The sequence below is a fragment of the Lissotriton vulgaris genome, chromosome 6, assembly GCF_964263255.1.
Source record: "Lissotriton vulgaris chromosome 6, aLisVul1.2, whole genome shotgun sequence".
NCBI classification, from domain to species: Eukaryota; Metazoa; Chordata; class Amphibia; order Caudata; family Salamandridae; genus Lissotriton; species Lissotriton vulgaris.
In genome coordinates, this window is record NC_141694.1 from 411,228,047 (window position 1) to 411,372,225 (window position 144,179).

The following is a 144,179-nucleotide window of genomic DNA, read 5'->3' on the forward strand; positions in this document are numbered from 1 at the left end:
TGGTGAATTAACCTCAGTTTAGCAGTCAAGTCATGAAGATAATCGATCAGCATTGGATACTCAAGATCACAGAAAATACCTGGCCTAGGAACCCCCCAGACATTCGCAGGACGACCGAACACTATTTCATAGGGACTAAGCCCTACTCGGGAGTGTACAGTCGCCCTAGTTGACAGTAACGCTAAGGGTAAAGCGTCAGGCCACGAGAGACCAGTCGTAGCCTGAATCTTTGCTAGTTTTAGTTTAAGGGTGCCGTTATACCCTTCAACCAAACCAGCTGACTGGGGATGATTGGCACTATGGAATTTCTGATTAATTCCAAGGCCCTTGCACACACTCTTCATCACACTTCCCACAAACTCACTTCCGTTATCTGACCACACGACTCTAGGCATTCCATACCGAGGAAAATACTCCTTCAGTAGGATTTTCGCAGTAGACAAAGCAGTATTGTCTTTGAGAGGATAGGCCTCGATCCATCGGGAGAATGCGCAAACCACAACTAAAACGTACTTCAGGTTATTGCATCGCTCCATATGGATGAAGTCCAATTGGATCACCTCAAAGGGACATGAAGGGGGAGCAAAACTGCCAGGAGGAGTTGGGGTTCCTTTGCCAGGATTGTACATCATACACACCATACAATTTTTCACCAGACGTTCAGCACATTTCGTAATACCATCATTCTTCCACACAGAAGACAACAACTTACAAATACCTTTCGCGCTAATATGTGCTAACCCATGCGCCATTGTCACAACGGCCAGCACATACGCATCGGGCAACAACCATCTTTTCTGATCCGACAAATCAATCCAACAACCATTCGCCTCCAACTTTCCCGTGCTTTCTTTCCACTTCGCCTTTTCAGTCTCGGTGGCCTCATTCTGAATTTCTTTCACACTTTCAATAGTGTCTTCACACATGCTCGACTCTGTAGGCCACCTAACCGAACTCGTCACATACATTCGAGTGCTAAGGTTCCGGGCAGTCTCCTTAGCGGTCTCATCCGCAAACGCATTACCACGACCAACATCATCCGTCACCTTACGATGCGCACTACATTTAACAATCGCTACCTGCTTAGGCAACGTCAATGCATCCAAAAGATCATTCACAAGCTGACCATGTTGAATCTTCGTACCATGCGACGTCAAGAAACCTCTCTCTCTCCACAATCGTCCGAAGCTATGTGCAACGCCAAATGCATATTGGCTGTCAGTAAACACATTCACACGTTTCCCTTTCGCTAACACACACGCTCTGGTGAGAACGATCAGCTCTGCAGCTTGGGCAGAATTCTGATTCAATCTTGCAGTCTCAACAACAGTATTCAATGTTACAACAGCATAAGCAGTGGTCACATCACCATTCGGCAACTTAAAACATGACCCATCCACATATAGTGTTCCATCCGGGTCTTCCAATGGGGTGTTTTTAAGGTCCACTCGACCTTTTGTTTCCTCCTCTGTCCTCAAATAACAATCATGTTCTGTTATTTCATCTGACTCTGAGCTAATTGGTAACAAAGTTGCCGGGTTCAGGACATTACAACGTTTTATTTGAATGTGGCTTGCCAACAGCGTCAACTCGTACCCAGACAACCTTGCACTCGTCAAGTGCTGAGTTTTCGTACGATTGTCGACTGCATGCGGAACCATTACCGTAAGCATATTATCCATGACCAATCCTGCTGATTGTCGGATGGAGACCGCAGCTGCCGCTGTTGCTCTCAAGCAACTCGGCAATGCTCTAGCTACTGGGTCCAAGGTCGAGGAAAAATATGCACATGGACGTTGCTTACCACCAAAAGGTTGCGTTAAGACACTCAACGCACAACCTTCTCTCTCGTGAACATATAATGTAAACGGCTTGCTATAGTCAGGAGTACCTAACACAGGAGCCGAACACAATGAATCACGCAATTCAGAAAAACTTTTCTGACATTCTTCCGTCCATGGTAAAGGAGTTGAAACATCCTTGCACGTAAGAGCCACTAATGGTTTCGCTAGCAATGAAAAGTTAGGAATCCATTGCCTGCAGTACGACGTGATACCTAGAAAGGCACGCACATCTCTTTGGGTTTTTGGCACAGCCACTCGGGCAATCGCTGCAATTCTCTCTGGGGTCAACCGCCTTCCCTCCTTTGACAATAAGTGACCTAGATAGGTTACTTCTTGACAACAATATTGGAGTTTAGAAGGTGACACCTTGTGATTTAACTCGCAGAGATGTTGCAGCAATGACACCGTAGCAATTTTACAAACGTCCTGAGTATCTGCAGCCACCAATAGGTCGTCGACGTATTGGATTAAGGCCGCACCAACCGGTAACGTAAACGCATCCAGCTGACCCTTCAAGGCTTGACTGTAAATCGATGGACTCTCACAGTAGCCTTGAGGAGCGCGTTTAAACTGGAAGCTGCGTCCACCGAGAGAGAAACCGAAAAGGTCCCTGCTCTCCTCCGCAATCGGGATGCTGAAGAACGCATTCTTCAAGTCAATCACCGAAAACCACGATGCAGAAGCTGGAATCAGAGTCAGTAGCGCCGTGATGTCAGGCACAACGGGGAACTGAGGAACCACAATTTTATTCACCTCCCGTAAATCGATGACAAAACGATAAACGGGTGGTTTCGAAGGATCAGTACGTTTTAGAATGGGCAGTACAGGGCTGTTGCACACGTTTCCCCGAGTCTCTTCAATAACGTCTTTCTCGATCAGATCATAAATGATCGCTAACAGTGCTCATTCACCATCAAGAGAGATACGATACTGGGGAATACGTGGCAATCGCACATTAGATTTCAACTGAACAACATAAGGGGAGATGTCAAGCAGGCCCACATCATTGGGACCTGTTGCCCACAAAGACGCAGGAAGAGAACTCAATTCCGGTGGGAGCTTATCGAGAGACAAATACATAGGAGAGACAACCCTCTCTCCTAACGTAAGCTTTACACCCGCAGGAGAACAATACAAAGTTGCATACAAACGTTTAAGCAAATCCAGGCCCAAAAGATTTTCACCACAGCCAGTAGTCAAAATCAACGGAGCTTGAAGCTCACGTGGCCCAATTGTAAGGGGCAAAGGGCACGAAACTGGATTGCTAACGGGGGCGCCAGAGAATCCAACGGAAACATTTGTTAAGCCAGACAAAGGTGCGCCAGGGAGTTTAGAATGCATAATAGAACTTTTCGCTGCACCAGTGTCCAACAGAAAAGGCTCAACGACGCCCGATGTAGCAACTGCGACGTAAGGCCCTCTCTGATCAACCGGAACTGATACCACTCCCTCTCCTTGTCTATGGCTGTCCTAGTAATTACTGTCGTCAGTTCCCTGATCGACGTAATAATCATCTACATTGTACTGCGCAGATCGTCCTTGCGATGATCCACGTTGATCGAAACAGTTATTAGAATTAGACGAGTTTTCAGAACGATCATTTTGGGCACCACGACCCCTACCGCGTGATACCTGATGCGAACCACCACGACCTCCTTTGGACGAATTACCACTATTGCGATCATTCAGAACAGGGCAATTGAATTTAATGTGTCCCTCCTGTCTACAATAAGCACATTGATTGTACCCTAACGATGATCTTTGGGAGGAGGAATCATTACGCGGCTGCGATCGATTCGATTGCGACTGCGATCTATTCTGTTGGGATGCATTCTGATTTGAACGCGGAGGATACGCTTGTTGAAGCAACACTTTAGTCTTAAGCTCTTTCGTCTTTTTATCAGCGCGGTCGCTCTCTTCTTTCTCTCTGTTCTCATAATATTGTGCTGTGGCCAATATCTGAGCTGAGGTAGAAACGGCCCATGCACTTTCCGAATTCTTTAATTTATTGCTCAAATCGGGCAGTAAGTTCGAAACAAATTTATCCACAAACAATCGCTGACCACCCTCAGTACCCATATCCTGTCCACTATGGTCAATGAATGCTTCCTCGAACCTCGTAAAGAAGTCGGAAACACTCTCGTCCTTCTTTTGTTTACAAGCTGACAATTTGTCCCAGTTCACCCTCATAGCTGGCATAAGAGTTTTCATTAAAGTTATTATTCGTTGAGGAAGATCAACAATCAGCTGGTCGGGTTTAGCACCACCAGTTTGTCCGGCATCTGCCGCTACAATGGCAGCCCAAGCACCACCTAATTCATTCGGATGGTTTTCCTGACGAATCTTAGCCCATACCGGTTGCGGTACGACATTGCCGAACAACATATCGATATCGGCAAGATTCATTACCGTAGCATCTACGAGCTGCGATAATTCTTTATAATACCCTGTAGGATTTTTGCGAGGGTCGGGCAAAGACTGCTTCACCTGTAACACTTCCGAGCGTTTCCATGGGAGATGTATCCATACTCTCTGGAAATGCCCCAGTGTCGGAGGAGCAGCATTAGGATTAGGCGGCATCCAAACCGGTGGAACTTCACGCATAGGAAATTGGCCAGACTCATCTGGCTGTCTTTCAATATCCTCAACAAACAAAGCTTGGGGTATCGGAGTGGGACGAAGAGATAGCAACCGCTCAACAGCACGTCGAACATTGGTATCCACTATCAGTCCGTTCGAGAACTGAAGCTGAAGATCAGACAAAGCGGTCAGCACCTCGTCAGGTGCATCGGCCGATATCTGATCGCGAAGGACCTTACACATTTCCTCAAACACATATCTCTGGGTTGGCATATTAAATTGACAAAATGTGTCGAGTACAACGCGTGGCGGATTTCGAAGAGGATGCATCATCCAACCCATCGCCATATTATATAGCGAAGCACGTTCTCTGTTACCAGGAAGCTGACTACGTCTCTGAGGACCATCGGAACCAGCGGACCCAAAAACAGGTCCGAGCGAATGAAAGAAACTAGCCGCAAGAGGAGAATTACGAGAATGAGTAGAGGGAGAAGTATAGGACACAGGACTAACAAGCAAAGGAGTAGAAACAGTAGCAACAGCAGGAGTTAACAAAACAGGAGCAGTAGCGGGAGCAGGAGTATGTGGAAGCGGAGGAGCAGTAGGGATAGCAGTAGGCAAAGGAGCAGGAACAGTCGGAAGAGCGGGTGCAGGTTGAGGAACAGGCACAGGAAGAATAGGCGGAGGAATAGGTACAGCAGGAACCACGGGAGCTGCGGTACCCTGTACATACGGAGGTGGCGACTTCATAAGATAAGACATTAAAGAATCCTCAACTGACTCTTCCTTCTTTTCCGACTCCGTAGGCAAAGCGGGATTACATTTATCTACGGTCATACGCTGTAGTCTATCAAACACTTCCTTATCCTTAACCTCCTTGTCGCGCTGAAATTGCTCTGCTTTCTTCACTATGGTAGCAACATTATCTCGCTGATTTCGTTTAGTCTGTCTGATTTCTTTCTGTCGGGCTTCTTTACGCCACAACCGAAAAAGGCATCAAACATGGCCGGCCTTGACTTTCTCTCGAACAATTTAACCTCTAGATTATCTAAGATCGGGGCCTCGAAGCTACCGTGAGGTGGCCAACGAAGGTCACCGTCCTTCTTCGTGTATTTGATCAAGTATTCATTAAAAGTAATCGGGCCTAGCCCATGTTTACTGTAGAGCTCATAAGTGGGAGTTCCAACCGGAGGTATCGGACACGAGTCCTCCAGACGGGAATCCGTACCACAAGGTCTGAAACAACTAAACAAAGTACTGCGACCAGGCATCTTGCACACTAGCCGAGTTTCACAAACTTCAAGGGTTACGGGATTTACCAAGTCCCAGCAAAGAACAAAACCCTCGGTTTTTGGCGGCTGCAGTCGTCAAACAACACAACAAAATACGCTAGCAAAGTGTCATCGACAAAAACACTCTCATAGCGTCAACAACAAAAACACTCGCTAAAGTGTCAACAACCAAGGACTCTGGGAGCGACCCACAAATACTTAACTCAAAGATCGATGGCGTCACCAGGAAGGCCCGTCAATCGTCTCGCTCTACCAAGGTCTACGCCAGGCGCCAAAACAGGTCTACAGTCAGGGCAGCAGTCCGTCGCAGCCGTCAGGAGGCGGGAATCTTCGCGGGAAAAGTCTTCGGGCCACTTATTTCGACAACAGGATCGATGAAGCGGGGTGCACCTTCCCTCGGAGATTTCACACGAAGTTCCTCACGATCGTCGGGCTTGGACCGGTACCACTGATGCAGCCCCACGTTGGGCGCCAACTGAAGGACTGGGTTATTTAGAACCCAGCGGTGCCAGGGCACAACACCTGAAACCTTCGTGGGTAACCTGCTCCGGCGTACTAATCACAGAGACACAGGACACTTCCTTCGGCGTCAAAGATTCAAGGTTTATTTGCTGCAGGGAAACACAGAGATCACGGAAGTACAACCAGTGTAGTTCAGAGTGTCTGCTTCAAATTGGTTCTGCGGATCGCTCCTTTTATACATGGTTTTCCCATAGAGTTACATTGAACACAAAAGTTTATGACCCGGTTCCCACAATTGTCCCCCAGAGGGGTCGCTTTGGTCACTTTGATACACATAAGGACCGGAACATGAGTGCGGAAACATTTGGCGGTTCCCAACTGTAAAAACCCATCTTCCCAACATTAGTGCATTCCAATCGGTAATAAACAGATCGAAATAGGAACAAGAACAGGTGTAGAGGAAGACGGAGACAGTGGGGAAATCGAAAAGGGTGTAAAAAGGGGAGGTATCGAGAAACACGAGATACAGGCATCAAAGGGACGTGCCTAATGAGATGCACGACTAAGACAATAAACCGGCACGACGAGATGGGCCTCGAGCGGGGCCATCTGCCTTACAGTATCATCCCCCTCATCATAAAGACACTTACAAAGGACATGTGTCTTCCGCAAATATCTTGGGAGTCCCAGGGTCGCGAAGCGGACAGCGTCCGTTCGCTGGCTACTTGAGGGCAAGAGACAAAATGGATGCCGTATCTAAGATGGAACCCGTGGGTGCAGATAGAAATGCCCACGTAACAAACGAACGGTTTAGGTTAGCACAGCGAAACTGCGCACACTTACTAGACTCGTAATTTGCGGTTCATAGATACCAGACTCGACCATATTTGTGCGAGTCGAAAACACCACTAACAATTGTCACGGAACCTCAAGAAGAGAACAGGGAGTTAGAGAAAGAGGTGGTGGAAGGGAACAGCAGATCAGCACAGGAGAAAAAAAACAGAGTTAAAGAAGGAGGCGGGGTGGAAGAGAGCAGCAGATCAGCACAGGTGAAGAGAACATGGAGTTAAAGAAGGAGGTGGGGTGGAAGAGAGCAGCAGATCAGCACAGGAGAAGAGAACAGGGAGTTAAGGAAGGAAGAGGGTAGAAGAGAACAACATATTAGCACAGGAGAAGAGAACAGGGAGTTAGAGAAGGAGGCGGGTGAAAGAGAAAAGCAGATCAGTACAGGAGAAGAGAAGTGAACAGGGAGTTAAAGAAGGAGGCGGGTGGAAGAGAACAGCAGTTCAGCACAGGAGAAGAGAAGAGAAGAGACCAGGGAGTTAAAGAAGGAGGTGGGGTGGATGAGAGCAGCAGATTATCACAGGAGAAGAGAACAGAGAGTTAAAGAAGGAGGCGGCATGGAAGATAGCAGCAGTTCAGCACAGCAAAAGAGAACAGGGATTTAAAGAAGGAGGTGGGTGGAAGAGAGCAGCAGATCAGCACCGGAGAAGAGAACAGTGAGCTAGAGAAGAAGGTGGGTAGAAGAGAGCAGCAGAACAGCTCGGGAGAAGAGAAGAGAGCAGGGAGTTGGAGAAGGAGGTGGGTGGAAGAGAGCAGCATAACAGCACAGCAGAAGAGAACATGGAGTTAAAGAATGAGGCGGGTGGAAGAGAGCAGCAGATCAGCACAGGAGAAGAGAACAGGGAGTTAAAGAAGGAGGTGGGGTGGAAGAGAACAGCAGATCAGCACAGGAGAAGAGAACAGGGAATTAGAGAAGGAGGCGGGGTGAAAGAGAACAGCAGATCTGCACAAGAGAAGAGAAAAGGGAATTAGAGAAGGAGGCGGGTAGAAGAGAGCAGCAGAACAGCTCGGGAGAAGAGAAGAGAGCAGGGAGTTGGAGAAGGAGGTGGGTGGAAGAGAGCAGCATAACAGCACAGCAGAAGAGAACATGGAGTTAAAGAATGAGGCGGGTGGAAGAGAACAGCATATTAGCACAGGAGAAGAAAACAGGGAGTTAAAGAAGGAGGCGGGGTGGAAGAGAGCAGCAGATCAGCATAGGAGAAGAGAAGAGAACAGGGAGTTGGAGAAGGAGGTGGGTGGAACAGAGCAGCATAGCAGCACAGCAGAAGAGAACATGGAGTTAAAGAATGAGGCGGGTGGAAGAGAACAGCAGATTAGCACAGGAGAAGAAAACAGGGAGTTAAAGAAGGAGGCGGGGTGGAAGAGAGCAGCAGATCAGCATAGGAGAAGAGAAGAGAACAGGGAGTTAGAGAAGGAGGCATGGTGGAAGAGAGCAGCAGATCGGCACGGGAGAAGGGAAGAGAACAGGGAGTTAGGAAGGAGGTGGGTGGAAGAGAGGGAAGGTGATAGATAGAGGGAGGGAGGGCGATAGATAGAGGGAGGGCAATAGATAGATAGAGGGAGGGGGATAGATAGATAGGGGGAGGGGGATAGATAGATAGAGGGAGGGTGATAGATAGAGTGAGGGAGGGTGATAGATAGAGTGAGGGAGGACGATAGATAGAGTGAGTGAAGGCGATAGAGTGAGTGAGGGCGATAGAGTGAGTGAGGGCGGTAGAGTGAGTGAGGGCGGTAGAGTGGTAGAGTGAGAGCGGTAGAGTGAGGGCGGTAGAGTGGTAGTGTGAGGGTGGTAGAGTGAAGGCGGTAGAGTGGTAGAGTGAGGGTGGTAGAGTGAGGGCAGTAGAGTGAAGGCATGAGGTTGGTAGAGTGAGGGCGGTAAAGTGGCAGAGTGAGAGCGGTAGAGTGGTAGAGTGAGGGCGATAGAGTGGTAGAGTGAGGGCGGTAGAGTGAGGGCGTGAGGGTGTTAGATTGGTAGAGTGAGGGCGGTAGAGTGAGGGCATGAGGGCCGTAGAGTGAGGGCGTGAGGCCAGTAGAGTGGTAGAGTAGGGGCGGTAGAGTGAGGGCGTGAGGGCGGTAGAGTGGTAGAGTGAGGGCGGTAGAGTGGTAGAGTGTGGGCGGTAGAGTGGTGGAGTGTGGGCGGTAGAGCGAGGGCGGTAGAGTGGTAGAGTGAGGGTGGTAGAGTGGTAGAGTGAGGGCGGTAGAGAGAGGGCGGTTGAGTGAGGGCAGTAGAGTGGTAGAGGGAGGGCAGTAGAGTGGTAGAGTGAGGGCGGTAGGATGTGGGTGGTAGAGTGAGGGCGGTAGAGTGGGAGAGTGAGGGCGGTAGAGTGAGGGCGGTAGAGTGAGGGCGGTAGCGTGAGGGCGGTAGAGTGAGGGCAGTAGGGTGAAGGCGGTAGAGTGGGAGAGTGAGGGCGGTAGCATGAGGGTGGTAGAGTGAGGGCGATAGAGTGGTAGAGTGAGGGCGGTAGCGTGAGGGCGGTAGCGTGAGGGCGGTAGCGTGAGGGCTGTAGAGTGGTAGAGTGAGGGCGGTAGAGTGAGGGCATGAGGGCGGTAGAGTGGTAGAGTGAGGGCGGTAGAGTGGTAGAGTGAGGGCGGTAGAGTGAGGGCATGAGGGCAGTAGAGTGGTAGAGTGAGGGTGGTAGAGTGAGGGAGTGAGGGCGGTAGAGTGGTAGAGTGAGTGCGGTAGAGTGAGGGCATGAGGGCAGTAGAGTGGTAGAGTGAGGGCGGTAGAGTGGTAGAGGGAGGGCGGTAGAGTGGTAGAGGGAGGGCGGTAGAGTGGTAGAATGAGGGCGGTAGAGCAAGGGCGGTAGAGTGGTAGAGTGAGGGCGATAGAGTGGTAGGGTGAAGGAGGTAGAGTGAGGGCGGTAGAGTGAGGGCGGTAGCGTGAGGGCAGTAGAGTGAGGGTGGTAGAGAGGTAGGGTGAGGGTGGTAGAGTGAGGGCAGTAGAGTGGTAGAGTGAGGGCGGTAGCGTGAGGGTGGTAGAGTGGTAGAGTGAGGGCGGTAGAGTGAGGGCAGTAGCGTGGGGGTGGTAGAGTGAGGGCGGTAGAGTGGTAGAGTGAGGGCGATAGAGTGAGGGCTGTAAAGTGGTAGAGTGAGGGCGGGAGCGTGAGGGTGATAGAGTGAGCGCGGTAGAGTGGTAGAGAAAGGGCTGTAGAGTGAGGGCGGTAGAGTGAGGGCGGTAGTGTGAGGGTGGTAGAGTGAGGGCGGTAGAGTGAGGGCGGTAGAGTGGTAGAGTGAGGGCGGTAGAGTGGTAGAGTGAGATAGGTAGAGTGAGGGTGGTAGAGTGAGGGCGGTAGCATGAGGGGGTAGAGTGAGGGCGGTAGAGTGGTAGAGTGAGGGTGGTAGAGTGAGGGTGGTAGTGTGAGGGCAGTAGAGTGAGGGCTGTAGAGTGGTAGAGTGAGGGCGGGACCGTGAGGGTGATAGAGTGAGGTCGGTAGAGTGGTAGAGTGAGGGCGATAGAGTGAGGGCAGTAGAGTGAGGACAGTAGCGTGAGGGTGGTAGAGTGAGGGCGGTAGAGTGGTAGAGTGAGGGCGGTAGAGTGGTAGAGTGAGATAGGTAGAGTGAGGGTGGTAGAGTGAGGGCGGTAGCATGAGGGGGTAGAGTGAGGGCGGTAGAGTGGTAGAGTGAGGGTGGTAGAGTGAGGGTGGTAGTGTGAGGGCAGTAGAGTGAGGGCTGTAGAGTGGTAGAGTGAGGGCGGGAGTGTGAGGGTGGTAGAGTGAGGTCGGTAGAGTGGTAGATTGAGGGCGATAGAGTGAGGGCAGTAGAGTGAGGACAGTAGCGTGAGGGTGGTAGAGTGAGGGCGGTAGAGTGAGGGCGATAGAGTGAGGGCGGTAGCATGAGGGTGGTAGAGTGAGGGCGGTAGAGTGGTAGAGTGAGGGTGGTAGAGTGAGGGCATGAGGGCATTAGAGTGGTAGAGTGAGGGCGGTAGAGCAGGGGTCTTCAAAGTGTGGGGCGCGACCCCCAGGGGGGCCACGGAGTGATTGAAAGGGGGTCGCGCATTCCCGATCACACTTCTTCCCCAGGCCCATCTGACTACAGGGATTCAGCCCCCCCTCCTCCCCCATAGTGTGTCTCAGCTCGAGCTGCTGTGAGCTGCGCTGGGCTGTGTCTTTAGTCTTATCTCCAGCACAGCCCGGCACCCCTGAGTTTTTCACAGGTCGTTAACGGCCATTTGCATATTTACATAGCTTTTGAAAACTGGTCACTGAGGCTTAGTTTTTTTTTTTATAGTTCCAGGCCCCCTGGGCCCCAACTCAGCCTTTCCCTTACATTTGTATTTTACATTTACTGAAATAGTGTGAGAATGTATTTCATGAAAAGAAATAATAAAAAGTAGAGTTGCCAGAAGAAAAAAATACCAGCCATTTCTCTTGTAACACACTGTTTGCTACCTCTCACATTTTGTTTGCTTTATATACTTGCACAAGTGCCACCATTGCATACGTAACATTTGATCTTGTGTTTGAGTGTGCCATTTATTGCAGTATTATACCTCTACTTTTACTTTGTACACTTTTGTAACCTGCACACATATCATTTTTTCCTCCTGTAATGTAGCGTTTGCTACCTCTTGTATTTTGGTTGCTCGCTATTGTCACTTTTGCCTCATGTAACTTAACGTTTGCTTTTGTACTTTGTTCACTTGTAATTTTCTCCTCATGTAACATTACTGTTCCTATTGTGAAGCACTCTGACACCTTTGGGTAAAGTCTGCGCTATATAAAAACGCATAAATAAATACATTCGTAATGTGACTTTTCGGTCTCTGTTCCCTTTATCAGTCATGGATCATTGAGGCAGCCCTAGAACACAATTAAAAGTGCTTTCTATTTATATTTGCTGTTCCAAGTATGCACCGATGAGTGCTGAAATATACAGCTTGACGTGACTGCTTATTTTTGTACCGTCTGGGACATCAAAATATTGAGCAGGCAACCCTAATCATAGGACTGGAAGTATGTTGGCAAGATCAGAATATTTATTTCCTCCACCCTTGATCCCTGATTAATGTCATAATAGAAATAGTTTAACCTATATCTTAAACCCTACGCCGCAGTCCATAATATGTTAAGTTACTTCAAGTGTCTGGAAATGCACCCTGCATTCAGAGAACTCACTCCTCATTCTAGCACTTCACTTTCATGCTCACCCTGCATTCACAGTGATCACAATGCACTCATATCATTCACCCTCTCACCCTGCACTCACAGTGATCACTCTGCAATCACAATGCACTTGCAATGTTCTCCCTGTACCTCAACCTGCAGTCACGCTACTCATCTGCACTCATCCTGCACTCATGTGACACCTCATTCACCTGCCCCCTCACTGCTCAATTTGCAACTCGCTCAAACAAGCCCATCATTAACCATGCATTCTTTCTTCCCACTCTGCACTTATATCCACACTCAAATTCATATGGCCACCTCACTCACCCTGCAGTCAATCCTCTTTCCCTACTCTCATACTGTTGCATCGCTCACCGTGCACTCACATGGGCACTCTTCTCATCCACAGAGGGCAGGGTTTTAGGGACCCCTGCTGCTCCCGGACAGGGCCAGGTGAGCTTCTAATGTGGCAGCACGTATTCCTGCGGAGTGGAAGGCCCATCACAAAGGTTGACTAGACATCTTTCTGATGTTAATTGCTGTATTTTGGTTGTAAACTGGTACTGTTTTATTATGAGCAAAAAAATGTCAAAATAATGAAGCAATTCTATCCCAAAATAACGTGGCATCACATAACATTTACATTTTCCTCTCACACAATTTAGTCAAGCCTTCCGTGTAATTTGTTCCTCACCTGCCTCGTAATACCAGAAGCCCTGCCTACAGGTTTAGAAATGTTTGTCAGGAGGGGGTCCTTATGACTGAAAATGTTGACAGGGGGGTCTCGGCACCCAAAAGTTTGAAGACCTCTGCGGTAGAGTGAGGGCATGAGGGCGGTAGAGTGGTAGAGTGAGGGCGGTAGAGTGAGGGCATGAGGGCGGTAGAGTGGTAGAGTGAGGGTGGTAGAGTGAGGGAGTGAGGGCGGTAGAGTGGTAGAGTGAGTGCGGTAGAGTGAGGGCATGAGGACGGTAGAGTGGTAGAGTGAGGGCGGTAGAGTGGTAGAGTAAGGGCGGTAAAGTGAGGGCGTGAGGGCGGTAGAGTGGTAGAGTGAGGGCGGTAGAGTGGTAGAGCAAGGGCGGTAGAGTGGTAGAGTGAGGGCGGTAGAGTGGCAGAGTGAGGGAGGTAGAGTGAGGGCGGTAGAGTGAGGGCGGTAGCGTGAGGGCAGTAGAGTGAGGGTGGTAGAGTGAGGGCGGTAGAGTGAGGGTGGTAGAGTGGTAGAGTGAGGGCGGTAGCGTGAGGGTGGTAGAGTGGGGGTGGTAGAGTGGTAGAGTGAGGGCGGTAGCGTGAGGGCTGTAGAGTGGTAGAGTGAGAGCGGGAGCGTGAGGGTGGTAGAGTGAGCGAGGTAGAGTGGTAGAGAAAGGGCTGTAGAGTGAGGGCGGTAGAGTGAGGGCGGTAGCATGAGGGTGGTAGAGTGAGGGCGGTAGAGTGGTAGAGTGAGGGTGGTAGAGTGAGGGTTGTAGAGTGGTAGAGTGAGGGCGGGAGCATGAGGGTGGTAGAGTGAGGTCGGTAGAGTGCTAGAGTGAGGGCTGTAGAGTGAGGGTGGTAGCGTGAGGGTGGTAGAGTGAGGGCGGTAGAGTGGTAGAGTGAGGGCGGTAGAGTGGTAGAGTGAGGGAGGTAGAGTGAGGGAGGTAGAGTGAGGGCGATAGCGTGAGGGTGGTAGAGTGAGGGCGGTAGAGTGGTAGAGTGGGGATGGTAGAGTGAGGGTGGTAGAGTGAGGGCGGTAGAGTGAGGGTGGTAGTGTGAGGGCGGTAGAGTGGTAGAGTGAGGGCGGTAGAGTGAGGGCGGTAGCATAAGGGTGGTAGAGTGAGGGTGGTAGCGTGAGGGTGGTAGAGTGAGGGCAGTAGAGTGGTAGAGTGAGGGCAGTAGAGTGGTAGAGGGATGGTGTGAGGGCGGTAGAGTGGTAGAGTGATGGAGGTGGAGTGAGGGTGGTAGAGTGGTAGAGTGAGGGTGGTAGAGTGAGGGCAGTAGAGTGGTCGAGTGAGGGTGATAGAGTGAAGGCGGTACAGTGGTAGAGTGATAGAGCGAGGGCGGTAGCATGAGGGCGGTAGAGTGAGGGCGGTAGAGTGATGTAAACCTTGAACCACTCAGTCTCTTGCAATAAGCTAGTCATCCAGTTTTCCAAATCATTCCTCTACACCCCAATGCATAAAGGCATGTCCCCCCTCCCGACCACAAACTTCAATAGGTAACTTCATGATGGTGTACTTTTTACCAGAGGTTCTATTTGACATGAGTGCACATGTTGGGTAGCAACTGCTCTTTTTTTTATGCATCCTCCATTTTGTACATTAAACAGATCTGGATAACATTTCTACTCTAGTATGCGCAATATCTTTTATTAACAATAGACAATTTGTAAAAAATAAAAAAGGGCACTTAAATGACAGACCCCCTGGCTACAGTTAAAAACACCTTTCTTGCAAACCTGGGTCGTGAAAAAATAAACTGAGCATTGAACCACTAGTCAACATTATTGAAGGTCCAATTCCATGACGCCGAGCCGACAATGTCTGTCTGGGTTAACCTTACAAGCAAGCATGAGATGAGGTAAGAGAAAAACAACTGAAAGGGAAACCAATAAAACATGTCTTTTGTTTCAGAACATATTAGCAATAATTTGCCAAATTGATAGAACAACACAACAGGTATGAAAACCTGATTCGTCTGACAGCAATAAAAAAAACTCATTAAGATGGAGCTTGGTATACAGCTGCAGGATAAAGACTTTCAGGTGGGGGCGTTAAATATTAGACTGCAAAAAATAAATTCCAACAAAATGTTCACGCCCTTATGAAGATGAAAGGCGTGTAAGCCCTTGAGACACTCTCCTAGTGTTACGTTAAAAAATTGAGCCGTTCCTCCTTATCTGCAACGTAACTGGAGAATGTGAAGTGACTCAATACCGTGAAACCCACCTCTAAGAATAAATGAGCATAAGGGTGGTATTAAAAAATAACAATTCGTCATATCAGTGTTCTTTATGAGGTTTTGCTTACCTAGGAAACGATCATTAATGTGCGAATGGGTAGAATGTAAAACTGACAGGAAGGACCAGCACCTGTTGCAGGTAAGTGCAATAACGCAAAGCAAAAGTGCTCAAAAAGCAACGAAATTGGTTAACGCCATTCAGCAAAGTAGGATAATGCATTGAAAGCCAAAGATTCCTGAAATATTGTTTTGCTTTTAAAAGCGAGGCAATGCCAGCGTACATCGCATATCGACATTTTACTAACAAATGAGGATCGACGACCATCTGCCACCGACAAATAGATCTGCTGACTAAAGCGTTAAAAAGAACCGGATACAATACCAAAAGATGATTTCTAGAACTTGATTGGTTTACGTGGAATTGATATGTAAACATCGATATGCATCATCCTCACCGGGGTGAGGAGGGGCAGTTTTGAGAGGTGCACAGGGACAATTGTGGATGCATGGGAAGGAGAACAAGCTCTCGGCATTGCTGTGGCGGGGGAGCTGATCCCTTTGAAGTCAGAAGCGGGGGCGGGGGAGTGGGGGAGCAGATCCCTTTGAAGTCTGATGCCGAGGCCGATGGTGTTTGATGTGCACTCACCTGATTCACATGAACTGTACGCGATCTGCAGCTAGGTAGACTTTTCGGACCGCTTACTAGAATCTCGACAAACAAGCATTGCTAAAGCAATGCTGCAGGTCGAGACCTAAAAAAGAAGTGGGGGGACGCTGTCAACGGAAGTGACATCACAACAGGAAGTGACGTCACGAAAGGTGACTTGCACCATCGTGCTCATTGCCTCCCCTCGCTCACCCTTAGATGCGATTGCATCTGAGAAGTCAGCACGTGAGCAGCGTGCTGTGAGCTCCGAGCTCCTCGTCCCAGAGAGGCAAAGAGTGAAGTCCAGCTGTTTGGCAGGGGGGACGGTGTCCCCCCGGTAAAATAAGTGGGGGGACGCCGTCCACCCACGTGGTACCCCGACTCGAGCCCTGATGGTAGTTCGTTGATAAGATAAATAAGCAGCAACTATGGCTTGTATATAATATTGAAAAAGCTTTGACTTAAAGCCCTGGTGACACCACAACAATGTTGGTGCTCCTGAGATTCAAAAAGAAGGGAAATCCAGAGAGAAAATGAATTTCTTTAAAGAATTTCCCTTCCCCTACAACGCTCAGCCCAAAACTGCTCCACTAGTGAGAAGTAAGCAGTCAAGGCACGGTAGGGAGAACAAAAGCACACTAACAAAACAGGAATTGGTTGGGTTTTGTTTATCATAGGGTTCCATATCATGCGAACAGCTGAATGTTCTGTGGACACTAGTCATTATCTGTCACATTAACTGAGAAGAATACGTATATTCAAGGTTTTCTCAGTAGAGATATATTTTCTCACACTCCAGTCTGTCCAAATCCGTCTAGTATCATTTTACTTTTAGGTTATTGTGATATAAAAGTATTCCCTGAGTGCGCCTGTGGTTCGCTAAGTATAACATGCAGTGTGTGGAGCACTCGTAACACTTAGCAGTCAGGGTCCTATTCGGATGAGAGCCAACACCTTCATTGTAAAATGGTTGGAAATTATATACAAGGTATTCTAAGTAGAGCTATATTTTCCCACACTCGTCTGTCCAAATCTGGTCTAGTATCATTTACTTTTGGGTTATCCAGGGCTTGAAATGGGATGAAAAACACTGGGGCGGGGGCTCTCCAAGGGCCGTTACTGATGTAATTAAGGTCATGGCTTAAAAAAGGTAAGCTAAAAATCTGTGCTTAGCATAGTGTGCCGCCCGACTGTTTTTCTGCTGCCTCTGTCATTGAATCTAGATATTGCATTGTATTGTATTTGCATTTATATAGCGCTTACTACCCCTGACGAGGCGTCAAAGCGCTTTTTCTGCGAGTAGCACACTACTCCGGAACCCTTAAAGAATTAGTGCTGAATTAGTTAAGTGAAATATGAGTCGTTTGAGTGGTGGATAGGTTAGTCGGTTATTTGGATTCAGAACGATAGCGGAGGGATAAAAGAGGGAAAAAGGTTTGCACTTATATATTGCTTGTTACCCCTGATGGGGTGTTGAAGCGCTTTTTTGGTCGAATAGCACGCTACTCCGGAACCCATAAAGGATTAGTGGTGAATTAGTATAGTGAAATATGAAAGCAATTTGAATGGTGGATATTAGTCAATTATTTGGATTGAGAAGGATAGTGGAGGGATAGAAGAGGAAAAAAGGTTTGCATTTATATAGCGCTTGTTACCCCATATGGGGTGTTGAAGCACTTTTTTGGCTAGTAGCACGCTACTCCGGAACCCAAAAGGATTAGTGGTGAATTATTATAGTGAATACGAAATATAAAACGATTCACATTATACCTACAACACGCCAGGACTAATGGCTTTGTCAATGGCTGGTAGTTGTATAAGATAAAGAAGCTTTGTAGTAAATAATATTGAAAATGCTTCCGTTCTGAAATGATGATAATGTGAAAGAACTATAGCGAGTCTCTTTGAGGTAACACTAAAGACAGTGGAGGGTGGTGTTGTGGCAGAGTTAAGATTTTTGTTTGTCACCAAAGGTGAGGGCAAAATTGGGGAGCCCGATAGAGACCCTTCTCAGTACCTTCTTTTTGGAACGGCCGGTGCTGAGCACGGCCTGGACCCGGCCACTTAAAGCCATGGCTATTGCTATATATGTGTTGCCTGAGTGTGCTTATGGTTCGTTGTGTATAATGTGCTGTATGTGGAGCACGCTTGTCACATAACAGTGGGAGTCCTATTCGGATGAGAATACCTTTATTATAAAATGGTTGTTCATAAACCATGTATTTCTTTGCGACCTTTTAACGAAGAGTGGTGAAAGCATTCTACAGCATTTCTACAGCCCTGTTGGTCCATAGATGTCTCTGTTTTTCCTCTTCTCTTTTGCTGTGGTATCCTGTTCAGTTTTATGCTGTGCCTGACGATCATATAAACAAACTAGAATCCTCAAAACCTTTTCATCGATCACGCTGGAACATACGTTCGTACCTACAACAGGACTTTGGTAAGTGGTTGAAGTGGTTGCATACCTTTCTTTAACTGTGTATGGAGAACAATAATTGGGTATTCGCAAAGTTACAATACTGAAGTGCTCATGTTGCTTTATTCAACTTTTTGCCTGGAGCAGCTTTTACATCTGTTCTACACTCTCAGAGCAGGTATGGAGTGATATAACAGGACTGTATGGAAGACTCGCAGATTGAATATGCAGATAGGCAAATGTATTGCTGTAAGCGCTGCGAGGCCTTAGGGTATGTACGCGCTATATAAATATAATTTTTCATTTCATTTACTAGTGCTTTTTAGGTCTCGGCTAGCGTAGGCTGCGCACATGTGCAGTCTCGCTGGCGAGATTTCATGACTCTGACTAGCGAGGGTAAGCCCCGCCTCTCTTCTCCATTGGCTGGCCCCCTAAACGGCGGCCAGCCATTGGAGAGGAGATCTCAGTGACGTCATTCTTTCGCTCTAAGCCCCGTCTTTTTCGGATTGGGGGGTGTGTTTTTTAGTTTCTTTCTACCCTCTTCTCCATTGGCTGGAATGTAAACAACAGTCAAAAACACTCCCGTTGTTTACATTCCAGCCAATGGAGAAGAGTGGAGAAAGAAACACACACCCCTTAATCACAAAAGGATGGGGTTTAGTGACAAATATTGAGCGTTTGTTTTCCCCCTCGGAGCCAAATCAGAAACACCTGCATTTGCTTAATGTCACTTGAATTGCATGTTTTCTACTACGAAAGTCGAACTTCAAGGCTTTTCTCGATTGAAGAGCAGGGGAACCTTATTCTGCTGTATTGCAGGTACAGTGAATTTTTGTATTTGACTTTCCTTGCTCGTTTCTGCGCTGCCTCATTCTGAACGCCCCTAGTAGGGAGGGGGAAACTGGAAAGCTGTGACGTCAATCACAGGGTTTACAGTGCAGGCCAGGGTCCCGGCATGGGCACTCCTAGGGGCATGGGTGCAGGGGGGAGGAGGAGCAAAGCCGGCGGTGCGCAGAGCGGTCGCTACTCGCTCACACACATAAGGGGGCTGCGGAAGGGAGCCTCTGGCTGACGGAAGAGCTGCTCATTGCAGGGATCTACACAGAGCCGCATGTAAGGTAAGGTGCCCGGCTGCTCCTCGCCACTCTCACGTGCACGAGCAGCTATGCCGGGCCAGGTTATTTTATTCTACTGCATTTAGCCCTGCTTACCCTATGATAAATGATACCTTAGAAGGAGCAGCAGGCAAGCACTTTGAATTGGAGTAGTAAGTCAAAGCTCACAAACGGGAAGAGCACTCCCAACAAGATCCCCCAGGTGTGTTAGCAAATGGTGAAGCTTTAGCTCTCTGGAAGAGTAAAATAATTAGGCGTTTGCCAGGTTGCTTGAAAGCCGGTGTGTTTACATTGTGGTTCCAATTGTAATGGCTGCCCAGCGGCACTGGTCATCTTCGCACTACAAGCCCCATCACTCCTACCGCTGTGACCTCACGCCAACCCCCCACCATCAACAGGTCACCAACCTTGTAGTCCACGTGATTCTTTGAGGTCGTATTTGCTAGTCTCATAAAACTGCTTTTCCCAGGGGCCATTTAATTCACTCTACATGGGCCTTGCTCTTCGTGTGGAGGCGTGTGTATAGCAGGAGCCCTGTTCGAGCGCCAGAGGCCAAATCCCCATTCTCTATTAGTACTGCAACTCCCTTAGTGAATAGTAAAAGTGGGGTTTGTCTCTTTTCATGTCTACATTTCCCATTCTGCCCTGCGTATCTGGCCATCTTTTGCTCAAGGTAATGACCATCCTGTCTTAATTGCTGAACCACACTTCCCATGCTGCTCTGTTTGGTTGCCTGTGAAAGTTTCCCCCGCCCCTGCATTCTACGCGCACTATTCGCCACCAGTGTACGCCAACAGCAGTGGGCGGGCCCACCGCAGCCTAGCACTACACTTCCCTGGGTCCCTGCTCGCGGCCCTGGCTCAGGCCTGTACAGCGCTTCGGCAGATTGTTGTTGTAGTTCTCAGAAGATGGCGGCTGCTGTAGCGGGAGGGGGCTTGTTGTCCTTGTTGGCCCCGGCGAGGGGACGCTTCCAGGGCCATCCGGGCTGGCGCTGGCGGCGCACGCGGCTGCTACGAACAGGCTCCTTTGCGCCAGAGGCTTGTGCAGCGCCTGACCCAACCCTGCAGCGGCTTTTGGACCTGTCGGGGAGCCTGCTCTGCCTACAGAGGGCCTGTGCAGGGGGTGGCGCGGTGGTAGAGGCGCAGGGTGAGGAACAGCCTGTGCCAGAGCTGGGGGACAGCAAAAAGGAGGAGGTGAGAAGGGCTTCATTAATATCATATATTGACTGACGCGATAAGCCTGTGCTAGCTGCACCTACAGAATCTGTAAGGAGATCAAGCACATACAAGTGCGCACTGCAGAGGCCCATAGATATAGGTCATACCATGCATCTGTGGATGTTGCATATCGGAAGAAACACTGCAGTTGCCCACTTAAGAACCCATTTGACATCGCATTCTAGCACACTCTCCTATAGGGGCATCACTTTGGCACTCTATAGGAATCATGCATACGCCTAGACTTCCATCGACGCTAGGGGACTCCAACAAAGCCTATTTAAGAACCTACGGATACAAAATACAGATATCTAGAAGCAGCATTCAAACACCCAACTATTCACACGACCCATTTACAACTTTAATGGGTATACACCACAAGCATATCTTTGCTTTAAAAGGCACCCACTGGCGATATGCAGAAACGCACACTGACGAGCTCCATGTTCACGGGTCTTAGAATGCTGCACCTAAGGATGGACCACACGGATAAAAAGAGGTTTTATTACTCACTACTACTCATTCTATTGGCATTGTAAATGACAATGCCATTTATTTATCTGTTTTCAAAACCAACACATAAATAAAAAGTTAGTCATTTACAAAGCCAATAGCGCTAACTTTTCAAAAGGCGAGACTGTTGCATTGTAAATGCTTGTTTAGTCGTTTGCTAAGGCCATTGAGATAGCGCCATGCCAAAGCAGTCGGGTTCTGAACTAAAGAGACAGGGTTCAAACAGTACTGACTCTAGATGACAAGATTTTATGATAAGCAATCAATTCATTTTCGAAGCTGTTATTTCTTTGCTGTTTTTTTTAAGCAACTGCTTAACAAAACGAGCCAAGAAAGAGTGAAATACAAAATGAACTCGGCGTGCCTAAAGTAAACAATGGGCGCCGGTGAGGGAAGATTAAGCTCAGGGCATAGAAGTGAAGTAAACAAAAGATGATAGCTTCCTACTGCAAGGCAGGCCAGCAAAAACAAGTTGAGAGGAGCACTTACAAAGACCCCAGCAGCAGGGAGCAGCAGAGTGGGAGGTAACCAAGCTGTGTATAAGTCTGCAATGCCCATAGAGGAGGAAAGAGGAGGGGCCATCACAGGCTGTACAGTGTGCTGGCTAACAAAAATATCCTCTTCGTTAAATCACCAGAGAGGGAACTCTGCACACAAAGGAGGGACATTTACAAAAATGCACCAATAACAAGCCAGCATTTCTGAATGCCACTGTTAACAACCAATGGCAATTGGAGGGTGTGCCAAAAGCAAACAGAAGAGACACATCACCCGTTTTTGTTTTTCAAATGCAAACTCCTGCTTTGCAAGTTTGTTTTCTAAACAGAAAAAAATTGCTGAGCTGCTGCATGAAACATGATGGATTTAGGCCCAGTTCCCTGTTTTGGGGTAAATGTATGAAATTGTTCTGCATTTTGTCCATCAATTGTTCTTTTTACATTTGTCACCCCAAGTGGGAGTGGTATGCCCAGACGTGGGCCCCATGCTCTCCATCCCACTGGAGTCAAGCTAACCTGGCTAATGAGGGGCGAAACCCCGAAACTGGTCCTAGGAGGCTTGTTTCCAGGCCATGGAGGACCTGGCCTGGTAGTTCAGGCTGGACTGTTCCCATTGGGTGTAGGATTGAGACTGATGTGCTAATGCCTGTGTTCAAACTGGAATGGAAGGTGAGCAAAAGAACAATGGATTTAGGTCCAGATCTCTGTACTGGGGTGAATGTATGTCATTGTTCTGCATTTTGTCCATCAATTGTTCTTTTTTCATGAAATATGGCGGCTGCTCAGAAAACCTGTCTGAATGGCTACTCTGACGGCTGAAAAATATCTGCCAGACGTGAAATCTCGACATATGGTAGACGGTCATCCACCGGAAGTGGGAGACAAGCACATTTAGCTACCGCACAACCCCAATACACCACACTACCAGAGATCGATTCAAATATGAATCTGCAAATAAATGAAGGCTGTTCTGCAGCACTCAGCTGAGTACTGCTCAGGGGGAATTTGTCAGGGGAATATGCCAGTGATATCAAGATACTAAGCTTGCTGTTCCTCATGCTTGGGATCTGTTCCTCATTCTTGGGATCAGTTCTCTTTCTTGGGATCTGTTCCGCATTCCTGGGATGCAGTTTACATTGCATTGTCCTTTTCTAAAGACCTCTGGAGTGCTGAGCAGGGCAGGCTGAGGTTCCACAAGTAGCGGGTGTTCAGATAACACTTTATCTGAGGTATAAAAAGCTGGAGTTATAACACTGTGAAGTGTGCTACTTTGCTGCTCGCCTGCAGTATGCGCTGCTATGGTGTGTCAAGAGATTCAGACTGTAATATTTTCAGCAACAATACTTTTAGAGTATTGAAAGACCTAGAATGAGAGTTTAGTGCGGTACCCAGGCAGTTTCTTTAGTATGTTATTTCTCGAGCCTGCAAGGCAGCAAGAGTCAATTGGAAGGAATTCTTCTATATACAATATGTCACCGGACATGGCAAACAATGCTAAAATTGGTAGGGGATGGTTGAAATATTAGCTCTACATTTTACAAAGTCCATTTGTAGAGTGTACATGACCATAAACTAAATAGAGTGGTGAAATGCTTGGAGTTACATTAACTGTGTTTCCAACAAGGTACTATCAAGCTCACATAGATATATTTTGTGCATTGTACGTATCTCAGGTTGCAAGGTAACCAAGGACTATAAAAGAGAGAATGCTAGGGGTCCCTGAGTCTCAGACAGTTTTAGGTTAACAGTCAAGGCTTAACTCGAGGGAGGTGGTGTATGGTGAGCTGTGATACACTACAACACAATGATCACAGTTGCAAAATAATGTGAATGTCCAATCAGAGTTGTGAGTACACAACACTTCAATATTAACAGACAATCTTTAAATATATTAACACTACAAACTGTAATACAAATGGTGGTGTGCCTTTACTTTGGAGGACATGGTTTTGTATTTTTCTCAGATTTAGGATTAAAAGGTAAGAAGTACCTAAGTCCTTTATATATGTGTGTGTTTGTGTGTGTGTGTGTGTGTATACAAACATCTGTATTTTTATAAAGCAAATCTAATTTGTTTTAAAACTACTTGAAGGTTTTAAATTAAAATCATGACAGCTTTGAAAATATATTTATTTTAAAATATTTATTTCAATGAAAATGTTAAATTTTCTATACATTGACATTTCTATTTAACAAACTATTATAATTTAGCAACTTGTACATGTTTTATGAAACAGTTCTAACTATTTAAAATATGAAGATATACAATTATAAAGCTTTCCTACGGCAAAAAATATTTGTTGTCTCTTTTCTTATTTTTTAGGTGGCGCATGATATGTTGTGTGCAGTTGCATCACAGCCATTTTTAGGTCTCGCCTCTCAATGCGCAAGCGCATTGAAGAGGCGAGACTATAGCGTCTTAAACAGACTTTACCTAACTGGGCGATTTGGTGCTGTGCCCGTAGCTTTTAGGTCAGTGCCCAAGCACATTGACCTAAAATGTGCGTGCACATCACCAAATCGCCGTCTGTTCTCTCAGCCGCACTCCTCCCACACCTTTGAAGTGAAGCTTAGCTTCACTTCAAAGGCCCCTGCTGCTTTCACACCCTCTCCCCGCTCCGCCCCCTCCCCTGCCCGCCGTGTCGCATTTCTCCTCCCCCCTTCTCTGCCTTCCCTCCGTCACTCGGCCCCCTCCCCTGCCTGCGTTTTACGGACTTCCTGGAGGAGGGAGAGAAACATTTGCTGCTTTAGCCTACTAGCTGTGAGGGACTGGTATACAGAACATTGTACACCCAGTATGCCAAAGTTTTCGGTGGTAAACGTGATTCGTCCTATATTAATATTTTAGGACAAGCTACACAGAGATTTTAAGAGTAAAGAAGGCGGTTGCTTAAATAATCCATACAAAAGGCTTTACGATCTCCAGTTACAGTTTGCAATGCCGTGCTGCCTAGCTTTGTACTGAATCATAGGCCCGTTGCATGTGCAGACCCATCCTTCTAGATAAACACACTTTCGAGCTGGGATCTCTATTTGTAATGTGCCTTTCACGCACTCAGCTGGCCAGAATTGCTGCGCAAACAGCCTTTCATTGTCAGAGTAAACTTTGAGGAAAATTACACTCCACCAGTAGGAATACTATACAGATAAATGCCTCTAAACGGCGAATAAAAATTAAACTGGCTAATGTCGCTGAGCTGTTACCACTGCGCCATTCCGTGTTTCTTTCTTTTTTTTTTTTATTACTTTTACTCATGCTTAGATTGGAATTTGTGAAACCGGAGCATGACTTCAGCATTTCACTTCCTTCCAGAGATGATTTTTTTTTTCCGTCAGCCTACACTCCTGTGCCTCGCGATTGTGACTCCAGCAGGAAATGGGAGGCAGAAAAAAAGCAGCTTTTTAACTTTGTTGAAACAATGAAAATGTACTTCGGAGTTCCTTTATTTTAGTTCGTATTCGTAGCCGCGGGAGCGCTTTGCACGAACCGTATAATTATGCTCAGATGGCGGTTGAAAGCATGTGCGTCTAAAAATAAAACTGCTTACCTGGTGATTGGTTACCTTACTTCCTGTTTGCACGTGACTGGATAGGTAATCCTGGTAGTGGGATTTTTCAACTGGCCCCCTATGGTATCTGAACTTGCAATCAAATATGATGGCTATGGTTTAGTAAACTATACATTTACAGAACGCTTTATTTGTATCCTTTCTTGGGCCGGGCCCCCCGCCCCCCATTCCGCTGGAATGTCCAGTGCTCTGGGGGCTCGGCGATCAAAGTAGACCTGGCGAAATATTTCATGTTAATGATTTACTGCACTTAAATGAATATCTAATTAGCAGTTTTTAGAAGTTGTATGATCCCCCTCATCAAGGCCAGCACTTTTAAACATATAAATAGTATTCAATGTAGTCTGTTTAATAACATACTTTGCAGCTAAATTTCCTGGCTCTGCACATTATTCCTACACTTGTACAACCGACCTATCAAGATGAGACGTTGGTGAGTACCTCCTAAAATGTATTTATATTAATGTAGATTTTATTTTAAATATATATATTTGTACTGATTTACCTTGTAACATTACATTGGTGTTGGTTACAGTGCATAGGCTCTCAGTACTTAGATCATGACACCATAACTAAATGATGTAACTCACAGACCACGAAAATACAATGTTAATCACAGATGACCCGGGTAATAAATGAAAATACATTTGGACTTCTAAAGGTCACATTTTGTTACCTATATAATATTAGTGGCACTCTCCAATATTCCCCATACGTGGCTAATAAAACTGTGGCAGCTTGTAATATTACAACCAGAAGGAGCCTTCTCATACAGGCTTATGTTGATACTTCTGACAAGGAAGAGGAATTCCAACACACAATACATTTCAGGATGCCACGACCACACCCACCACCACTACATCCACCACCACATCCACCACATCCACCACCACATCCACCATCACCTCCACATCCACCACCACTTCCACCACCACCGCATCCACCACCACCACTGCATCCACCACCACCACCGCATCCACCACCACCACCCCCACCACTACTACATCCACCACCACATCCACCACAACCACCACCCCATCCACCACCACCACCACATTCACCACCACTTCCACCACCACCGCATCCACCACCACCACATCCACCACCACCACATCCACCATCACCACCACATCCACCATCACCACCACATCCACCACCACCACCACATCCACCACCACATCCACCATCACCTCCACATTCACCATGACATCCACCGCCACATCCACCACCGCCACATCCACCAGCACCACCACATCCACCACCACTTCCACTACATCCACCACCACCCCATCCACCACCACCACCACCACCGCATCCACCACCACCACCGCATCCACCATCACCACATCCACCGCATCCACCACCACATCCACCACCACCACATCCACCATCACCTCCACATCCACCATGACATCCACCGCCACATCCACCACCACCACATCCAACACCACCGCATCCATCACCACCACCGCATCCACCACCACCACCACTCCCACCACCACTACATCCACCACCACATCCACCACAACCACCACCCCATCCACCACCACCACCACATCCACCATCACCTCCACATCCACCATGACATCCACCGCCACATCCACCACCACATTCACCACATCCACCACCATCACATCCACCACCGCCACATCCACCACCACCACCACATCCACCACCACATCCACCACCACATCCACCACCACCACATCCACCACAAGCACCACCACCGCATCCGCCACCGCATCCACCATCACCACATCCACCACCACCGCATCCACCACCACATCCACCATCACCACCACATCCACCACCACCACATCCACCATCACCTCCACATCCACCATGACATCCACCGCCACATCCACCACCACCACATCCAACACCACCGCATCCATCACCACCACCACATCCACCACCACATCCACTGCATTCACCACCACTGCATCCACCACCACATCCACCATCACCACCACATCCACCATCACATCCACCACCAACACCACCACCACATCCACCATCACCTCCACATCCACCATGACATCCACCAGCACCACATCCACCACATCCACCACCACCGCATCCACCACCACCACATCCACCACCACATCCACCACAGCACCACATCCACCACTTCCACCGCATCCACCACTTCCACCGCATCCACCACCACATCCACCACTTCCACCACATCCACCACCACATCCACCACCTCATCCACCACCTCATCCACCACCGCATCCACCACCACCACATCCACCATACCCACCACCATCACTTCCACCACCACATCCACCACCACTTTCACCACATCCACAACCACCACCACCACATCCACCACCACTTTCAACACATCCACAACCACCACCACATAACCACATCCACCACCACCACATCCACCACATCACCACCACATCCACCCCCTCCACCACCACCACATCCACCACCACATCCACCCCCACATCCACCATCACCACCACCACCACCACCACCATATCCCCCAGATCCACCACCACCACATCTATATGTGTGTGGCTCTGTGTGTGTTTAGGTGCAAATGCAATGTTCTTGGATTTTCGTCACAATAAAATGCACTGAACATAATCTTCACAAAAGTTATTTACAAACGTTTAAGCTATTTCCATTATAAATTACAATAACTTTTATTTAAGTATTAATTATTTACAAAATTAAAAGCCATTGTTATTTGTAATATCAAGACATATAAGTCACGTAAATACAACACACATTGCATTACAAATGCTATAGGTGTCACATTTGAAAAAGTTAAAACTATTGACATTGTAACTGACAAAGCTATTAATTTTGCTACTTTCAAAACCAACACATAAATAAAAAAAAGTGTAATTTACAATACCAATAGCTCAAACTTTCCTAATGCGAGACCTATTGCATTTCCAATGCTTGTTCAACTTGCATTTGCCAGAGAAAAAGAAGGAGCAGTATTCAGAGTCCAATAAGTTTAACTTACTTTTCTACATTTTCTAAAATTATTTCTTAAACATATTGCTTCAAGGTTCGGTCTGTGTATGGATGATGGGCATGCTTTAGATTCTTTATTACACATTTGTTTACATTTGTGTATCATTCCTGTTTATTACTCACCAGGTTGATTAGAGTGTATGTTGTTATCCTGGTCAGTGTTGTTTTAGGTGGGTTACAAGATGTCTATATTTTAGGGATAGGTTGTTTGTTGCAGTTACGTTTAGGGAGCTATTGTGCCATTGTTACTTTTCAGGTATAGGGTCTCTTAGTTGTTCTTATTGGGTCTGGTGATTTTTAAAAACATGTTTATGTTTCAGGCACAGGCTTACTGGTTTTGTTTAGGAATGGGCAGGGTTGCAGTTAGTTTTCAGACTTAGAGTCACCTGCTTTTATTTTTGTTAATTAACTTTATTTGTATGTTGTTAACAACACATAACACAGGTGTAAAATCCAATGTCAGTTTTCATCGATAGCATAGACGTAGGCACATTAGTTGCCATCCCGGCAAATACACTTATAATGAGCAATCACATAGTAGTCCTCCCCGTTCATGGAGACCATCTAATCCCTTTTCCCTTCTGAGCTCATACTATCGCCCCTCCAGATGTACTTTGTGGGCGCCCCTGAGGCTCCTCGACCAGCAAAGTCATGGCAGAGTTCCCTCCATGCCCTTAAATTCTCCTCCAGTTTCTCATCTCTGCGGCACACTTTCATACATACCTCCTCAGCTAGTGTGTATTTGCGCACATTTCTCAGCCACGCTGTGACCTCAGACGCCTCTACTCCCATCCAGACAATCGCTATTCTACGCCATGCTAGCACTAGGAGGAGTTGCAGGAAATTGTAGGCCATTGTGCCTTGTTTTTTAGGTTTACGTATGGGCCCCAGCAGACAGTGGGTTGGAGTCAATTTCACACGACCACTAATGCTTCTCCTTAAACGTTCTACCACCTCCGTCCAGAAGAGTCGTACTTCGGGGCACTCCCTTGCCAGATGCAGGAAATTGGCCCCTTTCCCGTGGTACCTAGGACAGGAGTTGGATCTCCCCAGGGCCATACGATGTAGTCTACCTAGGGTCATGTATGTGCGGTGCGCATAATTATAATGGATCAGCCTAAATCTGGCATTGCATGAGATCGTGCTTGTGAGCGCGCACACTGTCCTCCAGTCTCCAACCTCCAGGGGCTCCTCCGACCTGCATTCCACTGCGTCTGTCCTAATGGCCTTATACAACAGGGAAATGAGGTTTCTACCAGCTCTGCATGTAAGTATTAAATATAGCGTCAGCGTGTGTTTCGATATCGAGGGTTGTGTGGGCCATATCTCTTTAAATAGGTCATAAGTATTGTCCCTGCCCCAGCCCAAAGTCTCCACACGCCTGTTCATGAGTAATAAAGCTCTTGCCCAGATACAGGTCCGCCAGTACGCCGCATTCCTCCTACTGCCACGTCCGCTATGAAATGCAGAATATCACACACCTTACCGGAGCGAGGTCCCAAACAGATAGCTTCCTGTGAAATTGAGCATGCTTTAAGATTTGCTCCACAAAGGTCTGGTAGTAGGTTGCAGTCTGCCTCACCACGTAAGGGGCAGCGTCAGAGATTCCTTCTCCCTCCAGCTACAACGCCGGTAGGCCAACTGCCAGTTTTCCTATAGCGTAGCAACCTCTTCTCCCAATTGTCCCTTTCGTCTAGCCAACGAGCAGCGTGCTGAAGCTGGGTGGTATAATTATAAAGATCCGTTCACAGTGCCTCAAGACTGTCGTCTTCATATGTCCAGGTCAATGTGTCAAACACCACTCTGCTTCAGGGTCCTGCCGAGTTAAGTTCTATTAGTATGGAGTCCAGCATCTTGAATATCCCCCTGGGCATGGGACATAACACGTTATGCAGCATGTATAGATAGCGACTAGCACCATAATTTTGGCCGCTGCCAGTCTGCCCATTAAGGATAGGGGGAGGATATTCCAGAAGCTCACCGAGACGTTCAGTTGCAGTATTTGTGCATCCCTCTATTGCCACTTGTATACCCAGCTACCTGAAGTGCTCCGTCCCCCACCGCAGACCCAGCTGTGGGAGGTTGGCCCAGGGAAGGCCGGCCAACCGAGTCAAAGGAAAGAACAATGATTTGTGTGCATTTAGCCACAACCCTGAACACCGCAAAACTCCTGCAATACCTGAAGGAGCTGCGGGATGGCCTTCTGAGGCGAGGAGACATAAAACAAAGCATTGTCTGCATATAATGATGTAATGTGTGGAATCCCACCTGTGCTAATGCCCCAGCGCCCCAGTTCCCCTGTGTGCCCGGATTGCCAGCGGCTCAATTGCCAGGGTGAATAACAGCAGCGAAAGTGGACAACCCTGTCACGTATCCCTCTGTAGCCGCTTCCCTTCCGACCTGCTCTGTCCCACCCAGACCCTGGCACTGGGGGCCGTATAGAGTATCACCACCCAGCGGCGGAACCGGGGAGCAAAGCCGGCAACCTCAGCACCTCCAGCAGGTACCCACAGTCCAACGAATCGATCGCTTTTTCTAAGTCTACGGAAACCAGAGTTAACTCCTCGTCGCTGTGTCGCACTTCATGAGGAATGTGCGTCACCCTTCCGATGTTCAAACCCATCTTGCGGGATGATATGAACCTGCACTGGTCCTCATAAACTGAGTGTGCCATGTGCGGGGCCAATATGGCTGCCAAGACCTTGCACAGTATTTTGATGATGTCTGATCTCGATCATTTCCCCAGGTTTAAGCAGCATAACTATCTCCCCCTCTGACATGGTTAGGGGCAGCAGCACAGTCTCAAAGGTCTATTCATACACCTACACCAAAGACAGTGCTAGCTGGCTTCAATACCCCTGTAAAAAGGCCACTGGAAAACCCTCAGCCCTTGTGGCCTTGGTACCCGGCAGAGCTCGCAGTGCATCTTGGGTTTCATCAATAGTAATTTTAGCGTCCAATTCCATCACACCCATGGGCGAGAGTTGCTGATGAGCCAGCTCCCCGATGAAGGGAAGATAGCAATCAGCGGTCACCCCTGGGTCTGCAGTCTAAACCCGCTGAAAATGCCACTGGAAAATCTCCAGTATTCCCACTCTGGTGTGTACTAGGTCCCTTGGCCATCAAGGTGGTCGTCAGTGGAGTCGTCTGTTCCCTAAGCAGGATCCAAGCCAGGAGACTCCCTGAATTGTCTCTCTCAGCATGCATCCTCTGGCGATACCGTGGCAGTGTACACTAGTACACTCTAGTCTGTCTTAGATATCCGCTATATGCACGTGTTGTGCCCTTTAACGCTCACCCGTATCCGAGTCAGTCGGGTCCCTTGTCTGGATCGCAGCTAGGGCTTTCTCTTCCCTCTCAAGTTCCCCCAGTAGCTGTCTTCTCACCACACACACCAGACCCATGCCTGCCCCCGTTCCACTGCTTTGAGGTTCTCCCACTCGGTTACCCTCACAGTCGGTCCGCCCAGTTCACAGCCCTGTAATCAGTTACCACCTTTAAGAGGGCGGCCCTCCCCACCGAGTCTTCTAGTATATCTGGTGGAAATTTTCATCCCCTCGGACCCAGCATGGGAGACCCCCACCTCACTAAGCAACGCACCGGGGCATGGTCGGACAGGAAGCGTGCCAGGTGGATTAGTTCTGCGTCACAAAAAGCGGAAGTACCCGAAACCAGAACTCTGTGAAGCCTACTGTGCGTTCCATGAGTAAGTGAATGACATGTGAAAAGTGGGAGTGTGGGGTGGGCCTCCCGCCAGATGTCCCGAACACATGACATGAGCTTTTGTGTCATTCTTGGTTTTGTTCCAGCTTTGGGGGATGCCTATTCAGCTCAGAATCAAGGACGCAATTAAAGTCTCCCAACCATATATACAGGGCGTCTAATTCATTAGCCAGTAGTTCCTGAATGACCTGGAAGAACAGGGGATCATCAGTGTTCGGTGCATATATGTTCACGATAGAAATCTCTCTGCCTTCTAGTATGCCTCGCAGAAGGACATACCAGCCATTTATATCAGACTTCATATATGTTCGGGTGAATGGTATGCCCGGAGCCACTCAAATCATTGTACCCCTGCATATGTAGAGAAGGAGTAATGATGCTACCTTATCTGCGACGAAAGTCATCCAGATGTGTTTACTGGAGGTGCGATATGGATATGTGGTGACATTTTAGAAAGGTTAACACCCTATGCCTCTTAGTGCAAGTGCCCAGGCCCTGAATATTCCAGGTCAGGAATTTAAACTCTGTCCCCATGACGGAATAATCTCAAGCCGGTGCCTAATACTAGCCCCTGCCTACCCATTGGTGACCTCCTATGGTGTATACCTTTAGTACAAACCTGAACAAGAGAACTTCCAGAAATGAAACCCCATCACCTACCACAAACATTGTGTGAGCAGCAGTGCATTTGTTAATGCCTACCCCTAGTATGTGTCAGGATGCACAAGTTACCCTACATTGCCCAACTGGGTCCATCACTCCACCACAGTACAGGTTGACCGGACCTGCCCGCCCAGAAACACCAAGGTCTGCCCTAGTGATAGATTTGTGCCCTAGTGCCAGGGTCCACTAGACCCTAGGGTGGAACCCCCTATCCACTCGCCACTGGAATTCCCTTTCAGCAGCCCACCTTAAACTCCGACCTAACCCTCATCTGCATCCGTTTCCTGTTCAAGCAGGATCTCTAGGGCCATGTCAGCTGTCGGTCCTTGAAACTGTGTCTGCTCACCATCATTCAAAGTTGCTACTTCCCTCTCAATGACCAAGCTCAGTGGTATGTCAGTGCTCATTAGGAAGGTGTCATTGTCTCCAACTGTAACTCTTTGGTCTGGGTTGGGTGCTGTGCCTGGGGTCTCAGCTCCACTACCCTTGTACCGGACTCTCTGTGCCAGTCTGGTGCTCCATCGCTGCCTCCTTTCCCGCTGCTCCAGCAGGGGGGGGCGCATCCCCATGGACCCCCAACCATTCCCATGCCTCTTTAGGAGTTTCAAAGAAGTGTGCCTTCCCCTAAGGCCTAAGCCATGACCTTCTGCTAAGCGGGGTATAGTAGCATTAATTGAAGGTGCATGTTCCTTGACTTCCGCTTCCCTCCAAGGAATTACTTTCTCTGCTCCTGTACTTGTTTATTGTAGTCCGGGTATATGGATATTGTTCATAACATATTTCCTGTTGTTCTCTAGCAGCCCGCAAGATGCAGTCTCTATCCCTATAATTAAGTATTTTTGTGATGAATGCTCATGGAGGAGCAGGGAAGCCAAGGTCCTGAGCCCTCTTTCTATAGCAAAGAAGTCCAATAGACCTGTTGGGCGCAGTTGAGTTTCGATTCACTGCTGAAGGAACTGCTCTGCTGATCTCCCGTCTGCCCTCTCGGGAAAGCCCAGTGCATGAATGTTACTATGTCTGGCACACCCCTCTATATATTCTGCCCGGTGCTCCATGGCCTTTGTAATGGAGGTTATTTGAACTACTTGCCTCTTCAAGGTTGCCACTCGTCCTTAAGTCCTGAAATGTCTTCTTTTGCTACGGTTACCTTGTTGGCTACTTTGCAGAGGTCCACCTGCAGGAGATTGACATCTATGGATACTGCCTACATCTGGTGCACCAGAAGCTCGGGCATCGAGGGTTCGGCGCCACTCTCCCCTTCATCTTCATCTTCCCTCGTCGTGTGTCACGTGATGCGTTGAGGGGGATGGCGTGGCATAGTGTACTGGGAGATGGTGTTGGGACCCCCCGTGCGGGCACCAGTCTTTGGCCATGTTGCCTTCTGGGTTGGGGCTCCGGGAGTCACCCATGCACTGTCTCCTCGCCCCCACGCACTGGGACCCACTGCGCTGCATTCCGTTTGGCTGCAATGGGGGTTATTTGAACTAATTGCCTCTTCAAGGTTGCCACTCCTCCTTGAAGAGGCAAGCATCCTTAAGTCCTGAAATGTCTTCCTTTGCTACGGTTACCTTGTTGGCTACTTTGCAGAGGTCCACCTGCAGGAGACTCACATCTATGGATACTGCCTATATCTGGTGCACCAGAAGCTTGGCCAGCGAGGGTTCGGCGCCACTCTCCCCTTCATCTTCATCTTCCCTTGTCGTGTGTCATGTGATGCGTTGAGGGGGGTGGCGTGGCATAGTGTACTGGGTGATGGTGTTGGGACCCCCCGTGCAGTCTTTGCTTTGACCATGTTGCCTTCTGGGTTGGGGCACCGGGAGTCTACCCATGCGCTGTCTCCTCGCCCCCAAGCACCAGGACCCACTGCACTACATTCCGTTTGGCTGGGGTGGGGACCGCCAGCCTCCTCCCCGAGCAGCCCACAGATTGCTGACCCCCAGGCGCCTCTGCCACTCCGGATGTCCCTGGGTGGGGAGAGCTGGCTACTGTCCCTCCTCCTCCTTATTGATGCTGCGGGGGGAGTAGGTTTGCTGACTGAAGATGGGAGGCTACCCACCCAAGGCTGGGACAGACTCAGTTGCGCAAGTACCAGGCCTAATGCCCACGTCACCGGTACCAGGAGTCTGGTTATGTGTTAGGGATTTATGGTCTTTTTTTCTAGGGAGGGGTTGGGTGTAGTTAGTTTTATGCATGTGGTCACCTAGTATTTTGTATGGGGAGTTAAGGATTTTTTGTGATCCAGAAATAGGTTCTCTAGTTAGATTTGAAGGGCCTGATTCACAGAACTAACTAAAGACTAAATCCTAAACTTACTACTTTTGGTATTCACAGAAGTTATGATTTTGTCTTAAGTCTGTCTTAGGACAAATTTAAGACAAAATCCTAACTTCTGTGAATACCAAAAGTAGTAAGTTTAGGGTTTTGTCTTAAATTAGTTCCGTGACTCGAGCCCGAAGGGTTTTGATATGCACATATTTATTTTTTTCATAGGTTTTTGCTGCTTTCATTTGTAATTTGGCGTCTTTGGATAGATTTGTGCTTGGTTTTTGGGTTTTGACTTTGCGTTTAAGGAAAAATATTTTTTTAGATCAAGGTTTTTTTAAGGATGTTCAGATTTCTTAATGAAACTTACTTATTTTTCAGGCAAAGTACAAGGAACTGAACTGGATTACTATACTACTAACGGGATATTTGGGCTTTTAAAAAATTTTAAAACACCATTTAAGGTTTCTTTTATTCTACTTATTTTTTCAATTTGGGGATTTTATGTTTTTAATAGAAAGTGGTGTTTTGTTTTGTTTGGTTGAGGAGTTTACACTTTGATAGATTGATGTTCTAAAAGAGTCTTCCCTTCTGTTCACAGGTTTTTTGTGGGACAGATAATGTGGATTATGGAGTCGACCGCTCTTCAAATGTACTACTGTTGAGGTTCCTGAACTACTACTATGAGGTGAAGACTTCATAATCCTAAGATATTTTCCAGTTTTCAAATAATTGAAATGTTCAGGCTCATTTTAATACTGGTTATAGAAAGGAGGTAGGTGTTAAAATGAGTATACTAACTTTGAGTAAATGCAGGTGTTTGATAGTGAAAACCTCATTATTACTTTTTCCCTGTGTTAGTTTTTATGGATGTAGGCTACCATGGTAAGGCAGTCCATGACTCTAACATTTCCCAAAAAGTATATTTTTGCAAGAATACATGCATTTCTCTATTTTATTTGGTAACTCTGGGTACAAGGTTTGTGGCCAGGACCTGAGCTTTAGGCACACAAAGACGACCAGGTGAAGGTTATTTTGATCAAATGGTGGTTCCCATAAGGAGAATCAAAGAATATTTTGGAGTAGACTCCTGTAATGTAATGTAATGTATGTATACTTGTAAAGCGCACTGTTACCTCGTCACGTGGCGTCCTGGCGCTGTATACCGCTGGGGAACCCGTCCTGGCTTTCCCTGTGAGAGGGCACCCCCAAGGTGAAGCCAGGCATCCCCGGCGCTGCTAGGGCGGTTGTGGAGATTTAGCAAGCTATTGCCCAGAGTTGCAGAGTGGGACCCATGGTTAGCGTAGGCACCTAGGCGAGAATTATCGAGTCCGCGGACATTGACCCAAGACCCTGCCGCGTTGGGAATTGAACCCTGGTCCCAGGCCGACCTCTGCTTCAGGGTCTGCCGCTTCTAACCAGTGAGCCACAATCCTCACTACAGCTTGTCCTGGCAAGTTTCATCATAAGTGACTATCCACCCCCCAGCAGGTGAATACCACCGTTGTGGACTTCACCAATCATGGTAGTTCTTATATAAACCTCTTCAAGGTGAATGTGCCAGCTGGCAGACAGGTCAAATTCTAGGTGAATCTGCAGGTACATCCACAGGCACATCTCCAATGACGAATGTGTGACTACATGGAGTGTCTCCCTGATCTGCCAGTAAATTTCAGAACCACCTTAACATTAGGGTTTCCTCTCCAAGAAGAGACTATCAATAGATGAGAGCATTAGACCTCATTCTTTCTGCTTAGCACGATTGAGTAGCTAGGCACGGATGCAAACAGCCCAGATGACGGTTTCAGGCCAGTATGGACTCTTAAAAATAGGCCAAACCATGTTAGCATATTTTAAGGGTGGATGAGTTATAATTATCTATCAGACATCTGTCATGTTTTGATTTTAACCATATCTAAGGTACTCAATAATGAAAATGAAATTCCTTCCACTGCTCACGTTTTTGGAGCTATTTTGCATGAGTGCATGTGCTTTCAGTCTGTCTCGCATACCTATGTCCATGTAGCTTCTGTGCATTCCACAGGGAGCAGGCAATTTGGCTTAAACCCTATTACTATGGAGTCACAAAACTCAAGTATGGTGTTCCTCAGGAATAAGCCCTGAGTCCCACAGGTTTTAACCACTTGGACACTATTGAAATCAGGCCCATATAATGAGATTTCCATTGAAATGAATGGGCAGTGCATGACGAGTTACCCTTGTCATTAGCATTGAAGAGGTTAATATATATATGACGCCACTTGCACATCTCATTGATACGTTTAACATCCATGTCGTCTCACATGCAGATGGCACACAACGTTTTTGACTTACAGCAGCAATGAACCGGAGCCAAAAGCTAATTTTGCTGCCTGTGTAGCAGCAGTGATGGGATGGCTGAGAGCAAATTCCCTGCAATGCCATTCTGATAAAGCGAAGGTCCTGCTGATTGGCAACAATCTCCTACCCGGCTGGACTGGGGCGTGGCCTGCCAATTGCACATCACCTCCTCCTCCAACAGAAGAAGCCAGGAACCTGGGGGTTCTTATTGATACTGACTTATCCCTCAAGCCCCAGATCTCAGCTGTGGTAAAAACCACATGTTGGACTCTCAGGAAGCGAAAGGAATTTCTTAAACTCCTGCCTTGGGAGGTCCAGAAATGGTGGTACACGCTCTGATTCCATCAAGACTTGATTACATGAACATCTTATATCTAGGTATCTCAGACTACCTCATGCAGAAATTTCAAAAGGTCTTGTTTAACCTTCCTAAACATGCCTCGATATCCCAGTATCGTCGCCAACTGCACTGACTTCCAGTGAAGAAGGTTTGACAGTGGCACATGCAGCCTTTTACAGACGAGGCCCTAAATACCTAAAGGACAAACTGACCTCCTACCACCCTAAAACAAGCATTTGCAATGCAATAGGTCTCGCATTTGTGTGAGTTAGAGCTATTGACGTAAATGGCAACATCTTTTACCTATGCATTTTTTGTTTGGAGTGGAGTGGATGTATGTGGCTAGGTTGTTTTGGCTTACTCACTTAGATATGAAATTATGGTGGTTGAGCAAAAGAAGACTTTGTAATTAGAAGAGCAGTCGAAATGCATTTCAGTATGGGCTGGGCAGGTTGTCTTTAGGTGCTGTAATGTTAAGCATGATCAGCATTGTCCAGCCAACTATCATGAAACTGTGCTGCTTATATTAAAAATCTCCAAATTCCGCAAGGGGTCCTTTAAGCAGTATAAATAACTTGAATAAATATTTTAAAACATGCATTGAACATCTGTCAAATATTTGTGTGCTCTATTCCCATTGGAATGTTGCTTCCTTGCAAATACATAGATGCAATTAGCTCTTCTTGTTGGTCTTTTTGATTTGAGAGAAGTAAGGTTTGGCTGCCAGCATATGGTGCGAAGAAACGTGTATGTGTTTGAGTGAGTGTGGTAGTTGCCTGCTTGGAGTTTAAGTGTTACACTTTGAGAGGGTAGGATGCGGATAGTTCATACTTTGAGGGGTGTTTGTTTTAAGTGGGAATATTGTTCTTAGCAAGCACTCATGCAAAGCAATTATTATTATTACTGATCCGACAAGCTTTTTGGACAGATTTGTAGTAGTGCAGATAAATGATGTCCGGTTCCTGTAACAAATTTATATAATGAATTGAATGGATTTTATAGTCATAATCGTGGTATATAAACTGCTTCCTTGTTAAGTGTTGAGCAGTGGCAGGCAGGGAATCAAGGAGACGGCTTTCATTTCATGTTCTGTATAAAAATGCCCATTTAAGCCATTCCAAGCAGATGTTTCTGGTTCGTTGTGTAACTATTTCAGGAAGCATCTAAAGGCGCCTAATTCGCACGGATTCTGTACCTTTATTTTCATGGTGTGGATTGCACATAGGTGGAAGATTTTCATTTAATATCGAGTCTATATCATCTGCGGTAAATGCACATATGTATGTGTGAAACCATTAAAATCAGACCGCTTCATCCCACTCTGTACAACAGATGTGACTTAGCCCAGTTACCATGTGCTTTTTGTCGATTGAAGCAAAATTCAGAAACTCTTTGAAGATATGTGTTTGAACTGAGGGGAAGCCGTGGTAGTAAGAGCTCTGTGTCTTTAAAGCTCTTTGGTTCGTATTACTTTAACTTTTTTATCTGCAGGCAGAAACGTTTTTGCCCGTGTTACGAATGGAGCTGGAAGGATTGGTGGAGATTCCCTGCAGAAAAACACACAATAACTTTATAAATGCAAAAAACTGACTGCAGACATCGGTCCCTCCATTATAGTACTGTAAACACGAGAGAAAACAGCGCCACACCTCATTGTACAACAAGCATTTCTACTTACCAATAGAAGTGAAATATTACCTCAGAATGTGACCACTCGCAGCTGCTGGTTTCCACGGAGGGACCTTCTTCTGGTTCCGACGGCTATTGTAGAAAGAAGGTGGTGGGGGGTTCTTGTTGTTGGAAAGAAAGGCATGGGGCTGCCATTGTCTGCTTCTCCAAGGGGAAAAAAGTGCGAGGCCACTATAGTAAAAGCGTGCCGCACTTGCAAAATTAATAAGTAAACAATACATATAAAAAGGGCAAGTTCAGAAGAAAATAAAGGCATGCGGTCACACGCTGCCAAATAAAACAAGTGGCGTGCACGTCACGCCTGTGTGGGCACAATCGTAGCTCCTCCCACGGCCTATTGGTGTTGATTACGCGCTTGGTGCGCGTAATAGACACCAATAGGCCATGGGAGGAGCTATGCGCGTGCTTCGGGCCAATTGCGTGCAGTCTTTTACAATAAGATGCACGCAAAGGGCAATGGGGGAGCTGAAAAGGAAACACACATGCACAAGCGTGTGCGATTCCTTGGTCAGCTCGCAATCCTCGTTTTTTGCTAACTATAGCTCACGCAACTTGCGTGAGCACTGCTACGCAGTGCACCGCAGGTCGCGAGACTTAAAAACTTTGAGATCACAGTCTGTCCTCATACTGTCAATCCTTTTTACCAGACATAAGAAATGGGGCAGCTCAACATGCTCCGGTCTGGCAGCCAAAAACTGGAACAAACTCCCTTTGTGTCCGTAGACGCATCCCCAACTAAAAGTCCTACTGTAAACAACTGAAAACACACCTCTTCAAAGACTAAACGGGTCCTCTCCCTCTCAGCTAAATGCCTAGTGCCGGGATACTGTAGTAGTAGCCATACGCTTTACAAATCCATACATTCATTCAATCACTCTACTCCACCCTACCACTTCACTTAATTAAACTCTACTCTACACCACTCTACTCTACGCCACTGCACTCTGTGCCTCTCTACTTTACTCTGCACCACTCTACTCCATGCCACTGCACTGTGCGCCACTCCACTCCATGCCAATCTACTCTACTCCAATGTACGTCACTGCACTCTATGCCACTTCACTGTACGCCAGTGTACTCTACTCTGCACCTCTTTACTCCATGCCCCTGCACCACTCCATATCCCTGCACCTGTTGCCACTTTACTCAACACCACAGCCTTCTACCCCACTGCACTCTATGGCACTCCACTCTACGCCACTGCAATCTACTCCACTCTGCACCACTGTATTCTATGCCACTTTATGCCACTTCACTCTTCTCTGCACGACCCATGCCACTCTGCTCTCGGCCACTGCATCCAATGCCATTCTACTCTGCACCACTTCACTTTATGCCACTGCACTCTACGCTACTCCACACCACTTTAATCTAGTTTGAATCACTGCATCTACGCCACTCCACTCTACACCGCACTACTGTACTCTGCACCACTCCACTCTGCACAACTCCATGTCCCTCCGCTACTTCACTTCATGCCAATCTACTCTACTCTACATCATTGCACTCTACGCAACTCCATTCCACGCCACTCCACTCTACGCCACTCTACTCTACGCCACTCTACTCTATGCCGCTGCACTCTACTCTGCAGCGCTCCACTCTGCACTACTGTACTCTACACCAACCCACTCTACACCTCTGTACTCTGCAGCGCTCTACTCTACCCTACACCACTGCACTCTATGCTATTACACTCTACTCTGCACCACTCCACTCAACATCACTCTAAGGCACTCCACTCCAAGCCACTACACTCTATGCTGCACCACTGCACTCTACATGACACTTCTCTACTCTGCACTACTCTATGCCACTCAATTCCACTGCACTCGTCTGCACTTCACTTTACACCACTCCACTATATGCCACTCCACTCTACACTACTCCACGCTGTCACTCCACTGCACACCTCTCTGCTCCACTGCACTCTACGCTGTGCCACAGCACTCTATGCCACTCTACTCTAGAGCAACTGACCTCTACACCACTTCACTCTACTCTGCACCAGTACACTATACAACAGTCTACTCTACGCCACTGCACTCTATGCCACACCACTCTACTTTACGCCACTCCATGCCACTGCACTCTATGCCACTACACTCTGCATGACTCCAGTATAAGACACTCTACATCACTGCACTGTACATCACTCCACTCTATGACACTCCACTCTACTCTTCGCCGCAGCACTCTACACAACTGCACTTTATGTCCACTTCACTCTACGCCACACTATTCTACTTTGCACCACTGCACTTTACGCCACTCTACTCAGCACCAACCTACTCTACGCCACTGCACGCTACACATCTCTTCTCTAGACCACTGCAATCTATGCCACTCTCCCTTGCACCACTCTACTCTACGCTGCTGCTCTCTATGCCACTCCACTCTGTGCCACTGTACTCCATGCCACTGCACTCTACATCACTCTACTCTACTCTACGCCACAGCATTCTACTCTGCACCACTCCACTATACTCCACTCTATGCCACTCCACTCCATGCCACTCTACTCCATGCCACTGCACTCTACGCCACAGCACTCTACACTGCACACTAAGCAACCTTTCTCTATGCTGCACCACTCTACTCTACATCACTACAATCTATGCAACTGGACTCTACTGCCTCTGCACTCTACGCCGCATTACTCTTCTCTGCATGATTGCACTCTACACCACTCTACTCTGCACCGCCCTACTCTATGCCACTCTACTCTGCACCACTCTACTATATGCCACTGCACTCTATGCCACACTACTCTTCCTCACTCTACTCCCCACCCCTCTAAGCCATGCCTCTCTACTCATCTCTGCTCTACTTTATGCCACTTCAGTCAGTCTCACTTCACACCACTCTACGCAAGTCCACTCTACTCAACGCCATGCCACTTATCTCTACACCCCTTCACTGCACTATATGTAACTGTCAGCCTCTCCACTCTACTCTACGCCACTCCACTCAACTCTATGCCACTCTACACTATCTACTCTACGCAACTCTAAGCAACTCCACTCTACGCTGCTGTGCCTCACTCCGCGGCACTCTACTCTACCCCACTCCACACCACTCAACGCCATGCCACTTTATTCCACTCTGCTGTACAAATTGGCTAAACGACATTGGCAAAATACAATAGTGCTCAAGTTGATGAAACCTATTGGCTTTGCCAATGCTTGTAGCATATTTATGGTGTTTTCTCTCATGGAATGGTCTTTGTAGCTCTTTCGCTTCTCATTCTTATATGGTATTTTATCCTAGGTTTCCATCTTTTGTTTCCTGCAAACTTTTATTTTTTAAAACAAATCTAGTAGAATAATATTCAATTGTATTTTTAATCCTTTTTAAAATGTGTTCCTTTATTTTATAATGTGTATAACCTTGCGGAACATTTCTTCTCTCAGTGTGCAGAAATCTCATAGGAATATCCTGTCAGATCAGTCCTTTCTTCAGAGTGACTGGGATTCTATGAGGCTTTTCTTCATATCTTATAAATCATGTCTTTTTTAAAGAAAAAAAGTCTTTGTATTATTGATTGGAAAGTGTAGTAAAGATGATAACAATCTGTAGAGACATGATAGGTTCCGCTTTTTTGAGTGTGGCATTTAGTCACTGACAAATTATTTTCTTGTCGACTCATTGAGACGGGAGCATAACACAAAGCCAATAATTCAATAAGATGCGCTGTAAAATTAGAAAACAACATAGTCAAAGTGAATCCATCTGAAATAATGGCTTCATTAATACAGATATATAAATCGAACTTTTTTCATCTTGATGATTTGATCCTAATAAAAGTTGCTTGAAATTTAGATTTCTGAGTTAGTGACTTATAACCTAAATGGTAGCAAGTACGCAGTAGAAATAAAAGGTAAAATTAGTAAAACCAGAACCTTTGGCTACACTGAGTTTAAACTCCACACAGTCCCTAAATATTTTTTTGATAATCAAGTTTATTAACATTTTTGCAGATCATAAAAAACATCACTAACAATCAGACAGGTTATAAAATACATCACATGAAATGGGTAAGGTTTAGACTCACTCGACACTTGGGGGCGAGCCCCTGCCCCTGCCCCTGCCCGTTGCTCCTCACTTACACGTCCATATGGGCCCTTTACACTGGTAATAAACCAAACCATTTGCCCCATATTTTCCCAAAGAGTTCTGGACAACCTTGGGCCTCAAAGAGGGGCTCCTCTTGGGTACCGCATCAGTCCACCCCCCGCCTCCAGTTCCTCAAGGTGGGTGGCCTGACCTGGGACCAAAGTGCAGTGATATCCCGCTTTGCCACCGCTATTGCTGTGCCCAGAAAGCGCTTGTCCGCCCGTAATCCATCCAGGCCATCGAACACTCCCAGGATCAGGCGTAGTGGGTCGTGAGGTACCTCCCACCCTAGGGCTTGCGTGAGTTCACGTTCCAACCCCGCCCAGAACGGCGCAAGCGCTGGGCATTGCGACACCATATGGTAGAAATCGGTTGGGGCGTGGCTGCAGCGTGGACACGTTGGAGAGAGCCGCAGGTGAGCTCTGAACAATCGCGCGGGGGTGCGGTATGCCGTGTGGAGGTAGTAGAGTTACAGTCCCTAAATATTACCAATCATCAGAACAATCCGAAGGCAAAGAAACCAACACTACAAGAATGCAGCTATGTAAACCATGGTAAAGTCAACCAATGTTTGCAAAATTGTAAGGAGTGAGTAACATTTACTGTTTGCAACCGTGTTTAATAGAAATACCTAAACCAATGCTGCAATGCAGATACAAAGCATAGTCTGTTGTAAATGATAAACAGTGTACATAGTAACCTCAAAAGAAAGTCACAATATCCCAGAGATCAGAAAGTGTGTTTACCGAGTCCAGAGAGGCAAGCATTCCTCCTGAGTATAGGGTTTGTGGTGTCAGTCCTCTTAAAGGGGGATACCTTAATACGTGGAGACCCCTAGAGGCCCTGGGTCAGTGGCTTCTCATGTTGGTAGGAGAAACCTTAATGATGATAGAAGGCTAACCCACAGATAGGTCAGACGTCTTCAGGTCCAAAGGATGTAGCTCACACCACATAGGTCTCTCTGAGCCAGGCTGCTGGTAATATCTGGTGCTGGAACAACAATAAGACTCCTTAACACTGCAACTGATTGATCATTAAGAAAGCAAAATAACAAAAGTTGGCACAGGGAGATTCACCTGGAGCTCACCTGCACTTATAGTAATAATTTTGTTGGGTAATCCTTGTGCGGTCTGTGGTCGAGTGCAGAGAGTGTTTCAAGATGCTTCGTCTGTGTATGTTTTCCTCGAGAAGGATGATGATTCTAGGCTTTCATTCCTACCCATCCCTTTCAAACTACTACTGTTAAAATGGGCTCAGCACTCTCAAAGCTCAGTAGATATGTTTGAGGAGCAATTATGCATATGCTATATTGTTCCAACGTATGCGTCTGTCGTGGTATAAATACTTAACACCATGCCTGCCTTCCATTAAAGGAGTTGGAATTGTATAGGCATTTAGGGCCTGATTCACAAAAGTAATCTGAGACAAAATCCTAACTTTACCTCTTTCGGTATTCTCATAGGGCATTTAGGAGTAGTAAAGTTAGGATTTTCTCTCAGTTACACTTAAGGTTTGGTCTTAAGTTAAACTTAAGACCAAAACTTAAGTTTAACTGAGAGAAAATCCTAACTTAACTACTCCTAAATGCCCTTTGTGAATACTGAAAGTCGTAAAGTTAGGATTTTGTCTCAAATTACTTTTGTGAATCGGGCCCTTATTTTTTGTTTAATTATCAATTAGAAAACTATCATTTTTTATAACATGCATAGTTCAACAACATAGGATTTCTCATTGTTTGGTATCTCTGGTACAGTAGTGTTAGCTTTACAGGGAATCCATGATCTCTTTGAAGCGGGCATTGCGAACTGAAGGAAAATAAGTGGCTAAACAGCAGCGAGAGCCCACATTATGTGCTAAGGGGTATGTTCTTCCTTTTGAAGTTGAGCCTATGAGACAGTGCAATTTTCTGGTTGCGAAGTCTTATTTTTAACTTACCAAGCATCTTCAGTAAACTCTGACTATTGCTTGCCATTAGTTAACTTTATTGTCACACTGATTTTTCGTGCTTCTTTTTTCATAGCTTATCTTGTCCATTGTTTTAGTCCATTTCCTGGAGCATTAACCTCCTTACGCGTGTCCTTCCACTGCTTACTTTTAGGGAACTTATTTTTTCTCTTTACTTAAGCATTCCATTAGAGTGCATGAGTTTTTTCAGCTGCCTCCATTGAGTGCCTCTGTCCCTCTCCATGCTTTCTGCTGCTCTCTCTTGTCTGTGTCCTTCTCTTCTCTACACTCATTGTTGCTCTCCCTCGTCTGAGACCTACTCCCTCTGCGCTCCCTGTTCGTCTCACTCCTCTGTGTGCTTCTCCACCCTATGTTCTGTATTCTTGTCTCCTTTGTTTGCTTCTCCCCCTTATGTTTCTCCCTCAATCTTGTGCTTCTCCCCTGTGTTGCTCTATCCCTCGTGCCCTCTGATCACGTCTTGTTACTAGATGGCATACAAAGTGCACTTGCCCCCAATCACCATTCTCCACCCTCTCATGGAGACACCTAAATCAGATTTGGTCTTCACAGTGTGTACTTTTATTAGATTACATTTCTGGCCAATTACTCCATTGGCCTCTCTTATTTATTGTACAAATATTTGAAATTATTTGCTTATAAACACCACAGCATTCAAATAAACCTCAAAATTATACATTCTCATTATATTTACTACCCGCTCTCCAAGGGGCCTTTTTGCTTGACCTTCGGGCTGTGCCAGCAGGCCACAACCAAGATAGCCTGCTCTCCTTATGTTGGCCGCCCTCCGGTCAACAGAGCCGCAGGTAAATAATCTGCCACCACTTGTGACAGCCAACGGCTTCCAGGGTAGAGCTAGAGAATCCAGAGCCACCAGCAGGTCAGCCCCAAATCTCTCGCCAGCCCGGAGCCCCTGATGATTTCCAAGACCTGTTCTGGGGTAAAAAAATGGCACCGAGGGCGAGGCGCTTACTGGCGGACTGGGCCTCTCCCCCTGCACTCGAATGCTTCTGCGATGGCTCCTAGCACTGTCTGTATGAACAACTCATTACCTGCCTCGGACAGATGTACCCCATCCGCAGAATATAGTTCTAGCCTTGATGTTTTTATCAACTTGTGCCTTATGGTCCGGATGCTTGATTTCTTTAGTATCTCCGCCACTGACTGATTTAACGTCCTCACTGACTTCTTCACTGCCTTCGGAGGCGCTCCCAGCGCCCATACTTGCCTTGGTATAACTTCAGATCACAGCAATATCGTGGTAGGTAACATATTTTTGACCGCTGCCAAAACCGAGAACAAAGACTCTTTTACGCCCCTCCTTCCCGCCGGGATCATATCGTTGCCTCCTGAATGTAACACTAATAGATCAGGGGTAGGCATGCCTCTGTTCAAGGCCCCCCGCAAATCGCTGGGCACTTCAGCTAAATGTTGTCCGCCTATTCCCACCCAATGGTGGTAAAATCGTTTTGCCTCCTGCATTTTTTCCTCGCGTGAGTTCTTGAAGGCCAGCCCCGCCCTGTGAATAAAGGAGTGGCCACACCAGCATATTTGGAGCCTCAGAGACGTGGTACCTAGAGCAATTGAAGATGAAAACAATCAACACAGGACGGTGGAAGACAGGGGCGGCACACTGCGAAACTCAAACTAACTGCGGGCGAACATAGCGCTCATAACAAGCAGACATCCAACGACCTAACTTCTTAATTGTTTCTTCTGAGAGCCCCAAACCCGCCGCTGTTGTGGATGCCCCGATGCGGAATGAATGGGATGTGAAATTGGTTGAGTCTACGCCCAGCTTTATCAGTCTACCCCCGGTACATGCCTAGCCGTAAAAAGTACATTGCGCCGTAAACATTGCAGCACCAATTCCTTCAAAAGGCGTAGTACCCAGGTGCATTTCGCTCTCTGATTATTGATTGCCATCACTACCGACATGCTGTCAGACCAGAATACAATGTGCCTATTTGCCAGTACATCCCCCCACAAATGCAGAGCCACAACGATTGGAAACAGTTCTAAAAAGGTGATATTCCGTGTCAATCCGTGCCGTGCCCATTCCTCAGGCCAGTGCTGCATGCACCACTTATGGCCTAAAACTGCCCCGAAACCTACGCTGCCTGCAGCATCCGTGAACAATTCCAGCTCGGCATTGGAGCTACTCGGCATTTGCCATATTACAGACCCATTAAAGTTTTCCAAGAAGTCTTTCCAAATGGCCAAGTCATTCCTTACCTTTGCTGACAACCTAGTGCGATGGTGTTTGGCGCGAAGCCCAGACATTGCCCTTGCGATGCTCCTAGAGAAGGTCCTGCCCATCGGTATGACTTTCAAGGCGAAGTTCAACTGTCCCACCAGGACTTGCAATTGGTGCAGCGTCACTTTCCGTGTCCCTAAACAGGCGTCGATGGCTGCCTTGAATGCAGTCACCTTCGACTTGGGGAGCCTACATACCCTTTCTCTAGTATCTATTTCGATGCCTAGGAATGTTAAGCAAGTAGTTGGCCCTTCCGTCTTCTCTGCGGACAGCGGCACGGCCAGTGCTTTTGCCAGGTGCTGGAAGCCCAGCAGGGCCTTCCTGCATGACTGCGATCCCTGGGGGCCCAGGAACAAAAAGTTGTCTAGGTAGTGTACCACCCCATATGATGTAGCTGTTGTTAGGAATTGTTGCACTGCCCATTCTAAGAACCTGGCGAAAGTCTCAAACACTGCGCAAGCGGTTGAACAGCCCATGGGCATGCAAATACAATGAAATACTCTCCCTTGAAAGTAAAACCCAAGAACTTGGTATCCTCAGGGTGCACTGGCAAGAGACGAAAGGCTGCTTCAATATCCGACTTAGCCATTAAGGCTCCCTCACCCAGCGCCTGTAACTTCTGGATTGCGGTGTCAAATGCTGTATAAAGCACAGTGCATAGATCTGGGTTAGGCTTGTCATTGACAGATAAACCTGGAGGGCTTGACAGATTGTGAATCAAGCGGAACTTCCCTTTCTCTTTTTTAGGTACTAACCCTAGAGGTGAGCATACCAGATCAGACTTTGGCAACTGCTTGAAGGGTCCCACCACCCTCCCCAAGGCAACTTCTTTCATGATTTTTTGCTCCGCCACCTCCATGTTCTGAAGTACTGAGTTTTGGTTGCACGAGAGAGCATTGGAGAGGGTAGCTGAGGATGGGATGCGGAAACCAGACATAAAGCCATTGTGTAAAAACTGGGCATCTTGCAATTTGTCATACTTGCTAAGGAGGTGTGTCAGCACGTGTATCTTAATGGGTGTTGGCAGATCTCTTGGATGTTTGAGGAGGGCGTCCTTTGGCTGCAGTATGGGCCGGCTGCTCTTTAGGCCTTCCTGACTTTTTGAAACATCTGATTTCTGAGTGAGACGGACCCCCACAAAAGGAGCAACAGTGCTTGTATCTGCACGTTGCACCCCTGGTGCACTCATTCTTATTATACAGCCAGCAGGCCTGTTTCTTATCTCCTGCTCCCTTGTCACCTCGAAAGGACTCATTATGAGTCGGGTAACTAGTCACATTCACGGGTGCCGCTGGATAAAATACATCATGCCACACATTAATTTCACGTTGGTCCCATGATATCTCAGGGTGTACTGCCTTCATTTGCCTAAACTTGGTGTCATATTGCAACCATCCTGTCCCTGGGAACTCAGAAGCCGCCCCATGAATCAAGGATATATAACTAATCAACTGGGGTGCCATTGCGGGGTACCTCTCTGCCATGATGGCCGCATAAATAGCGAATCCCGTGATCCAATTTTTTATTGACCAGTCCACCCATACTTTTTTCTGTTTGTACTCCCCCTCCTTATCTACCCTGGCTTTACCCGGGACCACCCCGGCATTAATGAGATCAAATATGTCTATAAACTCTCCTTTCAAGATCTTTTCTTTGGAATCCAGGGGCACATGCCATGTGATCCCCGCTGAGGGCGATAGAGCCAAGGACGCGGATCCGTAAATCAGTGGGCTGTAAGCTAATGTAGGCTGCCCCATCACCACCGGCCCCACTGACCCTTGAACCGTAGTACCTGAGGCCCCTGCAACTGTTGTGCCATTGCTGACCATTTGCCCTTGTGGCGTTGCTGTTACTACGCTTGGGGATTGCCCCATAACAACCGGCCCCAAAAACCCGGGGTAAGCTGCTGTGGGCACCATTGCGCTAGCAGGGCAATTATTAAGTGCCTGCCCGTGTGATGTTGTTGCTAGTACACCTGGGGATTGTGCTACCCCCCAGACTGAACCCACACTTGTGCTATGCCGCTGCCTGGATGTGCGACTACTGGAGGCGTAGCTATCTGTGCCCCCGGCGTTTCCGCATTTGAGACGGGTGCCACTCCCACCTGCAAAACGTTATTTTGTGTGTGCCTGTTCCCCCACTTGTACTTGCCGGTGGGACATTACTTTCTTGCACTGTGTTCAAAACCAAGTCTGTTGTCTCAAGCACCCCTTTCTCACCTGAGGATGCTGCCTGAGGATCCCCCGCTCTGGGACGCTTTTCCCTTGACGCCTCTTTAAATCTTTCCGGTGTGCTCCGAGCTCGCTTGCCCCGCCCTGTTTCCTCCTGGGCATCCGTTCCTGCCCCTTCCTTTAATGTCTTTAGCGCCCAATCGACTCCTTTTTCTTTCGTGAACTCCAGCAGCTCCGTCAACGCCAGATAATCGTCTCTTTTAGCCTGGGCCCCTTTGCCCTTCTTTGCAAGTTTTGGCGGCATTCTGCACTTAATGAAATAGAAAAGTTAATTCTCACATTATATTTGCCCAATGTCATATGGAACTAGCAACCTTTTGCCCATTGTACACCTTTGTACCATACCTGTACGCTTGCACTTCCTCCAATAATTAAACTTTGTCCCAATCCCATTGATTCAAAGAACAGATTGATGGTAACCGCAAGGTAATCCCGTGACTCACCCACATTCCCTTGCACTTTCGGGCTGTAATCGATCCAATTTACTGTCATTAATGTTAATCGGACTATTTCCGTAATGGCGAGTACGCCGCAACGTGACATTAGGCTAAATAAAGGATCGGCGCGAATAAGGGGTGTTGATCAATGCTCCCTTAAAGGCGAGTACGCCGCAAAAGGCCTTAGGTTAAGATATAAAAGGATCGGTTACAAAAGGTAATTCCATGCCGCCAGTGAACCGGCAATCTTTGTATTTACCGCCCCAGAGTGCCCGTGAACCATTTCATAACAATTCTCGACTCGATCACTCACCGCTCTAGATCCACAACGTCGATCGCGCCTGATCACCACCATGAGTGCCACACACGAACCGCACTCTTCGATCGCTCTGATTACCACCATGAGCGCCACACGACCTGCACTCTTCGATTGCTCTGATCACCACCATGAGTGCCACACACGACCCGCACTCTTCGATCGCTCTGATTACCACCATGAGCGCCGCACGACCTGCACTCTTCGATTGCTCTGATCACCACCATGAGCGCCAAAAAACGACCTGCACTCAACCACGGAGCCCCCTGGGCACCCCCCATAATGAAAATATAAGCCTACAATCGCATGAAATTATATAATCCTCCCCCGAAAAGCACACTGTGAGGCCCGCTCACCTGCTCCTAGAATCGCCTGGACTCGTTCAAGTCCGAGACCTCTGACCCCGGGCAGGAGAGTGGACAAAAGAGGGCGCGTCTACTGGCTCACTGCCTTTTCAAGCCTCGCGCCAGCCTTAATTGCTTCCGGGGTCAGCCTCCCTTCTTCCTGACGCACTTCCGGCTTGAAGGTTGGTATCCCCTTCCGGGTCATGCGACCAGGAAGGGATCCCTACACTGTCCTTTGTTGCCACTAACGGCGCCACACCCCTTAGGTGGGGTGGCGCCCTTCATTTTCTCCACCCCACTCTCACCAACCCATTATTGCTACACCTAGGCTGTTCTCTTAAATATTTTTGGGGGTTTTGGGCAGAACAAGCAGCAAATTGCTTCCAGCTGTCCACAAAAGCATTTTTGTAGACTTATAATAATTTTTTTTTTTTGATGGACTAATCTTAGTTGCGCCAGCCATCTTGGATCGGTCAATATGAAATTAAAGAAAATGGCACCCCATCAATCTCTAGGTACATGCTTGCATGTTGATGAATGTGTGTGGACAGAATAAAATGGCAGTGAACGTGTAATTGCACCTTTTTTTTCGTACCAATACTAGACTGCCTTGACAAAAAGCACCGCTTTTAACAGATACTCTTCAGCTTTGCTAAAAAGAATTGGTAAAGCCAGTAGGTCCCATAGGCGAGACCTACTAGCTTTGCCAATGCTTGTTTCCTTTTTTACACGGAAGCCTCGCACAGCAAAAATTACCATAAACAATGATGACATGCACAATCCAGGGCGGCTCAACAAAATGTTAGTATTTAAGCCCATAAAAACGCCTCTTTTCTGGCATTTGACTGGTGACACCGACACACCCACTAGGCTACAAGCGATTAGCAGGTTCACCTCTTCTAACCCTCCCTCTAGCCTTCTGCATGTGTTTATCAGTGCCTCACACATGTTCATTCCATCATACTCGTTGGATGGCTCTGGGAGTGTAACCAAGGCAGAATAAGGCAACCCCAGTGAGTATCTTCAACTCACTGCTTATGTTAAAGTAGAAGATAGAGCAGGCGGGATTATTGTAGCTCTGCATTGCTTTCTGAGTGCACATGTTGCTTTCTTTTCAAAGAGTTAATTTCTGGCTATGCGATATCAAGTTTCAAACCTAGTGCTCGATTCCTGTTAACATTAGGAATGGTCGGTTCAGTATCTGGTGTTTCCAAAAACACTGACTACTAGATGATGCCCATGTGAATATCATATGATCGTTTCTGTGTCACTGCTATATGTCCTATTATTTAAACGGGGTGTGCTAGCGTTATTTGAATTTGTCCGTGCTAAAAGTTGTGAACACTAAAAGCTGCCTGCATTATTTTAAGATCACCAGTAAATCGAGCAGTGCTTGATATTATCATGCAGCTTGTACCAGATGGTGTATTTTTCGTTTTGGTAGTGATATTTTAGTATTATTTTGCACAGCAATTTAAAATACAGCCGAAAAACACCGTGTTTTTCTGACTTTTTAATCTCTTTGCATCCTTAGACTCTGACATGTAAAAAAACACTTCATTTCTACAACCTGACAGTGGTTCGTCTGTTTTAGAATCCTCAAATGGAATCACACTTATTGAGCAAAGTATGTTACATCAAATACACAAACGGAGATAGGAGGAATGCTTGCAATTTGTTTATCCACTGGCAATCACATGTCACCTCAGTATGGACCCAGCCATATGGAAACCAGTCTTGACCTTCTTCCAATAAACGGGAACAGTCCATCCCAAATTACCAGACTAGGCTTTGCCTGAACCAGAACACAAACCTGATAAGACCAGTTTCACCTTTTATCAGGCTGGTGTAGATGGGTTCCAGTAGCACAGCAAGCATGGGACCCATCTGGTCATACTTTTGCCACTTAGCACACACATGGGTCCTGTGTTCACTGTGCCATTGGAACCATGCTACACACTGAATGACAAGCCCCAATCGGGTAGGGGGAGGGGTGTGGGGGGGGGGGGGGGGGGGACTGGTCTTAACTTGTTTGGGCCCCTGTTCAGGGAAGGCTTGGCCTGCCATTTCAGCCTAGACTGTACCTTCTGGAACAGGGGCACCATTGATTGCATATGGCTGTGTTTAAAATGAGCTGGGATAGTGGGCAAAGGAATGATGGGCTGAAATGCTTCCCTGAGCGATTGCCAATGTTTAGATAAATCCCAAGCATTTCTTCCCTCACCTTAATGTGTGCAATGTATGTTACAGCTGCTTCTGAGAGGATTATACATAAAACATTTCTCAAAATTAGGTTCTAAGAGTTTTATAAGCATTGTTAAAAATTCGGTTTTGTCTAAAAACTGCCATCTTCTTGCAACAATGAATGTGACCCAAAAATTATTCGTGGGCCAGAATTATGTAACTCATAGCACAGCTGTTACACACCGACCAGTCGGGATGTATTCTATGGCCTAATACAACGGTGAACCTATGGACACCACCCAATGATAAACATTTCCTGCTGACATCCTACATTGACTATGCTGTGGCCACATTAGATTTCAAAATAGCTTTAAATGTCGTAGGATGGGATTACCTATTTCATGTCCTAGAACAATTAAAATCGGTCCTAACGTTATGAGATGGGTGAAGCATTTGTACTTGCAATCCACAGCAAGAGTTAAAATGGGAAAATAAATATCAGTAAATTGGGAATTGAAGAGAGGCACTTTCCACGTTTGTCCATTATCCACCCTACTGTTGATGCTGGAATTGGAATCCTAGTCCTCCAAGCTCAGAAACAATCTGAGTGGTTACGGTATAAAAGTAGTAGAGATTATGCATGTTGTGTTCCAACCCACAGCTGTTACATGTTTCTGTTTGAATGATCCATAATAATCTGGGACATTGTATCCTGATTTCACACAAATTGGCCTACATCATGCTTGTTCCTTCTGGGATCGTTGACTCACCAACTCAAGCATATGCAAAAGCAGACCACAGATTTGCCACAGCTGAGGACTCACATAATACATGATACGGAGGAGTATATTCATCTAAATGTGGGACAAATCTTGAAGGATATGCATGAATCCTTGCCCTTTTGGAAGACCCCTATTTGTCTATAATGGAGAGAGTGGCCCTGACAATATTGGTGACACATGCCAGGTCCTTTCACACAAAATACTTGAGTATATGTTACTGATGTCCCATTAGTCCTAAACCGGTAACTTATCGTGGCATACTTCTCATAGGCGACCTCTCACACTGGGGTAGGGTGGAACCACTCGAGTGGACTCAACCAAGTAGATGAGACTTGGGAGTTCTTATTTAACTGTTTCAGGGCAATGCCTTTAGTTGGAATAGTAACAAAGATAAAAATACCTACATGTATACCCAAAGGGTTTACCGTTATAGCTGAGTACCCCTGATATTGGGTAATACAACAAAAATGTAGGCAACAGACTGAATATAACAATTCGTCTGGCCATTCTAAAGGTAAAAAACAATCAAAATGTGGTCAATGGACTGAATATAATGAGTCATCTGTCTACTCTAAAGGCGACAAGCAAACAACCTATATCGACCTATATTACCTGCTATATGGTATGGAGAACATCCTTTATTCTACAACAGTGCATGTAGAGCTTGACTGGTATAGCTAGGAAGTTCTCTTTTCCCTGATGAAGACCTTTCGACCTTTAAAGGTAGGTAATATAGGTCAAAATATATTGGAGTGACCAGACAAATCATTATATATGGTCTATTGGTCATATATATGGTCATTTTGGTTATGTTTCATCTCTACAGTTGCCATATGAATCATTATATTCGGTCTTTTGACCAGATTTTTGCAATTTTAACCAATATCAGAGGTACTCAGCAATAAAGGTAATTCCTTTGAGTATACCCCTATATTATGTTATGTTTGTTATGGTTTTTTAATTTATTACGCGCTCAAATCACCTCCGGAGGGGTATCCCTGCACGGGACCAAGACATACGGACAGTAGGCCAAAGGCACTCTAAAAATAGGTAGGTTTTACGTGATTTTCTGAAGTGGGAGTGATTTTCACAGTAACGTTATTGCGTAGGAAAATTATTCAGAGAAGAGGGGCAAGGAAGGAGAAAGATCTACAGCCTGCCCTAGCCTTCCTGAACCTAGGGAATTTGAGCTAGACCTTTTCACATGACAATAGAAGTCTCGAAGAAGTATAGAGGAAAGGTTTGGAGGTTAGATATGTGGGACCTTGACCATTGAGGGCATGGTGGGTTAGACAGTATATCCTAAAAGTAATTCTCTTTCTCACCGCAAGCCAGTGTAGGGACTGATGAAGAAGGACAGTTGCCATGCCAGGGGGGAGATTACATACGAGCCGTGCAATGGTGTTCTGAACAACCTGAAGTTTAGAAAGCGGCTTCTCATTTATGGAGGCCAAAAAAGTTTTCTTTGAGGAGAGTGGTAGTAAAGGAAAAACTCTTTTCAACAGATGCAACATAAGAAAACAAGATCTGGTAATGGCAGAAGTGTGTTCTATGATAGAAAGGGATTAGTCCAGGCAGAATCCCACATTTTTTACCACTAGTTTGGGTATAGGGACAGGACCCAGCTCTGAGGGCCACCAGTTAGGAGCCCAGAGAAGTTGGGCTTGTCCGAATAACATAATTTTTAGGGGTTAAGCTGAAGTCTGTTTTCCAACATCCTGATTGCTATGGCTTTCATCCCGGAGGAGAAAGAAGCCTATGATCTGGACAGATAGCTCAGAAAAGAAAAGAGCAGCTGCGTATCGTCAGTGTATGAAATAATCTCAAACCCCAAAACTCAGACTAATTTAGCAAGGGGGGGCCATATAAATATTAAAAAGCGTAGGGCTAAGACAGGAGCTCTGAGGGACCCTGTAGTCAAGAGACATAGATCTGGAATTGTAAGGACCTAGAACGACCATTTGGATTCTGTTTTACAGGAAGTCCCCTAACCATTGAAGAGCCATTCCACGAACCCTGATTTCCTGTAGTCTTTTATGAAGCCGTGGATGAAACACAGTATTAAAGGCTGCTGACAGATCTAGCAGAACCAACATATTTAGGTACATTGGCATCAAGGGAGCATTTGATATGGTCAGTGACCGCAAGCAAAGCTGTCTCTGTACTGTGAAGCGGTCTCAAGCCAGACTGAGACAGGTGTAATAAGCTATTTGATTCGGGGTAGGTTGTCAGTTGCTGATTAATGTATTTTTCCAGCAACTTAGCCAGCAGAGGGAGGAGTGAGATTGGGTTGTAGTTTGCAGATCAGTAGAAACTAAATTTAGTTTAGTTAAGTTAGCGTCTGCCGATTTGTCCCTAGGTATTTTATTTTTTTCTACTATTCCAACTGGACCAATGGCATTGTCCTGAATCAGTTAATTAAGAACTCCCAAGTCTCATCTACTTGTTTGAGTCTGCTGGAGTGGTACTAATGTACTCCAGTGTGAGAGGTCAACTATGATGAAGCATGCCACGATAAATTGTGGGTGAGATGACCTCTCAAATATCTGTCTAATGATCCAGTACAGTTGTTCTGGGCTAATGAGACAGCAGTAATTTACACTAAAGTATCTTGTGTGAAAGGATGTATGTATTAGGAGGACCTATTTGAGCGTGAACATCTTGATTCTCTCAAGGTGATAAGTCAAGACACATGCAGATACCTTTATGTTTTCTAAAGACTCTTCTTCCAAGAAAATGTTTCACATATTTGATAGTTTACAATCTTCCCCGATTTGGATGAGAATATAGCCCTGAATTAAGTTAAACACACTGTAGGTGTGCCCTACAAGTGGGACGGATCAGGAATTCCAGACATGGAATACTACTACCTAACCTCACGATAGGACTTTCTCCCTGACTATTTGGATGACCCTTGTCAAGGTCACAGAACTCCCCAGGATCTGAGCGATGCTCAAAGGGGTCCACCTCCTGACCTCCCCACACTCTGAATGAAATATGCACAGAGTATGAAGGCGATCAAGTGAGGGATAGGGATAGGGTAGGTGCAGCGCTGGAAAAGGGAGACCTGAAACAAAATAAGCATAAATGAATAGGATACACAAGTAAAACGACACTCATATATTCTCACTAGTGCCACTGTAATACCTTTGTAACATCCACCCTGGTGGTAACAGATTCCGTCTGTCTAGTAAGATACCTCTCTCACTGCAGCCAAACAAGTCCATTAGTGCTCTGCCAACATATCCATACATGTAAAAAGAATCACATACGTACCCTCTACCATACACCGTCGTACCCATAAGAAAAGAAAAGACCAACTCCATGAATAAGTAAGCTATTTTGCGCTGGATGTTCAAAGAATGGTGTTTTGCAAAAACACTCTGCAAGGTCCAAGAAATACCAGTTCCGTATGGCATCCAGATCAGGGCCACAGGATGAAAGGACTCAAAAGGATAGTCATATTTTCGTAGGTAATATTGTTCTAACTTTATAAAGAAAGAAAGAAAGAAAGAAAGAAAAACGAATGGTAGAAAAGCAATATAGAAAAGGATGTCTCCTTATATTCCAGGCACTTGGCACCCAACAAATGAACAAAAACAATCCTTCTTCCCTCCAGGTCCCAAGAAACAAAGGAAGAACAAACCCCAGCCACAGAAGTCTTCGCGGTAGATCAAAACCCCACATCAGAACCAACCTGGATGACGAAGCTGAATTTCTCGCCGCAGCGGGGACAGGAATCACGGCGGGGTAAAAGCAGGCAGGAATTCCAGAGGCCACTCAGGGCCACTGTCCCGCCGCAGCCGCGGGCGGGGAACCCTTCGTCAATTTCGTTCATGCTTAGCCGAGCGGAACACTCCTTCCTCTAGCAGAAACGGGAGCACAAGACGAACGATGAGGAAACACACAGCGCCTCAGCCGGAGAGCGCTAATCAAAGGTACAAGCGGAAAGAAGGAAGAGCGCCGCTCTGCAATCCGGAACTTCCCTAAGCAGACAAGAATCACGTACAACGCTCCAGGCGTAGTAAGTGATTAAATAAATGTTGATCTCTCCCAGAAGGACGGCCTTCTGGGAGGTGTAGTTCTTTTGCCTGTAAGTCTATACACTGAGGTAGGCGCGCAGCTAGTCAATGCCTGACAGTACGTCCTCCTCCCAAGCACCTCCTAGCTCTAGGTTTACCAGGATTGCAAGAGTAGTAAAAATGTACTGCATGAGGGGCATGTACTCCAGTGCACGGCTCCCAGGAATCGTCCTCGTGTAGTTCCGTAGTTTGAAGGTCTGTGGTTCGGTGGTCCGAACCCGTTCAATAAAGGTCGTCAGAAATAGACGATTTTGGTGTCAGCGGACCGCAAATCACGAGTGCGGTATGTACGAGTGTTTTCGCATAAATCGATCAACGAGAACACTATGTATTCAGAGATTTCGTTTGAACCTTCGGGTTCCATTTTGTGTACGGCAGCCATTTTGTGTGGTTGCCCTCACATAGGCCGATGACTGCGGCTGAACGAGTCTTTGGGACACGTACACCTTAGCTGACTTCCGAATGACCTGTCCAAACTGACTCCTTGCCCGAGGCTGACCTCACTGAGCCAGTTCCTTGTTAAGCAGCTGGTCAGATAAAGATCAAAGAGCAGGACATGCCGAAGTTTATAGTACACTCCACCCAACTTTCTATCTTGCTACCAATCTGTTTCTGCTCCTTCCTTTACGACATAATCACTGATTTGGATTGAGGGTTTTATGATGGGTTTGTCCGGCCTGACTGAACAGGATAATGGAATGTGCTTGGTCATTTCTGGTGGGCTGGACAACGGAAAAGTGGGATTGTCGTCATGCGCTACTTTTGAAATGTCATGTTCCTATTGGCCAGTTTGTATAGAATCAATGTTAGTCTGGAATGTTGCCTGAGGCTTGATTTTTGGCATAAAAGACCATGCTCTGCTCATTTAATTTGTGCAGTCTCTAGCGAACCACCTGTGTGTGCTTCGTAGACCTCTGTTCCTGGTTGCAGCCAATAAACTTTGGTCTTTGACGACATCAAGAAGCGTCCCGTGTCTCTGTTCGTTGAGGCAGGGGAACTCTAAGGCATTGGGCGTTTTCCCTGACGCCGCTAGGTTCTAAAACCTGGTCCTTCAGTTGGCGCCCAACGTGGGGCGACTTCAGCGGTACCGGTCCAAGCCCGAAGATCGTGGAGAGCTTCGTGTGGAAATTCTGGAGGAAGGTCAGCCACTTCATCGACCCCTGTATGTCGTCGTGGTCCGAAAGTATTTGCTGCGAGGTTCCCCGCTTTCCGACGGCTATGAAGGACTGCTGCCCTGCTGTCTTGGAGCCTTAGACGATTGTAGAGCGAGACAATTGACGGGTCTTCTGGTGACGCCATCGACATTTCAGTTAAGTATGAGTGGAGCGTCTCCTAGTCCTTAGTTTGTTTTGGTATCCCTTTAGTGGATCGCTTTGATTTGGTACCTGCAGGCCCCAAAGCCAAGGGACTCGTGTATTCGCGAGACTATTGTTTTGAGATTTCCCTTGTAGTTTGAAGCTAGACTAGTGAGCAAGATGCCTGGTCTTAGCAGACTTGGAAAGTTATTTGGTTGTGGTTGTTTTAAGGATTCCCGGTTAGAGGATTTGTGTCCGGTTCCTCCAATTGGAACTCCTACATATGATCTCTATGTGAAGCATGGTGTGGGTCCTATTAGTTACAATGATATCTGGGTAAAATACACGAAGAATGACTGCGTTCTACAGTGGCCCCGTTATGGTAGTTTCAAAACCGAGATTTTAGACAATCTCGAAGTGAAACTGTTCAAGAAGAAAGCCCGGCCGACAATGTTTGACTCTTTCCGCATATGGCGCAAAGAAGCCAAACAGAAAGAAATTAAATTAGCGAAGAAGAATAAAAGAGAACGAGGTATGTCAATGGTGCAAGCTGCTATAGCATATAGGGATAACGAGGAAGAGAAAGAGAGCAAACAGATGCTAAGAGTTAAGAAGTTAGCGGTAGATAGATGCTAGCCAGTTTTGCCGCTTAAAGAACAGGAAGAAAAGAAAGATCTTGCGAAAGATCCTTTAATGTCGCATCTATTGAGTTCGCCACCCCCTTATGCACAAAATGCTACGACACCGCCACTACCAGTTGTAGTTCCACAATCTCCCGTTGTAGTGCCACTTGTAATTCCTCCACAGCCAGCTCTCCTTCCGTTGGCTACTGTTCCTTTGGCGCAGCCTCCTCAGGGGCCGCCAACTTTTCTTCCTTCTTCGTCTGCTACTCCTACGCCTACCGATAATACTCCGTCTGTTCCGACTTTGGATTCTTCTACTATTGTTCCGTCTTCTCTTATTCTTTCATCTTCTCCTTCTACTAGACAGAACATGACTGCTGCTTTTTCTGGTTTCTTTTCTCCTTTGTTGGGCCAATTGGGTATGTCTCCTGTTAATGAGTGTAGACAATCACGTAGTCAATTGCCTGATACGGATGAACGTACAGTTTTGGATCACATGGCGCGTAGATGGGTTACGTATACCTCCCAGCATGATCTTGAGGGTATTATGATTGTCTTCCGTCAATGGAAAGCACCAAAGCAACGGTATGTCTTTGAAATGATGTGTGTGTTCCTCCATGAACAATGAATTGACGAAGTAGGTCAAGCTCCTACTGAGTTGTACCGTATACGTTCCGAATTTGCGAAAGGGACCATTGTGAGTCTCCTCGACATTGAGAGAGCAGTTGCGACATTGTTGTCCTTCCGTAATGCCACTCCTTCCGAGCGATTGTTTGAGCCTGATTCGTCAGTTAGGAGAGCAGCGCGTCAATATCCGATGCGCGAGGTTCCTCCAGTTTGGAGACCTCCTGATGCAACTGCTAATCCACCTGTTGTTGGCCACTTTCAGCGAGTGTTGGTACATGTTCCCTGGAAGCGTGTTGAAGTATTAGCTATTAAGCAGTCTTTACCTGATCCACGCAAAAATCCGGCAGGATATCATAAAGAGCTCACTCAAACTGTGAGTTCGTGTATCATGAAATTGGCGGACATAGATATGTTGTTTGGTAATGTCGTCCCACAGCCCTTCTGGAGTACGATTCGACATACGGATCATGATCATGAATTAGGTGATACATGGGTTAATATTGTTGCTGCGAATGACAGACAAGTTGGAGGTGCTAAGCCTGAAGATCTTATTACTCAACTTCTTGGTAGGATAATTAATTATATGAAGACTTTGATGCCTGAAGTGCGTATTAATTGGGACAAATTGTCTGCTTGTAAGCAGAAGAAAGACGAGACGGTGTCCAACTTTTTCACACGGTTTGAAGAGACATTTGTAGATCATAGTGGTCAGGATATGGCTACTGAGGGTGGCCAGAGATTGTTCGTCGACAAATTTGTGCATAATCTGCTTCCCGAGTTGTGCACTAGGCTGAAAGATTCCAAGAGTGCTTGGGCCGTTTCCACCTCAGCACAGATTTTAGCTACAGCCCAGTACTATGAAAATAGGCGCAAAGATGAGTTAGAGAAAGTGGATTAGAAGACTAAGGAATTGAAGACTAAAGTTCTTCTACAACAAGCTTATCCACCCTGTACTAATAATCAACGTGATTATCAGCAACCTCAGCAATATTCGAGAAACTTGCAAAGGAACGAGTCTTCTCAACAGCGTTTCCCGTATGGGCCTAATCAGTGTGCGTATTGCAAAGAAGAAGGTCATTTCAAGAATAGTTGTCCGGTTTTGTTACAGCGCATGAATGGTGCTTCTGGTAAGAGAGGTCCAGGTGCTCAACAAGCGCCTAGAGGTAGAGGTCGAGGACAAAACGGACGTTCTTTGCCTCCACAGAATTCGATGAATAGTTTTGATCAGCAGCAAGGTTCGTTTGATAGGACAGCACAGTACTATATGGATGATTACTATGTTGAAGGTGAGGAAGTGAATGGTAATGATTGTTAGGACAGCCATGGACAAAGAGAGGGAGTTGTTTCAGTTCCAGTAGATCAGAGTGGACCTTATGTTGAAGTGATTGCATCAGGTGTGTCAGAGCCTTTTCTGCTAGATACTGGTGCTACAAAGAGTTCTATTATGCACTCTAAACTCCCTGGCGTACCTTTGTCTGGCTTTGAGAACGTTTCTGTAGGTTTTTCTGGCGCCCCGGTTACGAATCCGATTTCTGCTCCATTGTCTCTGTGTGTTGGATCTCGTAGGTTTGAAGCACCCCTCATTTTGACTACAGGTTGTAATGAGAATTTGTTGGGATTGGATTTATTGAAGAGATTGTATGCGACGTTGTATTTTTCTCCGTCAGGAGTACATCTTACCTTGGGTGAGAGAGTGATTTCTCCGATGTACATGTCGAAAGATAGACTTCCACCTGAATTGTCTTCTTTACCTGATTCATTGTGGGCTACTGGTCCGAACGATGTGGGTCTTTTGGAGATTCCTCCATATGTTGTGACACTAAAGGCGAATGCTAAGTTACCGCGCATTCCACAGTACCTTTTTTCGAGTGATGGTGAGAGAGCACTTTTGGTGATTATTTATGATCTGATCGAAAAGGGTGTGATTGAGGAAACGAGAGGTAATGTGTGCAATAGTCGCGTTTTGCCTGTTTTGAAGAGAACTGATTCTTCACAACCTCCTGTAAATAGGTTTGTGATCGATCTTCGCGAAGTGAACAAGATTGTTATTCCACAATTTCCTGTTGTGCCTGATATTACTGCTTTGTTGACTCTGATTCCGGCTACAGCCACATGGTTTTCGGTGATTGATTTGAAGAATGCTTTCTTCAGTATCCCGATTGCCATGGAAAGTAGGGATATCTTTGGATTCTCTTTAGGAGGACGAAGTTTCCGCTTTAAGCGCGCTCCTCAAGGCTATTGCGAGAGTCAATCGATCTATAGCCAAGCTTTGAAAACACAACTTGATTTGCTGGTTTTACCTGATGGTGCTGCCCTTATTCAGTATGTTGATGATTTGTTAGTTGCGGCTGACAATGAAGAGATTTGTAGAGAAGCCACTTTGTCGTTGTTACGCCACCTGTATGATTTCCATCACAAAGTTTCTCTCTCCAAGTTGCAATATTGTTGACAAGAAGTAACCTACTTAGGTCACCTCTTATCGAAGGAGGGAAGGAAATTGACCCCAGAGAGAATTCAAGCTATTGCGAAAATGAGTGTTCCTACAACACAGAGAGAAGTACGTGCGTTTCTGGGTATTACGTCGTACTGTAGACAGTGGATTCCTAATTTTTCTTTGCTAGCAAAGCCCTTGATAGCTCTTACTGTTAAGGATATTCCAAATCCTATTCCTTGGACTGACGAATATCAGAAGAGCTTTTCCGAATTACGTAATGCGCTGTGTTCAGCTCCTGTGTTGGGTACTCCCGACTACAGTAAGCCTTTCACATTGTATGTTCACGAGAGAGAGAGATGTGCATTGTCAGTATTGACTCAGCAGTTCGGCGATAAGCAGCGTCCATGTGCGTACTTTTCGTCGACTTTGGATCCGGTAGCTAGAGCGTTGCCGAGTTGCTTGAGAGCAAAGAAAAGCAGCAGCTGTTTCAATTCAACCGTCTGCTGGTTTGGTTATGGACAATATGTTAGTGGTAATGGTTCCACATGCAGTGGATACCTTGTTGAACCGTACCAAGACACAGCACTTAACTAGTGCTCGGTTGTCGGGTTATGAGTTGACCTTGTTAGCGAGTCATGTGCACATTAAACGATGCAACACGTTGAATCCAGCCACGTTGTTGCCAATTTCAGTTGAGACAGATATTGAAGAAAAACATGACTGCTTTCTGAGAACTGAGGAAGAAACGAAAGGAAGAATAGATCTTAGGGATACTTCTCTTCCAGAGTGTGATGGTACTTTGAGGGTTGATGGTTCGTGCTTTAAGTTGCCGAATGGTGATACGACTGCGGCATATGCTGTTACGACTTTGCATACGATTGTTGAAGCTGCATGTATCCCACATAATTCAGCACAAGCAGCTGAGTTGATTGCATTAACAAGAGCATGTGTGTTGGCGAAAGGTAAACGAGTGAATGTGTATACTGACAGCCAATATGCATTCGGTGTGGCTCATAGCTTTGGACGTTAGTGGTGTGAACGTGGATTTTTGACTTCGCATGGAACGAAGATCCAGCATGGACAGTTGGTGAATGAACTTCTTGAATCACTTACTTTGCCGTTACAAGTAGCGATTGTGAAATGCAGTGCCCATAAGAAAGTTACGGATGATGTTGGTCGCGGGAATGCATTTGCGGATGAAGTTGCGAAAGAAACTGCGAGAAGTATGATGAGTCGAATGTATGTTGCAGGTCCAGCGAAATGGGTTCCGGAGAAGAGTATGTGTGAAGATACGATTGAGAGTGTGAAATCCATTCAACCAGAAGCTACAGAGAAAGAGTTGAATGAATGGAGAGAAAGTAAGGGTAGATTGGACTCGAATGGTTGTTGGACTGATTTGTCCGAGCATCAAAGATAATTGTTGCCTGACGCATATGTGCTTCCAGTTGTTACAATGGCTCATGGCATGGCACATATCAGCGTGAAAGGGATTTGTAAGTTGTTGGCTCCGGTTTGGCAGAATACGGGAATTCCAAAATGTGCAGAGAACTTGGTTAAGAAGTGTATGGTGTGTTTGATGTATAATCCTGGTAAGGGAACTCCAACACCAGCTGGTCATTTTGCTCCTCCTACGTATCCGTTCGAGGCTTTGCAGCTAGATTTTATCCACATGGAGAGATGCAACAACTTGAAATATGTCTTGGTGGTTGTTTGCTCCTTTTCTAGATGGGTAGAAGCTTACCCCCTTAAGGACAATACTGCCTCATCCACAGCGAAAGCCCTTATAAAAGAGTTTTTCCCTAGGTTTGGAATGCCGAGAATCATCTGGAGTGACAATGGGAGTGAATTTGTGGGTCAAGTCATGAAGAGAGTATGTGAGGGATTAGGAATAAGGCAGAAATTTCATGCTGCAAATCACCCCCAATCAGCTGATTTAGTCGAGTGCTATAATGGCACTTTGAAGCTAAAGTTAGCTAAAATCCAAGCGAGCACTGGTTTGCAATGGCCAGATGCTTTGCCTTTAGCGCTCCTGTCCACAAGAATGACTGTGCATTCGCGAATGGGTTTGAGTCCGTATGAGGTGTTTGGTCGCCCGGCGAATATTTGGGGCGTACCGAGACCAACAAAGTTCAGCGACCGCGAGTATCCTGTGTTGCTTGATTACTTGCACGAACTGACGGCTAAACTGCGTGTTTTACACCAACAGGTGCATGAAAGCTTACCACGAGCCTCTGAAGATCCAGGCCACGCTATTGAACCTGGTACTTGGATTTTTGTGAAGAGTTTTCAGCGGAGCAAGAACGATCAGCCCCGCTGGACAGGACCCTATCTTGTTCTCCTGTCTACACGTTCTGCAGTTCGAGTGCAAGGCAAGAAACACTGGATCCACGCCGTACATTGTAAGCGGGCACCATTGCCCTTACCGTACGATCAGTGGGTCCAGAAGGGACTTTCAGACTCTGAAACAGACACTGTGCCACGATTCTTGCCATTCAGCGATGCCCGTTTGAGCGGTACAAACTCTGAGAAAGAAAGTGATGATATTTTGCAAGAAGATGTGCCTCCTCTGAATCGATTGGACACCAGTGAGCCTGATCTTTTGTTTACGGACCAAACATTGTCCGGAAAGGATCGTTATAATTTGCGACCGAGAGTCATGGGACAAATAACTAAAGATAAATAAAGTTTTTTATGATTTTTCTGTTTGCAGGTTAACTCTCCACCGAGGATCTACTCATTTTTGTTTTTCGAACCGCCATCCGGGTTCAGCTGTAGGGTCGCTGTGCCAAGTCTTTGGAGTGCAAGCCTGAGACACTAGGTCGAAGGTTCTGGTTGGCCTAAGGGAGTTGCCCTGGGTTGACAGAGGCATTCCTTAGCATAGAACACCCTACCATCGCGAGCAGCATATTTAGTTAGGATGGATTTCTTCGAGTTGGAGAGACCTGCAAGGACAATGACTTTTAAGAAGAAGATATACAAACTGATGTCAAGGAAACGTTTTTTAATACCATGTTTGTTTTTGCTATTGAGTTTAATGATATTTTTAATTGGTTATGTGACATTCTCTTTTAAACTGACGTTTATTCCCACTGTGCAACCTACACCTCCGCCCACTATTTCTTCTCATTCTTTTTATCCTTTGCCTGAACATGAGGTAGTTAGACAATTGGAATTTGCCAATAATTCCTTTATTCAACTTTTGCACCAACACCAGTTAGTGATGAACACAACGAACTGTTGGATTTGTGGTCTAATGCCCCATACGACCGATAAAGGTATTCCGTATTTGGTTTTGCCTTTTAGTTTAAATGGTTCTATTTGGGCTTACAGAACGATGTTTATCTATGCCCATAGTGTCTATCCCCTATGTTCACCGAAAGACAATCCGAAGAATAGTGCTGTAGCAAGAGGCGTAGTTGATATGGTTAAAGGAACTAATGCAGTTGAAACTATTCCGACAGATGAGAAACAACCATATAGTGGTTGGGATGTTACCAGATATGGAGTTAGTCTGAGTGTTAACCAGCGAGCGAAGAGTTCTCCACCGATTTGGATAGTGCCCCATCAGGGTCGCTATTGTCTGCAGGGTAATGGCAAGAATCCGAGAGCTCAGCTAGGGAAGAGCGTTTGCACTGACACCTACGTATTCACGTCTCAGTCTTCCCCAGCATTCTTAGCTGCTAAGGGTACCTACTTTGTTTGCTACGACAAAGCGTATACATGGTTGCCCCCTGATTTTTTGGGCACATGTTTTGTTTCCTTCCTGTTGCCCCCCCCCACTTTTACAGCTGCGGCAGATTACCATAAGACGAGAGTTGCGAGAGGTGTCTTCAGTCAGGAAGACACTGCAGGGCAAGAGTTGGGAGATTTCTTTAAGGGTTTTCTGCCGTTCTGGGGACCGATGGCTAATAGCAGGAATGTTCGCCAGTTGACGAGAGTGGTTGAGTCCATCATAGTCGAAACTGCCGGTGCCCTTAGTAACTTGACTGCTGAGCTGCAGTCGGATAGACTTATGACACTTCAGAATAGGGTTGCCCTTGATGTCATACTAGCAGACAGAGGTGGAGTATATAAACTGATTCAATCGAGCTGCTGCGTTTTCATTCCTGACAACGCTCCTTCAGTCTTCCAGGCCATTTCCAAGCTACATAAGATCTCAGATTCTGTCCATTTGGATAAAGGAGATTGGTCATTGATGGGATGGTTATGGGGATTGATATCCACGTGGGGATGGAAGATTCTGATGGTCATTGGGATGGTCTTAGCTATCCTTTTCCTGTTCTGTCTCTGTGTACAGTGTGCTCCTGCTATTTGTGGCCTTTGTGCTACTTTGTGTGCAAGGAGGCCTGTCCAGAGAGAGGTACTAAGTACGAGGATGATGCTACAACGACATATCGATGATCTGATGAATATAGATCCAGATTCAGACTGACATGAGTTTGGGTTTGATTGCCTATGTAAGGGCAAAAGGAGGGCCTGTAGTTCCGTAGTTTGAGGGTCTGAGGTTCGGTGATCCGAACCCGTTCAATAAAGGTCGTCGGAAATAGACGATTTTGGTGTCAGCGGACCGCAAATCACGAGTGCAGTATGTACGAGTGTTTTCGCATAAATCGATCAATGAGAACACTATGTATTCAGAGATTTTGTTTGAACCTTCGATTTCCATTTTGTGTACGGCAGCCATTTTGTGTGGTTGCCCTCACATAGGCCGATGACTGCGGCTGAACGAGTTTTTGGGACACGTACACCTTAGCTGACTTCTGAATGACCTGTCCGAACTGACTCCTTGCCTGAGGCTGACCTCGCTGAGCCAGTTCCTTGTTAAGCAGCTGGTCAGATAAAGATCAAAGAGCAGGACATGCCGAAGTTTATAGTACACTGCACCCAACTTTCTATCTTGCTACCAATCTGTTTCTGCTCCTTCCTTTCCGACATAATCACCGATTTGGATTGAGGGGTTTATGATGGGTTTGTCAAGCCTGACTGAACAGGATAATGGAATGTGCTTGGTCATTTCTGGTGGGCTGGACAACGGAAAAGTGGGATTGTCGACATGCGCTACTTTTGAAATGTCATGTTCCTATTGACCAGTTTGTATAGAATCAATGTTAGTCTGGAATGTTGCCTGAGGCTTGATTTTTGGCATAAAAGACCATGCTCCCCTCATTTAGTATGTGCAGTCTCTAGCGAACCACCTGTGTGTGCTTCGTAGACCTCTGTTCCTGGTTGCAGCCAATAAACTTTGGTCTTTGACGTCATCAAGAAGCGTCCCGTGTCTCTATTCGCTGAGGCAGGGGAACTCAAAGGCATTGGGCATTTTCCCTGACGCCGCTAGGTTCTAAAACCTGGTCCTTCACTCGGATGGATACCCTTCCAAGAAACCAGGTACCACAGGTGGCCCTGGCAGTATCTGTAATCTAAGATGTGTTGCACTTCGTATTCCAGCTGACCATCCCTCACCACAGGCGGTGCAGCCCTATGCCGTGCACATTTCGAGGGTTTCAGCAAACAACAATGGAACACCGGATGTATCCTCAGTGATGCAGGCAGCTTCAGTTTGTAGGTCACGGGATTGATTCTGCGAAGAATGGTGTACGGACCAATGAACCGGGGATGAAAGATGCTGCGGCACCGGAAGCGGATATTCTTCATGGAGAGCCAGACCCTATCTCCCTCTTGATATGTTGGCCCTTTCTGTCGATGACCATCAGCCCATTTCTTGTACGACCTCTTGGCTTGATCCAGGTTTGCTTAGATTCGTCTGTGGATTTTTAGGAGAGTCCCAACTTGTGCCATCACCGTAGGATGGTTCTAGACCTCACTTGGAATGGTCAAAGGGAAGGTGGTGACATGACAGTGTTTCCTCTGAACGGTGTTTCTCTGATGGAGCTATGCCACGCATTGTTATAGGATAGTTCAGCCAACCACAACAAGGACACTCAGGATTCCGTTGCTTCATTAGAATAGCACTGCAGGTATTTCTTTAAAGTCTGATTCACCGCTCCATTTTGTTGGTTTGCGGATGGAAGCTTGTATACAGAGCGGCTTCCATATGAAGAGCCTTGCTCCACATACGCCAGAATCTGGCAACGAACTGGGGTCCTCTATCTGAAACAATGACCCTAGGAAGTCTGTGTAATCGAACTACATGTGTTAATAACAACTGAGCTGTCTGACCCGCAGTGGGAAGATTTTTACACCGAATAAAGTGACCCATCTTTGTTAGACTGTCGATGACAACCAAAATTGCGTTGCATCCCTGATCCATTGGTAGGCCAAGGATGAAATCCATACTGATCGTTTGCAAAGGTTGTGATGGAGTGGGAAGCTGCATTATCCTCCCTTTGCTCTTGTTTTGTTCCCCTTTAGCGCAATCACTTGTCTCACATTGTGTCACCCATAGTTCCACGTCTTTGGTCTTACCTTCCCACCAGAACTGATGCTGAATCAGGTGTAGCGTTTTCTTATGTCCAGGATGACCTGCTAGTACAGCGTCATGACACCAGGTAAATGCCTTTAAACGAAGAGCGTGGGTAGGCAAGTATAGTTTATTATTGTGCAAAGGAACACCATGTTTGAGGGTCCGATGAGTGTTGTGATCCGCCCCCTGCCGCCACTGAGCTGGGGACCGATTGGTCGTGACTTGGTTGAGAAATTGCTCCAAGGTAACTACACATAGAACTTTTTCGGGATCTACGATCCCCTCCGGTACTTTATGTCATGATAGGTTCTCATCTTGTCTGAGCAAGGAGTCTGCTTTTTTGTTGTCTGATCCAGGACGAAAGGTTATCAAGAAATCATATTCGGCAAAAAACATCATCCACCGCATCTGCCTCTGTGAGAGATGCCGAGCTGTCTTCATGAACTATAAATTTCTAGGGTACGAGTAGACTGTGATTGGATGCTGGGCCCCCCACAGATAAGGTCTCCACTCTTGGAAGGCTTTCTTGATGGCCAACAGCTCTTTTTCGGCCACTGTGTAATTGATTTCTGCGGGGTTCAGTTATTTAGAAAGAAAAGCCACCGGATGCAGCTGTCCTGTGTGCTTATCTCTTTGTGACAATACCGCTCCAATTGCCACATCAGAGGCATCAGCTTCTACTACGAACGGTATGTCAGTTTGTGGGCGCCGCAGGATGGGTGCAGTACAAAACGCCTTTTTTAGTTGGTCAAAAGCTTCTGTGGCTTCGGCAGTCCAGAGAAAAGGTCTGCCTTTCCTCAACAACCTAGTCACTGGAGAGGCCAACTGGGAAAAATGAGAGATGAATGTTTTTTTTTTTTAATTTTTGAAAACCTTTATTGTGCATGAAGTAAATAACAAATACGGGCCTACAACCATCCGGCCGGCCACGAACTCTCAGTTAGCACTACAGCTTACATTATGGCGACACAGTACTGCATAAGAACCACGAACAATCAGCAGAAGGAAAACTAGAAAACGTCGCAGTACCGTGGCACAGGAGGAATGAAGGTTAAATTTTAAGATTTTTATGCAACTATCAAGTTCAGATCGTAGTGTTCCGCACTAATAAAATAAGAAATTAAGAACAAGGTCCATGCAGGTGGGACACGACATTGGCACTGTATCAAAGCAATTCGTATATCGATAATCAAGTCCCCGCCAGGCAGGATGGTCTCACAATATCTACGCTACAAAGTAGCCGTCACAACCCAATCATATCTCCACTCCCACCTATCACCCAGCACGCCTGAACATGGACAAGAGAAGGTAAAATCATAGAAGAAACAAAAACAGGTCCCATAGAAACTAACAAAAATGAAATATAACCCCCCACCCTACACACATGCAGAGGCTATGGCCTACCCCCCCCCCCCTAGCAGCGTGCCTGTCGCCCTATAAACCCGAAATATAGTAAGAAAGAGAAGCCGGAAGAAAGGGGAAGAGACAGCAAGGAATGTAGAAAGAAGGAAAAAGAAGACAAAAAGAAATGAAAAATTGTCACTCTTGAATATAGGGAGGAAGAAAAGAGCAAGCTGATCTACCACTCCCAAAAAAAGAGAAGGAGGCGGGGAGGAGCCCACACAGTAACCGATCTCCCGGACTCCCAGCCACTTGCAACCCTATCGCCTCGTGGAATAAATGATCAGCGTCATGCGGAAGGGGAGGAACAAATCTGGTGGAACAGGCAAAGGAAGCCGGAGCAGTCCCAGCCCGATTCCCGCCCGCCCATGCATCCATCACATTAAATAAAGCCTAGCCCTGGCCCGATTTGGGACGTCCCCCTGTGCCCGCCCACCCCGAGAAGCCTGAACCTGCAAGAAGAAGGGGAGAGCCCACCCTCACGAGAACAAAGGGACAAAATGGCCACACTCGGCAATGGAGAAAAGTCCGAGGACTAAGTAAAATTCGCCAGTCCCAACCAAAGTCAGTACTTAAATAAAGCAGCATGAACTTTAACCCGGGCTCCCAGCCCACACCTAACCTCTATACCAGCAACCACGACCCACTAGGGACCATCCCAGACGTAGCCCGTGACGAGGAATTGTAGCAGCAGTGCAGCCGCCCATTACGTCTAAGGATGATTCAGGCCAAAATTCAACCAGCCAAGCAAAGAAACCATAGTGGGGACCCCCCCTTCTGTACGTACCCAAGGACCGCCCGCACGCCGAGTCCCCATCCACTAACCAGAAATCAACAGCTGCGCCCACCAGTTACGGCCCTTTGTAGGGGAAAACCATCACACAGAGCACATTCGAAAGTTCCAAAGTAGTGTCAAAATCCCGGTCGTCGTCATTCAGGCAAACAAAGTCAGAACAAGGACCCATCAACCCTGGCCTGAGCGTTGGAATCCTCCCAGGAATGGCCACTGCTGGAAACATACCGAAGACAGTACAAAGGGACAAGATGGCCGTCTCCGACGAAGAGAAAGCAGGAAAGGAGAAGGTGAATGTCCCCAGAGAACAATGGGTTGAGTGGCAAAAAAGACTAGCTTCCCAGCACTTACAGGAGGAAGTACAACCGACTGGGGAAGGTGTGAGGCTCCAGAGGCAAAACCAGCAAAGAAGTCTAGCAGCCGGGGAATCAGCATACCACGAAGAGACAACGATGGCCGATGCAGAATCTCGGAGTCCGGAGTGGAGAAAGACACTGTATCCACAACCACTTCGGCGGGCAAGTCAGCAACACTGTAGCCAGAGATCGTCAGCTTCATTTCAGGCGCCTGCTGAAACATAGTATCCGGGTCAGGGATGGTTGTAGGCAGCTGGGAAACAGAATGCCACAGGTGTCCCAGCGCAGGCATCGCCTCGTCAAACTTACGGCACAAGTCACTAGCATTTTGCCGACACGTAGATCTTAGGTCCGCGATAGCTGCCAGGATATCCCCACAAGTTGGGGCCCGCTGCAGTCCCACACAAGACGATAGTGGGGTCGGGACAGGACGTCCAGAGGACAAAGAAGCGTTCTTCTCCCCGTCATCAGAGACCGGCGCCATCTTCGGCAATCCAATAACAATGGGGAAGGAAGGGCGAGCTAAGGTTCGGGAGGCATCAGGTGGGGGCACCGGCAGGAGAGCGGCCCTCAGGACCGGATGGCAAATTGTAGGAGCCCCCTCGCCGCTGGTTTGCAAAGCAGCCCCCTGCACAGACGGCTCCGCCAACCGGAGCCGATTCAGCCCTTCAGTCGCAGCACACAGAGAGGCGAGGGGGGAGGGGGTCCTGTCCCGCCAGCATCCACCGCATCCAGGTCCGGAGTGCCACAGGTTCCGATAGTGGCCCCTCCGTTTCACTCCGTGGGCAGCAAGCGCGCTGGGAACAGCCACGCCTCCACTAGACGTCGTCCCGGTGAAGCGCTATCTCGAGGCGGCGATCGAAGCAGGGTCCAGGGGGTGCAATGGCGGACGGCTTGCGCGGTGATATCTCCCTCCACACAACTGATAGAGACCTCGGAGGAACGCGGTTGTAATCAGCGCGTTCATATCATCGTGTCGCCGCATCAGTAACTCAGGATAAATGGCAGGATACCAGTGCGGGAGCAAGAGGCTCGCGGAGCTAGGAGCCTACACGTCCGTCCTGTCGGCCATCTTGGCTCCTCCCTGAGAGATGAATGTTTGATAGTAGTTGGAGAACCCCAAAAAGCTTTGCACATCTCTCTCACGCTTAGAAACAGGCCAATCTTGAACTGCCTCCACTTTTCTCTCACCCATCCTAAACCCTTGTGGACTCAAACTGACCCCCAAAAACTCGACATCAGTTACACTAAATTTGCATTTGCTCAGCTTGCAAAATAAACTATTTTCTTGCAGTCTTTTGAGGATCACGGTTACGTGGCTTACATGTTGTTCCGGAGAGGCTGAATAGACCAAGATGTCGTCAATGTATTCGATCACGAATCGAGTTATGCAGTCCTTTAGCACGTCGTTAAGGAAATACTGGAATGCCACCGGGGCATTACATAATGCGAACGGCATAGCCAAGTATTCAAATATCCCGTAACGTGTTTTGAACACGGTCTTCCACTCATCCCCTTTGCGGATCCGCACCAGGTGAGAGGCTCCTCTCAGATCAAGTCTGGTGTAGATGTTTGCTTACCTCACCTGATCCAGCAATACCGGGCTGAGCGAAAGCGGGTATCGATTTCTCCCGGTATTGTTGTTCAACAAGCGATAATTGATACACATCCTCAACTCGCCATTGGCTTTCGTCGTAAAGAAAAGAGGAGAAGCGGCTGGAGAGAGAGAAGGACGAATAAAGCCAATGGAACGAAAATGTTCCAGGTATTCACGCAGATGTTTGGTTTTGGGTTCGGATAACGCATAGACTCTGCATGATGGAATGACGGCTCCATCCACCAGGTCTATACGACAATCATTGTTGCGATGTGGGGGTAAGATCTCGGCCTTGACTTCACTGAAAACCTCCAAATAGAAGTCGTATTCTGGAGGTAGTTCGGTCTCTTTCTCCGCTGCAGTGGCAACGTGCAATATCTGTGCTAGGGTCAATGTGTGTGAGTTGTTGCTTTTCATGCAATTAAGCATTCCGTTGAGTGTAAACTAATGGTTTTTAGTCTCCAATCCATGGCCATAACCATGGCATACCCAAGATAATCTTGTATTGTGGTGCCTTGATTATGTTCAGTATAATGTCCTCCACGTGATCCTGAGGATCTTCTTTGAGGACCAATTCCACCACATCAGTGTGTTCTATGATGGGATCTGACTTCAATGGAGTGCCGTCTACTGCTAACCCTTTTTCAGGCTTGTTGCTAGGCACCCTTGTCAACACCAGTCGTTGTGCTAAACCACAGTCAATAAAGTTTCCAATGGCTCCTAAATCGATCATGGTCCATACCTGATGTTTTTGTTCGCCTGACCTAAGGATCATGGACGGCACTATGTGAGATTCAGTGTTTTTTACCTCAGTGACCGCTAAAGATGGCAGTCTCCATTCCTTCTCTGATGGTTCTACCTCAAATAGCCCGTCTTGTTGGAATCTCCTGTACCGGAGGTCCCTACTCACTGATTGCCACTTGCTTACTGGTGTAGAATGTATTCCTTTTCTTGGGTTTCAGAGGACAATCCCTCACATAGTGTCCCTTCTTCCCACAATACATACAGAGCCCTTGTGCCCGGCGATTCTCTCTCTCTGATTTGGATAATGGGGGCCTGATAGCACCCACATCCATTGGTTCCGGACCTGGTTCTGTAGTGTAGTTCCTATATTCCTAATAGGCTCTGCGCATTGGAATAACAAAACAGCAGTGTAGACGTAGGACTGAGGTCATCTAGGTCTCTACTGACTATGTTAGACTTAATTAGTTTTGCCAGCTAGCTCAGAGGTCACTAAAAACTTTCTCGAATGTTCAGGAAAGGGTTAACCGTCCTGATTTAGACAAGAAGGGATTAGTTTCTGACAACCGCATAAACATGACAACTTTGCTCCCCCAGAACAAAGAGTGTATCGCCAGAGTCGTGTGAAAACAATAGACAACTATTTCACTCAGTCAATCGTGCATGCTTAGTTCCACCAGAGTGCAGAGAAATAGAGAGACGGGCGTTTTCAATAAAAGGTGTTATTTTATTGAGCAGTCTTCTTTCTCATGCAAGAGAAATGAATTGCCACAATTACAATACTTATTATAAAGTAAAGTGCATACAGTAAAAGTAGTATTATGAAATTATACGGTAAAAGCATTGATATGGTTTCTTAGCCATATGATACTTTAAAATGGATAAAATATATAAATACATAAAAACATTGACTAACAAACTCAACTGGTGCTTCTAAATACGCCTACCCCAGTGTACCTGACCTAAGCCTAATACGTGGGAAGGTAAGTTGCAGTTTTTAGGTTAAGTTAAGTTTTTGCCAAGTACCGGAATCAAGAATTCTCTCTAAGGTTTTAATCAGCTCCGTACCTTGGTTATAGAATGAAGGAGGTCTTGTATCTCGCTTCTCAGGACTCGATCTCCCAGCAACATACGAGGGTGACTTGGGAACACCGGAGCTGGATTTTCTCGGCTGGAGAAAAAGACAGCATCTCTCTCAGTGCGTCAAGGGGAGGGGCGGTTTCCGTTGGCTCTCATAACAGCTGGGCTCCCGGTCAAGTAGAGCGTCGCTCTGCTCCCAACCACCGTGTGTTCGCTTAAGGCAACGTTGGTATATTTATACCTGAAAGGTGCCGGGTTTGACATAAGGTTGGACATAAGACGTCACTAAGAACTAACAGTTCTTTGGACTCTAGGAGTTCTTGTGCAAATCAAAACAAAAGCAGGGGGTTTTCCCGGGCTGCTGGAGGCTTGGTTTGTTTAAAGAACGCGTTGTGATTTCTAGGAGTCTATGGGAGTAGCCTTGCCGTGTTTTGGACTGCATGGGCTATTACTAAATATGGATATGATTCTTATGCCTTTATAAGGATATTATTAGTTATAACCACATGAGGGCATGAATCAGGAATATCGAATTAGGGTCCTAGATAGAAATACAACACCCACTCCACGTATTAATGTCATGTCCATCATTACTAAATAATAAGCAATATAAACATATAACGATGCATGTGTGTTTTCCAACCCACCCCAAAATACATAATTGCATTTGAAAAGGTGTATGGTTTATACACGAAAAATGAGTATTGGTACTGTACGCTTTTCAAGCAGGGTTATCATTCAGTTAAATGCATATATATATCAACTGAATGAAATTGCGCTGAGGTCTTCCCTGATAATAGGTGAATAAATCGGAATTCGTAGTTTGTCTGATTTTAGAGGAATTTTTTTAAGTTCCGAAACTCCACACTTAGAAGAATTTCCAAGTGAAACCAGTCAATGTTAGCCTATAGAAGGACATTCAAGTTACTGTAAGTATGGTTAGAATTACTTTTCAGGATCAGTAGTGGGCTGAAAGATGCAGCACTGAGGTCTCTCCTGATAACAGGTGAGTAAATCGGAATTCGTAGTTCGGCTGATTTTAGAGGAATTTTTAAAGTTCCAAAATATATCTATGATTTTACTTTCGCTTTTCTCAGGAACTACTCAACGGATTTACACCATTTGACAAAAAGCGTGATCTGCGAACCAAACTCTACCTTTTTGCCACATTTGGTGCAATTCCATTCAGCAGTTCAGGATGTAGCGTGTCTAAAGGTCCCTCTGCAAACTTGCATGGGGAAAACGTTTTGGGACCCCTCTTTTTTCTAAGCCCCGCTTGACGAATCACCCCAAAACTTTCAGGATAGGAGCGGAGCAGAGCAGAGCAGAGCAGAGCAGAGCGGAGCGGAGCAGAGCGGAGTGTCCCATCTTCTTGGAGAATTTCGCGAAGATTCGTCGAACGGCGCCAAAGTTATTCCAAATAGAATGTTGCGGATTTCCTATGGAAACTAGGTCCTAACTATAACTACCTACTGGTGACCGCCAGTAGGTAATATATATGTATATATATATATATATATATATATATATATATATATATATATATATATATATATATATATATATATATATATATATATATTACCTACTGGCGGTTTCGCCAGTAGGTAGTTGTAGTTGGGATTTTTTCAATGCAAAATCTCAAAATTCTATTGTGAATAACTTTGGCGCCGGTTGACGAATCTGCCTGAAAATTTCTCAAATTTGCCTCGCGAAGCTCCGGTCCTTCCTTGAAAGTTTGGGGGGGATTCGTCAAGCGGGGGCCGAGATAAAAGGGGGGTCCCAAAACGTGTTTTCCCCATGTTAATTTCCATAGGGCGGTCGACCTCACTTTTAGCCCGAACGGCTGAATGGATTTCCACCAAACTTGGCAAAATTGTAGGGACTGGTAGCCCGATGTGCCTTTGCTATGTCTCAAGAAATGTGCTCCAGTGGTTTTTGAGTAATTTAGGTTCAAAAAAATATATATATCTATGGCCGCGCCCCGGTACGCACACCGGGGCACGCTCCGGGCGCGCCACGCGAGGTGCGCACGGAAAGCTGATTGGCTCTCGGGTGTCTGTAAACATTCGAAACAGTCCGGAGCGGCCGCCATCTTGTGTCTCAGTAGAATCGAGACACAAGAGGTGGCAAAAACAAAGGGGGAAATGACCATAAGGGGGCAGAGTAGACCCCACGTGACCCCCTAGGTCTGATGTGGGGGCTATAAAAGGGCCCCGCGGGGCAAAAAAAAAAAAATTTTTTTTTTGCGCGGGGGAGCGCCCGGTACGCGCACCGGGGAGCGTTCTAGGGGGAAAAAAGAATGATAGAGTTTTATAAAAATGTAGCCTATTTTTATAATTTGGAGGTAGTTCTAAAAAGAACTGTTTTTTTCTTCTTTTGGTTGTTTTATATTTTTTTATGTTTTTTGAACATTTTCTACTTTTTTTGGCTTTTATGAACTATTTTGTATTTTTTTGTTATTTTTATGGGGAGAAACAAAAAACAGGGAATTGAAAATGGCTCAACTGGAGCAAAAAAAAAATAAGGAGAAAATTAGGGTTTTTTGGGGCAATTGTGGTTGTCACCAGCAAGGAGGATGAGCTTTAGGCTCTGCTCACCATAGGAGATGGTCTTACCACAAAAAAAACAGGTGACCCTAAATTCTCCAAACCGTGGTTGAATGCAAGGGATTGTCTCCCTTGTCTCTGGTTCCGATGGAGTGGGTTGTTTTCGTTTGGAGGTGCTGGGTGTAGATTGGGGAGGGTTGCTGGCCAGTTCTCTCATCTCTGCGGAAGCATAGTTGTTCGGATGCTTGCGCTGCATGTGCCTGATCATGGTATTATTCCCAAATGAATATTTTTTATTTGAGTTACCCCTTGAAAGTTCCATGTCACAGATAAGGCAAGTCACCTTTGCCGCATTCACTTTCTTTTTTCCCTCAGGGATAGAAAAAAACTCCCATACAATGTGTGGCTTGTGTTGGTATGGGGTATTGTGTTCTTCCAGCCATCTCCTCCTCGTCCCCTCCTCCTCTTCCTCCTCTTCCTCCTCCTCCTCTTCCTCTTGACCACCAATGTGATGTTGTGGTGGTCCTTTTGGTGGTGGTGGTGGTGGTGGGGATGCTCCAGCTGATGCTGCTACTGTAGCCATTTCAAAGTACAAAATATACCTCAAAGATTTCAAAACAGGTCTTCCTCAGTCAAATGACAAAGTCAGAATAAGGAAAAAAGGTGGGGTCTTTCATCATTTGGAAAAAAAAAAAATCCTGAACCAATGAGAAGTGTTATTTTCAGGTCACAAGACCAGGGATTTCATTATTATGAAACCAAAACTGTTCTGCACCAATTAAAAGTGTTATTTTCAGGTCACATGACCCGACGCGCTTACGCGATGCACCCCCGGGCGCGCCCGTGGGCGCGCCCCGGGTCGCGTCGCGTAAGCGCGTCGGATGTTTACGTAGCGCGATCGTATTCGCTCGAGTGCTTCCGGGTGCGCTTACGCCATGCGTATCACGCGGACGATGATGTTTTCGTTGGCGGCAATAGCGCTAACGGGACGCTCTCCAGAGCGCGCCCTGGGGCGCTTTAAAAGACTACGCTTTCCGGGGCGCTCACCGGGGCGCGCCCCGGGAGCGCTCCAGGGCAAAAAAAATATATATACATTAAAAAAAAATGTTTAATACAAATATAATATAGGATTCATTCATTTTCAAAAATATTACATTTCATAGCTATAGACATTTGCTATTAACAAAATGTTGAAATTCACTGAAAAAAACATAGGTTTGGGGCCTTATATATAGTTAGGAATTAGCATTTAAAAAACCGATGAAAGTCACTGAAAAAAACCATAGGTTTCACACCAGTTATAGTTAGGAGTTAGCATTTACAAAACCTATGAAATTCACTGAAAAAACCATAGGTTTCAGACCAGTTATAGTTAGGAATTAGCATTTAAAAAACCTATTAAATTCACTGAAAAAACCAGAGGTTTCACACCAGTTATAGTTAGCTGGAAATTTTACTGACATAAAACCATTGAAATTCCCACGTTATAGTTAGTTGGACTCACTATAACTTGCGCGCCTGCAATGCACTGCTGATGACATCACATATTACATCACTCATGACATGGTCAGTGACATCACTCATGACATCACTGATGACACCATCCTTGTGACAGAGTGACAGACCTCCTTTCAGTGTAATGTTACCCTTGAAATAAATATTAAAAAATAAAAACTTATATTCTCAAAAAAATGGACATACCCATACCAGTTACAACAACCAATTCAGTAATTCCACCATCTATATACACATCCACTCATTCACCAACAGTTCTATATAGTCACTCATACATATACTCACTCATCATATGTAGTGAAACACATATACATCCGGTTACAAACCGACAGTCATCCAAAAGTTACTCACACACATACACACACATGCAAATAAACTATTGAACATCCATTTATTTGCATATACAGCTATACACACACTACCACCTTACTTCTAAGGAAACTTACACATACTTACTCTCTTAAACAATCACTTATAGAAACACATACTTATTTAACCAGGAACTCTTACAATCTCTCACTCTCACTTATATACATCAATACTCACATATACTAGAATAAAACATATGTAGTTACTGATAAAGACACTAGTGAGACAGTCATTCACGCACTAACACACACATATACACACTCATCCACCCATACAGTCTTGCACATATGTTGTCTTCAAAACACATACAAACAGACAGTCAGTCAATCATGCATCTCTGTGCTAAGTAATACCCCCACCAAACCATACAGACACTCGTACTGATACTAAAAAATATAAAACAACAAAAAAGAATAAAAAAACAGTGACACCATCCTTGTGACTGAGTGACAGACCTCCTTTCAGTGTAATGTAACCCTTGAAACACATATTCAAAAATAGAAACTAAAATATAAAACATATTTATTTTTCAGAAAGACACACATTCACTATAGTGAGTCCAACTAACTATAACGTGAGAATTTCAATGGTTTTATGTCAGTAAAATTTCCAGCTAACTATAACTGGTGTGAAACCTCTGCTTTTTTGAGTGATTAAAACATATGTAGTTACTGATAAAGACAGTAGTGAGACAGTCATTCACTCACTAACACACACATATACACACTCATCCACCCATACAGTCCTTCACATATGCTGTCTTCAAAACACATACAAAGAGAGAGTTAGTCATTCATGCATCTATGTGATAAGTAATACCCCCACGAAATCATACAAACACTCATACTGATACTAAAAAAACATCTAATAACCCATATACACACACATGTACCTACTCACCAACCCATGCAGCCACTTAGACACAAAGTGAAACACTAATACATATATATAAATATTTAAACTTTACTCACTAATATATGTATTCACTAAGAAACACTTAATAAGCCAGGTAACTAATCAATTTTTTTTATAAAAAAAACATCCATTTAGACACTTATTTAAACATTTATTCTTCCATCAACTTTTACATATACATATATAAAACAAATTTATTTTTCAAAAAGACACACATTTACTGGATGGTGTCATCAGTGATGTCATGAGTGATGTCACTGACTATGTCATGAGTGATGTAATATGTGACGACATCAGCAGTGCATTGCACGCGCAAGTTATAGTGAGTCCAACTAACTATAACGTGGGAATTTCAATGGTTTTATGCGAGTAAAACTTCCTGCTAACTATAACTGGTGTGAAACCTATGGTTTTTTCAGTGAATTTCATAGGTTTTTAAAATGCTAATTCCTAACTATATATAGGGCCTCAAACCTATGAAATGTAATATTTTTTATAATGAATCCTATATTGTATATGTATATAATATATATATATATATTTTTTTTTTTGCCCTGGTGCGCTCCCGGGGCGCGCCCCGGTGTGCGCACTGGAAAGCGCATTTTTTCGGAGCGCCCCGGGTCGCGCACTGGTGAGCGTCCCGTTAGCGCTATTGCCACGAACGAAAACATCATGAGGTATCGCGTAGCCGCGTCCGCGTGATACACACGGCGTAAGCGCACCCGGAAATACTCGAGCGAATACGATCACGCAACGTAATCATCTGACGCGCTTACGCGGCGCGCCCCTGGCGCGCTCCGTGGCGCGCCCGGAGGCGCGTCGCGTAAGCGCGTCGGGTCATGTGACCTAAAAATAACACTTTTCATTGGTGCAGAACAGTTTTGGTTTCTAAATGATGAAAGCCCGGGTCATGTGACCTGAAAATAACACTTTTCATTGGTTCAGGGCAGTTTTTTTTTCCAAATGATGAAAGTCCCCACCTTTTTTCCTTATTCTGACTTTGTCCTTTGACTGAGGAAGACCTGTTTGAACATCTTTGAGAAAAATTTTGTACTTTAAAATGGCTACAGTAGCAGCAGCAGCTGGAGCATCTGCACCACCACCACCACCACCATCAAGAGGACCACCACAACATTACATTGGTGGTCAAGAAGAGGAGGAGGAGGCAGAAGGGAGAAGGTGGCTACCAGAAGACAATACCCCATACAAGCCAGTTTAGTCTGCCCTGTTCCCATGATGCACTGGGCCAGGGACAGACTGATTTGCATATAGCCAGGTTCTGAGCTGGGATGGGGCAGTGAGATAAATAACGGTGATGGATCAAGCCCTGATCTTTGGACTGGGTAAGAGTGGTCTGCTCAATTCAGACACTCTGTTCATCACCACCCCCCTTTTCTGAATCAATACCCCATACAAGCCAAGGCAGCACATCGTATGGGAGTTTTTTTCAATCCCAGAGGGCAAGAAAAAAGTCGATGCGCCCAAGGTGACTTGCCTAATCTGAGGCATGGAACTTTCAAGGGGGAACCCGAACAAAAAATATTCTTTTGGTAATAATACCATGATTAGGCACCTGCAGCGCAAGCATCCAAACAACTATTCTGCTGCAGAGGTGAGCGAACTGGCCAGTAACCCTCCCCAATCTAAAACCACCACCTCCAAAAGAAAGCAACCCACTCCATCGGGACCAGAGACAAGGGAGACGATCCCATGCATACAACCACGGTTTGGGGAATTCCGAATTACATGTATTTTTTGTGGTAAGACCATCTCCTATGGTGAACAGAGCATAAAGCTCATCCTCCTTGCTGGTGAAACCACAATTGCCACAAAAAAAACAATTTTTTTCCTGATTTATTTTTTTGCTCCAGTTGAGCCATTTTCAATTCCCTATTTTTTGTTTCTCCCCATAAAAATAACAAAAAATATATAAAATAGTCCATAAAAGCCAAAAAAAGTACAAAATGTTCAAAAAAACATTAAAAAAATATAAAACAAGAAAAAAAACTGTTCTTTTTAGAACTACCTCCAAATTATAAAAAAAGGCAAAATTTTTAAAAAAACTCTATCATTCTTTTTTCCCTTGGAACGCTTACCGGTACGCTCCGCGGTGCGCGTACCGGGCGTTCCCCCCGCGCAAATAAAAAAAAATATTTTTTTTTTGCCCCGCGGGGCCCTTTTATAGCCCCCACATTAAACCTAGGGGGTCAGGAGGGGTCTACTCTGCCCCCTTATGATCATTTCCCCCTTTGTTTTTGCCACCTCTTGTGTCTCGATCCTACCGAGACACAAGATGGCGGCCGCTCCGAACTGTTTGGAATGTTTACAGACACCAGAGAGCCAATCAGGTTTCCGCGTGCGAACTCGCGTAGCGCGCTGGTTAGCGCCCTGGTGCGCGTACCGGGGCGCGGCCATAGATATATATATATTTTTTTAAACTAAATTACTCAAAATTCACTGGAGCACATATCTTGAGACATAGCAAAGGCACATCGGGCTACCAGTCCCTACAATTTTGCCAAGTTTGGTGGAAATCCATTCAGCCGTTCGGGCTAAAAGTGAGGTCGACCGCACTATGGAAATTAACATGGGGAAAACACGTTTTGGACCCCCCTTTTATCTCAGCCCCCGCTTGACAAATCCCCCCCAAACTTTCAGGGAAGGACCGGGGCGCCGCGAGGCAAATTTGAGGACATTTTCAGGCAGATTCCTCAACCGGCGCCAAAGTTATTCACAATTAGGCGCGCCTAAGGCAAGCCCGTCTGCGCCTGTCCGTGCCTGGCCCGTGCCCAGGGCCAGTCCCCCTGTCTGTCGCTCTGAGGTCAGTCCTATTTGCTGGTCTAGAGAACAGCTCCTTCAGTTGAGATCAGGTACGTGTATGCCGACCTCCCGCTGTTCTCCGTGCAATCTGGAGGGTCGCCCTTTTAAATGCCGACACTGTGATTTGGTACTTCCCCCATTGGGAAAACATGCCCCTCTACTTTCAAACTTGGTCAAGCGTTCTATTCACCCTCTGACGCTGAGGGCTGGCTTGGTCAACTGCCGCTCTCTCCCTCGCCATGCTAGCGAGATTTGGACATCACTTGTCTCTCATGCTTGGGATATCCTGTTTCTCACTGAGTCCTGGATAAAATGACACTTCCAAACCTGATATTCATCTAGCTACTCCCCCTGGCTATCTCTTGATGGGTATTAATCGAGAGGGTGGTAAAATTGGGGGAGGTCTTGCTATCATATTGAAATCTCATCTTCGTTTGACTATCAGGAAACTTAAGAATATAGGGTTGATGGAAGCCATGTACTTCACCATTTTAGACTCGGCTGCTGTTATTCTGGCTGGTATTTTAGTGTATAACCCCCCAACGCTTCAGCCCCCTCCTTAATGCTACTAGTACACCTGATAGCGGATCTTTCCCTTAAACATCTGCACTTTATAGTGCTTGGTGATTTCAATCTACATGCTGAAAACTCTTCTTGCTCTCAGGCTACTCAACTATTAGACACTTTGCAGGGCCTGAACCTGATCCAATTAGTTCATGGCCCGACTCATGTAGTGGGCCATACTCTTGATCTAATATTTTCAAATCATCCCGGTATCACAGTACACCCCTCCCTTCCCCTCACCTGGTCAGACCATTACCTTCTCCCTTTTGACCTCACGCTTCCCTCGGTACCTAGCCCGGTGGCGCTTGGTAGGGAGTACGGGAGAAAATGGCATAAAGTTACCTGTACTGCCTTAGATCCCTTTTTCTCTTATCAACCAGACCCACTGTCTAATGATATTGACGCAAGCGTGGCTCAGCTCAATTCTGCTCTGTTGCTTGCCATTGATGCCATCGCACCCCTACAACCTGTCACCTCCGCAAGATCCCGACCTTCTGCCCCGTGGTTCTCCCCTGCCCTGCGTGAGGAAAAGAGCTGCTGCAAAAAATTAGAACGCAAATGGCGGCAAACTTATGATTCAGAGGCTAAAATTATTTACAAGTCTGCTTTAAAAAACTTTCTAAAATTAAAAAGGTCCACAATGAGAGACTTCTTTGCCTTACAAATCAAGAATGCAGATAACTCCTCAAAAACTCTTTTCAATATTGTAAAGGACTTTGTTAAGCCTCCCGCTATGGTGCCTCAGAATTCCTCTAGCCAGGCCTTATGTAATGGTTTGTCGGTGTACTTTCAAGACAAAATTGACAACATTACGTCTTCTTTTTCTGCGGTTCTGACCCCCCCCTACCTCCTGTGCCATGGACTCTGTGAGATCGTCATTGGTGGCCTTTAAAGAGCTTACTACTGGGTCTGCACTTAATCTGTTCACCCAGTGCAAGTCTGGCTCCCCTTTAGACCCGGTCCCTGCTAAGGTCATGGGTAACCTGGCTCCCCTTTTGGTCAGACCATTTCTTTCAATTTGGAACTCATCATTGCGCACGGGCCAATTTCCGACTGTTTGGAAGGAGGCCATGTTAGTCCCCATTCTGAAGAAAGTGGATGCGGACACGGCGCAATTTTGTAATTATCGCCCCATCTCCCTTCTCCCTAAACCGGCTAAAATCCTGGAAAAGGCTGTGCAGTTACAACTGGCGGATTATTTAGAAACCAATTCACTGCTACATGATTCACAGTCGGGATTCAGAACTGGTTTTAGTACTGAGACTGCTCTTTTAGCGGTCTCTGAGACGATCTGGGAGTGTGTGGATAGGGGCGAGGAGGCCATGTTGGTCCTCCTCGACCTATCCGCCTCTTTTGATACGGTGTCCCACAAGATACTATTGGATCGTCTGAGGCAGATTGGATTGGGTGGCGCCGTTCTGTCTTGGATTGGCTCCTTTCTCAAAGGACGAACTCAGAAGGTTCTTCTCAAACCTTTCGATTCAGAGGGTAAACCCCTCCTTTGTGGCGTGCCTCAGGGCTCTGCGTTGAGCCCCCTGTTTTTTAACGTGTATCTTGCCCCATTGGCTAAGGTGGTGGAGTCCTGGGGGGTCAGAGTGATCTCTTATGCTGATGATACTCAGCTTGTGTTTTCCTTTAGAGATCACTCTGACTCCAGCTTCGCCAGTTTTCGCCATTGTCTTGGCAACATATGCTCCTGGATGACCTCTAATCATCTCAGGCTCAACACTGATAAGACGGAGGTCTTATTTTTCAATCAGAAAACTACTCTACCTGCTATTCTGTGGTGGCCGACTGTGCTCAACCCTCCTCCCACTCCTGTCGAAACAGCTCGTAATCTGGGCTTTCAATTCGACAACGCTCTTTCCTGTAAAGCTCAAATTAATAAGGTTACGGCAGCTTGCTTCGGGAAACTGCGTATGATTAGAAAGATCTTTCTGTACCTTCCTTTGGATGCCCGTAGAACTGTCATCCACGCCCTGATCACGTCACATCTGGATTATGCCAACAGTCTATGCCGGTGCCCCCTTGTACCAAATTGAACATCTACAGATGGTTCAGAATGCGGCGGCGAGACTGATAGGCAATATCCCCTACCGTCAGTCGGTTGCATCCTACCGTAAGAAGTTACACTGACTTCCCATCTCCCGTCGCATTCAGTTCAAGATGCTGACTCTTGCTTTTCGGGCCCTTAATGGGTCGGGCCCGGGTTACTTGAGAAAGAGACTTGTGCTATCCCAATCGGTCAGATCCTTGCGGTCGAACAACCTACGTCTCCTTACTGTTCCTCGCTTCTGCCGCTCCACAATGGGCGGTAGAGCATTCACTGTAATGACTGCTAAACTCTGGAACAGCCTCCCACTAGATCTTAGGTTTATTCCCTCTGAATCTCTCTTTCGTAGTAAATTGAAAACTTGGTTGTTCTCCATCTCTTAAAATTGCTTCTCTGTCCAAGTCTGCAGTCTATAGCGCCTGGACACCCCCTTTGGGGGTAGCCGTGCGCCTTACAAGCTTCATAAATAAATAATAATAAATAATAAATAATAGAATGTTGAGATTTTGCATTGAAAATAATCCTAACTATAACTACCTACTGGCGACCGCCAGTAGGTAATTACCTACTGGCTATCGCCAGTAGGTATATATAGTTAGAATTTTTTCTCTATGGGACTTTTGAAAATTCTATGTCTAATAACTTTGGCGTTTGTGGACGGAATTGGCTGAAATTTTCAGGAAAATGGCACATTTTGATTCTGAGCAGCCCCTGAAAATTTAGGGGGGTTTCGTCAAGGGGGGGCTGAGAAAAAAGGGGGGTCCCAAAACGCGTTTTTCCCATTCATTTTTCCATAGGGCGGTTGGACTCACTTTTAGCTCGAACGGCTGAATGGATTTGCACGAAACTTGGCAAAATTGTAGGGACTGTTAGCCCGATGTGCCTTTGCTAGGTCTCAATATATGTGCTCCAGTAGTTTTTGAGAAATTAACGTTCAAACCAAGATATATATCTGTAACAGCGCTCTGGGCAGCGATCCGGTCCGCTTACTTTTCGCTTATCGGAACTTTGCGCGCAGAAAGCTGATTGGCTCTCCGGTGTCTGTCAACATTCTAAACAGTCCGGAGCGGACGCCATCTTGTCTCTCGGTAGGATCGAGAGAGAAGAAGAGGTGGAAAACGAAAGGGGAATTTAATGAAAGGGGGCAAGGTATCCCCCTCTTGACCCCCTAGGAATGTTGTTGGGGTTATTAAAGGGTCCCGTGGGGAAAATAAAAAAAAAATGATTTTTCACGGTAGAAGCGCGGCCGCGAACTGGTAGCGAAACGGGAATTCGCCATTTTGTGCTTCGTTAATTAAATTACTAGTTATAAGTGGGTGCGGGAGACGTATCCTAATCCCCTATGTTTCCTGAGGGTGGCTGAGGAGGCTGATATATGTTGATACATCTCTTCCAGCGGCTGTGCGTGAGCTTTTTTTTTTTTTTGCTGCGTGACAGTCCGGAGCGGCCGCCATCTTGTCTCTCGGTAGGATCGAGAGAGAAGAAAAGGTGAAAAACTAAGGGGGAATTTAATGAAAGGGGGCAAGGTATCCCCCTCTTGACCCCCTAGGAATGTTGTTGGGGTTATTAAAGGGTCCCGTGGGGAAAATAAAAAAAAAATGATTTTTCACGGTAGAAGCGCTTCACGGGCCGCGAACTGGGCCGCAAACTGGTAGCGAAACGGGAATTCGCCATTTTGTGCTTCGTTAATTAAAGTACTAGGTATAAGGGGGTGCGGGAGACGTATCCTAATCCCCTATGTTTCCTGAGGGTGGCTGAGGAGGCTGATATATGTTGATACATCTCTTCCAGCGGCTGCGCCATCTTGCCTTTTTTCGAATGCCACAATTTTGTCGTGCACGGCAGCCATTTTAGATGCCAGGCTGGTCCCAGGCTATCACCTAACCCTGCGGATGTAGTTTATGGCCCCAGCTGTAGAGAATTCAGACATGCCAATCCTCCTGATTCAGGCGTGTGAGTACTGATTTCAGTGCTAGTCTCCCGCCTCCCGATTTCTGCAAGCAAAAACCCGGGGGCATATTACGAACAACTAGCGATAATTTTTGTCTCTAACTTGTTTAGAGACAAAAATTATCGCCGCACATCGGCGATTTTTATCGCAGATAAACCTTGCTATTATCGCAGAAAAGTCAGCGATATTCATGTATTATCGATCTAATGCTCTTAGCCATGTTATCCACCTCCCATTGGATAACATGGCTAAGAACTGCTCAGGGCAGGTGAAAAGTCAGCGATATTCATGTATTATCGATCTAATGCTCTTAGCCATGTTATCCACCTCCCATTGGATAACATGGCTAAGAACTGCTCAGGGCAGGTGTTAGATTTTGGAGATATTCGCGCTTAGCGCGAATATCTCCAAAAGTTGGTAATAGAAGGTAGCGATGTTAGGGACTGTTTCCAGTCGCTAACATCTTGGCACGCCACTTTGCATGTCATTAGTGATAAGTATCACTGACATGCAAAGCGGGGCCCAAGATGGTCGCTATCTCCTTTTAGTTGTCACTAACTGGTGTTAGCGACAGCTTGGTAATAGGGAAATAATTTTATCTCCGCTTTCATGGCTTTTAAAGCCAAAAAAGCGGAGATAAACCCCCTTGATAATATGCCCCACGATTCCTTGGGGGTTTCAGCTGACAGGGCTTGGTATTGTGTTACATGGTAATTATATTCATGTATTATCGATCTAATGCTCTTAGCCATGTTATCCACCTCCCATTGGATAACATGGCTAAGAACTGCTCAGGGCAGGTGTTAGATTTTGGAGATATTCGCGCTTAGCGCGAATATCTCCAAAAGTTGGTAATAGAAGGTAGCGATGTTAGGGACTGTTTCCAGTCGCTAACATCTTGGCACGCCACTTTGCATGTCATTAGTGATAAGTATCACTGACATGCAAAGCGGGGCCCAAGATGGTCGCTATCTCCTTTTAGCTGTCACTAACTGGTGTTAGCGACAGCTTGGTAATAGGGAAATAATTTTATCTCCGCTTTCATGGCTTTTAAAGCCAAAAAAGCGGCGATAAACCCCCTTGATAATATGCCCCACGATTCCTTGGGGGTTTCAGCTGACAGGGCTTGGTATTGTGTTACATGGTAATTTTTCCATGAAACGTCAGAGGGTCGATGCAGGGGTTCTAGAAGAGGTGATAAACCATTTAAGCCTCATGAACAAGCGCATGGTCTTTTAAAGATTTGTGAAGTACTCGGGGGGGCGGTGTGTGTGTGCCCTCTTTCAGGAGCGGGCGGGGGGGCACTGCCAGCAACTTGCCAGGTCAGGTAGTGTTCAACACGTGCATCACCCTTTCTCTGCCTGCTATTGCGCTCCATGCTTCGGAAAGGTAAGAAAAAGAACGTGCATTTGAGTTTGAAATGTCCGATCCTGCAGCAGCACACTTCCAAAGCCCACACATGACAATAACCCGATTCAAGGCCCCATTCACCCGTTTTTAAAAAAATAGATAACACTCCAACAAAGTAAGGTTATAAAACTTTATTAACTACTAACTTTAACGAACGGAACAAAAACTAAAAACATTTAAACATTTCTCAACACAAAAAGCAACAATGGTTAGAAGCTGTCTTTTGTGCGAATAGTCCCAAGGCAGCACAACGTGCAGAGTTCTGGACGGCACCCAGGTGATGTCGCCTGGGTGCCGCACTGGTTTAGGGATCCTACAATGCTGCTCCGAAAATTGGCGTGGGGCGTCCCGGGTGGGGCGGGGGGAGGCCTCGTCAGTAGCGGTCTGTTGTGCGAATAGTCCCAAGGCAGCACAACGTGCAGAGTTCTGGACGGCACCCAGGTGATGTCGCCTGGGTGCCGCACTGGTTTAGGGATCCTACAATGCAGCACAGAAAAACAGCGTGGGGCGTCCCGGGTGGTGCGGGGGGAGGCCTCGTCAGTAGCGGTCTGTGTCCAGTGTCACATGGCTGACACAACATGTACGACAGGCACCCAGGTGATGTCCAGTAAACTGCCACACTGGTTTTGGTATCCTACAATGCTGCTCCGAAAATTGGCGTGCGGCGGCCCGGGGGGGGGGGCGTGGGGGAGCCGGCGTGAACGGGCCTCCCCAGGTGGCGGCCATCTAGCTGAGTTGCGCTCGCTCTTGCGGCCACAGCGTCTCGCTCACCATGTTGTTGAGTTGCTCCCACTCTTGCAGTGCAGCGATAGGCGGCTGCCACATGGCTCTTAAAATGGCGGACAGCTCCTCGGTTTTAGGCCTGGTCCACTGAAATGGTCCTGGGACACTTTGGAACTCGGACGCTTGCCTGCTAGGGCTTGGGCTCCATTCTCGAAAAGCGTCCCCTCAGCCGTGAAGATTGTATAAAAGTCTTGGGGGCCCCCGACTCCCGCAGGCTTCCGGTGGGGAGCGGCTGCCATGATTGCTCGCGGAATGACCACGACGGAGCCACGAGATGGTGGTGCTCTCATGCTGACGCCAGCTTCAGTCTGAATGATCCAGAAACAAGGTGGGGCTTTCATCGTTTGGGAAAAAAAAATGTTCTAAACCAATGAAAAGTGTTATTTTTAGGTCATATGACCAAGCCTTCCATCTTTAGGAAACCAAAAGTAAAATGAACCAATGAAAAGTTTTATAAACAAGTCACATGACCTGTTATGCGGCATAGGGCTACAAAAAGCGTAGAAAATCCGTTGGCACGTGAGGCGGCGTCAGTAGCGGACCGATGTGCGAATAGGCCGAAGGCAGCACAACGGGCCGAGATCCGGATGGTACCGAGGTGGTGTCCAGCAAATTGCCGCACTGGTGTGGCCATCCTACAATGCTGCGCCGAAAGACGGCGTGTCCAGCTGAGTTGCGCTCACTGTTGCGGTACAGTGACTCGAACGCGCCGAGATCCGGATGGCACCGAGGTGGTGTCCAGCAAATTGCCGCACTGGTGTGGCCATCCTACAATGCTGCGCCGAAAGACGGCGTGTCCAGCTGAATTGCGGTCACTGTTGCGGTACAGTGACTCGAACGCGCCGAGATCCGGATGGCACCGAGGTGGTGTCCAGCAAATTGCCGCACTGGTGTGGCCATCCTACAATGCTGCGCCGAAAGACGGCGTGTCCAGCTGAATTGCGGTCACTGTTGCGGTACAGTGACTCGAACGCGCCGAGATCCGGATGGCACCGAGGTGGTGTCCAGCAAATTGCCGCACTGGTGTGGCCATTCTACAATGCTGCGCCGAAAGACGGCGTGTCCAGCTGAGTTTCGGTCACTGTTGCGGTACAGTGAGTCGAACGCGCCGCGATCTGGATGGCCCAGATGTTGTGTCCAGCAAGTTGCCGCACTGGTGTGGCCATCCTACAATGCTGCGCCGAAAGTCGGCGTGGGGTGCCCCGTTGGCTTATGAGGTGATGTCAGTAGTGGACCGATGTGTGAATAGGTCGGAACCAGCACAAGGCGCCAAGATCCGAATGGCAAGTCCTGGATGTTGAGTGCCTCAGTTGAGAGTTCTGAGCAGTGCTTGTAAGACTGTCTGAAGCTTATTTGCACCTGCTGCAGCTTCACTAGGTCCGGCGGAACTTTTTGCCTTTTCCTTTCTGCTTTTTTTCCTACAATGCGTTTCATCTGAAGACACGACCAGGTCCCTGAATGTGTGCAGGGGGACGCTATTGATTGAATGAAAATGGCGGCTTGACACAAAGCTGATTCAAGCGTTACTGTTGGTGCTATACAGACAAAAATTGGTTTTCAGTTTGTACATTCTTCAGGTTTTTTTTTTCCATCCAAGTCTGATTGAGAGTTTGTAGAAAAATGGCTTCAGATTTTCCACATACTACTCTTCAACATTCTTCCTAAATGTAACAATGTGAAACTCACTAGGAGAACGGCTGTTTCTGTTTCCTTTCAAAATGCTGCCAACAATATTTTCTGAATGGAAGACACCATCTTGTAGAATAAAGGGCCGAAAGGGGTTCTGGTCTGGCCGATGGTTGGTGGAGACATTTTGACTATATCTTGGACCTGCCCGGCCTCGCCCAAAATGGCGCCGGTATAAATGGGACTCGTAACTCCTTGCCCGCAAATGTATATCTAGAAAATGTTATTGTAAGTGGCCCTGTCGTATTTTAATTACAAAATGTACGTCCACCGATTCCGCAACTGTTAGACACCTTTGTTCTTGTCACCTAATGGCCCGCTCGTTACGTTCTTCTACAATGTAAATGTCTCCTCATCATATACGATTTCAGTTTGCTCCGTGGCCGGCCCACGTGGTTATAGGCCCGTATTTGTATACTGACATTTTCACAATAAAGGTTTTTAAAACAAAACACGGTAGTAGTATTTACATTTGTAAAGTTTTTACTTTTAGTGACTGTTTTCGAATCAGTAAAAGGCAAGTGAAATAAAGCAGTCCAATTACACGACGGATAAAAGGTATAATATGTAGGAACGCAGTAAAGATAAATGGTCAAGGGCAGTTGTGTTTTTCATGTCTGCAACATAAAGTGATCGATAAGAATCTGATAATCAGGCGTATCGGCGACTAAGACAGCAGGCCGAATCTCTTTTACTCAACGGCTCCGTCATGGAAGGAAGAAACGCCCTTTTTCTCGAAAAAGGAATATATTTTACTTGCAAGACAGTTGTAAATTTTCCGGGAAAGTACATTAGCCTGGAATATTATAACATGTGTTTGAAAAAAAAATATTGTTCGAAAATAATAAAAAGCGTAATTTTTAGGTCATATTACCAAGCTTTTCATCATTAAATTAACAAAAGTAAAATGAACCAATGAAAAGTTTTATTAACAAGTCACATGACCTGTTATGCTTACGTTACGCGCTGCGCGCCGCGCCTCGGATCACTTCCGGGTGCGCTAACGCGGCGTGTCATAAAACGCATTACGCGACAACGTAGGTCAAGAATATAGTCTAAATGTCTCCACCAACCAGCGTTCAGAACACAACCCCTTTCAGCAGTCCAAAAAGTTCTGTTAAATGACAACAGAGGGGACAGGCAACAAGAACCATCAGTCAAAGAGGGGAGGGCAAGTTCTTCTCTTCCGGGTCATGTTGGGGCGCTACCGGAACTGATCGAATTGGTAGTCTATAGTGTTTCTGGATGTTTCAGACTAAAGCTGGCGTCAGCATGAGACCACTACCATCTCGTAGCTCCGTCGTGGCCATTCCACGAGCAATCATGGCAGCCGCTCTCCACCAGAAGCCTGCGGGAGTCGGAGGCCCCCAAGACTTTTGTAGAATCTTCACGGCTGAGGGGACGCTTTTCGAGAATGGGACCCAAGCCCTAGCAGACAAGCGTCCGAGTTCCAAGGTGTCCCAGGGCCATTTTAGTGGACCAGGCCCAAAACCGAAGAGCCGGCCGCCATTTTGAGAGTCCTGTGGCAGCCGCCTATCGCTGCAGCGCAAGAGCGGGCGCATCTCAACTACATGGTGAGCGAGACGCTGTAGTCGCAAGAGCGGGCGGTAAACAGCTGAATGGCGGAAGAGGCACAGTGTAGCAAAAGCGGGCGGAATGGCAACTAAAACGAAAAAGGGGCGCCCCACTACAGCTTGTCTTCAGGTCAAACGGATTGTGGGACAAGGTCCAGAATTGAAGAGTCATCAAAAGGCAAAAAGTTCCGCCGGACCCCGGGAGCCGGCCGCCTATGTCGGGGGCGATCTCAGGCTACACCAGTGCTATAAGACTTGGGGAGGGTGTCGGAGCCAAGCGTCTTCTCCGAGTCCATGGCCATCACACCGCCCCTCAGGGGCCTCCGTCAAGCTGTTTAGGAAGGTAACATATCACATTGTTTTCTAATGCAGTCAGGTCCACAAACGACACTCACTTACTTTGAGAATAGTGAAGCTGCAGTAGGTGGAAATAAGCTTCAGACAGTGTTACAAGCACTGCTCAGAACTCTTAACTATGGCACCCAACATCCAGAACTTATGCTATTTGAGAATGGTAGTGACATCGAAGCATCTCAGGGACCAAAACCATTAACGTACTTTCACGTATGAAAATCTTACTTGGGGAGGGGGCAGGAGCGAAGCGCCCCCTCCCAGTCAGCGCCACCACACCGTATGTTGAAAATCTGAAGCCATCGTTCTACAAAGTCAACCAAACTTGGATTGAAAAATCTAGAAAAATGTACAAACTGAAAACCAGTTTTGGTCTGCATAGCATCAGTAGCAACGCTTGAGTCAGCTTTGTGTCAAGCCGCCATTTTGATTCAACAAAGCACAGGCATTGAAAAAGGCTGAAATTCAGAACTCTAAACTATGGCACCCAACATCCAGGAGCTTGCCATCCGGATCTTGGAGCCTTATGCTGTTTTCGATCTATTCACACATCGGTCCACTACTGACATCATCTTATAAACCAACGTTATGTAAATAGTTTTTTAATAAAATGTTTTACCCTGTTTCTTTGCTGGTGTGTTGTCTATATTTTTAATATTTGCATAGGGTTTGTCGTTATTTTGTGCGGGATGGGTGATGGAGCCGAGCTGTCTTGCAGCCCTCATGGTGTGGAGCTCAGTTCATCTCACTATTTTCGTATTTCTCATGAAGGGTTGTTCCTAATATTTCTATTTTAGCGAGGTCAAAAAGAGATCCAATTAGTGGCCTACTGATTTTGCTCGATTACTTTTATTTTTTTACACGATTTTTCACTATCTGCAAAGACTAAACAGAGTATTGCGACTTTGTGCTTGTTTGTAAATAGAGAATGATCCAAAGAGAACCAATTCTAAAACAGTAAATGCTTGGACAACAATCAATCAAATGGAGAGACAAGCAGGCACGACGGATTACAACGGGGGTAAAGGCCTGCGTTAACTACCCTTCAGTATCTGCAAAGAGAGAGTACTACTAAGACAAAAGAGGGGAGGGGGGGGTGCAGCGTTCAAAGCACATCAGCGTGCATAAATACGAAAATGTTTTTATCTATCACGTACTTGACATTTTAAAGCTTTTCATATTTGCTATTAAAAAACCAATGAAATTCACAGAAAAAACCATAGGTTATAGTGGATATATAGTTAGGAATTTGCATTTAGAAAACCTTGAAAATTCAATGAAAAAACCATTGGTTTTAGGCCATATATAGTTAGGAATTAGCATTTACAAAACCTTATTTTACTCGCATAAAACCATTGAAATTCCATATATAGTTAGAAGCGCTAACTATATATCGCGCACCCGCAATCCACTGCTGATGATGTCACATATTACATCATTCATGACATGGTCAGTGACATCACTGATGACATCACTGATGACATCTCAAATGACATCACTGATGACAACTCAAATGACATCACTGATGACATCTCAAATGACATCACTGATGACATCACTGATGACAACTCAAATGACATCACTGATGACATCTCATTTGTCATCACTGATCACATCACTCATGTGATAATACAATGAAACTCTTCAGACTCTAATATAACCTTACATACACTCAGTGTAAACAGACACTCACAGACTGTCACTCATCCATGGAGTTACTCACACACCTAGTCAGTCATGCAAAGAATCAATCACACCTCCATTTCCTCAACTATAAAGTTATACACATCTTACTTATTCAAACATATAATAACACATATTTATTCTCTTATATAATCCCTGATACAAGCTCACAGTGATCGATACAGCCACTCACACATTCACTGGCTCTTATGTTCAGTTATTTATATATCTCAACTCTCACATGTATTGTGTTTTACATACGTACTTACTTGCACATGTAGCAATGAGAAATCCATTCACTCACCAACACACCCATGCATAGTCAACCGCCCATATAGCTATTTCCACATGCACTCTTGAACTCATACTCCTAGTGAATCAACTGCTTACACATCTATGCACAGAGTCACGCACCTCCCAGCCACCCACACACACACTCAGCCTCCCATTCAAATACTTGGGCAACCAATCAATAACCCATATGGCCACTCTTATAGCTACTGATCAACACATGCAGCAGCTTACACAACAACAAACATACTGATGCACAAATTAAGACAGTTTAGTCACTAACCCATGCACTCAGTGAGACACATTTAATCACTCACTCATACAGTCAGTCATGCACCTACTAAATTCTTCATCCAGACACTTATACATCCACTCATTCTTCAATATGTGAAACATATTTAAACTTTACAGACACATACAATCACTGGATGTTGTGATCAGTGATGTCATCAGTGATGTCATTTGAGATGTCATCAGTGATGTCATCAGTGATGTCACTGACCATGTCATGAATGATGTAATATGTGACATCATCAGCAGTGGATTGCGGGTGCGCGATATATAGTTAGCGCTTCTAACTATATATGGAATTTCAATGGTTTTATGCGAGTAAAATAAGGTTTTGTAAATGCTAATTCCTAACTATATATGGCCTAAAACCAATGGTTTTTTCATTGAATATATATATATATATATATATATATATATGAAAAGTACAAATCTTCAAACGCCACACTCCTGCTGTGGAAACGAAGACACGGACCCAATGGCTGCAGTAAAGGAGATTTTATTAGAAACCTATATAGTTCCGAAATCCCCAACAAACAACAAGCCAGTCCAATTGCTGCAGTAAGTAGTTTTCATTCATTTTTAATGGCAATATTTACATATATATGTGCATGTATATACACACAGACATTACATTATTTAGTGTGTGTGTGTATATATGTGTGTTTTATATATATATATATATATATATATATATATATATATATATATATATATAATATGTATAAATGTGGTATATATGTGGGTGTCTCTCTCTCTCTTTACATATCAATCTATCTATCTATCTACATGTGCATATATACATATTCTAGCAGCCCGCCCCAGCGTTGCCTGGGGCAGAAGGGGGCTGGGGGCTGCATTTTTACCCTGGGGCAGAAGGTGGCTGGGGCAGCATGTTGAGCGGTGCACCCACCGACTCCCTCCCGGCCCCCCCCCCCCGGGCCGCCCCGCCTCCCGCCCGGACTCCAGCAACATCCGATGCAGCCCGCGCGGTGCACCCGCCGACTCCCTCCCGCCTCCCGCCCCAGCAACATCTCCAGCCACGTACCTCTCACTGCTCCTCCGCTTCCCGCCGCTCCTCCCCGCGCTGCCACTGCTCCTCCGGTTCTTGCCACTCCGCAGCTCCTACCGGCGCTGTTGTCCTCCGCTCTTCCTGGTTCTGGTGAACGCCGCTCCTCCCCTCACGCAGACGTCGCTCATGTCGTCTGCTCTTCCGGGTTCTGGTGAATGCCGCTCCTCCCCTCACGCAGACGTCGCGTCCGGCGCTAGTTGCAAGGGACTACTTTTTAAAATGTATTAATATTTTAAACAACGTTTTATTTTTACTTTTATGTAGCCTATGTCCTTCTCCTTGCCCTGAGGTTTTCTAAGATGTCTTGGGTGTGTAGATTGGCGCTGTGGTTCCCGAGATTACCTTGCCCAAAGGTGCAAGTTCTCTCTTTATAATAGTAGTATAGATAAATATGGGTATCGATATTTTTTCACATAAAAACTGAAGTTAAAGTAAGATTATGACGTTATGGTTACAAATTTTAAAACTGACATACCACTAAAATTCACAAGTTATGGTTAGCTCCACAATCCGTAACTTGCATAGCAGCCATGTACACTATAACTTGCACACCACATGCAGTTTTCACATCCTCTTCTTTGTTATGGCAGATGCAATTACAAAAAAATGATGTTAAAGGTCAGATTACTTTTCATATTAGCAATAATACTACAAATGAGGCAACATTTGTAGTATTATACATAACTAGCAGCCCGCCCCAGCGTTGCCTGGGATAGAATGGGGCTAGGGGCAGCATTTCAGGCTTGTTTGCACTCTCGCCCCGGCCCCCGCCTGCCACGACATTGTCTGTGTCCCGGACAATGTCGTGGCAGGCGGAGGGCGGGGCGGGAGTGCACGCAAGCCTGAAATGCTGCCCCCAGACCCTGAGCCTTACTGCAGTTGTTCTGGCCCAACCTCCCGCACCGGCTCCCTCCCGTCCCGTGTCCCAGAGCCTTACCTGAGCCGCCGCTCCTCCCTGAGCTCCTCACTTCACCGCCGCTCCTCTTCGCAAGCCTGAAATTCTGCCCCCAGACCCTGAGCCTTACCGCAGTTGCTCCGGGCCAACCTGAAGCACCGGCTCCCTCCCGTCCAGTGTCCCAGAGCCTTACCTGAGCCGCCGCTCCTCCCCGAGCTCCTCACTTATCCGCCGCTCCTCCTCATCATCACGTACGTTGCGGCCAGCGCTACGTCGTGGCCGTCAGCGTCGCGGCTGGCGCTACTTTCAGGGCACTACTTCTTTTTTAAAGTTATATTTTTAAATTTACGTTTTATTTTTATTTTCTATAGCCTATGTCCATCTGCACACACTGAGGATTAAAACAATGTATTGGGTGTGTGGATTGGCGCTGTGGTTCCCGAGTTTACCTTGCCAAAAGGTTAGTGTTCTCTCTTTATAATAGTAGTACAGATATCATAAGCAAGAATATACTGTTATTTCTGTTGGAGTAGGTATTGTTATGTATTAATGTTGTGCTTTTAGGTGTTGTTACTTATTGGTTTAATTTTTTTAAGTCATAACCACCACTGTAAACAGTCTTTGGCCCTGAGCAACCAGCACTGGACACTGTGCCTGGATATTCTCTTGCATAGTTCTTCTGAGACCTGAACTGAGGTCTGCGAAACCAGCCCTGGGGCTTGAATCTCTACAGCAAAAAAAACTTTATATGGTTGGTTTCAAATGGTCATTTCGCTAACTCTCCCCACCTCAAGCAGGTATTTCATCCTGAACCCTTAGACTTCTTTTTTTCATTTTCAAGACATGGAAACTTAGAAGTATGTTTGAGAAAAAAACCTGAAATTCACTTTAAAATTACAGGTGAAGTACAGTTATGGTTATTAATTAACTGCGGGGACAACATTCTCTGGAAGTGATTTGCTCTCGGGGTATATATACTACTATTATAAAGGAAGAATTTTGAGGCTTTGAGGTGGGTAAACTCGGGAACCACAGCGCCAATCCACACACCCGATACATCGTTGGAATCCTCAGGGTGTGCAGATGGACATAGGCTATATAAAGTAAAAAAAATACGTTATATTTAAAAAATTTACATTATAAAAAAAGTAGCTCCCTCGAAGTAGCGCCGGCCGCGACCTGCGTGCTGACGTCAGGAGCACGGGGAGGAGCGGCGGACATGGCACGGGGGAGGAGCGGTGACGAGCGGTGGACTGAGGAGCGACGGCTGAGGTAAGGCAGCGGGGGTCGGGGCAGGCGGGGGCACGGGGTGATGTAAGGCTCCACACTACCACGATCACGCTCATTAGTTTTACCTCAAACACAGCTCAGGAAGTTGAACTGCAGAGTGCCAGCGTTTCACCGTTTCAGCTTTAAGGGTTTAGGTTGACACGCGGGCATTATGTTACCATGCTGGAATCTCGGCACGCCGAGCTCCGTCAAGGATAAAACCCCGCTCAAAGAGAGCCCACAGGTGAAAGTGATCCGTCAACCTCGGAGCCGTGTTTAAATGTGCCCTCTTTTCGTGGTACTTTTCATGTGGATGGGGAAAGCAAACAGCCCGAAGCGCACTGCTGTGACTATCATATGTCGCCTTTTTAAGGCTCCGGGGGACAATGTCGGTGCAGGCGGGGGTCGGGGCAGGCGGGGGACAGGGCGGGCGGGGACGGGGACACATGGAAATGGTAATTTCCAGGCGAAGGCTGGAGTAATAGCTGCAATACAGTGAGACGGTTTTACATTATAGTGCATTGCTGTGACTATCATATGTCGATGTTTTAAGGCTCTAGGGGACAATGTCGGGGCAGGCGGGGGTCGGGGCAGGCGGGGGCCCGAAATGCTGGACAATGTCGGGGCAGGTGGGGCTCGGGGAAGCCTGACTGCTCCCGGACAAGGTCGGGACGGGCTGCTAGTATTTCATGTAGTGGCACCCTCTCTAGAGCTTCAATTAATGTGGATCCCTCGCAGGCAAAATATTAGCGTGCTGACGCGTTTCCAATCCCCCTCTGCCTCAGGGGATTATCATCAGGACTTAGACCACGGAGTAATCTTATCTTGTTTGCTGAAATTCAATCTCCTAATAGTATCCTCTTAGACACTGGAGTCTTCGTGTTTACTTGCGATGACTCCCACCTTGTATCCTTATTTGCGATTTAAATTGAGTCAAAACATTCATCATCATTTGTGGAGAAATGCCATTTGCCAATTGAAGCTTGAAGATTATCGCCTAAATTTCTATCAGGAAGTCATAACCTGTTAAGAAGAGCCAGAAATCCCCTGAAAAAGGATTACAACATTCACAAGGTGGAATGTAAAGCCCTCAATGAAGTATTTTGGCTCTATTATTAGGAGATTGAATTTCAGCAAAGAAGATAAGATTACACCGTGGTCTAAGCCATTTACGTCTTTGATTGGAAGAGCCACAAGTCTGCTTAAGAACTGGCTCTCTTAAAGCACAGTTTAAATAGGGCTGACAGTGTTTTTCTCTATGAGTTCAGTATGTTACTGTTAGATGCTTCAATAGAACTGACGTCTTCCTGCCTTGATAATAGCCTAACTTGTTTTTTTCAGGGCAGTTTTTAGAGCCGGTGGATGGTTTACAGTGTTGTCCCAGTTGTCCGTGGCCAGGTTTAATTTAGAGCAGGTTTTCATCAGGTATTTTGACCAAGAGTTCTTTCCATTTTTAAAAATGTTTTTCAGGATTTCTTACATCATGTTTGCAGATGATGCACAAACTCTGCAGTAGTACCAGACAGTGGCTGCCCAGTTCTCAAAGGATTACGATGAAGATCTTGCACCCAACTGCCCAAATGCCCCAGGGGGGGGGGGGAGGGGGGGCAGTGCTGCTTTCTACAAATATTGATTGATTTATTGATTTATTCAAGCCAAACTCAAGGTGTACGAAACAGTTGCGAGCACATGTTAAGATTTGAAAGATGCGCTATTAGGCACAGTACTGAGCCCGCTGCAATGTGTCCAATAAGGCTCCAGGAAGGCTATTTGTCCATTGCAAATCGAAGGTACTAGTATTGCTCTAATTACCTTCTGAATGGCCTCGTGGTTGGGCTGTGTAGAGTGGAATGAAGTTTGCACAAGGCATAGGTCACTGCCTTGCCCCTTTCTTATGTCCGGGTGATGTGCACCTTGGGCTTTCCACTGCTCGCAAACCACACCCTCAGGAAGTTGTAGTTGAATGCGGCCCTTCATTTCAAGTTTCCGAATCTCTACTGCAGCTTATGTTTATTAGGGTTGTGGCCAAATATGATGACCTTTGTCTTCTTGCAGTTTGCCACTAATTTGTTGATGATGTTATAAGCATGTAGTGCATCCAGGGCTCTCTGCATTCCTACTTTTGTGCGATCCATTAGGATCATGTCATCGACATAGTGCATCAAGAAGAAACATAACTGCCCCGTTTTAGGTGCCTGCAGATTTGCCAATTTGAAAGCGTTTCATAGATCAGTGGTTTACAAGTTGAAAAGCATTGGCGCAAGGTCACATCCTTGTTTAGGGTTTCGTCTGTGTACACTTTCGCAGGCGCCGTATGTTGTGTTAGCTTGATTTGGATCTAGGGTTAGGAATAAAGAGCTATTATGGCATCCAGCAGCTTTTCCAGAATTCCCCAGTAATGCAATTACTTGCAGGGGATTTTCCTGTCCACATCACCGAAAACTGCAGAGTAATCGACAAAGTATGTGAAGAGGGAGTGGTTATTTAGCTGACAGTCTGCCAGACCAGATTGGCCAATGGCTCTGATGTTATCCGTAGTGGAAGCCCTCTCCCTGAAGCCTGATTGATAAATGTGCAGAAGGCCCTCATCTCTGGCCTAGGTGTCTAGATCATTTAGTAGTAGACTTACATATGGCTTTGCTTCAATGTCCAGCAGCACAATCATCCTCTAGTCTGTCGGAATTGTGTTCTCTCCCTTTTTGGGTACTGGTTGTAGAATCAAACACTTCCAAGATTCAGGGACTTTGGCATTTACACTGCAGAACTGATAGAGAGGAGTGAGAACGGAAGCCCAGAATACATAATCCTCCTTGAATAGGTGGCCGGGGAGCCCGTTCAGACTGGGGTCCATCCCCCCTTTTGTTCTTGAGGATATTAATCACACGGCTACGATCCCCTTGTGTTGAAGTTGACTGCGGACTAGCTGTGTGCCATCCTCTGTTTCTAGTGTGCAGGTGCTTGTGCGCTGTGCTCTCATGTGGCACTGGAGGGTTGGCTTTGTTGTGTCTAATGGGGCGTGTACAGTGGAGTGTTGATATGCTTGATCCATGTGTCTGCTTGGGACTCAATTGTGTCTGCCATGAGAGTGTCCTTTAAGGTTATTAACATTCCACCAGAATTCAGCCTGACTATTAGGAGGCTGTGGACATAAAGCCATTGCAGGTCTTCCTGTTGTTTTTCGTCCTGCCATACACACCTGTGCAGTTTTGTAGCTGTTGCACATTTATGGTAAGGTCCTCAGTCCCAATTTGTTTATAGAGGCAAGAGGCCTACCTCAAGCTTTTTTTGCTTTCTTTCACCTTCGTGCTGTAGCTTTGTCGTAGGCAGATCTCTTTTCCTTGATAATTGGATGCAGGCTGGTTGATCTTCCTTGAAGCAGATGGTACAAAGTTGCTGCTATTGGTGGCCATTTTAAGAATGTATCCATACCAGAACAATTGGTGTTCTCTGACTACCAACTGCTTTTCCATTCTTCCAGGCACGAGGTGTCTATTTTATTCCATTTCACTCTTTGTAATATTGTGTAAATTTCTTCTCCAGTGGGGTAGAGAAGAATATTTAGAATGTGGGGGCTGAGTGACTGCAGACATATTAAAGCAGATAGTGTAAGTTCAGTATTGAGGTGTTTTTGTATGATTTGAGCCTTAACTTGGGTGGGAGTCCATCCTGTGTTTTAAGAAATGTACTTAAGATTGCGGGATCAGCCAGGAGTCTATCCACATATTCAGCCCCTAAATTGCGGGAGTTAAAGTCGCTAATTATTATTCGTGGAGTAGCCGTGGATTAGCTCTTCCAAGATCCCTACAAGTTCCCTCATCTTGTTGAGCCTCGGACTATCTTTCAAGTTGAAGTATATGTTTATTAACAGTATCAGGGCTGTTTGCCCCCTCAGCTTCAGACTCACCAGTATTGGGGACTGTACCATCTGGTTAGTTAGCATTTTACTGATGTTACTCCCAGTGCCAAATTAACATAAATGGATAGACCTCCGGAAGGTCTACTGAATAACTTGGCCTTTTTGACCAGAAGCTAGAATTCTGCAAAGCCCAGAATTAGCAATGGTGACAAGTCTACCATAAACAATGCTGAAGATCTAAGCTTCATGCAGAGTGGTACCTGCTATGCCTACATAGCAGGCACAACTCTGCATGAAGCTTAGATCTTCAGCATTGTTTATGGTAGACTTGAGCCCGAAAACGTTCCAAGATATAATTAGTAGAAGCTCTGCCACTGCTTTGTTATAAGTTGTCATCCAATTTGATCCCTGGATGCTAAGAATGGGTTGGATGCATTCCTGCCAAGTTGGCAGCTTGCCAGCCCAGGTCACTTGTGTAGTGTGAAGCTTGAGGGTCTCCTATGATTCTATGTGCAGCCATAGCCCTCTTTGGGAAGGTGGCACACTGTATTCTCAAGTAAGGAAAGGTTCTTCTGGGAGGGGCTGAGAGGATACCTCTTAATATACACCTCCCTTATTATTGTGCCATCTTTGTGCTGAAGCTTCCAATCGGCATATGTGGGAACCTTTCTAGTTCTGGTGCCTGTACTCGGATTCCCCAAGCTAGCAAATTGAGCCATTTCTGGTAGTATCTTTTGGGCAAGAGTGCTGTTCTTCCAGGTGGCTATTGTTGATTCTTTCACTGTGTTGCCACTCAGGAATTTGAATTATACCCATTTCAGATCATCTGTTGTGTAGTGTGCCAACTCTAGAATGTGTTGCAAAACTTGCAAGACATTTGTACTGTTTATATTGTCTATACTCTCTCGTGAGGTGTACTCAGGTATGAATACTGTGATGTTGTTGGAGTGGTGGTTAGTAAGTTCTCGGGCCGGGGCTTGTGCTATGTTCATGGCAGAAGGTGTCCTGTTGAGAGTAGTTAGGATGCTGTGCACAAAGGGAGGGATATTCCCCCATGTAGGTGTAACCGTTGAAGGCACTGACCTTGCCTCTGTGTCTTCCACAATGTATAATGGTGCAGGTTATCCAGAAGGGCTTGAAGGCGGAGCATTGGTGCTTGCCAGCCTGTGTTCTGTGGAAGTTGTAGCTGTAGGAGGGCTGTTCTCATTTGGTGGATGAGTTGGGTTCATGGATTCTGCACTTACGAAAGTGCTTAATCTTGCGCTACTCTTGTGCATGATTGGATTTCGTGCTTCCTAATTGACATGTGGATTATTAGCGGACAGTTTGTTATGAAAAATAGGAACTGCTTCTGCACTATTTTTGTGGCCGAGTGAGGCATGGGCTCTGGCTCTACCTTGGATGGTACGTGAGCCTGGTAAAGCTAGATATAGTGAATACGGGATCCTGTTAAAAGGCGGGGGTACTGATTTTTGTGGGGTTTTTTTTAGTGCTCCTTCAGGTGCGTTTTTACTCTTCTGGACAGTGATTTGTCATTAGCTTAGTTCCAGCTGTAAAGACCATAGGGGCTATATCCAATTAAGTTATTTGGCTAGGAGATATGTGTTGTTTTGGCTTTGGTTGCATTTCCCCAGTAAGGCCGTCTACGAAGAAGTGTAGGGAGTATTGATGTTGCTGCAGTTAGCGAGTTTGGATGTCCTTTCCAGTGTGACTTGCGAGGTGGTCTTACATCCTGCATGCAGTGCCAACTGATTTGACTGAGGTAAGATTGGTGGTGTCTGCTGGCGTTTCAACTCGGGTAATAGTGTTGCAAAAACTTTCGGGAGGGTAATACGTTTCTCCACAATTAGGATGTGGTATTGGGTTCCCAAGGCCTACATGCTCCGAAGATAACCCACTTACACTGAAAGAACTGTTGGCACGGAAACTGAAAAATGCAAAGAACAAGTTTATTAAGACCCCATGGGGTGGTGGTACATTCCTACAGCACCCTTCGGTAATGCAAGAAGTATCACACCGAACATCGGTGTGACTTGCTCTTTTATACAATTTACAGGTAATAAAACAATGGGCGTCACAAAGTTACAAGCATTATGTACATATAAGGTCATCTTTGGAACACAGCCAGCTTATTGGAGGGGTTACAACTCTGCTGGTCAGTTTAGGCGGCACATTCCAGAGGGGTGACTGGTCAATGGGGACTGCGCATGTACGGGCTTGACCAGTACTAAAAATAGCCTGTTGCTGGGCAAACTCAAGTGGTCAATGGCACGGACAACGGACTAAAGGCCATGCTGGCCACGAGGCCGCTTATGATCTAAGATGGCCGCCGTAACACACAAAATGGCGTTTCCGAGTATGGCCAAGTTTAAACGGGAAACGTGTAGCACAGCTAAGCGCTAACTCGGCCATTGCCAAATTACGACAGACGACCCTTTTAGCGTTTAGCTGAAGCTACCTCATAGTGAACATAATCTGGGTGTTCATCTTCAATATCGATCAACATTATTTGGGTTACTTCTTTATGAAGCATCATTTTATCGTGAGCAAGAGCTCGTCTTGATGGTATACACGCCGATAGGCACATAGAACACAAAGCTGGACCACATTCAATACATAAGCATACACCAAACAGTATCCCCACAATGATACATAGAATTGTTAGCAACTTCCAACCCCAAGTGGTAAGCATTGACCAGAACCACCCTGAAAGAGTCCAAGTTCCATTATCCGGGTGTATTTCTGCAGCTATCTTATGCAGTTTCGAAATGGCATCATAAACAGATGGTGAATTGTCAGGTACATAGACACAACAGCTGCTTCCGATGATTCTACATGCCCCCCCACGATCAGCTAGAACTACATCTAGAACCATCCGGTTCTGGAGCGTAACGATCCTAAAAATCTGAAGTTCCTCAGTAATATTCCCCAATGCAATAGCAGTATCATTTGCTACAGCCTCAACTACACGGGTCAGTCGTCGTATCTTTCGACTATTCAAAGCAGCCCCAACAAAGGAAAACAGTCCCAAATTGAAATCCACATACTGTTGCAAAGCAGTGTCTGTCTGGTCAATGTCATCTAGAACAACAGCACGTTTAACACGATTCAGTACAAAATCATGATACAAAATATAATCATTATGGTACATTGGTGGGGCAATAAATACAGGAGGCAGTACAAAAGATACATAGCAAGTACCTAACCATCCCAACGGGAGCTGATGATAACCCTTCGTTCCGCAAATAAAATACGTATTTCGTGATGCTACAAATGATATGCCATTCGGGCTGTCAAACGTGATTGTAGTATTGCATTCGCTTTTCCCAACCGAGATCGTACCTTTATTACGTATACACAAATCAGCTTTTGTGGTAATAACATTTATAACATGTGAGCTGGAAACATTAATGTTACGTTGGTTGCTGTAAACACGTGGAGCAGATATATTGTCGGGGCGATACTCTTCCCATTCAAATCGAGTACCCTCAGCTCGTGGATACCCATCCCGGTCGTGATAACATACTTTATTCAAACGGAAAAGCACCCCCCCCCTTTTGTTGGCCATCTCAAAGTGAAGAGAAGAGTGTACCAGGCATTGCAGGATCCATTATGTGAGAACGGGAGTGGAATGAGTGGAGTGCCCCCTTTCTTCTGGTGCCCGGGCAACATCCCACACACCCAGCAATTAGACGTATTTGTCATGTTATGTGTATGATGCAGGATCTGAATAAAGCTATTGTTCAAGTAAGTCTGTCGGTGCCGTTCTTCATGGTAAGGCAAGGTGAAGTGAAAATGTTCAGATGGAGCCGGGGTAGTCGGCAGCAAATGTTTACGTGCAGGCACCACAAGTTCAACTACCCAGGCTATCACTGCTATCACCACAATCGTTAGGACAAAGAGGATGGCACCAAGTATTCGTTTATCCCGTGATGCAGAAGACGCCATAGTTCAATTATTGGTCAAAGTCTTAAAAGTTCAAAAGTTCACAAGTTCTCAAATGTACATATGTGTGTATTACACCTAAAAAGGAAAAATACGGTGCTGAGCTCCGAGGTAGCCGTTGTTTTCTTCTCCGGGGTCAAGACGGGTGTCACTACTCTTGGCAGAACTGATCCCCCCCCTTGAGATTCCCGGTTTCCGTTTTACAAACCCCAGAGCGGTAACCAACCAGTCTCGAAAACCAAACAAATCTTCCTATCGTGGCCGCAGATTGTAGCGCTCTCGTCCAGAAACAGTGTGGTCCGGGAAGGCTCCCTCAGCTTCGGCCGATGTCACAGCTGGGCTCTTTTCTTTCTCCAAAATCTCTTGGAAGTCGGTCAACACAGCAGGATTCACCAGGTCAGGAGAGACACGACGGCAATGTGTTGAATGTATCCACCGCTTCCTATTGGTCACTCGTACAGCTGTTCGAGTTGCAAGGAGGACCTGCTCGGGGCCTTTCCACCTCGGCTCCAAGCTGTTCGCCCTCTCAAACGACCGGATCATAACATGATCACCAGGGCGAAGATCATGGCCCTCTCCAGTAGAGTTGTCGGGGAGCGCTTCTCGAACCTGTTGATGAATAGAAAGCAAATCATTTGTTAATCGTGCCAAATAATCGTTCATCATTATACAAGGCACATCATGTATCAATCGCGGCTTAGGTACCCCCCAGATATTCATAGGCCTTCCAAACACCACTTCATATGGTGTGAGGCCTGTCCGAGAGTGGGGCACTGATCTAAGAGAGAGTAACGCTAGCGGTAAGGCATCCGGCCATTTCAATGACGTGGACGCCACGATCTTAGCCAGTTTTAGTTTCAACGTGGCATTATACCGCTCGACAAGACCTGCCGACTGAGGGTGGAACACAGCATGAAACTTCTGTTGGATCCCTAACCCCTTCAGCACATACTCCACAATTTTCCCGACAAAATGAGGCCCATTATCGCTCCATAAAAATTTACAAACTCCAAAGCGAGGAAAATACTCCTTGAGCAACACCTTAGCTGTTGTTAAAGCTGTATTATCTTTCGTGGGGAAGGCTTCAACCCATTTGCTAAAAACACACACCACCACTAAGACATACTTAAGGTTATTGCAGCGCTCAAGCTGGATGTAATCCATTTGAAGGACCTCGAATGGTGCAGAAGGTGGAACGAACCCTCCTTTCGGAGTATGGGTCCCCTTAGCAGGATTGTGCTGCAAACATATCAGACAGGTCTGCACTACTCTCTTGGCAGTGTTAGCAATCTCGGGATGCTCCCAAACTCGTGTTAACAATCGAGTAATTGCAAGAGCCCCCATGTGCGCCAACCCATGTGTCATCTGGACCATCGCTTGCAAGTAAGCTGCAGGCAATTTTCATTTCTCCATGTCCTTGCTTCTCCAACACCCTTCATCATCTAGCATCCCATCAGTTGCCCATGCCGCAAGTTCTGATTCAGTAGCTGATTTCTGAATGTCTAATATTTCCGCTCTAGCATCATTCCATCGCTCTGCTTGGGATTTTGTCACATACATGGGGGAGTCAGTTCGAGACATAGCCGTTTGTCTCGCTATACTGTCCGCAAAGGCATTTCCTTGTCCCACTTCATCAGTGATCTTTTTATGGGCGCTACATTTTATTATCGCTACTTTCTTTGGGCAAAGCAACGCATTTAGGAGATCACGCACCAATTCTCCGTGCATAATGTGTACTCCATGAGAAGTTAAAAACCCACGCTCTCTCCAAAGTAGACCGAAGTCATGTGCTACTCCGAAGGCGTACCGGCTATCTGTGTATATGTTCACACATAAACCAGCACTTAGTTCGCAGGCTCTCGTCAAGGCTATCAGCTCCGCTGCTTGAGCCGATTTCTGTGGTATTCTAGCCGTTTCCACCACTGTCTTAAGTGTCGTGATTGCATAGGCCGCGGAAGTCGTGCCATCTGGCAGCCTCAAACATGATCCATCAACCCACAGTTCCCCATCCACATCTGGAAGTGGCATATCCTGTAGGTCAACACGACCCTTTGTCTGTTCCTCGGTCAGGAAAACACAGTCATGATGTTTTTCTTCCTAACCCTCCTCGACCGGATAGGGCAATAAAGTGGCAGGGTTCAGAGTAGCACATCTTTTTAGTGTGATATGTGGCGCCAACATTGTAAGCTCATATCCTGTTAACCGTGCACTCGTGAGATATTGGGTCTTTGTTTGATTTAGCAGGGCATCTACTGCATGGGGAACTAACACCAACAATTTGTGCGATAACACTATTCCCTCACTCTGCCGTATCGCTACTGCTGTTGCTGCAACTGCTCGGAAACACCCAGGTAACCCTCGCGCTACAGGATCAAGAATAGCAGAAAAGTATGCACATGGCCTCTGCTTGTCCCTGTGTGCCTGCACTAATACTGATAACGCGCACCCATCTTTCTCGTGCACGTACAATGTGAAAATCTTCGTATAATCTGGTGTACCTAATACGGGTGCAGAGCAAAGGGCTTGTCTTAGTTGATCAAAAGCATTTTGACATTCATCTGTCCATTCAAGGGGCATTGGTGTAGTTTTGGACAGTAACGCTAACAAAGGCTTTATAATGTACGAAAACCCCATGATCCACTGCCTACAAAAGGACGTTAACCCTATGAAGGCGCGTACATCTCTCTGTGTGCGGGGGACTGGTGTATCTAAAATTGCCTGAATTCGATCTGATGTCAATGCACGCCCCTCCTTAGACAAAAGATGACCGAGGTAGGTCACCTTGGGTCTACAGTATTGTAGCTTTTTCTTAGAAACCTTGTGATTATTCTGCGCCAGAAAAGAAAGCAGCGCAATCGTACTCTCCTCACATTGCGTGTAAGAATCTGCAGCAAGCAGAAGGTCATCCACATATTGGATTAGGACAACCCCCGATTGCAACTCAAAGGAATCAAGCTGTCTTTTCAAAGCCTGGCTGTAGATACTCGGGCTCTCAGTGTAACCTTGGGGAACACGACAAAATCTATACGATTTATTATTTAACATGAAGCCAAACAGATATCTGCTATCGGGATGGACAGGGATAGAAAAGAAAGCGTTTTTCAAATCAATTACACTAAAGGTCGTTGCCGTTGGTGGTACCAGTGTGAGCAAGGTCGTAATGTCGGACACCACCGGATATTGGGGAATGACAATTTTGTTGATCTCTCTCAAGTCAATAATAAAGCGATAGACTTTGTCGTCAGTATCTCTCTTAAGAATCGGAAGAATAGGGCTGTTACAAACATTATAAGGAACCTCCTCCACCACTCCTGCAGTTATCAAATCCTGAACAATGAGAGTCAGGGCAATTTCACCTTCCCTCGAGATCTTATACTGAGGCACCCGTGGCAGAGAGGCCCCCTCCTTAACAGTAATCTGAATAGGTGGAATGCGCATCTCCCCCACATCCGTGTCTGAGGTCGCCCATAACGTGTGCGGGAGAGAGGCCAAAGCTGGAATGTCTAATATGGTATAGAACCTATTTGGGTCAGGGTAATTGTCATTCAGGATAACCCGCACTCCTTCAGGAGCGCACCGTATCGTTGCTCGAAAGTATTTAAGCAAATCGATGCACAAAATATTATCTGGTGTATAGGGCGATAACAAAAATTGGCCAAAACTAAAAAATTTGTCAAGACAGAGTGCAAGGGGTTTGGACAAAGGGCTAGGGGAGGGTGTGCCATCAAACCCTACACATATTATCATTTCGCCAGACAGGGGAGCCCTCGGAACCAATTTCTTTGACAAAGCGCTACGAGTAGCTCCGGTGTCGACTAGGAATTGATCAGTAGAACCCAAAATGCCCGCTGTTACATATGGACCTTCCTGATCTACCGGCACTTCAATTGGTTCCGCACCCCATCCTACGCAGTCCTATGCATGCACATAATCCTGGTGCTCCACATTTTCACCCTCTGATATCTGATATTGGTTTCGTCTATCAAAAGTATATCGTTCATCCTGGCCACGACCCCTCTGCTCAACCCTTCCACGATCACCTCCGCCACCTCTCGCCCCCGTATAACCGCCCCGCGACCTACCACCTCCTCGACCACGCTGACTACGTTGTTCACGAAGTACCGGACAATCCTCAGCCCAATGCCCAAACTCTTTACAATAAGCACATTGATCCTCCGCTATATCCGTACGACCATACGACGTATTTCCTCCACCTCGTCTACCTCTTTCATTCCCTCTACCCTGTGTTCCACGAACCTGTGCCAACATCACCTTCGTTTTCAATTCTTTCGCCTTTTTATCAACACTTTCTTTAGCCTCCAACTCCTGCCGCTCATAATACTGAGCCATAGTCAACAAAGACGCAGGGGTCGCCGTGGCCCAGGAACTTTCATTTGATTTCAATCGCTTTGCAATCTCCGGCAGGAGATTAGCCACGTACTTATCTACAAACAAATGCCGACCTGTATCGTCTGTTAAAGATTGACCACTGTAATCGTGAAACGCCTCTTCGAAGCGTGTAAAGAAATCTGAAACCGTTTCATCTGGCTTTTGCTTACACGAAGCTAACATGGTCCAATCGATTAATCAAATTGGCCGTTGGGAGGTCTAAAATCAACTGGCAAGGCTTGCATGCCGGTTTCCTCTCTAAATCAGCTTCATTTATCTCTTTCCATGTACCCCCAAGTATTGTTTCATCATTATTTTTACGGATTTGTCTCCACATGTCAGGCGGAAGTATTAACCCAAAAAACAGATCTATGTCAACAAGAGTCATCACACAAGACGAAATAGCCCCTTCCACCCCTTCATAGAACGCTGCCGGATTTTTACGAAGGTCAGGTAAAGAATTTTTCAATGCCATAACATCCGTTCTATTCCAAGGCGTATACACCCAGTTATATATAAAATACCCCTTCGCATCCTTTGACATTTTATCATCATCTGTACCTTCCCCTTTTGGTGGAACATACAAAGGTGCGGCTTCACGCATAGGCATAACATGCATTGCAGAATTCTTATCTGAACCCCGGAGAGAACACTCCTTAGATTGCCCATCAGATTCCGGCCCGGACTCCTTATTCCTTTTCCGCTCGTCCCGCAATCTGATAGCCTCATCTCGCAGCTGGATCAGTTGATTGTAAAAGGCATCGACATCTGCAAGAACAAATACACCTGTATCTAGATTCTCACGATGAACTGACACAGCCTTAGGTTCTAGCGAATCTGAAACTTTACGATATGAGGTAACAACTTCATCTGCCAAAGTAGCCAAAAAATACAGTAACTCCTGGTCTGTCCAAGTACCCCTTTCAGAAATAACTTCAGACTGAGTAACATACTTCGTGTTCACTCTACGAGCCCAACTACGTAAATGTGCGGATCTCTCCGCAGAAAACCTGAGACCAGATACACCCTTCTTTCCCGACTTATCCTGTCCGTCCTCGTCCGATTCTGCAGTTGGAGCCGTAGGCGAAACGTACGGAGGCGGTGATCGATCTAGCAATGAAAAATCATCAATTTCATTATTAAGGACAGGATAAAGCGGTCGCCGAATAGGAAATTGACCAGTCATTTGCAATTTATGTTCCCGTTCCTCCCTCTCTTTCTTTTCCTGCGCCTCTTTTTCCTCAAGCTGTAAAGCCTTATCCCGAGCAGCCTTACGCTGCTCTTTGTCCGCCAAGGCAACTTCACGCTTCATTCGCTCACGCACCGCTTTCTCCCACATTCGTACACAATCAAACATGTTCTGTCTAGACCTGCGTTGAAACAAACATTGCTCCACAAACTGTACTTTGCGTAAATCGAACGACCCATGTAGAGGCCATTGCAATTCAGGATCTGATTTAGTATACTTATTCCATAATTTACTGTACATTATAGGTGGAAGGCCATATTTTATATACATGTCCCTATTTGGTGTTCCCTCTGGGGGAGCCGGCTGTGCTTCCGCTAACCTAATTGTGGTACCATTTCCAAGACAGCACATCCCTCGGAGTGTGCTTAAAACAGGCATGTTCAAAAGGTACCACGAAAGCGCGATACCGTAAAAAATGGCACTTACAGTACTTCACACAAACGTGCCGCTCAAAGGAAAAAAACAAAATTAGAGAAACATCTCTACATGCCTGCCTATGTGAAGTGCACTACACATATATATTTTCAAAGTTCACAAATTCACAAATGTTAGCTAACTCAAATCAAAGTCATAGGTCATAGGACTTCGGCAAGCGTCCGAGGACTACCTTACCGATCACAAATCATAGGACTTCAGTAAGCGTCCGCAGACTACCTTACCGATCACAAATCTTACCCAAAGCCTCAAAGGTCCAGTTTCCAACTGCCAAGGTCTTGTAATCGAATCAGCCAAACGTCACTTTATCCAGCAACACGGACGATCGAGGACTCAGTCGGAGACCGGCGCCACCTGGAAGGTCAGATCGGAAGGAAAGGAAAAAACACCGTGGGTGCCAAGACTCGGGTCACTCAGTGGCAGCGCGCGTCCATGGCGAGTATCCAGACCTTCGTCACGACCTCTCCTTCGGGCATCCGAGTCGCCGATGAGTCCCACCAGAGTCTCCAATTTGTGGTATTGGGTTCCCAAGGCCTACATGCTCCGAAGATAACCCACTTACACTGAAAGAACTGTTGGCACGGAAACTGAAAAATGCAAAGAACAAGTTTATTAAGACCCCATGGGGTGGTGGTACATTCCTACAGCACCCTTCGGTAATGCAAGAAGTATCACACCGAACATCGGTGTGACTTGCTCTTTTATACAATTTACAGGTAATAAAACAATGGGCGGCACAAAGTTACAAGCATTATGTACATATAAGGTCATCTTTGGAACACAGCCAGCTTATTGGAGGGGTTACAACTCTGCTGGTCAGTTTAGGCGGCACATTCCAGAGGGGTGACTGGTCAATGGGGACTGCGCATGTACGGGCTTGACTTTTGTAGTTTGGTTTGCCCTGTTCCCATCATGCACTGGGACAGGAACAGACTAATTTGCATACAGCCAGGTTCTGAAACTGGGATGGTGCAGTGAGCTAAAAAACCGTGTTGGACCTATCCCTGATCTCTTGACTGGGTGAGAGTTTTCTGCTTAATTCAGAGACTCTGTCCCTCACCACCCCTTGTTGTAAATATTTTTGTCCACCCTAAGCGTGGAAGGGTATACTCAGATGTGAGTCCCTTGCTCATTGCACCATCAGGATTCAAGCAAACCGGGCCGAAGACGGCTGTAATGCCAGAAACCGGTCCCCGGGAGCTTGTTTCCTTCCCAGTGTAAAAATTGGCTTTTGTAGTTTGGTTTGCCCTGTTCCCATCATGCACTGGGACAGGAACAGATTAATTTGCATACAGCCAGGTTCTGAAACTGGGATGGTGCAGTGAGCTAAAAAACGGTGTTGGATCTAGCCCTGATCTCTTGACTGGGTGAGAGTTTTCTGCTTAATTCAGAGACTCTGTCCCTCACCACCCCTTGTTGTAAATATTTTTGTCCACCCTAAGCGTGGAAGGGTATACTCAGATGTGAGTCCCTTGCTCATTGCACCATCAGGATTCAAGCAAACCGGGCCGAAGACGGCTGTAATGCCAGAAACCGGTCCCCGGGAGCTTGTTTCCTTCCCAGTGTAAGAATTGGCTTTTGTAGTTTGGTTTGCCCTGTTCCCATCATGCACTGGGACAGGAACAGACTAATTTGCATGCAGCCAGGTTCTGAAACTGGGATGGTGCAGTGAGCTAAAAAACGGTGTTGGATCTAGCCCTGATCTCTTGACTGGGTGAGAGTTTTCTGCTTAATTCAGAGACTCTGTCCCTCACCACCCCTTGTTGTAAATATTTTTGTCCACCCTAAGCGTGGAAGGGTATACTCAGATGTGAGTCCCTTGCTCATTGCACCATCAGGATTCAAGCAAACCGGGCCGAAGACGGCTGTAATGCCAGAAACCGGTCCCCGGGAGCTTGTTTCCTTCCCAGTGTAAGAATTGGCTTTTGTAGTTTGGTTTGCCCTGTTCCCATCATGCACTGGGACAGGAACAGACTAATTTGCATACAGCCAGGTTCTGAAACTGGGATGGTGCAGTGAGCTAAAAAACGGTGTTGGATCTAGCCCTGATCTCTTGACTGGGTGAGAGTTTTCTGCTTAATTCAGAGACTCTGTCCCTCACCACCCCTTGTTGTAAATATTTTTGTCCACCCTAAGCGTGGAAGGGTATACTCAGATGTGAGTCCCTTGCTCATTGCACCATCAGGATTCAAGCAAACCGGGCCGAAGACGGCTGTAATGCCAGAAACCGGTCTCCGGGAGCTTGTTTCCTTCCCAGTGTAAGAATTGGCTTTTGTAGTTTGGTTTGCCCTGTTCCCATCATGCACTGGGACAGGAACAGACTAATTTGCATACAGCCAGGTTCTGAAACTGGGATGGTGCAGTGAGCTAAAAAACGGTGTTGGATCTAGCCCTGATCTCTTGACTGGGTGAGAGTTTTCTGCTTAATTCAGAGACTCTGTCCCTCACCACCCCTTGTTGTAAATACAGTACTAAAAATAGCCTGTTGCTGGGCAAACTCAAGTGGTCAATGGCACGGACAACAGACTAAAGGCCATGCTGGCCACGAGGCCGCTTATGATCTAAGATGGCCGCCGTAACACACAAAATGGCGTTTCCGAGTATGGCCAAGTTTAAACGGGAAACGTGTAGCACAGCTAAGCGCTAACTCGGCCATCGCCAAATTACGACAAGGAGACATGAGCAATTGTCGCCTTGTAAACCACTTTTAGCTTCTAATTTAGCCTCTAGTTTATCAATGTTTGCTGCCGACTCAGATATTACCGTGGTGATAGCCTGCATGATATCCATCTGGAGCTCCAGCTTATGTGATTGCCACGTACAAGCGTTAATTGTGATAGCAAGTGTTGTGTTATGAAGCTAAGAGTGATTCTTGTCTGAGATAGCTGGTTTGAGACTGAGATTTAATACTGCTAGTTGTTTGCTCTATGTCTCTCCTCGGGCTGTTGATGACCACCACTGGTGTGTGGCGGTTCTGCTTGCTTGGGGTTAGTAGGGTAGATGATCTCTCCATGAGTTAATTGCAGAGGCCTTTGGTGTGGTTTGAACGAGCGAGCACGGACCCTCCTGTCAATGCTTCATCTGTGGGTTCATGACAGAGCTGCACCCCTGCTGTGCTTGCAGCCTGTGTTGCAGTGATTTGAAAGTAGGTATGAAGCCATGTGAAGAGGGAGGCATGTGTGCGTTGAAGAGGTCACCACAGAAACAACTGCAGTGCTGTAGTATGTGATCACCGTCCGAGTTCACCGTTGTTGGCATTAGTAGCTGGTGTCACAGTAAGTGCCGAGGATATATCAATAATGTTGATTAGCGCTTCGCCCATTTCATCCATTTCTTTGTCCATAATATAATGCTGGGGAGATGGACCAGGCCTGATGGAAGGGCTGGGGTATGTCCCCAGCCGTTCAGGCTGTACAGTGGTGTGGAGATTTTGTGCTAGAAATAGTTACTGGGGTTGGACTGCCAGGTCGGCCTGTTCATCCTGTGTAAGCGAAGCATGTTGTTGTTTCTCTGGGGTTTCTGTAGTGAATTCCCTATTTAAAGTCGGCGTTGTTGAAATGAAATGAAAACAATATTTAATAAAGCGCACTGCTGCCAAGCGGCTTCCTAGCGCTGGGGGACCTGGGTCAGAGCTCACGGAGGGGGACACAGGGGACCTAAGAAGGGAAAGCCAAAGAAAAAAGAAAAGTTTTTAAGGCTTTACGGAAGTGGCTAAAAATAGGAATGGAGCGAAGATGAAGTGGGAGACTATTCCAGAACTGGGGGGCCAAGACGGAAAGACGAGTGCCCCCGGATCTGGATTTGCGGAAGCGGGGAATGTGAAGAAGGGAGAGAGAGGAAGAGCGGAGAGTGCGACTGGGAACATAGGAAGAAATAAGGGAAGTGATGTAGGCAGGGGCAGAGCGGGAGTGGGCGCGAAAGGCAAAGCAAGCAAGTTTGAAAAGGGATCTGAAGCGGATGGGGAGCCAGTGAAGGGATTTCAAATGTGAGAGGATTTGGGGAGGGAGAGAATGAGACGGGCAGCCTGGTTTTGAATGGCCTGTAAACGTCGGGATTCGTGGGAGAGGATACCCACGTACAGGCCATTGCCATAGTCGAGGCGTGAGATGACTAAAGCTAAGACTATGGTTTTAAGCGCGTCGATGGTGAAAAAGCGAGATATTTTCCGAATGAGACGGAGGGAGAGGAAACATGAAGACACAACAGAGCTGATCTGGCTGTGCATGGTTAAGTCAGAGCTGACTTTAATGCCAAGGGTGCGAACAGAGGAAGAGGGCGTGGGGGGGGGCCAAAAGAGGGGGACCAATGTGCAGGGGACCAAGGGTTAGAGGGACCACCCGTGAGGACAAGTTCCGTCTTATCGGGGTTGAGCTTAAGATGGTTGGCGCTCATCCACTCCGAGATAAAGATAAGGGTGGAACTGAACTTGGGAATAGAATCAGGAGAGGAAGACAGATCAAAGACAAGCTGGAGGTCATCTGCGTAATTATATACAGAGACCCCCAGCTTGAGAAGAGAAGAAACAAGGGGACAGATATACAGATTAAAGAGGAGAGGGGAAAGAGAAGAGCCCTGAGGAACACCACAAGTGACCGAACAGGAAGGGGCAGAGAAACCAGAGAGATGAACAGCCTGATGCCTATCCTGAAGAAAGGATGCTAGCCAGGAGAGGGCCGCGCCCCGAATGCCCGCTGCGCAGACACGGTCGAGAAGAATGGAATGGTCGACCATGTCAAACACAGCGGACAAGTCGAGAAGCACCAAGGCTTGGGGAAGGTTAACATCTGCCTTGCCCTTGAGTTCATCCAAGACCGCTAGAACCACCGCTTCTGTAGAATGGCCAGGGCGGAAACCCGCCTGGTGGGAAGCTAAAAGGCCATTGTCCTCGATGTATGAGGAGAGGCAGGAGGTGACGTGGGTCTCTAGGATCTTACCCAAGTAGGGAAGAAGGGAAATGGGACGGAAATTAGCGGGAAGGGAAGGATCTAGACCAGGTTTTTTTAGAATAGGGAGGACAACAGCAGATTTAAAGGAAGAGGGGACAGCACCGGAGGCCAGTGAGGAGTTGAGAAAAGAGAGGGGAGGGGAGGACCAGGACAATTAGTGAAGAGGATTTTGAGGATACGTGCAGGAACACCGTCCAAAGGAGAGCCAGATTTAACTTTAGACAGGTAGTTGTGAAACAAGTCAAGGGAGATAGGGGGGAAAGTGTCGACGGAAGAAGAAGGGGGAGTGGCAGGGCTGGTGAGGGTAGGCTGAGGCACAGTAGGAATGTCAGCTTTAATTTTCGCAATCTTGTCGATAAAAAAGTTATTGAGTGACAGACAGAGAGGTTGGGAGGGAACCAGGCTGGGGGTGGAGCGATCAGAAGTGGCAAGATTGCGAACCAAAGAGAAGATTTCACGAGGTTTATTCACGGAGAGCGATACTCTCTCCATGAAGTAAGAGGTTTTGGCATTAAGGACTGCTTTTTTGTAGTTGGTAAGGAGTTGTCTGTACTGAACTCGCAGAGGAGGGGAATACTGACGTCTCCAAAGGCGTTCCGCCCGCCTGAGATCAAGTTTTAGTGCCTTGAGCTCAGTGGAGAACCATTTGTGCGCGTCGTATGGACGAACAGCTTTGATCTTTTTAAGCGGGGCCACACGGTCACACGAAGCAGCAAGCCATGTACTTATGGCTTTGGCCTGGGATTCAAGGGGGAGACAGGTAAGATCAGGAGCAGAGGATACCAAAGAGAGTGAAAGGGAATCAAGGTCGGTTTGGTTCCAGTTGCGGGCTAGAAGGTTTTTAGGGGGAGAGGGTTTGACAACCATACCTAAGTGAACAGAAAAGGAAATAATAGAGTGATCAGACCAGACACAAGGAGAGATAGAGGGAGGTATAGCAAGGGGACAAGACGACCAGATTTGGTCAAGTATATGACCATGCACGTGGGTCGGGGCTGTGACATAAGAGGTAAGGTTCAGACATTGAAGAGTGACAGAGAAGTCTTTTGAAGAAAGATCTTCCTTAGGGTCTCCTGGCCAGAAGTTAAAGTCACCAAGAAGGAGCACAGAGGAGTTGTTGACCACGAGGGTGGCCAGCAACTCCTGGATGGAGGCTACAAAGGAAGGCATCGATTGAGGGGGGCGATAGACAAGAACCACAGTGAGGGGGGAAGGAAGGTTGAGGGAACGGGCCACCAGGTAGTCCACGTTAGGAATGGGGGGGTGAGGAAGGAGCTGAAATTTAAATGGCGACCGGACAATCATCGCCACCCCCCCGCCAGCCTTGCCATCCGGGCGGTCAGCTCGGAGAGCATAGCAGGCGTCAGGGAGGATGGCTAGCAGATCAGGGAGAGAGTCAGAGGTGAACCAGGTTTCGGTCAAAAATAAAAAGTCTGGAAAATCAGTGGTTAAAAGATTAAAAAGTGCTGTCTGGTGTTTAACTGCGGACCGGGTGTTGAGTAGGTAGGCAGAGGCAACCGTAGGGGCCAAAGGGGAACGAGTAACCGGAGGGGAAATAGAGGGGAGAGGAAGGGAATCGGAAGAAACAAAAGTCGGGCGAAGTAAAGGAGAAGAGAGAATACCAAGTGATTGTAGGTGATGAAGGGGGAGAGGGGCAGGAGAGGGAAAGGCAGAAAGTGCAGTAAGTTGGGCAGCAGTGTAAACCAGGCGAGAGGCAGAGTGGGTGGCCCCTGGTCCCGGCACGTCGCGGACGGGCGCAGAGGGGCTCAACTTAGGCGCAACTTCGGCGCGCCTTCGTCGCGCCCGCTGCGCCGCCGGAAGACAGGAACAGTTATGTGGGGACGACACATGAAGAGGGAGGGTCAAGGGGGCGTGGCAGGGGGGAGGAGCCAAAAGCGCTGCAGCGCCGAGGACAGAGCCGCCCAAGATGGTGGAGCCGCCCGTCCCCTCCGAGAGTCAGGCGAGGAGGGGGCGATCAGCGGCGGCGGTCTGGTCTCTGGTCGCGTGCAGGGAAGGGGCAGCCAGGAAGGATCCAAGCGCCGGGATCGAGGCGCAGTGCAGGTGAGTGAGCAAGTGTTTTAAAAAAGCAAAGTTGCTTTGGAAGTCTCGTTGCTCCCGGAGTCGCCTCGGGAGATCACAGCAGGTCGGAGAGCCCAGGTGAGTGAGCTCCTTAAGAGCTAAGCCAGGGGGGAGGAGCCAAAAGCGCTGCAGCGCCGAGGACAGAGCCGCCCAAGATGGTGGAGCCGCCCGTCCCCTCCGAGAGTCAGGCGAGGAGGGGGCGATCAGCGGCGGCGGTCTGGTCTCTGGTCGCGTGCAGGGAAGGGGCAGCCAGGAAGGATCCAAGCGCCGGGATCGAGGCGCAGTGCAGGTGAGTGAGCAAGTGTTTTAAAAAAGCAAAGTTGCTTTGGAAGTCTCGTTGCTCCCGGAGTCGCCTCGGGAGATCACAGCAGGTCGGAGAGCCCAGGCGAGTGAGCTCCTTAAGAGCTAAGCCAAGGGGGGAGGAGCCAAAAGCGCTGCAGCGCCGAGGACAGAGCCGCCCAAGATGGTGGAGCCGCCCGTCCACTCCGAGAGTCAGGCGAGGAGGGGGCGATCAGCGGCGGCGGTCTGGTCTCTGGTCGCGTGCAGGGAAGGGGCAGCCAGGAAGGATCCAAGCGCCGGGATCGAGGCGCAGTGCAGGTGAGTGAGCAAGTGTTTTAAAAAAGCAAAGTTGCTTTGGAAGTCTCGTTGCTCCCGGAGTCGCCTCGGGAGATCACAGCAGGTCGGAGAGCCCAGGTGAGTGAGCTCCTTAAGAGCTAAGCCAGGGGGGAGGAGCCAAAAGCGCTGCAGCGCCGAGGACAGAGCCGCCCAAGATAGTGGAGCCGCCCGTCCCCTCCGAGAGTCAGGCGAGAAGGGGGCGATCAGCGGCGGCGGTCTGGTCTCTGGTCGCGTGCAGGGAAGGGGTAAAGTATCTACTTATAGAGGTTGAGGCTGGGGCTGTGGCTGGGACCGAGGCAGTGAATTTTGCATGTAGTTGGTGTGTCTTCTTTAGGCTGGGGACATACCCCAGCCATTCCATCAGAATGGCTGGGGTATGAAAGTGCTTCTATTGGGCCCACCTCTCTTTTTAGGCATCACAGGTGCCTACCTCAGACTTCTGAGTGGTTTGGGCGTTGCCCCAGCGGTGGTTAGGAATGAGCCAGGTACCATTGATTATGGGAGGGGAGACTTCTGTGCCTCGCTTGTTATGTTATGTTATGTTAACAATGGTTTTTATAGCGCACTGACACCGGTTGGTTACCTGGCGCTGTGGAGACAGAGAACAGTCAGAGTTGGAAGCTTGCGGAATTAGTAGTATGCTTGTTGGTAAAGCCAGGTCTTTAGGGATTTCCTGAATGATATGAGGTTGGGGCATAGCCGGATCTCAAGGGGGAGGGCATTCCACAGACGAGGTGCCAAAGTGCCAAATCTGCAGCCGCCCGAGCGTTTACGTTTAAAGGATGGAGTTTGTAAAAGGCATTGTTGGGCCGAGCGAAGGCTACGGGACGGGGCATACTTTATGAGTTTTGTAATGAAAGTAGGGCTTTTGCAGTGGAGCGCTTTAAAGATCATGCAACTGACTTTGAGGGAACAACGTTGGGCGACCGGGAGCCAGTGAAGTGTTTTCAGAAGGGGGTGGCAGAATGCCATATAGGCTGGTTCAAAATCAGTCTTGCTGCCTGATTCTGCACCATCTGAAGTCGTTTCAGAAGGAACTGGGGGAGGCCCAAATATATTGAGTTAGCGTAGTCTATGTGAGAGATCACAGTTGCGATCACCACCTGTATCAGGGCTTCGTGGGTCAAAAGGCGGCGAACGTTCCGGATTTTTCTCATTTGAAAGAGGCACTTGGAGACCACCTGGCCTACTTGCGTTTTAAGAGAGAGGTCGCTGTTTAGGGTGATGCCAAGCGTCTTTGCCGAAGATGAAGGGATCGGAGCTTGACCCATTTCTGTTGGCCAATAATGTGGGCCCCAGTATTTAGCGCTGTCCCCAGTCAGGACCAGCTCGGTTTTTCCTGGGTTCAATTTCAAATGATTTTGGTTCATCCAAGCTTGAATGAACCTCATTGTTGATTGGAAGAAGGAGATGGACGTGTCTGAGTTGTCAATTGTGAATAGGAGCTGTAGGTCGTCCGCGTAGTTCAGCACCGTTACCTGTTTGTCTCTAAGAGCTTGGATTAAAGGGAAGATATAGAGGTTAAACAGGTGGGGTGACAGGGACGAGCCCTGGGGTACACCACATGTGATGGCTTGCTTGGTGCCCGCTAAGTTACCCAGGTGAACTGCCTGGGAACGGTCTGCTAGAAAGGACTTCAGCCAGCCGGCTGCCGTGCCCCGGATGCCAGCCTGAGAGACACGGTCGATCAAGATGGTGTGGTCGACTGTGTCAAATGCGGCTGACAAATCCAAGAGCACTAGAGCCTGTGGAATGCGATTGTCTGCGCAGTCCCTAAGGGTGTCCATTACTGCCACTACCACCGCCTCTGTTGAATGGGCTGGACGAAAGCCCGCCTGATGTGGATCAAGGCAGTTTGATGTCTCTATGAAGTTGGACAGGCAGTTGGCGACATGAGCCTCCAACACCTTTGCAAGGAAGGGAAGAAGGGAGATTGGACGATAATTTGCATTGCAGGTCGGGTCTGCACCCAGTTTCTTCAGGAGGGGTATTACGATAGCTTCTTTGAATACGAGGGGGACTAGTCCAGTGGCCAAAGAGTTGTTTAGAAGGGTACAGGCGGGAGCTGGAATAACTGATAGGCAGTCTTTCAAGATATAAGGAGGACATCTGTCAGATGGGGCGCCAGATTTTACTCATACCAGTAATTCCTGGAATAATTCTGGGGTGATGGGGGGGAAACTACTGAGTAAGTCGATAGTGTTGGGGCTTGGAACACAAAGGAGAGGACTTGAGATTTGTGGAATACTGGCTTTGATGGCCGTGATTTTCTCTGTAAAAAAAACGTTCAGTGAATTGCAGAGAACCTGGGTCGGGGGCAAACTGGGCCGAACATTGTCAAGGTTGGTTAATTAATTAAGAATAGAAAAGATGTCCTTAGATTTGTTGATTGAGTTGGTTATACAGGAGGAAAAGTAAGCAGTTTTAGTAACTAGAATAGATTTCATGTAGTCCTTCCTGGCAGAGATGTTTCGAGTTTTAGCGTCAGGGTATAGTTGCGACGCCAACGTCGCTCAAGTTGTCTAAGGGCCAGTTTTTTTGCTTTTAAGTCAGGAGATAACCATTTTTGGGCATTGGCGCGTCAAGCCAATTTGATCGTCTTGTATGGAGCATGGGCGTCGCTGGCTGATTGCAGCCAGAGAGAAAGATTGTTTTCTGCTATATTGATATCAGGGTTGTGGGAGGGAATGGAAGTAGCAAGAGTTTGTAGGAATTCCGGTCTGTCTAGGGAATTCCAGTTCCTAGCTCTTCCACCCATAGCTGTAGCGGTGGACTTTTTAGGGGGATGGATGAGATTAAATTTGATAAGAAGATGATCCGACCATAGACAAGGAAAGGTGACTGGGGTCGTAACTAGAAGAGAGTTGGTCCAGACCTGGTCCAGAATGTGGCCTTTACAGTGAGTTGGTGATCATGCTGTTCGAAGTTTAGATTTGTAAGAAGCTCAGTGAGTTCACGCGACTGAGGACCTTCCAGAGGATCGTTGAACCAGTAGTTAAGGTCCCCCACCAGTAGAATCCTGGCATGATCAATGGCTAGGTTGGCAATTTGTTCACTGAGCGCTAAGGGGAAGGACGGCATGTTGTTAGGGGGTGTGTAAAGAAGGACGCAAGCCATAGTTGTGTAGGAAGTATCAATTTTTAGAACCAAGTTTTCAGTGTCTGAGCGATTCAGGCAGGTCAAGGCGGTGACGCTCAGGTCGTGGCGGAAGATTGCTGCCACTCCCCCGCCAGGTTTGCCGGATCCACGATCAGCGTGAATGATACGGTAGTTGGGTGGCAGTGCTGCTATGATATCTGGGGCAGAGTCTTGGGTGAGCCAAGTCTCGGTAAGTAAGAGAATGTCGAGATTATCCTCGCCTAGTAAAAGAAAGAGGTCCAGGTTGTGTTTCACCATGGAGCGGGTGTTTAGATAAACTATAGACATGGAATGGGGACAAGAGTCGGACGCTGTATGAGTAATGGGGCCGACAGAAGTCATAGTGGCGTTATCAAGAATGGTAGAACGGTTGACTAGGAGCCCCAGTCTCTGGGCTCGATTGCGTGATGACTCATACAGGTGGCCCTGGCCGTTGTTAGTGGCCAGCAGCTCTTCACGGGAGTAGGTGATCCGCCCTATAGCATGGGGTGCCCTGGGGCCCGTCAGGGCGCGGACGGGTGCAGACGGGCTTGCCTTAGGCGCGCCTGCTGCGCTCGCCCGCTGCGCGTCCGAGATATACACATTCTTATAGGATGCGGAGAAAGGGGCGTGGCCTCACGTCCGTGGGCGTGGCCTGTGGGCTGTTCGAAGAATGGCGGCAATGAGTGAGATCCCAGCCCACGACAGATGGGAATTAAAGTGCCCAGAAAGCTACAAGCATACAGGTAAAAACATAAGATAAACATTTTGCAGTGTTTTAAAATTCGAGTGTCTCTCTCCCGGCTTCCGCCTCAGGAGTGTCGGTAGTCTCAGCCAGAGCTTGTACTCAGCGCGGCTTTAAAGGAAAAAGGGGCGTGGCCTCACGTCCGTGGGCATGGCCTGTGGGCTGTTCGAAAAATGGCGGCAATGAGTGAGATCCCAGCCCGCGACAGCGCTTGCATCCGCTGTGCGGGATTAGCCAGATGGGAATTAAAGTGCCCAGAAAGCTACAAGCATACAGGTAAAAACATAAGATTAAAATTTTGCAGTGTTTTAAAATTCGAGTGTCTCTCTCCCGGCTTCTGCCTCAGGAGTGTCGGTAGTCTCCCTGCACTCTTCTCCTTGCTCGGGCTTGGGTTGTGCCGTGATGAAAGGCTGGGGGTGAGGATAAGAATGAAAGTGGATCCCCGCAGCTTTTACTCAAGGGCCATTCTCCTGCTGTGTAGTGAATGCAGGTTGCTTGTGGTGCCTTATGACTTTGTGGCCAATGACCTGGGGTGGCTCTCTCTGGGGGGAGAGACAGTATATATAAAGATGGAAAGTCTGTGGTGAGCAACTTGGATTTTATCTATGGGGTGGCAGGCACGAATAGGGTGCTCTTTAGGTGCTCCTGTTATGCTACAGGCTGTGCAGGCTGACATGCTAAGGAAGGGGAGCACACCTTAGTTGGCCCGCTTCCAACAAACCAGGGCTCTACCTGCGTTGCGGGATCTAATCCTGCTGCTACCTCACTGCGGACCTACCGCCCCCATGAAGTCCCTACTAAGGTACGAGGGGATGTATGATGTTAGCACGCACACTTTTACCACGCATACCATTACCACACATTTTTTACAACGCGATACCTTTACAACGCATAGTGCTTTGGGTGCTGGATAGTGAATAGTTTAATTTACTATTCCAACACCAGTCCCCGTGGACACTAGGGAAGGTTATTGGATAGTAAATTAACCTATTCACTAGCCATTCCCTAAGTCAGATCGCCTCAAAGCGCTATGCGTTGTAATGGTATGCGTTGTAACAGATGCGTGGTAATGGTAGTGCGTGCTAAAAGATGCGTGCTAAAGGTTGTATACCGTACGAGGTCCTGGTCCTGTTGTTGGTGTGGCCTGCTCTGTGCCTGGCCCTGATGTCACAGTTAATGTAGCGGGAACGGTAGTTGGTGAAGTGGGGGCCTGTACCTGTGCTGGTCCCAGTCCCAGTGCCTCACCGCCTAACTCCCGGGCCGCACGACTCGGGCTCAGGCTTGAGTGGCTGACTGTCAGGCGTAGGGGTGGGGGTGGGGGGGATGCAGGGCTTAATCCTTGGTGAAAGCCCGGCCATGACTCCACCAAAAATTGCCAAACCACGAGGCACACTCTCCGTGTCACCACTCGGCTCTGTTCTACACCTCCCTACGACATGCGTGGGAAGAGCCTAGAAAGGGTTATTAGCGAGATCAGAGTATTAAATTAGGTCTGGGATGAGCCAGAGGAGCGATACAGGAGGGAAGAGTCTAGGAAGTGTTCTTTTTGAGGTCGTGGTAATAAAATGAGGTTTGGGTGAGTCAAAGAAGAATAGAGGAGGGAAGAGTCCAGATAGGATCTTAGGGAGATTTTAGGAGTAGAATGAGGTTTGGGATTAGACAGAGAATGGAGGTAGAGGATATATTGAGAGAGGTATAGGAGAAGACATAGAGTAGTGCAATGCAGGGAGCTGAAGTTTTTTTTTCTACAGTAGGAATACAGTAATAAATATATAGATACATAATTACATAGAAAGGGTATACATTTATAAGGAAAATAATAAAGGGATATGCAATTGTAAACTTCAATGTGTGCAAGTATGGATAGAAATTTAGAAAGTAAGACTTTCAGATGTTGCTGTACATAAATGGTTATTGAATTGTGTATTTTCATAAGTTTTTAATATGCTTTTTCTTCTGGTACTAGTGTTGCCTATATTCTTTATATGGGCATAGAACGTGTGGGAGACATGGAGGATTTATTCCCTGTAGATTAGGGATTGAGGGCACAAGGAACAAGGATGGGGGGCGAGGGGGACCAAAACAAGCAGCATCCAAACATGCCTTAGCCCTCCTCTTCTTGCTGCCTCAAAGTTGAGGTGACAGAGGAGGGTCAAAGGGCTTACCAGCCATATGCCTGCACACTTCCATTGCCACGTAAAAGATTGTTGTTGACGTTTACCCTTTGAGGTTTTAATAGAGGCTGCTGACCTAAATTTCGCATGGCTCTTTTCAAGCAGTGGCTGCAAAAGCCTCCTACACAAGATCCTTTATAGCTGTGATACTGAATAATATGCCAGTGAATTGTATTTGCTACTTATGGAATTAATGATGGGTCACCTAACGATCACTGCTTTTTTATCAGACAGAGGGCATCCTATCAAACAAGTGCCATCATACTGTGTTGTGCTAATCTTTTGTACGTGTGGGCCAACTTGTGACTTGTACTAATACTCTTGTTGTAATCTATCTTCCCCCTCTGTAGTATCTCCCGGTTCCCATCCTCTTTTCCTTCTCTATTTCTTTCTCCCTCTTGGTACCTACCGCAATAGAACCTTCATGTGAAGCTCACAGTAGAATGTTCTGTAAGAATTTGGGGATTGGGGATCCTGTCGGATAAACCCAGTTTCTCCTTCAGTGTCACCGTTTCTTAACCGCATCCGCGCTCAGAGAATTCTGCTCGCATGCTCAGATTTTCAAAATCCCATGCTTCATGACGAGCTGGGCTCGGCATCAGCGTGCGAGGAGGCTACGCCATGACGAGCCCAGCTCGTCATGAGCGTGGAAGGGGTTAACAACTCTTTTGGGCAGCTCACCATCAGCAACGCCATTGGAATAATGTGATTCTGCAGCCGCTGCATTTTACGCATAATTATAGATTTGCCACATTAGCAACATGAACGATCATCTGCTAGATAAACTTCAGAGTTTAACAAATAAAACTGTTTCAACCTCAAACGGATCAAACATTACTAAAGTGACCCAAACCCCGGAAGACCTGAATTACACATCCTCCGTCTGAAAAATCTGTACTATGATGGGAGCTCAAGACCTATCCTTGTTCGTTGGTGTGGTCTCTTCTACCGAGAAGACGGTACTCTGAAGAGTACTTAGGGACAACTCTGCTGCTAAGGGATGCTGTTGACCGACAGTTGACCGACAGTCAACTCCCCAGAGTCGAGGTAACATCTGCTAGAGTTCGATCTGAAAGAGGATAATTCTGGATGCCAAGATATCCTACCTATGAGTGAGAGAGAAGGAGGAGCCTACCCTGCAGGAGGAGTGAATCATGGAAGGGACTTCTGTAATTGACCCTGGTGCAGGGTACGGTCGACAAAGACTCACTAAGAAAGTGCACTGAAGGACTCTCAGTAGCTCAGGATTGGGCAGTGCGACCATCATCAGTTATCCCCGTCATAGATGCCTGGCACCAGGATCAGTGTGCCCATGTGGCTGAAGCCAAGATAAGTGCCTGCTGGTGGCCCTTGTGCTCCACAAGTGAATTGCCTGAGTCAGGACCAGTCCTATAAAATTAAGTGACTTGAGATGTGCCCTGGGAGTGCCTTGTGAAAAATCGAGGCACTGTGTGCTGAAGACGACATCTTGCTTTCTCCACACTGAAAACTTGTCCTCTGTGGATGTGTAGCCATTCGTCTCAAGGAGAAGCAGTAAGTACTCGGCATAGAATCATAAGGAGTCTCAAAGCGACTGAAGTACCCACCAGAGTGCATGAGTGAGCCACGATCTGCACCCTGCCATCCAGAGGAGGGCCCCCACAGAAGCCCATTGAGCATTACGCTCCATGGCCAGTTGCTACACAGCCCCTGTGAGACTGCTGCCTGCAGGCTTCCTTCTGCTGCTCAGATTCCACTGTTGAGAGAGGGACGAAAGTAGCTCAGCGCTGCTGCTACAAACTATGGGGCCCATTATGATCTCGGACGGACTTGAGTCCGTCCGCGATTACTGAGTAGGAGGGAATCTCCGCGTGGCCTGCAGAGTTCCCTCCTGTGCAATTAGGATGTGACCGCCACCATGGCGGTCACATCCTCTATTTTTAACATTGCGGCGGGTGCGGATTCAAGCTGCACCCGCCGCAATGTTAAAAATGCATGCAATGCATTTGTATGCAGAAAGCGGCAGGCACCGTGCGGTGCCTGCCGATTTCTGCATACAAATGCAGGAGGGTACCATAGGTACCTCCCATGTGCACATCCCACCCTCCCCCCCTTCACCCAGGGGGCCCGCAACGGGCCCCCGCAGTGAAGGTCCGTATTCTTTTCCACGGCGGAAAACCCACTGTGGAAAAGCATATTTTTTGGGGCATCCTAATATGGCTGGCGGTGTCTGAGAGTCACCGCCACCATATTAGGGCTTTTCCGCCGCGGTTGTAAGCCAACCGCGGCGGAAAAGCTGCGGACTGAAACCAGGACCCACCAGCCATCCTAATGCGGCGGTGGGTCTTCGGTGGGTCCGCTGCAGTTTTTCCGCATCCTCCGGGCCGGCGGTGGGATGCAGAAAATCCACAATCCTAATGTGCCCCTTAGTGAGAGAATGCATGAATACCCAGTTCACAAGTAGTCTCGGCATCAGAGTGCTATTACAAACAAGGGAGGAGCACGAGTTGCACCCATAGACCTGCCTAAAACACTGATCTTGAAAGGGGGAATGAGGTGGAAGGGGGGCACTCACTAGAGACAGGCGGAGGCCTAGATGACTGAGGCCCATAAGCACACAGACTACTTGTGAACCGGGTATGTAAGCATTATTGTGTGTGTGTGTGTGTAGTGGAATACTGGTTTCTGTATAATAAAGTACTTGTATTTTATACAAAGAGAAGCACTGGGCTGCACATTGATCTTATTGTGCTGTGGGGGGTTGGTGGTATTGTTCTGTGAGACAGAGTGACCTCCACACTAACCTCTCTGAGAAGCCTGTGACTACTCACTCTCATCCTCATTACTACTGAGAGTCAAGCGCAGAAAATTGTGCAGAGCAGGTCCAGGGACAGCAGTGGTAAAAAGCCTCAGCCACCATGGCTGTTACTTGGCAGTCCCTGCCCAAAGGCCTCCTGAATGGGGTCTGACAGATGCCTACCTCATGAAATTTTGCAATATAGTAAATGTGATTGTAGGAAAGTAGGATCTGCCTTCATGGTTACCAGCCACCTTTTGCTGGTGTTCTACTGTTCTTCTGACTAGTCTGACTGGGATCCTGCTCATCAGGCCCCCAGTCACTGTGTTTCCTCGCTAAATTGGTTATGGTGAGTACCTTGGTACATTCATATTTGGCTATTGGGGCACCCTTTAAGGCCCCTAGTAAATGGTACTAAGGTACCTAGGGCATGGGTTTCCCAGGCATCTCCTATGGGCGGTAGCATGTCTTATGCCACCCATTAGGGACCCCCCAGACTTCGACTAAGGGTCTGCTATTGCAGCTTGTGTGAGTTGGTCCAGGCACCTCTCACAAAATATATAGATTTCCTTATATCTTATATCAGAGCACTTGAAACCTATAAGTCACCCCTCCAGCAGGCCTTTCAGTCCCAAAGGCAGGGTGCTCAGTTCCGAGTGTTAGGGTGGCCCTGCATGAGCAGACCATCCCTACAAACCCCAGAGGCCATTCTCCAGACTTTGTAAGTGAATCAGCAATTACGATATTGAGGAGCCATGCATCATTACGCGATGACCATCCCTAAACTGGCTGGAACGAACCTGGGGATGTTTGATATCTAATGTGTTGGAATCATACCTTAACACCGTATCCAGTGTTGGAGGTATGGTTTCATCCACGGTAGGGCCCCTCCGGGAAGCCCTACAAGCTCCCGGGACTGATCTTACAGAGCTTGACAGCAACCTAGGGCTTCTGTCGACCACAGACATGATTATGCCCTCCTTCTGCTGGGCCGAGCAGGGGAAGGTAGGACAATAGATTTCCTGTCAGAGCGAGTTGCATTCATCTCCCAGACAGGACTTAGTGTATTAGGCTGGAGTTGGGGCTCTTGCCAGCGCCACACAGTCTGCTGGAAGGGCATATATGGTGCCCCCTTGCCTACTCCTGTTCAACCCAGTTCAAGGAGCTGTTGTCTCCCACCCTGGCGCAAAACCGGACAAAGGACATGGAAGTATCGTCCCCACTGTCAACCCCCTTCTCTGGGAGGGACCCCTGAATCATCTTATTCCTCTTATATGGGTACTTAATGGCTTACTTGTGGGTGGGACCCTAGATTCATCGTGAGATTTGATTCAGCTCCAACTTTACTTCATTATTGACTGTCTGGACATCCTGGCCGAGTTATGCTAACCGTGCCGGACTGATCGCATCGTCCTTTGCTTTGTGACAGAGACTGCAACTGAGAAGACTTTGTCTGCTCCTGGCCTCGCCGTACTGCAAACCCACTGCACCTCTGTGTCCGTGCTCCATACAGATTCCACCCTGTCCCTGAGAACATCTAAAGACATCCAGAGGAATCCCCTTGGAGTGAAGGAGTCAAACCCCTGCATCCGCAGGCACCGCATTACGATCGACCGGTCTGCCGAACCGAGGCTCCACGAACTTCAAAAGGCTCAGCAACACATGTGGTGGTTCTGTATTCCCTCGAGCCCTGAGTTGTCCTCTGGTTGAGTTGCGGCCAGCATCCATCGTAGAACACCCGGCAACCGAACCCCTGTGCCCCGCGTTGCTGCACTGCTTCATCACACGATAACCTCATTGGTTACCATAACCGACTTGTGTCAACGGAGTCGGATGCATCAAAAGGTTCTGTTGAATAGGCATGCCGTGGGAAGAAGGAAGAGGAGAGCAGGAGAGCTCGCTGGGGTGAGGAGAAGAATGGATGAAGACGAGCTCCGACATGTCTGCTGCGGGCAGTGAATGAAGCTTGAAGCAGTAAAGGAGCCGAGAAGTGCTGCACTCTCAATACGGTCAGTGTGACTCTGGCCTCCGTGGTTGGCATCTTTGGTCTCACCCTCTAAGCTGCAACTACAAGAGAGGTAAGCACAAATAAACAGCTGTGCTCATGTTTATGCTGTTTTTGACTTATCTGGGTAAGGGGAGTTGCCGACTGGGGAGTTTGTTGGGGTTATGTCTAGCTTTCATACTTGCTGCGCCACATATTCAAATGGAAGGGCCTCCCTGTCCCCTTTCCAGTGAATGGCACAGAACAATATGTGTGCCTGCTGTTGTTAAAAATGATTTTTTTAAATATGAATGCAGAAACATTCATGTATCCTCGCCCTAACGACAATGTTGTTAGTTTGTTTTTGTACAATATATATGTGGCCTTATTTCTTATGATACCTTAAGCTGCATTATATTCTGTGAAACAAAACATAAAATGTCTTTGGGCAGAGCATATCCTGAACTTGAGTATTTTAAGGTGCACTCATATGTGATAATGAAGAAAAGTGAGGCTTTGGAAAATAAAATATTTGCCTATGATCACGCTGTTTGGTCAAGTGGAGAAGTCAGAATTGGTCAAAGGATTTTGAAATGAAATGAAATGAAAAATTCCACTTATATAGCGCATAACTGCCCGGAGGCCTCGCAGCCTTTCACTTTTACATTATGCAGTTAAGACCTTGGGACTGCCTGTCTGCTTTGCTTGAGCTGGGAAAGTTGGGAAGAACTTTAACGCCTCACCACTTTCAAAAGTCACCAGCTAACACTGGATGTACACATTTTAAGGCTCAGTGCACTGGCATGGAGGCCTTGTTGGCAGGAATCAGTGTCCTTTCAGTGTAAGCAAACAACAGTACCAGTGCAAAAACTTGAAGGTGATCATACAAAAAGAGGCATTTCCACAGAGCGGGCAAAGGATTTTCTCCTAATGTTTACCGTTTGGTTTGGGCCTCCCAAGAACTTAACTTTTCTTTTGGTGATGTGTTTGTTCTTGCATAATTTATCAGGGGCTTGGTGCTACATGATGCAGGTGCCCTTGTGTCAGCTTTCACTGCAAAAGAAACCTTTTGCAGGAAAAAGTAAATTAGAGCTGTCATTTGTGTATGTCAATTACTGGATGCTTACTTAGAAGGTCTGTTTAGTCACCTTCTGTAGCAGGGATTCTGCTCATACACAGAACTGTGCATAGAGACTTGGAACCTCAGTGAATTAGGGTGTGCCAAAATTCACCTTAGTAGCCAAAATCCCCTACCAGACTAGCAATCAGTGTCTCATTGGTTCTTCCATAACACCAATGATTAGACAACCCAGAACATGGAAGTTAGAATACCTCAGGCAATGTGAAACACATGAACACTTTCGTTATACTCTCATACCAGACCAAAACAGGGAGTAAAAGAAGACACGTGCAAGTTTGAAATATTTATTTCTAATGCCGTGTTCTCATGCGCAGTATTTTAGCTAATACAAGCAGACATATTATAATCAACACGATTATCAGCATAGTTACTATTCCATAAAATGCAAAGGCAGAAAGCATGTTACAATGCTAAATGGAAAACAGGTTAGAATACACCACTACCTCACCCTCCCTAGCTAGTAGGTTATTTTATATCTACAGAAGGTCTCTCGGTATTACAAGGCGGCCCCATACCTCTGGTCCTAGCAGAAATGGATCACATCAGTTTCTGCACCAGCTCTCTGCATGCAAATGTTCTCCAAGTGTGTGTGATCATGCCTACGCAGTGCATTATTAAACGCGCCAAAAACAGAGGTGGCCACAGCTGCATATATGTTATGTCTAGAACGTGCGCTGAACAACAACCACTGTGTTGAAATAACCTTGAAGGCCTCTGCACTTACTGTTCAGACAAAGCTTACCAAGCAAGGCTGCTAATATAGAAAAGCATATTATTCTCGTGTGAAGCAAAACGCTCTGCTAAACTCTAAACATTTATAATAATGTGTGCCGTGTGCAAAGGCAGTAAAAAGAAAAAATGGCGTTTAAACTACTAATAAGCTCATGCGAACTTAACACAGTGTAAATGCAAGGCTCATCCCCATGACACTTCTTTATTTCCAAGGATAGGACAACTCTTCCCAGCAACAATATCATACTCACAGATTAGTATACGTGAAAGCTGCCAAGGATCTCCCTACAGGGTTCAAGTCCTTGGCAGGCATAAATCTATGATTGGAGCTCATGGCCGGATACAAAAAAAAATTGGTGAATAGTTACAGACATGCAGAAATACCCACAACGCGCCTTTAAGATCACATTTGGTGTGCACAGAAACTCCATTATAAACGTTGAATTATTTTGTGAGAAAATCCCTCCATTGTTGATTCTGTCAATAAGGAACAGTATGAATGCATTCATGTATGCAATTATATATTTTTACAACTTATGCATGCAAAATGGTTAGTGAAATGGGCCATCTACTGTTATCGTATTGTTGTATTTCATAATGTAAAATAAAGATACTCTATTTGAAATTTCTCTTTTCAGAAATAATGAGAGATATCGGAAATAAACAGTGAATGTTAAATTACATTTTTTGGTACATAAAAATTAGACATCACAGTGTACATATTTTACAGTTGACACTGTTCTTTTACCAATTTTAATACATTGCTGTCAGATTCTGCCAATATTTTCATCATGTTTGGACTGCCTCTAGTGATAGCTCTTAGGTCAGTGTAGTACAGAGAGTTTGAGTAAAATGGCTCCTGCTCACTGAATCTGAACAGTGGCAGCTCCCCTGCTATGGCAGTGGAACGCCGCCTCACTGCTTTTAAGCAGTGCAAGTAGAAACATAAAATGAAAATAACTTTGAGTTATCATTTTATGTTTGTGCTGCTTTGTGGGTGGGCGGCGCTGTAGTTTCTTGGAGCAGGGCAGGGGAGGCGTGGGTTGCCCACTCCTAAGTACACATGACTGTTTGGCCAGCCCTCTCCTGCTGCCCAAAACAGTCATACATACTTTCCCTGTTCTCCATGCAGGCTGCATTACTACCCGCCTGCTACCCACGAGGCATGCCAGCCTCCACTGAACCTGAATAATGCCCAGAGTTTGGAAGTAGCATGAACATTTAGATTGGTTGATCACAGATTGCTAGTGGAAGTGCATCTGTTAAGTGTTTGAGAGAGAGATTTATGGGCCATTCAAAGACTGCTTTAAAGACAAACTGTATACCTATACGGAGGGCTTGGTACTTGTTGGAAAGTTAGTATGGATGGGGGCAACAAGTGGGGGTAGGTGGTGCCTTGGGTATATAAAGATCCCTATGATGAAACAATGAAATCTAACCATAGAGGTGAGTTCTGGGAAGATGTTTGTACACTAGTTAGGCACTCTCTCTGTACAGGTTTAGGGTGGGTGGCAATGGTAATTTTAGGATTTTAGGTGGGTATGGGTTTTTCAGTGGCAAGGGTAACTTTTGGGTTTAGAGGAGTACAGGTTTTTGGGTGGCAAAGGTAATTTTAGGGTGGGTATCTGTTGAGGGGTTGTGGGGCTTTAAGGACACACACAAACACACACATATATATATATATATATCATTCTATATGTATATATGTGAATATTTTTTATAAATATATTATTTTTTAATATATATATATACACACACACATTGTTATGAACTTATGTGTGTGAAAATCTTAATTAATAAATACATATGTATATGTACATATATATATATAAATATACATTTAAAAAGTGTTTGTACTTACCTGCACAATATTCTAGAAAACATGTGCCATTACCATGCATGCCTTTACCACAAAAATGTAACTATTTTATATATATATAAAGTGTTTATACTTACCTGTAAAATACTTAGATTTACAAACACAAACTTAATCATGCATATATATGTATATATAAAGAATCACGGGAGTTGGAGTCATATTTAAATCCCAAGTAGGAGTGCTCACTTGTGTGCTGCACGAAGGTTGTCCCAGTGCTTTTGAAAATCTTGTTGGGAAGGTTTGCATGCATATATATATATATATATATATACCTTGAACTCCTGAGGCGGAAAGCCGGGAGTGGATAATTTTGTCACGTTATTTTAAACTTTTGAGTGTCACTTTACCTGCTGTATTGTTTTAATCTGCACTCTACTTTAGTGGCTCTGATACTCCTCCCCGACACCCGCACAGCGGAGCTTAACGCTGACGCGGGAAGTGAAAGTCCTTTGCCGACATTACTGGCGAAACCACTGGCCACGCCCCCTTCCTGAGGCCACGCCCCCCGACGAGTGTATTTAAGGCGCTGACCCACTAGCGTCATCAGATACCTTGAACTCCTGAGGCGGAAAGCCGGGAGTGGATAATTTTGTCACGTTATTTTAAACTTTTGAGTGTCACTTTACCTGCTGTATTGTTTTAATCTGCACTCTACTTTAGTGGCTCTGATACTCCTCCCTGACACCCGCACAGCGGAGCTTAACGCTGACGCGGGAAGTGAAAGTCCTTTTGCCGACATTACTGGCGAAACCACTGGCCACGCCCCCTTCCTGAGGCCACGCCCCCCGACGAGTGTATTTAAGGCGCTGACCCACTAGCGTCATCAGATACCTTGAACTCCTGAGGCGGAAAGCCGGGAGTGGATAATTTTGTCACGTTATTTTAAACTTTTGAGTGTCACTTTACCTGCTGTATTGTTTTAATCTGCACTCTACTTTAGTGGCTCTGATACTCCTCCCTGACACCCGCACAGCGGAGCTTAACGCTGACGCGGGAAGTGAAAGTCCTTTTGCCGACATTACTGGCGAAACCACTGGCCACGCCCCCTTCCTGAGGCCACGCCCCCCGACGAGTGTATTTAAGGCGCTGACCCACTAGCGTCATCAGATACCTTGAACTCCTGAGGCGGAAAGCCGGGAGTGGATAATTTTGTCACGTTATTTTAAACTTTTGAGTGTCACTTTACCTGCTGTATTGTTTTAATCTGCACTCTACTTTAGTGGCTCTGATACTCCTCCCCGACACCCGCACAGCGGAGCTTAACGCTGACGCGGGAAGTGAAAGTCCTTTGCCGACATTACTGGCGAAACCACTGGCCACGCCCCCTTCCTGAGGCCACACCCCCTCCGGCCCCTCACTTCGAGATAATATGTGTATCTTTAGGAAGCGCAGCGGACGAGCGCAGCGGGAGCGCCGTTTGCGCGCCGAAGGCGCGCCTAAGGCAAGCCCGTCTGCGCCCGTCCGCGCCAGGCCGGGCCCAGGGCCCTCAAATGCTGGTGGAATGATCTCCTACACGCCCGACCTCTTACGCTCCCTACGTCCTCCTGTCAAACAAACCTGCGAAACCTTAACCAACTACAGAGATCATAACATCGTCTGTCGTGCGTGTAATTTCTATCTTGATTCCCCGCAACTATGTGGCCAGCGACCCAGACCCAAAAATCTCCAGACAACTCGCCCCTGGCAATTCGGCAGTCTTAACTGTAGGTCGCTCTGCAAACACAAAAGAGAACTCTTCGACTTATTATCCGACAGTTCCCTGGACGCACTCTTTCTCACCGAGACATGGCTTCATGCTAGTTCTGGCCCAGATATCGCCGAAGCCCTACCGTCCAACTACGCCATCGTTCGACAAGACCGACCTTCCGGTACCGGAGGCGGAATTGCAGTAATCTTTAGGAAAACGCTGCAATGCCTTTTGGAGCCTATTCATCTGCTCGCAAGTGAGGCGGCTCTCTTTAAGCTTCAACTTCTACCGACATTCACCTTTACTGGCCTTCTGATCTACCGCCCACCGGGCCCCAGTCTACCTTGGGCCATTCAACTAGTAGACTGGATTGCATCGGTAAGGGTGAACTATAACCATCTATCCGTTATCGGTGACCTAAATATTCACCTGGACGATCCCACCAACAAACCAGGTGCTAATTTAATGCATGATCTCGCCGCCATGAATCTCGTATTATTGAACTCTGGTCCCACTCACAATAAAGGACACCTTCTGGACCCCATTTTTTCTAGTTTCCCCCAACTGCAATGCCAACAAGCTTTGCCCTTAGATTGGTCAGACCATTTCCTAATAAAATTTCATCTGGGTAACCACCACTTAGCCGTTAGCCCTACCGTTGGAACCATTAAATCACTGAAAAGAAATTGGAAAAATCTGGACATTGAACGCCTTATGTCCACTCTAAGCCTGACTACTCCAGAGGAAGCCTTCAACACTGGAGACATCGAATTGGCAGCCACGAACTTCAATAACTGGCTTACAGACGCCTTAGACACCTGCCTGCCTCTAACCTACAAAAAAAACACTTCCCACAAACCACCTGCCCCGTGGTATAATGAGCAGCTGAAAGCCTTTAAATCAAAATGCAAACGATTGGAACGCCTGTGGAGGAAGGACTATTCCCCGGCTGCCAATCTACTTTACAAAGGTGAGCTCAAGCTCTACCATAAAGCCTGTAAGCTTACAAGGTCCACCTACATTACTAAATCCATAACTGAAGCCTCTAACAAATCCAAAACTCTTTTCAATCTTGTAAAAGAGCTTGCAGGCGCAAATACCACCTCCAAACCCCCTCCCCTTGACAATGTGCAATGTGAGGAACTGGCGAATTACTTCACTTCTAAGATCAAGACCATTCATCAAGACATAACTATACAACAGCAAACCCAGTCCACAAATATGCATAACCCCACCACTGATGTAGAGGTCATCCCGACTAAAACTCATTTGTCCCACATGCCCCTCAACTCATGGCCTGAGATAAACGTCCAAGGGCTACGGGACATCTTAGAAAAGGTCAAATCTGGGTCTCCAGTTGACCCCCTTCCGATCTCCATTCTTAGACTCCTGGACACTCCTCTCCTTGCTGTGCTATGTCAAATTTTAAACCTATCCCTTACCACAGCTACGGTCCCCTCATCTTGGAAACACGCCATGGTTTCTCCCCTTCTTAAGAAACCAGGGGCTGATCCCAAGATTTTGGCTAATTTTCGCCCAATCTCCCTTTTGCCTGCACTCTCCAAGATACTGGAAAGGCATGTCCATGAACATCTCTCCAAATATACTGAGGCCAACAACATCTTGCACCCCTCCCAATCTGGTTTCCGTGCGGGATTCTCGACGGAAACCACCCTACTCGGAGTGGTGGAAAACCTTCGACAACTGGTCGACTCTGGTAATACGGCCGCGCTGATCCTTCTGGACCTCAGCGCGGCGTTTGACACCATCTCACATCAAACATTACTTACTTCTCTCTCCAAGATAGGCATAAAAGGAAAAGCGTTAGAATGGATCGCATCCTTCTTGAAGCTCAGGACATTCCAAATCTCGTCCAGCAATGCGACATCCAAGGTCCATTTCTCCCCACACGGGGTCCCACAGGGTTCAATACTGAGCCCCCTGCTTTTCAACCTTTATGTAGCCCCGTTGGCCCAGATCGCTGAAGCTGCTGGCCTTACCATGTATACATATGCTGACGATTCCCAAATAGTTTTTTCTCTGTCTAACGACAACCCGGAAACTACTTCACGTCTTCAGGCAGGCCTTAGGGACATCTCATCGTGGATGAATAAAAACCTGCTTAAACTTAACGGCAGTAAAACTGAGGTCCTGATAGTAGGCCCCGACCAGAACCTCTGGAACTCCAGACATTGGCCACCTGAAATGGGCCCTCTGCCAATACCATCTCACCAGGTTCGCAACCTGGGCATCTTTATTGACAGAGAACTAACTATGGAGCCTCAAGTGAACGCCCTCTCAGCCATCTGCTTTACAATCTTAAGATGGCTCAGAAAGATCTTATGGATGCTCCCTGACGTCACTCAAAAGACAGTGATAAATGCATTAATTACCTCCCGCTTGGACTACGGGAATGTCCTTTATTTAGGGGCATCTCAGGCAACTACAAAGCGCCTCCAACTGGTCCAGAATGCGGCAGCCAGGCTGCTCTGCAAATGCAACAGGAGAGACCGTATGTCCAGCCACCTTAAGACACTCCACTGGCTTAAAATTGAAAACAGGGTCAAATTTAAGACTCTCAGCTTTATGCACAGGATAAAATGGGGCAAGGCACCTAAATACCTCTAGACCCTTGTGCACACATATATGCCTGCCCGCTGCCTAAGATCTGCCACCCAAGGTCTCTTCTGTGTCCCCAAGATACGTCGGGCAAGGATGGGAGGCAGATCTTTCTCCCACCTTGGCCCAAAACTCTGGAATTCCCTTCCCCAACCACTGCGCCTTGAAAGCAGGTATGTGTACTTCCGTAAAGCCATTAAGACCTGGCTTTTTAATCAATGACTTGCCTGTCCTCCCACTAACATTCCTTTCCTACTCTGCTAGTTCATTATTCTGCTTAGCGCCGGGAAACCCTTTTTTGGGTATCTGTCGCGCTCTATAAGCCAAATAAATAAATAAATAAATAAATAAAATATATGTATATATGCATGCAAACCTTCCCAACAAGATTTTCAAAAGCACTGGGACAACCTTTGTGCAGCACACAAGTGAGCTATCCTACTTGGGATTTAAATATGACTCCAACTCCCGTGATTCTTTGCTTTCAGGCCCAGATGGGCAGGATATTAATTAGAGGGGATTTGCTAGTTGGAGTGCTCACGGAATGAACTTTGTTTGACATGCTACTTCTGAAGAAAGAGTGTTTACTCTGAAGCGCTATTACACGCATCTAGTTTTCATCCACGTCACATCATAGAGAGTCTCCCATTTGGAGAACTTCTGAGAATCAGAAGGGCATGCAGTACGGATAAGGCATGGAAAGAATCACAGGAAATTGCCAAAGCTACACTGTTAGCTTGTGGATATGGGGCACGTAAAGTAAAATTGGCTTTACAAAAGGTCAATCAACAGGATAGGCGTGATTTACTACAATCAGTTGCCACCATCTACAGTAGTGAAACAGAGCTAACCTCAGCTATACATACAAATCCGGTCAGCGACAATGGCAATTCACAATGTAGGTTCATTACTACGTACAGTAACCAATTTCATGCCATAAGAAAAATCATTAATGCTCAATGGCCCATTGTTGTAACTGATGGGGTTCTTAAGGGAGTCTTGCCCGTAAAACCCAGTATCACTTACCGAAAAGCATACTCTATGAGATCGGATCTGGTAAAAAACAGTCCAGAACTTCTGAATAAAGATGTATGGTTCTCCACAAAGAAGGGTTTTTTCAAATGTAGTAGTTGAAGAGCCTGCAAGTTCGGTGCGAATACTAATTCCTACAGAAATGCTTTTTCTGAGGAGTTGATCAAGATCAAAGGCAACTTTAACTGCAAAACAGACTACGCAGTGTATGTCTTGACATGTATATGCGGTCTCCGCTATGTAGGAAGCACAAAACTTCCAGTACAGGCACGCATTCTACAACATTTACGAGCAACAGTTAATTCGGACTCAACATACCCCGTTGCGAGACACGTTAAGTCTGAACACGATAACAATTTGAATGTATTATCTTATTTTGTTATTGACAGTGTCCCTATAAATAAAAGACGAGGTAATAGAGATAAAGCTCTGAGACAACTGGAAACCAAATACATTCTAGAACTCGATACCGAGAGCCCCCGAGGTCTGAATATGTGTGAGGACATGTATCATTATTTATGATTGAATATACAATATAAAGTTAGTGGGTTTTTACAGAGGGTTATGATATGGTCCTGATGAGTATTACAGAGCTGGCAGTCGGTTTTTTAATGTGTATATAGTAGCATTTTTATGTCTCCATTTGGTTGCTAGTGAATGTGTGTATTATCATGAATTTTTTAGTTTATGGTTTTATACTATTTATTGGCACTCATTTGCACAGATGTAATTTGCACTAACAAAAATGTACTTACCCAGCTGCTATGCACGGATCACTTTATTCTTGGAAAATACCTTCTGGCAAATATTTCACAATATGAAGTAACAATCTAACAAGTAACGCTGGTTCTCTTCCCTGAGTGGGGTTCCCGGCTGGGATTCCCCAATGTCTATTTATATTTAAGCACTTTATTCACTTATTGCACTTTTTCTAGCACAACAGCACTTTCAATAGTACGGTTACTATTCTACATGATCTGTATACATGTGACAAAATAGCCTAAGGATAAAACATTGCAAATTAGACACAGATATATTTGGGATGTAAACAATAGTGTATTAAGCAATTATAGGAAAAAAAGTTTTTTCATTGCAATGTATTGTTATGCTTTTAATAATGATCAAGATATTTATAGTTTTAGATATTAATTGGGCAATGATACTAAAATATCGTTTTGTTTTTTCCCCAAAATATTTCTTTTGCAATGTTATTGTATTTGTACAGACATTATCCACATTGCGACTACTACCATAGGAAATTCGACTATGATTAAGTCTATTTTCTATGTCAATAGCTATGACTCATGGTCACGTGATATTTGGTAAAAAGTGCTCTGATTGGTGGTTCACAATTTAAATGTTATGCACTTACAAACACTTTCATCTGGTGAGCAAGGCGTCAGGATCGCCGAAACGCTTCAGATAGTGGCACCCCTGATTCAATGAAAATCAAATAAATAAAAAAACTCTGCTGCATCCATTTCCGGATTTGGTGTCCGTTCTTCTCCTGGGGAGTGCTGGCTTGTGTGGTGTGCTGTGGGAGCGTCACCGTATATTCCAGAGGAGCAGGACTTGGCTTCTCTCATAATGGACCCCTTTTCGGATTGAGGCTGGTTGTTTAAACAAGTCGAGGAGAGTCATTATGAACCAGCCCCCTGCTACACCAACGAAGGAGGAGCTCGCAGCAGGCGCAGAACGGTCCGGTGGAGTCGGCTGACTCGTGCTGGTCGGCGTGAAACGTCTGCATACAGTCGAGACCCGTGAGGCTTCGGTATTGTTAACAGGTGAAAAGGTAGTAATTGGCAGCAGTGGACTTAGAAAACCGCTACAGATTAGCGCGTTTCAAACATAGTCAAGTGAAATTCAGGTGGGCAGGATATTAATTAGATTTAGAGATTAGAGATTTGCTAGTTGGAGTGCTCATGGAACAAACTTTGTTTGACATGCTGCCTCTGAAGAAAGAGTGTAAACTCTGAAACGCGTCAGGCAAGGCGTGTGCTGATTAAATTACTTGTGTTGCACGAAGGTTGTCCCAGTGCTTTTGAAAATCTTGTTGGGAGTGCTATCCAAAATGGAAACTTGTGGAACTTGATGTATTACGGCCTGCCAGGTCGGGGATAGCATCTTTGCAGTTATGATATGCAAATCCAGTGACATTCTGCATGAGTGACGCTTTGGAGGTACAAGCGGCGCTTTATTTTTGGAACAATCCTTTGGTGTTTGTGCAAGCAATGCTAACAAAAGGATAATATGTACTTTATATTTTAACAGGTTCTGTGTCCGGACCCACTTGGGATTTAAATATGACTCCAACTCCCGTGATTCTTTGCTTTCAGGCCCAGCTGGGCAGGATAAAAATTAGAGGGGATTTGCTTGTTGTAGTGCTCACGAACCGAACTTTGTTTGACATGCTGTCTCTGAAGAAAGAGTGTTTACTCTGAAACGCGTCAGGCAAGGCGTGAGCTGATTAAATTACTTGTGCTGCACAAAGGTTGTCCCAGTACTTTTGAAAATCTTGTTGGGAGTGCTATCTAAAAGGGCAACTCGTGGAACTTGATGTATTACGGCCTGCCAGGTCGGGGATAGCACCTTTACAGTTATGATATGCAAATCCAGTGACATTCTGCGTGAGTGACACTTTGGAGCTACAAGCGGCGCTTTATTTTTGGAACAATCCTTTGATGTTTGTGCAAGCAATGCTAACAAAAGGATAATATGTACTTTATATTTTAACAGGTTCTGTGTCCGGACCCACTTGGGATTTAAATATGACTCCAACTCCCGTGATTCTTTGCTTTCAGGCCCAGCTGGGCAGGATATTAATTAGAGGGGATTTGCTAGTTGGAGTGCTCACGGAACGAACTTTGTTTGACATGCTGCCTCTGAAGAAAGAGTTTTTACTCTGAAACGCGTCAGGCAAGGCGTGTGCTGATTAAATTACTTTGTCACGCACGAAGGTTGTCCCAGTGCTTTTGAAAATCTTGTTGGGAGTGCTATCCAAAAGGGCAAATTGTGGAATTTTATATATATATATATATATATATATATATATATATATATATATATATATATATATATATATATATATATATATGCAGCAAATCCTCGAACATCCACGCCGACGGCGTGGCGAAAGAAGAAGCAGAACCCCACGTTTCAGGCAAGATGTAAAAATGTATTAGAACCTTTCAATGACGCGTTTCGAGTACGATGTACTCTTGTTCACATATATATATATATATATATATATATATATATATATATATATATATATATATATATATATATATACATATATTACCTACTGGCGGTCGCCAGTAGGTAGTTATAGTTAGGATTTTTTTCAATGCAAGATCTCAAAATTCTATTGTGAATAATTTTGGCGCCGGTTGACGAATCTGCCTGAAAATTTCCTCAAATTTGCCTCGCGGAGCTCCGGTCCTTCCTTGAAAGTTTGGGGGGGATTCGTCAAGCGGGGGCCGAGATAAAAGGGGGGTCCAAAAACGTGTTTTCCCCATGTTAATTTCCATAGGGCGGTCGACCTCACTTTTAGCCCGAACGGCTGAATGAATTTCCACCAAACTTGGCAAAATTGTAGGGACTGGTACTCCGATGTGC